This window comes from Colossoma macropomum, unplaced genomic scaffold, assembly GCF_904425465.1.
Source record: "Colossoma macropomum unplaced genomic scaffold, Colossoma_macropomum, whole genome shotgun sequence".
Classification (NCBI taxonomy): Eukaryota; Metazoa; Chordata; class Actinopteri; order Characiformes; family Serrasalmidae; genus Colossoma; species Colossoma macropomum.
In genome coordinates, this window is record NW_023496040.1 from 638,915 (window position 1) to 760,867 (window position 121,953).

Genomic DNA, 121,953 nt, shown 5'->3' on the forward strand with positions numbered 1-121,953 from the left:
ATAAAGAGAAGGTTAAATAGCAATAATAACAACACAAATCTAGGTGACCGGCATCATTAATACAAACCCGACCTGCAGTTCTTGTTGTCCGAGTTCACTCTCTAGTGTGCAAGATTGTTCTCTACACCTACTAGATGTCATTATCAATCACTTCACAGAGGATCTCTTTCCATGCAAATCTCACACATTTGTTAACACATACATCTTCTCACTCAGACAGCTTTTAACTAACAAAGTGAGGTACACAGGGGGCACTGCAGCTGTGAAGTGTGGCAAATATGGATGGGGCTTCTAGAAACAACAGATTGCTTTTCCATTACAGGAGAGCAGTGGCCTTTACACAGCCCTGCCTATATAAACACTGTGTGATTCTTCTATGGTTAGCACTAGTCTCCCTCACTTAATTTGAATATAACTACAATATAGTTTTTATGTGGTCAACACAGGCCACTCTTATAGACATAGAAAGAAAAAACCTTTTTTATCTGAGTAGTACTGAATAGTACTAATTTATCTGAATCTGAATTTTATCTGTTTCTTAAATTGTAGTTTTTAATTTCACATATATATTTTTTTTAATTTCATGTGTTTTTATGTATAAAATGATGTTCAAGTGTCTGCTCTTCAGCTATTACATGTTTTCAAGTAATTACTATGAAATTACTATTTTGTTTTTATGTGATCCATATGCTGTATAATGCGATATTACATACTATATGCAAAATACGGCCCAAATTCTTAAATCCTCCCTTTCCCCAGTGCAGTAATCTGCTTTATTACACGCCTAACACTTAACTATGATGAAATCAGATGTAACACTGTCCCTAACTTTATTAGCCTTGGGCAATATGGCCAAAAATGATATTATGATGGTTCAATATTGATCATTATCAGTGTTTATTATATGAACACACAGTAATGCAAAACAGTCAAGATAAGCATTTAACATTATTAACCCGAGCAGTAAGTGTGCTGGTTTAAACACCATGTATTGATTAGCCTGACAAAGTATTGGCTAGGTGCTAGATATACTGGCGTAAACATGGTGTAGCAGTAGGACCGTCTACCATCCTGTCAAACTGCTACGTTTAGCAGAAGTAGCTCAAATTAAAGGCTTATATCTAATATCCAGAACACTGGACAGTGGAATTCATTAAAATTAATAATAAAAACAAAAGTAATTAGTCCTAAACATCAGAGTATGATCAAATTGCCTAAAGTGGAAGCTGAGGGATGTGATTATAAACATAACCCTAAACCAAAGTCAAAGTCAAATGTGAGATTACATAGTAATCTAGTGGAGGGAGGATTGGAAACATTAATTTGTTTGGGACTTAAAGAGAGAAAATGGCTCTATATAGCACCATAAAGGGTTCTTCTATTTTGACAAAGTCAAACTTGTAATAGTAGAAGCACCTTTTTGGTGCTACATAGAACCACTTTCAAGAGGATTCCACATAGAACGATGTACAAGACTTTTTCAATCAATTTGAAGAACAATTTCATCATCCAAAGAACCTTTTCAGCAAATGGTTCAGAAAAAAAAGCAAACACAGATCACATATGACCACTGCTTCTGCATTCAAACACACCTAGGGCATGTTAGTTTACCAGCTTTGTAGAGGTAAAACAACACTTGCATAAACCCTATACTAATATTTATTGCAACACCTATGCATGATACCAAATAGAAGGTACCACTGGACCAAAAAATGTATTTTATGCAAAATGCAGTACCAAATGGGATAGACTGCATCAAATATGCCAGTAGATTGATAAAAACAACTTCGAAAACCTTTTTTTTGGGGTTCTTTTTCCCGTCCTTCTCCCTCCCCTTCTCACTCTCTCCTGGTCCCGGCTGCCTGAGGACTTTCAGAATGGAAGCACAGCAGAAGAGATCCACAACCAGAATGACGAGGTAGAAAAAAACTCAGTTGGCAGGAGCGGAAAGGTAAGCATGGCAGCAAAGCTGCAAAACAGCACAAATGTCCAGATCACAATCAAGCACACCAACCGAGGTCTCTGTGTTTTCAGCTTTAGGAAGGTCACAGGGTGGACCACTGCGAGGTAACGTTCCAAAGAGACACAGCACTGAAAAAATGGACGAGCAGTAATGAAGATTCCAGTGAAAAAGCCCAGTGCTTTGATAAAACATAGGTTAGAGTCTACCAGACATAGGCTATAAACTGGTGCTGAGAGAGCATAGAGGATTTCAGAGACACACTGGCTCAGAGTAAAGATTAGAGATTCATCCAGTCCTCCAGCTCTGGTGAGGAAAAAGATCACGTAGACGTTCAGAGGAATGCAGAGAGTGAAGTTGATAATCTGAACGACCATGAGTAGCACTAGACCAATGTGAGAAAGGGGGTCATGCAGTAAATCAAGCGCTGAGTTTGTGAATGTGATATTCATCTTGTACAGTAATGAAAAGGTCCTGCAGAGTGAAAGCAAAGGTGATGAAATAATGAGCACTAGGAAGATGAAATTAAGAAATCTGGCGAAAACTGAACAGAAACGGACCTTTAAAATTTTAAAACTATACTCACAAACTGTAGATTCCTTTAAATCTAAAAATCACAAATTCAAAAAGTAACGAATTATTAATTGAATAATATAATTCATGACTAGAAGACGCAAAAGGGATACCAACCTGAAGCGCTGCAGTTCCTATCTAAAGTGCCATTCTTTTCTCCTCACACGTGTGTGGTATTCACTTTCAAGAACCTTGTCCTCTGTACAAGCTGTATGTCTGCACTGTTTTCTCATGTTTCTTACTCTGTAGGTTGCCATGCATATCTTATGCATTTGTAAAATTTAGAGGGGAACTGTTTGGGCCTTGTAGGCCTTCAGAGAAGTTGTTGTGCTTGTTGTAATCAACTTCTAAAAATATCTCAAAAATAATGTTAGGATGTGGTTGGAAAGATTTGGTTTTATTTATTTATTTATTTGGCTTATGTTATAGGCAGTGCCGAGAGTCCTATTAGTTTGTGGTTTTTGTTAGTCACTTAGCTGTGGTTTTACAGCTACAAAAGAAAAGTTTTGCCCCACCAATGCCCCACCGTGATTACCCCCTCCCCCCTCCCTTTCTCCAAGCCCTGGCCGCCTTGGGATTTTCAGAAAAGCAACAATGTTAAAAAGTTCTCCACTCACAATGTAGAAGCTTCCGGAAAAGTTTGCCAGTAAACATGACAATTATGGTGCAAGTTAACATACACATCCAAGCCATAATGAAGCATGATAATCGATATCTCAGTGGTTGAAACTTCTGGGAGGTAGCTCGGCAGACATACAGATTCCAGTCAAAATTATAGTGGTATGGCAAAACAAAGGTCCTATTCAAACTGCATAGCATAAAGACAAAAATCTAGGCTAGTGTGGTAGTTCTGATTCTCACTCTATGTATGCATGCCATGTTTATCTTAACATTTACCTGTAATTGAATTTCCAAACCTGGCTGTGTTCAGAATCAAACAATCACATTCACACTCATGTTAAATAGTAGCTAGTATACAGCCACCATCAATAAAAGTGACTCTGATTAACTCCAAATAAAGTTCAGGTGTTCCTGACACCTTCGTGGTTGCATCCATGCAAAAACTACAAAGAGCTCACAAAGCATGACATCATCAACAATTACCTAGAACAGGACATTCCTCCAAAAATGATGAGAAGAAAAAGACTTGCCAGGGAGGCTGCCAAGAGGCTTACAGCAACATGAAAGGAGATGCAGGAATTTCTGGCAAGTGCTGGTTCCTTCCTTCATGCAACAATCCCTCATATTCTTCTTGTGTCTGGGATATGGGTTAGGGTGGCAAGACGAAAACCTTATCTTAGAAAAAAAATAAAAATAAAAATTCAAGACCAACCAAAAAGACAAATTTTGCACAAAGATACATTCAGTCACCCAAATCAATGTATGAAAATTTGTTATGGTCTGTCGAGACCATAATAGATCTAACTGCAGTAATAACATGACAACATCAAAAGAGCACTATACTCACAGTGAAGCATGGTGGTGGCATCGTCATGCTTTGGGGCTGGAAATGGGGCTACAGCAGTCAATTTTGCTGCTACAATTCAGCTTTCAGCACAATAGCAACCCAAAGCATGCATCCAAATCAACAAAGGAATGGTTTAAGCAATGGAATGATCAGTGTTTTGGAGTCCAGACCTGAATCTGATGGAAAATCTGTGGGGTGATCTGAAGAGGGATGTGCACAAGTTGGGACATGTTGTAAGTTGGTATTTTGTCTTCTTTTTGCTGTAAAATATTTCTGATTTTCACTTTATTTTACAATTTACAGCTTACTTTACACAGATTACAAGTTCTTTACACTTCTAACATGATTTATCTTGGTTTCATTTTTTTACATCAAAAAAACCTGCCATTTTAACAGGGGTGTGTAAACTTTTTATATCCACTGTAAATTTCCAGCATTTACTTTTTGCTCTGGAGCATGTTTATCATTTTTCATGTAGATACTGTCCAGCTTTCAATGAAGTATATTTTTCATACTTCCACTTTAATTCACTATGAAACTTTCACTTAAGTAGTTTGCTGTACTTTTTCCCACCCCTGATTACAAACATCACAAATCCAGACCTGACTGACTGCAGTTCTTGACTGTTCCCTACACATATTGGATGTCTGTTGTTTTTGTCATGTCACATCAATCACTGTCCATCACTCCTTAGAGGATCCTTTTCCATGCAAATCTCACACATTTGTAAACATATACATCTTCTCACTTTTAACTAACAAAGACAACTTTTTAACTAACAAAGTTAGGCATGCGCTGTTTAAAGAGATGAGGAGTTGTGCAGTGTGTGACGTCCATGGACAAGTGTTTTAGAAACAAGTTGTCATTAAAGGACAACAAGGACCTTTACATAGTCACACCCATATGGAAGAAAAAAGGGTATGGTTTCAGTATGGCTTGTGTCTTCTTTACTTGGAAAATTTGGAAATAATATTCTGTTTTCTGTTTCTTTTCATTCTACTGAATTGTTTCAAAATCAGTGTTAGAAACACATTAAAACTGAACTTTGGACTAAAATCCAAAGTTCTCTATACTATACTTTATAAAGTACTCTATACCTTAATTATGTATATTTCATTAAAACAAATGATTGCATGTGCCATTTGTTACTACCAAAACAAGCATAACACTATCCAAACTGTACCACAAAATCATATATATACATATATACACACACACACACACACACACACACACACACACACACACACATTGATTGTAAGCCTTTGGGACACACTTTCTTCAAAACAATGGGATGGGGAGATGTAGTCCCACTTCGTGCTCTAAAACGCAGGGGTGTCTCTAAAATAAGGCTCACAGTTGCCTCACTTGAACATCACTGAAAATCTGTCTTTAGACCTAAACATGCTGTCAAACAAGATGGCCCAAGAATATCGCAGAGAAGCGTGGGTTAAATTTACAAAAACAAGAACAGAAAGACTCCTGTCTGGCTAATAGCTAATGGCTGAATGGAAGAAATACGACACAATGTTGCATGTTGCATTCTGGCATCAAAGGGGACAGTAATTGTTGTCCCAGCTCATCATGAAATATCTGAAATCTGTACCTACAAACCTCTGCAATAAAGAAATTAGACTGACAAGCACCCACTCGCAAACACATGGATATCTAGCAGCTGCACTGCAAAAATCCAAAGGAAGAAAAGAAGAAAAAAAATGATTCAGAAAATAAAGTACTTATAAAATGTCAAACTGGATAAATTTGTACTCATACTTTGTATGATTTCTCAAAACAAGCCGAAAGGTCTTGTAGTGCCAAAGTGTACAAGTTTATTTGAAAGCATCTCTTATTTTGTCTAATCTCCTAATAAGAATCAGGTTATAGCTGCCAAAACCAGCTAAACGGTCTCATACATACAAAACTATACTAGTCACATTATCTTGAAATATAAAAAAAATATATATAAAAAAATAATAATAATCTAAGATTTACAGAAAAAAATATTTTTTTTAGGCTTCTTTAACATATTGGACTTTAACTTTTGGACAGACCACATATTATGTATTACTTTTTTCAATTAGTTAAATTTAGCAATTAACAGTAATTGAACTAATAATTGAGTAGCACTGAACTAAACTGTTAATGTTAAAATGTGTTCTCTATAGAGAATCTGTCAACTTATTTTCCCTTGAAAAATCACTTACATTTTGAAGGGAAGCAAAGGAAATATAGCCACAGGACTTTGGCACAACTCAGTTTATTAAACCCACGCAATATCTTTTCATGCAAAATGTACATAGTATATCTTTAATATGCTTTTTTTGCTTACACATTAGAGAGAATGATCTTTTTTTATTTAGAAATTATATACAAGTATCACAAAACAAGGAGGTGATCATAGTGGCATGTAATTCCGGTGAAGCTCACAAAAATAAAAGTAAACACACATAAAACATGACCGCTGCCTCCTCTGCATTCAAGTGCACTTTGGAAATGTCAGTTTACCAGCTTTGTGGAGGTAGAACAACATTTGAATAAACCCAGCACCAATGTTGATGGTTACACTAATGGCTGATGCCAAGCTGAAGGTACCCATGAGCATGAATGTGGGCCTTAGACTAAAGACAACAGCAATTGGTATAGTTTGGATCAAAAATGTCACTAGATTATTGAAAACAACTTCAAAGGCCTTCTTTTTGGAGTCTCTTTTCCCGCTCTCCTCCCTCCTATCGCCCGGTCCCGGCTGCCTGAGGACCTTCAGAACAGAAACACAGCAGAAGAGCTCCACAACCAGAATGATGAGGTAGAGGCTTCCGAAAAAGTTAAACGTCATGTTTGGAAAGTTAAGCACGGCATAAATGCAACAAAACAGCACAAATGTCCAGACCATGATCAAGCACGCTAAGCGATATCTCAGTGGTTTGAGCTTCAAGAAGGTAAGAGGGTGGACCACGGCCAGGTAACGTTCCCAACACACGCAGCACTGGAAAATGGGACGAGCAGTTATGAAGAGGCCGACAAAAAAGCCCAGCGACTTTAGAAAATACAGGTAATCGCCTGCCACACATAGGATGTACTGCACTACGGAGAAGGCAAAGAGGATTTCAGAGACGCTCTGGCTCAGAGTAAAAACCGCGTCTAGTCCTCCAGCTCTGGCAAAGATGAAGATCACATAGACGTTCAGAGGAACGCTGAGTGAGAAGTTGATGATCTGAACGGACATCAGTAGCACTGAAGCTACATAAGTCAGCCTGTCGTCCAGCATGTTAAGTGTTGAGTTTGTTAATGTGGTATTCATCTTCTTACAGTAGTGAGGAGATCCTACAGACAAGCAAAGGTGACACAACAGGAATCAACCAGACAAAAACAAGAAATCAGGAGGAAAATTGGTTTTGTTTTAGTCACTTAAGTTCAAGATAATAACCAAGTAAACGTGTACACTCCTAAAAAGGATGGTTCTTCAAGTGCTCTTTAGTAAAGATAATAATTCTAAATAATACCATTTGCATGGTGAAACAGTTCTTCAGATTGCTGGAGAATGTGTTGTATATGATTCTGTATAGAACCTTTTTGAAATTGCACCAATACACTTAAAACAGATGGTTCTTCAAGGGTTCTTTAGTAAAGAAAATGGTCCTATATAGAACTATGAACACTCAAAGAACCCTTCATGTGACTAAAGTGTTCTTCAGATTAATGGAGAAGGTGCTGCAGATACTTCTATATAGAAAATAGCACTAAAAAGGGTTCTACTACTGTTACGATGTCAAACTTGTAACAACAGAAGAACCCTTTCTGATGCTATATAGAACTCTTTTTCAAAAAGGCACATTCTCCTTCAATCTGAAGAACACTTTTACAATGCAGTGAACTCTTTAATCAGGCAAAGGTTTCTATATAGAACCATTTTCTTTACTAAAGAGCCCCTGAAGAACCATCTTTTTTAAGAGTGTAGGTGCATTTTCAAAAAGATTCTATATAGAACCATATACAACACATTCTCCATCAATCTGAAGAATTGTTTCACCATTCAAATGGTTCTACATGGAACCATTGTCTTTACTAAAGACCCCTTGAGAAACTTTTTAAGTGTAGGAAAGAACACAAAGAACCCAAAATGTTTCTATATGGCACCAAAAGGGTTTTTGTATTCTTACAAGCTTGACACAGTAACAACAGCAGAATTCTTTTTGGTGCTATATAGAACCCTGCACACTTACAAATGATGACTCTTTAAGGGTTATTTAGTAAAGAAAATGGTTCTATACAGAACCATGAACACTCAAAGGATCCTTTGCATGACTAAAGGGTTCTATGCATCATAAAAGGGTTATTCAAACTGATGGAGAATGAGCTGTAGTTGGTATACAGAACCTTTTGAAGGTTGACTGGTTCTATATATCACCCAAAAGGGTTCTTCTATTATTATGGTGTTAAGCTTGTATCAATAGAAAAGCCCTTTTTGGTGCTGAATAGAACCCTTTTTAAAAAAAGTTCTATATAGAACTGCAAACAACACATTCTCCATCAATCTGAAGAACGATTTCATGATGTAAATAACCCTTTTATCATCACAGCATACTTTTGTGTTCATGGTTCTATAAAGAAATATTGTCTTTACTAAAGACCCCTTAAAGAACCTTCTTTTTATTATTTAATGAACATGTTGCTAAGTTTTAAAACAGTTTTAACTAAATGACACTGAAATGCCCAACAGGTTCTAGATATTAACTGAGTAAGTGTGAGGTACAAATATCACAGTACTTTTAAATTATTTTGAGTAAACCAGTTTAATAGCTAGAACCCAAAATAATTACCTAATACTTCAGAGTTTGTCACATTTACCTGTTTTTTACCCAGAACCTGCTGGACATTTCAGTGTGATTTAGTTCATCTGTCTTGAACCTTGAAACTAATACTTTGGAGTACTTTACACTCACCTGGTTAATGCCTAGAACTTAAGGGACTGTAAAAGACAGCATTAACAGAAAATTAATGGCAATTAAGTTGTAATCTTAAAAGCTTTTAAATGAAACATGCACATAGATGTGCACAGAATTAAGCTGAAAAACATCTAGACATATGTTTCAAAAATGAATTCAGCCTCAAATCAAGACTAGAAGACACAAGAGAGATACCTGAAGCAGGGCAGCTCCCGCGTAAAGTGCCCTGCCTCTCTCCTCACAGGTCTTTAAAGAAGCCTTTCCTCTGTACATACTGTACGTCCGCAGTGTTTTCTTTGTCTTCTTATGTCAAGCAGTCTGTAGAAGGTTGCCATGCATGCAAAACGTATGCATTTCTACACATATACATCTTTCCACTGTGAGCACAAAGAGGCAAATTTCCAATGTTGACTAGGAAGATGAAATCAAGAAGTATTTTTTTTTACAATCACTAAGAAACGAGTGTCAAGTTCACTTTTTTTCAAAACTCTTCACACTCCTCTCTGCAGAAACATGGTTCATTTTATACCCAAAATGCACTACAGCTACAAAAACATGACAAATACATCTTAAAATAAATAGATTCCATCATGTTTCTGTTAGCATTAAGGTAGTGATGTAAATCTATGAAGTAGTAAAGAATTATTGCTCTGTAGGTCGTTTGTATTGTAATTACTGTATTACTCTTTGGTTGATCATGTATATAAGCAAATGAAGTGACAGAATCAAACAAAAATAACTGTATATCGCTGCTGTCTGAACAAAACCTCATATCTCTAAAATGGTAACTTTACAGGAGAAGGAAAAAATATACTGTAATTTTAATGTAAGTCAATGGAACCAGAGTTCTTGCAAAGTCATTTTGAGCTGTTTGTTTTCATCCATTTATCACTAAATTTAAACACAATGTAAAGAGCAACAGCTTTTTTCAAATTGTGTCAAAAACTGAGAAACGACTAAAATGGAGATACAAGGTTTTGTTCAGACAGCAGCAATATACTATATGTTCTATATAATAAGAAAATCAATCACAGGTACTGTCAATGCGTAGTCTACCATGGCTGCAACATTTGGCCGTGTGATCACATTCATGTCACTTCTAAAGTCTTCTCTTGCTATACACCATGAATAGAACCTTTGGCATATCTGATCCTTCCCTGGCTATCTTCAGCCGTGATGTCCAGGCACTCAGCACCCACTACCTCACGGAGGTAAATCTGATTATGTGGGCAATGATGGTAGGCCTTCCACCTTCATGAGGAAACAAATTCTCCTATGGGGTTGAAAAGTGGTGAATATGGAGGATGGACAGACGACACCATCCTTGGATAGGCTGCAAACTAGTCTGTAAATGGTGAAATGCCACATTGTCCCATGCAATCACAAAGGTATGCATGCTTTGTGCCTCAGGGACAAGCTTTCCATTGAGGTCATTCATGCATCCATGTATATCTATAAAGGTATTCTGTATTATAAGGCCCAATTTGGGATTTGTGTACCAGCAGTCCAGTGGTTGAGATTGCGACACATTATGTGTAGTTCTAAAGAGGTGGCCGGGGTGGTCAAGGACCCCACTGATATCTGATTGGCCACCCCACATGCCACCCCAAAGTTTCTGCCAGGTCATTGGCTTCCACCTTGGTGTGGGGCAGGTGTTTGTGCCTTTAAGAGGAGAGTTGTTTCCTGCCGACGGAACATCTGTCCACCCCTGTGCTCGTATGCACCCCCCCGACAACGCCCATTCTCATTGTGAGCACATTTCTATTGATGATCAGTGAAACAACTCTCCAACATCTGCTCGCACTTTCTCTTACTTAAGCCACCCCAACACCCCCCCCAACTCCCAGCCCCCCTTCGCATGTTCATACTGCCACCCTACCGAAACTCCTTGCCACCTCTGGTCAAATTCTCTAGAACTACCACTGCTGCACACAGAGAAATGTAAGCAGCCCATTTTCCCAGCATATCCAGTGTTGCCCTTTTCTCTATTGCATTTTGCTTCTGTTGTCGTCTTTTGGCCAGATTGAAGCCAGACGGATGCTTTCTGAATGTTTGAGACTGAGATAGAAGTGATTTAAAGAACAGAAATTTTGACTCAGTACTTTCATGCTTGTTGGCAGTTAAAAAACCTGTAATAGTGCTGGAGCTTTAAAATTTCTAAGCTTTGAAATGTAGACTTTAATATTAAACTGCTGATGAGTTCCTTCAAAAGCACATCTAGACAAGCATGAAGATTTAGATAGTTTCAGTGACAAATGAAGCTTCTCTGAGCTAGGGGCAGAAGTCAGAAGTCACATGACCAAAAGCAGTCTGGTCTTATCATAGTGGTTTAAAACACATCACTACATATATTCAATCATTATATACAATTCTAATAGTTCTGTGCTTTTTTAATATTAAAGCTGTACTGTGTAAGATATTTATTAAAATGAAATGAAGTAGCATTACTTTAAGTTAATAACTTCAACCAGAGGCATCAGGTTCATTTTTTACAAGAGTTTTTCAGACTACCTCATTCGTCTTGACTGATTTTTGACGACGTTTTATTTGGATACCCTTTCAGTGCACTCGCAATCAGATCCAGCCGCTTGGGGAAGGGGTACAAAGCACAACTGACATTACAATATGTTCTTCCTTATGTTGCGTGCAATTACACATTCCCACCAGAGAGGTCTCCAAATCCCCAAAACTTACATAGTGTAGCTTTAGCAGTTATATAAAGGTGAATGGAAACCCTATGTCTATAAGAAACGTTTTAAAAAATGATTTTTTAATCTTTTTTCATGTACAACATAAGTAGTTTGTGAAAGAATTACAGTCTACTCTTGGATTTGCTGATTTGTGAAATGCAAATTTAAAACAAGATGTTTTATCTGTAATGAAATAAGAAAAAAGCCACGCTGTTCTACAGCAAGGGTGCCCAGTCCTGGTCCTGGAGATCTACCACCAGGCAGAGTTCTGCTCCAACTCTAAGCTAACACACCTGATCCAGATAATGAAGGCCTTTAGGAGCTTGTGAATAATAGAGCCAAATGTGTGCTGGATCTGAACTATCCAGAATGCTAGATCTCCAGGACCAAGATTGAGTATTCCTATTCTACCTTATTACTACTCTAGCTTTATTGTTTTAGTAATGTTTGAATTAGAGCGCTCTCCAAGTAGTATAGAGCTTAAAGAAGCTCTAATCTCACTATATTGTTGAAAATCATTTCATTACTCTTTGAAGTATGGCCAATAACAATACAATATACAAAATAAAATGACGCTTAAATTTTCATGGCGACTCATAGGGTACAAGGTCTAAACTTTCATCTACAGAAATATCTGACTACTATGATAGAATGTTATAGGAATCAACTAAATATGCTTTGATTAGCCAACTTATAGGGAACAGTCCTAGCTTCAGTGCAGAAAATACTGACACTTTTTCTTATACATGGATCCCAACTTACCAGTGTTTGGTGTAGGAAACCATGTCATAAAGGTTGCAGGGCTTAAAAACATACTTAAAATATTAGGCTCAGCTCTAAGAGTCAGTATGTACATTCACACAGTTTAACTAAAATAAAATAATACTTTTCCCTTACGATTTCTCTGATTTTTCTTTTTTTATCCTGTTTCACAGTCACTCTGCAGATGTAAAACAGCTCGTCACAAAACCAATTTTCAACATTTGAGAAACCATTTTTAATACAACATAATATTTTTAAGAGGTTTAACTTAGGAATTTGTATAAAAGAGATTCATGTTTACTTTTGTATCATTAAAGTTGTTCTACATTGAAAAAATATGTATTTTATTTTAAAAATTCATTTGTCACAGGGATTGTGGTGTTAGTCTTACATTACGTTTAAACACAGTATTTTTAGCTCTATTAAACTGCTCCTTTGGGTCAAGGCTCATCAGAGAGGAAGCATCTCAACGCATGAAAAGGCGAGTCTATTTGCTCATTGTATTTCATGAATTTATTAATAATTTTGTTTATCAGGCAGCACGTAACTTCTATGTGCCATTAGTGTTCTGTGCTTTAAAATAATGCAATACATCATTTTTATTAAAAAGTTCAAGGTCACCTGATGGTCAATCAGTCAGCCAATTTACAAAACCCTCAGGTTAAACCAGAATGTCACCATTGTCACAGTCACTGGTATTGTGTGAATATGGTATAACACCAGTGACTGTGACACTGGTGACATTCTGGTTTAACCTGAGGGTTTTGTAAATTGGCTGACTGATTGACCGTCAAAAATGTGTGGAATTGAGCTCTCACTTTTTGCCTATATAATAATATGAGATCTAAATGGACATATAAAGATCATTTAGTTTTGGGATTAAAGAATTGATTTTTTAAAAAATGTATCCACCTGAATTCCTACTACAAATGGAGAATGACCCAAATATATATTTAGTGGAAAAGTGTATGATTGACAAAACTGGAAGTGAACTGGATTTTTGTCTTCAGAATTGAGCAAGGAGGTCAGCATTTATAAAAGTGTTTTTATTGAGTTTTAATGCTGTTTTGTATTACCACAGTTGAAAAGGATTTCTGGTTTCAAGAAAGCAGTGGAGAAATGTGAATAGATTTCACAGCAAGAGGTTCTCACTCCTCCCCTTTCAGTCCTCATTGCTAACTAGCAGCTCAACACAGAGTCAACAGTGTTAATCTGATAACAGAGTTACAAGGAAAATATTTTGCTTGATTATAAACTAAAAAATGTTTGAGTCAATTTCTAGGTGGTTCTATAAAGAGGCTTTAAGCTTTATTCACTAAGAAAGGTCAGCTGGTATAGGAATACCTTCACTGACTACTTCTGATTTTGCACAAGAAGGTCTACAACAAACAAGCCAACAGTTAAGGAGCATGTCTTATTGTTTATTCGTATAAATGCTTATCTTTACTGTTACACCTATTTAGACGCCAGCAAGGCCTCAACTGTCACGCAACGTTCCCTAGTGCAAATGGGTGCATTCCATTCCAGGCTATACAGACTGTTTTAAATGTGTCTACAGGAATAGCTTTTGTGGCTGACTTGGACACTTGAATGACCTGAGTCAACCCACAAACATTTTTTAAAACACAAGAACATGGTGTATGTTTAATACTTTATTTTGATTTGTCATAAGAGAGAATCGGCTTTGTTACGCACAAAGTACCACTAAATCAGGATCAACAACAAAAACAAAATCAACATTATCGGTTTAGACATGGACTTGTGGAGGTTCATTAACAGTAAAGCAAACAAGGACAAAAGATGCATTTAGACACACCTTATGCATGTTAATTTATCAGTTTTGTGGAGGTAAAAGAACACTTGCATAAACCCAACACCAATATTGACTGTCATACTTATGGCTGATGCCAAGTTGAAGGTACCCATGAACAAGAGAGGTTCAAGGCTAAAGACAATGCCCATTGGAATAGTCTGAATTAACATTTTCAATAGATTGATAAAAACGACCTCAAAGGCCTTCTTTTTCCCACCCTCCTCCCTCTGCATTTTCCCTGGTCCTGGCTGCTTGAGGGCTTTCAGAATAGAAACACAGCAGAAGAGCTCCACAACCAGAATCATAAAGTAGAGGCCTCCGAAAATATTAAACGGCATGTCCGGAAATGTAAGCATTGCAGTAAAGCTGCAAACCAGCACACACATACAGATTCCAATCAAACATCCAAGCCGATACCTCATCGGTCTAAACTTGAGGAAGATGACCGGGTGGACCACGGCCAGGTAGTGTACCACACAGATGCAGCACTGAAAAAGCAGGCGAGCAGACATGAAGATTCCAAGAGAAAAACCCACTGGCTTGAGAAAACAGAGGTGAATGTCTACCGCACACAGGACGTTCTGAGGTGCGAAGAGGGAAAAGAGGGATTTCGGAGACACGTTGACTCAGAGTGAAAATCACATCCAGTCCTCCAGCTCTAGTGAGGAGGAAAACGGAATAGATGTTCAGGGGAAGGCCCAAAGAAACGTTTATGACCTGCGTGGACATGAGGAGCACTGAAGCAACATAAATTAGCTGGTCATCCCGTACGTTAAGCATCGCATTTGTGAAGGTGGTATTCATCCTCCTGCTCTAGTGAAATGATTCTAAAGAGTGAAGACAAGGAGGGAGATTCAATGGTAAACACATAATCCAGACTAGTTTGTAAAAGGGACATTAGATACTTCTGTAAACATGTACAGTACAGGAGAAAAAGAATAGCATATAAAATGAAGCTTCAAAATTAAACACGTGTGTGCACAGATTACAAATTCCTTCAAACCTGAAAACATCACACATCCAAAAAAGTAATGAATAGCCTCTATAATATCCATTTAAATGAAGAGTTAAAGACAAGGCAGAAGGCCCAATATAGTGTTTGGAATTTCGGCATCAACTGCAATGCATTTGAAATGTATTTGAAATATATACAAATATCGGTCCTTTTTTCCATATTTTTTCCATATAAGGCAGCCTGAAGCGCTGCAGGTTATACCTACCTAAGCTTGAGCCTTTCTCCTCACAGGTGTCTGATAATCACTTTCAAGAAGGCAATACCCTCACAGTCTTTTCACTGACTTATCATATCATTCAGCCTGTAGATGTTCATCACGCATGCAAATCTAACACGTTTGCACGCATATGCATCTTTTGACCGTGACAGTTTGAAATAACAAAGTGATGCAGAGGAGACAGCGTGGGCTGTGCCGCATTGAGCTGCAGGTCTTAGCGTGCCTGACTTTATGAATATGCATTTTAGGGCGTGGCACTGTTGATGTGCAAAAATAATGGAAAGAGACGACGCAAATTAACGATCTGGAGTGAACTAGAAGGTAAATCTACTAGTTAAATCAGTATCAAATGTATTTGAAAATTTATGAAAATAGCCATACCGTATGGTTCGCTTTTGATTTTTTGGTTCCGATGATTTTTTTTAGCAGGTTTCACTTTATTTCTACACTTTGATTTCAACACTGTATCTTTCAGCAGTTGGGATTCATTTCCTTTGTCAGAACCTTCAACTCTTCTAGAAAGAATTTCATCTTTAAAGGTTTTCATGTGCTTTGTGTGGATGTTTTTAAAGCCTCTGCGATTCAAATTTTCCAGTTTGTGTGTGATATTTAAATGGCAGGTCATAGTAAATCATAGTATTTGCATAATGCATGCTGGGTATTGTAGTTAGAGATCTCTTTTGGACAAGACCAATATTTAAAAAAATGAATTTTGTCAATATAGAGGATGAAAGACACAATGCTGTGCTACAGAATACTAAATTATTATACTACATACTACTGAATGCTAGTTTTATGCCAGAATGCTTTTTGAATTTATATCAATTTCTGACACCCAATGTGAACCCCATGTCTTGGGACATAGCTATATAAATCACCACGGATTCTTCTTAACATACAGATGAGTAACAAATTAACACTGAAATCAGTAACTACAACAAAAAGTTTACTTGTGTCAAGCATATTTATTTAAACAAGGGAAATAATCTGCCAGTGGAATGAAACAAACTTTATTATATAAAATTGCTTAAAACAATTGAAAATGGATAGAATATAATGGACAAAATGAGTTTTTAAACATAGTTTTAAAACATTTTTATACAATAAAAAAACTTTATTATAGTTACAGCGATCTCACATTCAGAAGAATTAGATATAGTGACCATAATTCAAGATGATTTTACTTGCCATGACAATTTTGGCTGACACTTTATTTAGAGTGGTCCTCTTTAGATGAAACAAACACTCAATGAACTCTCAGTAACATGTCAAAAACATATCGCTGTTGACGGAAGAAAACCTTGTATCTCCAAAATGCTAACTTTACAGGAGACGGAAAAAACTACTTTACTTTAAATGTAAGTCAATGGAGCCAGACTTTTTTCCAAGTCATTCTGGGCTGTTTCTTTTGGTCCATTCTTCATGAAATTTACACACAATGTAAAGAGCAACAGGCATTTTCAAATTATGTCAAAAACTAAAAACGACAAAAATGGAGATACAAGGTTTTGTTCCGACAGCAAGGCTGAGGGTTAGGATTAGGGCCAGGGTTAGGGTTAGGTTTTGGGTTAGGTTAGGTAAGGTTAGGTTTTGTGTAATGGAAGTTACATATTAACAACACATCTGCTTAATGTAAGTAATGCAACAGTACATCTTAAAGATATTTACTTCAATGTATTCAGATGCTTCACTACTGCTACTTATGTTCCTGATGTGTTACTGATAATCTGATTATCTGCAAAAAACCACAATGAAGTGTTACCCAATTTTTTTGCAGTGTAGGGCGACATGGGAATTGAAGAAGAGCCTTTCAGCTATCAACTTTGTTGCCCACTATTGTCCATGATGAACACTTTTGGTTTTGCTCCTGTTTTGCAGCAGTTTGATAAAAAAAAAAAATCCAGATTTTTTTTGCTAGAAATGTGTTGCGCTTATATTGTTGTTCAGTATACATTACTGATAGTGATAACATAGAAAAGCAGTGTATTAAAAAAAGAATGTTGCAAACTTTTAAAAATGACTTTTGTTTATATATCGCTGCTGTCACAACCTTGTATCTTCATTTTGGTTGTTTTTCACTTGTTGGCATAGCTTGAAAATGGCTGTTGCCCTTTACACTGTGTGTAAATTTCATGATGAATAGGCCAAAGGAAATTACCCAAAATTACTTGGAAAAAACTCTGGTTCCATTGACTTACATTAAAAGTCAAGTAATTTTTTCCTTCTCCTGTAAAGTTAACGTTTTGACAAAAGTGATATGTAAGTATTGCTATGTATATGTGACTTGCATTGTGCATTTTACAGCTTCATTATTGAGAGAATAAGCTTATTATCTATGAAACACAGTATAAATAAAGTATGGAATTATGCATGTGGTTCTCCAAGAGTAAAGTGACCACAGTACGTCCTGGCTCTGCTTTCAAACGCACTTTGGGAATGTTACTTTACCAGCTTTGTGGAGATAAAACAACACTTGCATAAACCCTGCACAAATGTTGCTTGTCACCCCAATGCTAAATGCCAAGTTGAAGACACTTTCAGACATAGTGTTGTGCAGGCTCATCACAACACCTACTGGTATTGACTGCATTAAAAATGTCACTAGGCTGATAAAAACAATTTCAAAGGCCTTCCTTTTGACGTTCTTTCTCATGCTCTCTTCCTTGCTCATTCCTCCCTCTCCTGGTCCTGGCTGCCTGAGGGCTTTCAGAACGGAAACACAGCAGAAGAGCTCCACAACCAGAACGAGGAGGTAGAGGCTTCCAAAAAGGGTGTACGGCACATGCGGAAAGGTAAGCATGACGGTAAAAGTGAAAGGGAGCACGCATGCCCAGATCACAGTCAGAAACACTAAGCGATATCTCAGTGGTTTGAACTTTAGGAAGGTAAAAGGGTGGACCACTGCCAGATAACGTTCCAGACAGACAGAGCACTGAAAAAGGGGCTGAGCGGACATGAAGAATCCAGTAAAAAAGCCTAGTAGTTTGAAAGAACAGATGTTAATGCCTGACAGACAGAGAAGAAACAGGGGTGCTGAGAGGGCAAAGAGGATTTCATTAGCACACTGGCTCAGAATGAAAATCACAGATTCATCCAGACGTCCAGCTCTGGTGAGGAGAAAGATAACGTAGACGTTTAGAGGAAGGCCCAGAAAAAAGTTGATGATCTCAACGCATACAAGTAGCACTTCAGAAATGTAGTCAAGCTGGGAGCCTGTTAAGTTAACGGTGGAGGAGTTTGTGTAGGTGGTATTCATCCTCTTGAAGTACAGAAAAGATCCTTCTGGACTAGAGAGAACTAGACTAGAAGAAACAAAGTGACAAAAGTGAATAGCACTACAGTATTAAAGCTAAAACTATAACCTTACAACAAGCAACTACTACAGTTGTGGCTGGACAAAAGTCCCAAACAAAACATTTTTGAGAATAGCCTATTTCTTAATCAAGGCACTCCAATCAGGACTAGATGGCACGATACCAACCTAAAGCACTGCAGTCTCTACCTAGAATGCCATGCCTCTAACGTTGCAGCTGTGAAGGCCTGTTCCATGTCCACAGCACGTTTGTTGTTTTCTCCTATCAGCCACGCTATAAAATGCGTGATCATACATGCAAATCTATCAAACATATTTGTAAGCTTTTCAACTGTGACAACAAAGTGACACCCTCTCATAACAGCAGAAACAGCAGATGAGTGCTTAATCATATGTTAAGTTATGCACTGACCTCAACTCCATTCAAATCAGTATCATTTTAAATGTAAAACATAATTTTTTACAACAAATGTCATAAAACAGCCCAATAATATCTGTCAGAGCCACAGAGCCACAGTTTCATGACTGCACGTTCAGTCCAGTGGCATTCAGCGCATGTGCCGATAGCATTCCTGAGTTTTAGGCTAATCAACATTTCAGTCGTTTTATGTGCGTTTCCAATAAATGTGTGATAAATTTGTGTTGGGCTAAGCTTTAGGCTAAAACAAATTTTCATGGGTAAATATTACACAAACTACAGCTGATGTAGCCTGGGTAAGCTAATGGGCTGTGTAGACATTTAGCTCAGTTAACTTACCCTAAATACAGGGGCTTTATGTGTAGACTTCCATTACATGTGCAGGAACAAAATTTTACCATAAGCAGGTTTGAACTGAGGATAATATTAAGCTTTCGGCTAAAACGAACTAGTTTTTGAATGTTTCCCTGCTGAAAACCCCACAGAAATCATTAAGCATTTCTTTTTGTTTCCTATAGTTCTGTGTCTTATGGTTTAACTGGTTACCAATGGTTGAGTTGTATATTGGTAACGGTATCCCTTCCTGAACAAACAGGCCTGAGCACATGTGCAGCACATGGTCTGTGCGTATGCTTTGTTTACTCTCTGAGAGACTGGGAGGAGGGGTGGAGTTATAGAAGTAATAGTGGGCTGTGTTCTAATAAGCAAGACTTCAGGAAATAGCAAAACAAACAAAAAATAATAATAATTAAACTAATGCTAGTCCTCTTTCATTTTGTCAGATTCCTTTTGATTTCAAGTATATGAACAGCTGTCGATAATATCCAACTCAATTTGAAAGTAGAAGTTATTTCAAAACACAAAAGAACTTATCTTAGCTCTGTGGAAAACATTCCAAAGCCTGCTGTCTATCAGAGCTTTAGCCCTCAGCATGGAACCAAGAAAAAATATGTCCATCTTATTCTAAATATATTTCTCCACAACAATAAGTGCCAGTATAAACCACCATCCAAATGCTTGTATTTATGAGTCTGTAGTCTAACCATTTCTGAAAAACAATCTGAGCAAACAACTTTTATGGATACATGCAAAACTTCCAAAAACGTAGGAAGCGCTAAGTGAATCTTTGATCAAAAAGTGGCCAAATTCATAAAGATATTAAAATTCTGTCAGTTTGTCTGAGAAGCCCAGGGTCTCCAGAAAATGACAACATATGGAAAGTTTAAAACTCAGAATTTGGGTTGAATTTAAGGATAGGTAACATGGTAGACCACTGGTAGGTAATGTTCCAGACAGATGCAGCACTAATAAAGCAGGCCAGCAGACATGAAAATTCAGATGGAAAACACAATAGTTTAACAGAACAGATGTTTATGTCTGACATACATAGAAAATACAGTGGTGCTGAAAGTGCAAATGTCATTTAAACTTGTGAGGGAACTGGTGAGAGGAAAACAGAGCCCGGTGCATTGTGTTTGTTGCTTTTTCATTTCCTCACGGAAATGGAGGAGATGCTTTTATGTAGTACGATAAACTACGTATACACAAATACTTCTAAATAAAATACGATATATAGACAAATGCTTTAATTAATCAGTCTTTTTCACTTTATAAGGTAACAAACACAAATTCAAGGACATGGACAACTTACATTTAAAACCAGCTCTGCTCCAATGGCTTGGTTTTATGTCATTTTCTTGGTCCTGTTTTGTAATGTTTAATAAATAAAGGCTGATATGCTTACTGTGCAAGACAGTTTGAATGGGCCTTATGCAGCAGATAAAATAAGTAATAGTATTATGTATCATTTTTCTGATTCTATATTTGTCAGCATTTATGTTAATGTCAATATTCACTTCTCTCCAAAATTCTATAGAAAACATTCTATTTAATAAATATTGTTTGTTTATACCTCATTCTGTTCTGTATAGGTCTATTTTTTCTTAAAGCGACAGGTGGAGCAAACTGTTTTAAAGGTGGGAGGACTGTAGTGGGAGCACTGGGGTGTCAGGTGTGACTGTGCAGCAATTGCAAATAGATTACATGGCTCATTGGTCAGGGAGGAGGGCCTTTTTGCAGAATTAGGGCCCCAGGGAGATCAGGACCGGCTCTGGCTTGAACAATCAAGAAAGTTAGAATCAGATTTAGGATGATACACAAGTTTACCAGATGTTTTCTGTTTTCTGAAAAAACATCTGATGCGGTTCAGTTTTTCTTTCTACATAATTAAAAGAAGTGAAACATCTCCGTACGGTGAAGAGTGAAGAGTCAAAGTCTTCAGACTGAAGTCAGATTTACAATGTAACCATCTGTAATTTACATCTGAAATCTGATGAGCATATGAACCCAGCATTCGACCTAGTACAAACCAGATAAATGGACCGCTTTTGAATATTTTGGATATTAAAGTTTGGATAAAAACTCAGATAAAAACCCAACATTCTTATTTAGTGTGAATGGAGGACTTAAACTAAGTGTGTTTGTACCCTACAGTCAGTCAGTGATGACACAATGTGATTAATCATTGTCACTACTTCAACAAACAGCATCATGCATGCAAAGCAGCTTGTGCATTGCCAACTGGTTTACATAAAGTACACAACCACATTTACCACTGTAAACATCACAGTTTTTTTCTTTTTGTTTTGGAACATAAAAAATCTGAAATTACTGAAAGCATTATATTATTAAAACATTTTTGATAATTTCCCACATTTTTATAGGTATTTGCTTCCTAAACACATGTTTTTAAATGTAACTGTAATAATTTACTTGAGGCTTCATTTTTTTGGTAAAAAATAAACAATTGATCTCATTTCCAGGCAATCATTCTTTATTCAAAAATCAATGGCAGCATTAATAGTAATGAAAAGATGTAACTGCCGAGGAGACACTTTGTTTATTCATTTGCTTGTTCATTGTTATTATACAGAGATTCAATTAAGCTTTTTTCCGTAATGTGAAAAACTTCAGTAGAACATGCATTTTATTTTACTTTTAAATGTATAATTTTTAATTTTTGAAAGCATAACATATACAACATGCTAAACTAAGATGATAACTTTTAATGAATTACTGAAAATGTGTGCAAGGCAAACAGCACGATTATTTAAAGATAATTTATGACAGATAAAAGATTAATAACTTTGGCCTAATGAGAATAACCTATATACAGTACTATGCTATTTTTTATTTAATTCATTCATTTTCCAGTTAAAACATTAAAGTAAAAGTAGAAGTTATTCATTTTGTATTCAGAGTCAAGAAAACATAATATATATATTTAACATAAACTACACAGAAACCTCAGCAACTAAATGGTGCAGCAGTTAGTGTGTTCACCCCAGAGCTCGCTAACACTGAGATTAATAACTGATAATCACATTGATTTATCTGTCTACTCAGGCTTTAGCAGAGCTCAGTAACACTGAGATTAATAACTGATCATCACATTGATTTGTCTGTCTACTCAGGCTTTAGCAGAGCTCAGTAACACTGAGATTAATAACTGATCATCACATTGATTTATCAATCTACTCAGGCTTTAGCAGAGCTCAGTAACACTGAGATTAATAACTGATCATCACATTGATTTATCTGTCTACTCAGGCTTTAGCAGAGCTCAGTAACACTGAGATTAATAACTGATCATCACAGTGATTTATCAGTCTACTCAGGCTTTAGCAGAGCTCAGTAACACTGAGATTAATAACTGATCATCACATTGATTTATCAGTCTACTCAGGCTTTATCAGAGCTCAGTAACACTGAGATTAATAACTGATCATCACATTGATTTATCAGTCTACTCAGGCTTTAGCAGAGCTCAGTAACACTGATTAATAACTGATGATCACATTGACTTATCAATCTACTCAGTCTTTAGCAGAGGCACCGGCCACAAACTATTGCCTACAAACTAGAACTTTTTTATCTTAGTTATGTTTACCTGCCAAAACTACATAATTCTTCATGTCTTCGTACCAATGTGTCGTCATCATAGGCTTCAAACAGTAGTCTCTGGTTTTATAGCTATTTCATATTGGTTACTGTGATAACAGTAATCATTGGTTATCATTAATTAATCTAAATACTTATGTCCAATTATGGGCCAATTTCTTTATTCTATATTCACCATTGTACATTAATTGTCAATTGTCATATTTATTTATATTGCTTGTGTTTTTGTTTGTTTGTTTTGTTTTGTTTTGCTATCTGGTGAGTTTTTGAGTCTTGGATCCTCTTGCTCTTGGCTTGCTCATTTGGTGCTTGAATCCAGATTTATATATAGTTTTATGTAGAAATAAAGCTGCTTTGTGACATTGGTCATTGTAAAAAGTGCTACATAAATATATCTTCAATTGAATTGAGTCCTGTTTTCCTGATATTTTACTGTAGCTTATTTTGTACCCAGATAGCAAGCATATTTCAGTCCGCTGGCTTGATAAGGTTGGCACCCCGCTGACTGTCACTTCTGGTCTACCGTCGGACCACCCAGATTAAAATTATTTTCTAAACTAATTTAACTAAAGAAAAGAAGGAAGGAAGAATAAGTTAATTGGACTGTGAGTGGAAAATGAGTGAAGATAAGTGGAATTTTGTCTTCTTAACAGTCTGCTTAACCACCAGCGGGCCACCCAGAAAACGGTAAGCAAAACACCAATGGACCACCAGCTTTGCCATCAGCGGGCCAACAGTGGACCACCATCCTCTTGCTATCAGGGTAGTTTCATTATATCATTTCAATATAAACTACTGAAAATTAGTAGTTATAATTAGAATATTTTTATTGAGAATTTAAAACAGTTAAAATATTTTAATGTATTTGTGTTTGTTCTTAGAGGCATAGTTAATTTCCAATTTGTTTCCACCTTGTTTTTTATCAGGAATTAACTAGGCAACATTGAAACAGGTTGAAGGAATATATCAGGTTCAACATAATCACAAATATCTAGTGTTTACTGGAGACCTCCATCCCCCAAAGTGCATAAAAACAAAACAAACAAACAAACAAACAACAAAAAATGAAAATATTGCCACAAATATTGGGAAAATCTGCTGTAAAAATCAACAATTTAAGCCTGCAACCATCACAAAAAAGCAAAGAGTGATCCTAGAGGGACTGAAGTATTTCTCTAATTGGTCAGTATGAATAACATTTACATTAAAAGTGCTAGACATTGATACAAAATTATTTGATAAACATTGTACATTTACCAGATTAACACAAACACAGATAAAAAGACGGATAGAATGAGCAATAAGGACAAAGGTTTTCTTGTGTAATGGAATAGCAATGTATTAATAATTAATAAAATCTCTAAAGGATAAAAAAGCTTAAAAACAATCATTCATTATTCATTTGTTCATTCATTATCATTAACCACTTAATTCAGATAGGGTCGCGGTAGCAGTTGGGAGAGCAGAGAATCCCAGATGACCCTGTACCCCGCAACTTCCTCCAGCTCATTCCGGGGGACCCCAAGCCGCTCCCAGGTCAACATGGAGATATAATCTGTCCAGCGGGTCCTAGGACGACCCCCGGGTCTCATCCCAGTAGGCCGTGCTTGGTACACTCCCACCAGGGAGGCGTCTAGGGGCATCCGGATCAGATGCCCGAACCACCTCAACTGGCTCCTCTCAAAGCAGAGGAGTAGTGGCTGTACTCCTCCCGGATGACAGAGCTCCTTACCCTATCAAGTAGAGTGTAGCCCGCCACCCAGCAAAGAAAGCTCATTTTCGCCACTTGTATTCGCGATCTCATTCCTTCGGTCATTACCACAGCTCATGACCATAGGTGAGGGTCGGGATGTAGACCGACTGGTAAACAGAGAGCTTTGCCTTATGGCTCAGCTCCCTCTTCACCACTACAGTCCAGTACAGTGACCGCATTACTGCTTCTGCCTGTCCCAGTCTGTGGCCGATCTCACGATCCTTCTTCCCATCACTTGTGAACAAGTCCCCGAGATACTTAGACTTCTCCACCTGGGGCAAGTCCTTTCCCCTATTGAGTAATTTTAAAAAATGTGCATAATGCACACTGAAGTAGAGTAAAAGCTCCTTTCAAAAATATTTCCATTAATAGATTGTTGAGCGTAAACACTTCCAGACCGTCATGTCGTTAGATCATATACTTTTCCCCAGTACACCTTCAACAACCTTGGAAAACAGGCAATCTTCCAACCTTTTGCAAGTAGAGAAAGGCATGAATGAAATGCCCAAAGAAACAAATATTCACACATAACTGCAATATGTAGCAATTATAAAAAGGTTCAAGGAATAACTTTTGAAATGAGCTAGTTATAATGAAAGGCAGGTAGTTTGCAAATAGCTTTATCTGAAAAATAACAACAATAACAAATGCTCTTTTCTTTATAAGGTTGTTCCCTCCTCTGTCACTTTCCTGAATTTTGGCCCTGTTTCCTGGACTGTCACGCCTCAAAACCTTGAGGATAGAGAGACTACAAAATGACTGAACACAAACCACAGGAATTACAACAGCTAGAAATGTATGAAGGTTATGAATTAAACTGTAGTAAGTCATGCTAAATACCAGCGCAATCAGCCACATTAGACATAGGGAAACTACTTTGTACCTCATTTGTTTGTACTTTCGGAAGGTAAAAGGACAGACCACTGCCATGTACTGCTCAAAACACACACCACACTGAAAGAGTGGATGACCATTAAGATATATTAAATATATGACATGAAGAGCATTGTCTAATTTTGGACTGGACAACACAAAGAAGTTAAGGTATGAAATCAAATTTAGGAGGATGCTGGCAATGTCAGAACAAAGAACATTGAATATGAACAGTTCTGTTTCCAGGACAGAATGAGAATATCTCATTTGGACCCAGAGTGCCCATGGTACACTGGGCAATGACAGGACACAGTCTACTATCCCCAGTGTCATCATCATAAAGTTCCAAAAGGTGATGGAGCAGTGAAAGCTTGTAGTGTTGAAAGATGTGGAGTTCTCAGTATCAGCCATATTTAGTACCAGTTCCTCTGCAATGCAGATAGGCATTAGGTAAGAGAAAAGCAACATTGTGTAATTCATTTGTGCATTGATATCTGTCTCATACAAGGTGAGCATACAGTAAATTAATTTGGCCCTGATTTGGTCCACAACACACCTGATATCTGGCCTGTATAAGATGAAGCTGAGGATAAGTCCTCTGGCCTTGATTTGGCCCAGACATGGCCCATGTAAGGCAAGCATATGGGAAATTTATTTGGCCCAGATTTGGTCCACCACACACATGACATCTGGCCCATATAGGGTAAAACTGAGGTTAAGTCATTTGGCCCTGATTTGATCCAGACATGGCCTATGTAAGGTGAGTGTATGGTAAAATTATTTGGCCTGGATTTGGCCCATATACGGTGGACCTGTGGCTGAGTTGAGGCAGTCGAGTCAACGCCGCACATCAAGGCCAGATGTGGTCCATAAGAGAGCTGCAGAAGTGGGCCACATTTGGGCCAAAAATTCGTTGCTCTCTACTGACCCGTAAAAAAAATAATAATATTAATACCAACGTCAGAATGAGGCCATCACCAACTCTTAACAAGAATTCCACTGATTTTATTCTAATATCCTGTATAATTCAGTGGTTGTGATGTAAACAAAGTCATTCACAGTGGTATGACTTGAAATGGTTCATTGTAGTGAAGCTTAGTAATGCTGCAACACAAATAAAGCCATTTTATTTACTATCCAAACCACTAGTGAACATACAAGTCTTCTGAGTTCTTATATATAATGTTGATGATGGTAAAATGGCAGTAAATATGAAAAAGCACACTATTTTGCCTTACATTGCGTGCACCTCTTCACCATAAATAAGGTTATAGACCACAACCTCCTCAAATTGATGATAAAACAATGTCTCAGACATCACACAGCATATTTATAACCATTTAATGTAATAAATGTCTGTGAGGGAGTTTTTAGAGGCATTGAGCTCTTCAGGCATCTGGTTCCGATCACCACCACTGTAAACAATTCAGACTCGGGGATGTCATCAAACCACTCAGAAAGTATTTGTTTACAGCTTATCCATGTAATTATGTAGAAACTTTAAATAATCTGTGTAACTGCCCATTAAGTATGCCCTAGAATATTCCGAACCTCTTCCTGGAATATTTCATCCTTATAAGTAGTTAATGAGTTTATGAAAACACAAATGCATAGGACCAGGACTGGGGAACACCATCCTAGTAAACAGAAAGCTACATTTAAACATATATAAAACACAAAACATACACTTCAAAATTTAAATAAAAGCTTACCTTTGTCAGTTTGTGTTGTTCTGTTTAAGAACAGGGAGTGTTCCTGTGTTTAAGTAGACATTGTGGCAACAATTAGGGAAATTAATCCATTGCACACCTGGGACAGAAGGGGGGGGTGGGTGACATAGCATACATAAAGAGCAGCACATGTTGTGCAATAATATATATTTTCTTGTATTTGTGGACTGGAAGTTACAGAAACAGTAGTGATTGTTTATTTAAGCAAAGAAGAACTAAGCCCAGATTTGTGCACCAGGTACGGCACACAAATTACGTCCCATCTGATTCATTAATTTTTCATAAAACATCAAAATACACTGTGATTTGAGTGAAAGTGATGAATCTACTTCAGCTGCATGGAAATTAGCACCCTGACACTAGACCCTTATTTACATATGATTTGCAAAGAACACATTCTAATCCCAGTTTACATGAAACACACCCTAATTGACGTAGGTGTCAACCAATGATGAAACTGTTGAAGACTGAAACTGTCTGCAATTTGTACTGTCAACATTTTATGTTCATTGGCCCATATTCACCAAATCTGACTGAAATATTGCATGATTTCAACAGTTTCGTGAATCAGATGCAGAACAGTTCATACATCATTTGAAGGCATTCAAATCTCTGCTTGTTTCAACTATGCCAGGGTAATTGCCCCTCCTCTGCCAGAAATTGAGGACTTCCTAACAAACCATAGAGCCTCAGCTCAGTGTAACTCGACACTAGATCAAGCCAGTGGCTTCTGGAAGACGGAGCTGGACATTTGAGATTAGCGGAAGAAAGCATTTACCACCCCTGTGAGCCTTTATGAATTTGAGCAGATCTCTTTTGGTCTTTGTAATGCCGCAGCTACTTGACAGTAACTCATGTAACGACAGTGAGTGCATTTACATGCAATTAGTAATCCGACAACTGCAGAAAATCAGATTTTGTCAATAATCCAATCAACACGCAGATTTCTGCTTTGCAACCAGCCAATAAACTCACAGAAGAAGACGTGACGTAAACGTAACATAAAACTCAAACTTCATGTCGCGGCTTTTTTAAACATCGCACCACTTTACCCGAAAATATGAACAACAAGCATGTAGTTGGTTTCAGCGTTGCTCCAAAAGTGTTTTGCTGCCATCTCACGGCAACGCTGCTGGCTTATTTTTGACACCGCGGTCTGGTTTCGCACATATCGAAAGAAATCAGAGTAAGAGTATACCTGTGCTGAGAATCTGATTACTGAGCAAAAATCCAGCTCTCTTTATCAGATTTCTTAATCGGATTTCTAGATCTTACTCCGATCTAAGAAATCGGAGTATGCTGTTTACATGACCATTTGAATAATCAGATGACTGCAGAAAAATTATGATCGGATAGTTAAGTGCATGTAAACACACTCAATGACTCATGGAATAATATGGGGGGGATGGTAAATAATGTCTGAGGATCTTCATCTACCCTGATGACAGGGAGTTTCACAGCAGCCTCTAAGATTTGGACCTACTGTTTGCTTCCACTGCCATGGACTGAAACTGAAACAATCCCACCATCAGTTCACTTTCTTAAACTACATGAGGTCCAAATCTAACAAGGTCAAGTTGATCTATTGGGTCAGGGGAGGGTTCTGGGTCTGTTGAGGTTTTGACTGTTAACTATTTGGAACCCTTAATGCTACATCAGTCAGATAATCCAAAAGGACTACGAGGGATAGTCAGGTCTACTACTATCAGCTGGGTGGGACTGTCTGAAAGTAGGGAGCCTTGCAGCTAGTACAGAGAACTGAAAACAGTACATGCCCCCTGCCACAGCGCCTACACTCACTAGCTGGAATCAGAAAAGGTTACATTCATCACTAAAGGGAATTAAGATGTTTAATTATCTATGTGATGGGGGTTCTGACTGCCTATTGCTGTTAGTTCTCTGTAAAGGAAACATTTTCAAAATAATAAAACACATAAGTGCTGTATATGGCACACTGTATGTTGCTTGTAACTTTGCCATTGATTAGTAAATAAACTTATAAACTAAAAGTGTTTAATCCTGGCATACACATAACTAGGATATGTTTCCTAATTATTTAATATTCTATTCAACATGTCACAGACTTGAGGCATAAATAGAATATTCATGAGCACATTTAATAAACAAATGAACTAAACAGCTTATAGATTTAGAACAACATAACTGAACTGACAAGAACTGATTTACCTGCCAAAAGATGGAGAGTGTATTTGTGTCAAAGTGTGCGATATAATATACTATAGTATAATATAATATATACAATATGTAGTTCTCTGCGGTTAATATATTTTTATAAACAGTGCTTCCCTTTTAATAGTACTTTCCTTCTTGTAATTTCCTACTTTTTCACAATTTCCTGATATAATCTATATTGTTATTATAAATAAATAAATTAGGAAATTTAATAAGAAAAACAAACAGTAAAATGAATTTAAACAGAAATATCTGAGAAAAAGAGAAATATATTAGTATGTAAATAAACAGAAAAATAAATGTTTTAAAGTATTCAATTATTGTTTATTTATTCATACAGCACCAACACTTCATTGTATGTTTTGCATTGTCTTAAAGATATTTTAATCTAAAGGTATATGCTTTAAAGTTTCAAAGTTGTTTCCAATATGAATAAAAATATTCAAACTGAACACTATGTACAGATTTATGTCCAATCATTTGTGTCTTGACGATTAAGAGTGGGGTCTGAATAGCCATATTTGAAAGAAAGCCAATATATCTGACTGGAGTTATTCCTTAATTCCTTATTATATCTTTATTCTGATTGAAAAAATGTGGGGAAAAATTGTTTTATGAACTTTTTGACTTTTGACTTTTTTTCTGCATTTCTTCATGAATTCAGTTCTGGCAGTTATGAGTCTACTAGTCCCTCCATTAAGTCTGAGTTTTACATTCTATTCAAGCAATTTCTTTGAAGAATTACCATTTTACAGATTGCAAGGGGGGGGGCTCTTCTTAGACATCTCAAAGTTCTGGCTATTTGTGTTCTGTTGTTTAAACAGCTGCATTTGTGATTATACAAAAACTAACATTACAGGTGTGTGGATCAGTTTTTTACAGCAATAATTCAGGATGTAAGATATAATTTGTGGAAAAAGACAAAGCCATACATCATTTCCAAGGTCCAAGTATATAAAACTCTGTTAAAACCTCAGAATAATTGACAGTCTCCCAGTCCTTTGGAGGTAGAGGAAGGCCTGAATGAAACTTCCAAATAAGGCAATACATATAGTTGTGGAAAACAGATAGCAGTTATACAAAGTTGTAAGGAACACATCGCGGAACAAGGTAACTATAACATACGGAGAATAGTTCAGCAGCTGCATTATCTGAAGAATAGCAACAACAACAAATGCGTTTTTTTTAATCCTGTTCCTTTCTTTCTCCCTCTCCTTCTTCTTTAGCTCATCTCCTGGGCCGTTATTTTTCAGAGCTCTAAGAATTGAAAGGCTGCAGAATGACTCAATGCAAATAACAGGTAGCAAATACACAAGCAGTACATGAGGATTAAGACTGAAATGATGTGCAAGGCTAAAGACCAGTGTTACTGGCCAAACCACGAACAGGGCAATCACCTTATATCTCATTGGTCTGTATTTCAAAAAGGTTAAAGGGTGGACCACGGCCAGATAGCATTCAGAACATACACAGCATTGTAATATTGGGTGCCCATAAAGACACAGCAAATGCACCATCTCATCACAGACAGTTAAAACCAGATTGTGTAAAAAGCCATCATTAAGGCACCCATCAATCCTTACAAGGACACAGACCATGTCCAAACAAATAAGATTAAAAAAGAAGAGTTCAGTTTCCAGGGTCTTGCGAGGTCATCTGATTAAAAGCCATAAAGCCCATGACACACTGGGCAGCGCCAAGGTCGAATCAACAATGTTTAATGCTAGCAACAGTACATTCTTGGTGTAGGGAGGACACGCTGATGAGGTACTGGCTGTGACAAATTTATATCCATTTTCTTTGGATCTGCAGAGGAACAGCAAAACACGGCTTTGTATCACTGTGAATTACTATCCTCTTAGCAAAAGGGTTTTATATTCTCTCTCTCTCTGTCTCTCTCTATCTATCTATATATCTATATCTATATATCTATATCTATCTATCTATATATATATATATATATATATATATATATATATATATATATATATATATATATATATATATACATATATACATACACATTAAATGTGTGTGTATATATATATATATCATATATATATACACACATTAAAAACTAAACATTTATTATCAATTATACTATTAAATTGAATCAATGGATTGTATACAAGCTGAAAGCCATGACTCACCTCACACAAGAGAGTGCTGCACTCTGCCTAAAGATGAAGGGGGTATCTATGTCTAAGTAGACCTATGGTGTTTGTTTATTCAGTAAAAAAGCCCTCCCTTGCACACCTGACAAGACAGACGGAGTGTGAGACACAGCACAAAAACCATGTCTAAAAATATTTGTCATAGCACTTTCATATTTTCCATATTTATTGAAATCTTGACATGTATTTCACTGTATTCATCTACTACATTATTGGTCAGTATGAAAGAAGGATACATAGCACACAGAGCAAAAGTTACAACGTTTATTGATAGTGGTAGAGAAATTAAAAAAATGTGTATAAACACTTCAATCGGACTAGACTAGTCCGGGAAGCCATTCAGAATACAATTTCTATCTCAGGTGGGTAATCCTGTAAATAATTTGTTACATAGAAGAATACGTATGTTTCGCCCATGCTTGTTTGGATCATAGCAAAAGTTTATAACGTTCAACATGGCGGGAGCAGAAACTGGTCTGCAGAGGAGACAAAGTTTATACTTTGAACTTTAAAAGACGGCGGTGAGACGGGTGTCCAGCCAAAACACCTAGGAAAACAATGCACAATGTGTAAATCTTCAAGTCGTTGCAAGCCATGCACATGAAGAAAATGGACTCCTGCACCGACAGCACCTCAACAAGCTACGTTTCATCATCATAGATTAATTCAATATTCCAGAATCCATAGTATCCACTGATCTTCAAAGTGTGAGACGATCTGCTCTTCTAGTTTAAATAAAGAAAACATTAACAGTTTTTTTCTGTCACGAAGACTATAGGAATGCCCCATAAGCAACATATTTGAACCTATGTGGGAACACACTGTATTCAAATATGCTTGTCAAAGCTCATCAGGCGTATGTGACCAGCATGTGGTCTTCAGCAAACATTTCCTTTGTCAAACCATGTACAGGAAATACTTGTTTTGCTAAGCTATTTGTGTTGTGTATTTAATAAAGCAGGGTTGACATGATGTCCAAATGGAAACATGATGGATGAAAGGCATTATAGGGCTCAACTCAGAACCCTCTGTCATGAATTCTGACATCCACTCTTCTTTTGTAAGGTATTACTTTAAGACAGTGGGAGGGAATCTGCTTGAAACGTGAGGACAATATGCTTGATACGCATCATTCCGGGAGGAATTTAAGGAAATGACATCCACTTCAAAGCAGGACTAAGGTGGTAAGCAAATACTCTTTGAAATTTGTACTGCCTGTTTGCCAAAGCTTCCGTTGAAATATGGTTCATTAGAGGTTGCATGAATTTCCCTACATCAATTACAGTATTTCTCCTCTTTTGCTACTGTACAGAAAATCTGAAAGTGATAAGGGAACTAGACCTCACAAATCAGAGCAATTTCACTGGATTTCTATATATAACAAAGATGCAGCACCTTTAAATCCTTAACTGTAACCTTTCATATAAGGCAAGGTATGGCTTCACTAAACAAGTGCACACACCACCACCAACTTCATCCATCCATCCATCATCTAAACCGCTTATCCTTCTGGGTCACGGTGAGCCTATCCCAGCTGTCATTGGGCGGAAGGCAGGATACACCCTGGACAGGTCGCCAGTCCATCGCAGGGCAGACAGACATACACATTCACACACACACACTCACTCACACCTAGGGGCAATTTTAGCATGTCCAATTGACCTGACTGCATGTTTTTGGACTGTGGGAGGAAACCCACGCAGACTGTGGGAGGAAACCGGAGTACCCGGAGGAAACCGGAATACCCGGAGGAAACCCACACAGACACGGGGAGAACAGGCAAACTCCACACAGAAAGGACGCTGGTCGTCCGGCCAGGGAATTGAACCCAGGCCATTCTTGCTGTGAGGCGACAGCGCTACCCACTGCGCCACCGTGCCGCCCTAACCACCAACTTCAGCAATGCTGAATTTATTGGAACGCCACTCATCATCTTGCTATTAATGCGCTATATTAACCCTAAAAGGAGGCCACAAAAATCCATACTAGATCACAGATGGCCTGTAATTTACACTGCGAAGCCAGTCAATCTAAAGCCTAGTTGCTTCTTGTCTATAGTAAAAAGATTTATTTATTTATTTTTACTTAAAAAATCAACAAAACATGAAATTTGACCAGGGGCATTGAAACTTTTGCACAGGGACTGTATGTCATATGGAGATAAAGTGAGGTATGTAATGAAGACAGGCTGATTACCTGGCTAACTGACAATGTGCCTATGAATGTCAGTATGTAAGTCTAGCCCTACTAAGTTTATTGCCAAAACAACTGACAACAGCTTTGAAGAAAATCACCAATTTATGAATGACAACTCAATTTGTGTTGAAAAATACAGCAGTGATTTATTGAATTAAGTGTTATAGTCAAATACAAAATACATTCAAAATACATAATATGGAGTAGCTGATGTGCTTTATGATTCTGAAGAAAAACATCCTTGAATTGTCAGGATGTTTGCAAGTCACTTTCCCTCTCGTCTTAAAAGTGCAAACTGTCAGTACTCTGGTAGATGAAGTAGTTTTGTCTTATTAAAGGGGAATTCCATCAATTTTTCAAAATTTCCACAAAATGAAATACTTCATATCTAGTCTTTCAGGTTAGTTTGATGTGAAATGCTCCGTTCACTGAGTCAGAATTGTTCACACTTGCAGTAATAGGAACCAAACGTCTGAAGACGCTTCAAAAAGCTCCCTCTCAGAAAGCTTTTACGTGAAACAGTTATGAATACGCTACCTGAAGCCTCAGGCATTACTGTATGAGTTTTGAGGTAAAGTTTTGGTTTATAATGTACTTTAGCACATTTCTAGTGGTGTAGAACATTGACAGTTTCCCAGCCTCTCTTTTTCCCTTAGAATTAAACAGGCTATTTTTGTTACTGTGCCTTTCAGACTGACATATGCAAATACATATGACATATGCTCTGTTCTGATTGGCTGCTCTGCACTGTGCCTCATTCAAAAAGCAGTCTTCAACATAAACGGGTGGAACTAAACTGCTGTAGGCTGAATAGGCAAATATATGTTTTTGCTGCTAAGTGTCTACATATGGACTGCATGGTCTGAGAAATGAACTGCATGCTATGAAACTTTAACAGTGTTTATGTACTACATCATCACTTCCATTTAAAATGGTGAGGAAAATTCAGTTTTCCATGATATGGGCCTTTTAAGTCACATCAGTATTATGTGTCAAGCCCCAATTTAAAGGTTCATTCGGTGATTACGGTTTGTGGCCATCATTCAAACAAAACAAGGACGTAAATGTAAAATAATGTACATAATATAATATCATGCAGTCTATGAGCCTGGAGGTAGTCCTGGAGTGACCGTGACAACAGTTCCTCTCAAAGTTGAATCAAGTGTTTGGATGTGGAGTTACTGTGACTGCACAATGTATGTATTTGCATTGACTCAGCAACTTCTCCATTAACTTCATGTACCTTTGCATTTTATATGACATACATTATAGATGGTTTCTTATGATATGTCTTTCTTAAAGCACTTGTATATATGTAGAAAATGAATTATTTAAATTCATGTAAAATGTAAAGCCCTCTTAAAAATACCAGCAAATCAGAATATTAAGTGACACCATATGTACGAAGATAATAAGAAGGTATATAAATATGTTCATCAACAAAAGCAATGTCTTCATAAGCTTATAGTAGCACAGGCATACTCAAAAGCTTAAAGGGGAATTCCACCAATTTTTAAAATTTTATTTTTGCATAATTCAGTTGTTGAGATGTAAACAAAGTCATTCAGAGTGATATGATGTGAGATGCTCCACTGTAGAGAAACTTACTTCCAAAATTGTCAAAAGTCAAAATTGTTCAAAGTGGTTATTTTACCATTACCAGCATAACGTAAAAAAAAGGAAGAAGACATATGTAGGTTCGCTGGTCATTTTGGATAGTAAATAACGTGCAAATTGTGACCACTCGATCCTGCCACAACCACTGTTAAGCAATCTGACTCTGTAAGTTTTTCTACAATAAACCATTTCACATCAAACCACCCAGAATAATGTTATTTACATCTTAACAACCAAATTATGCAGATATTTAAAAGAAATGGAACTCCCCTAGCCTTAGCTTAAAGAGTATCTTCTCCCTGTATCTGATTTATGTGCAATATGTATTCCATTAGGCATACTGCCGTACAGTACATAAATAAAATCCTGAAAATCAAATTATGCTATTGCATTGACTGCATTGATCACACTAATTCATCAATGATTCAGAATAAACATATATGCATATTTTATATGTTTATAAAATATTTGGCACCAATACCTCAAAAATGTCTTTTGGGAAAGCAATCAGGTATGTTTCATCATAGCTGTAAAACAAAGACAGCTGTGTCTGTGCTTTTAATATTAATTGTGCAGCTCAGGCTTCCACCACAACTGCTGGTATTTTGAATGGAAACTTGTGCACTAATGGAGTCTTTGCCACTGACACAGAGGCTGCCTGAGGTAGAATCACTTATGTTACCTAATAGCCTTATTCACCGTATAGCATCTTTATGTCTTTTGTCTCCTTTTGGCCACCTGTCGCCTGATAACTTTGTTTTACGTTAAGTGACAGATCGGTGCTCCTTCTACAAACGTGTTTTTCACAGCTACTGTTTTCATAGCTGTTTTTGTAAAAGCTTGTAAAAGCTTAGCCTAACGTTCAATGCTATTTTTAATGTTGCTAGCAAGCTGAAGTTAAAGGATTTTTTTTGTATGTGTAATCAAAGTTTTCACTGATACCCATAACTGATTGGCTTTATAGAAAATTCAAAGGCTAGCTAGCTTAGCTAACTTTGTAGCCTACACTACTATCAGCTGTAGCATGGCTGAAGTTTGAAGGATTTGTCAGTAACACTGTTCCACTATCAGTGTTGTTCTTGCCGTATTTACTGACATTACGGCAAAAACAGAAAGCATAACAATATGTTGCCTTGAGCTACATCAGTAAACTCAAGGTATTTATGACAGCTGTGGACAGACAACAGAGGCGAGAATATTTAAACCTCCAAAGGTTTAACAAATGCTAGCTGTAGCCTTGCATACGCTATGTATACATTGAATGCATGACAAAATAAATATAATTTCAAATACACTCTCTAAAACTAGCTATTCTGAATGGGACTTTTGCTAAAATACTGTAAAGCTTGTCCAAGCTTGTAACGTTAGTTTCAAAAGAGTGCATTTTCGTGGGTTGAGCATGGACAGGTCAATTTTGGAGGCCTTCATTATATTATGACATCTCTATGTCACTTTATTCCCTCTTTACATAACCTAAATATCCCTTTGTGGCACTTCCTGACCCTCTACGTCACCTTGACGGAGGATTTCCGTGGGGTGTGGAGCAGCATAACATATGGGACCCCGATGAAGGCCCACCTCTCGCTGGGCCAGAACAGTATGACAGGTCCTCTCTCTGGAGCCTCAGTGGCTGCGTCGAAATAGGCGAAACACACACAGCCCAGGTAAGAGGCCAGACAGATGAGTATGTGCCTGACAAAAAGAAGGATCATTACAGGTAAAGAGATGAAAAAGAATCACAGTGTAACAATCGTAATACAGAATGACACATTAGCAACAGATAAACAATGATCAAACAAGTGATTACACATAATAAACTATGTTTAACCATTTTAACATATAGTCATAATTGTCATTTTGCTATATAACTTATTATATAATCATTACTTAATTAATTACTCACACATATACTAAATATATAAGTATACAGGATAATAACTTCTCATTATATTCAGATCAGAGTACAATATCTTCTCCTCTACTTAGAGACTCAAATGCGCTGAAAGTTTAGAATTTGCATTCCTGACAGAACGTCTACACATCTTTCAATGAGCTACAAGTGAGAAATAATTCCTACATAATTATGCTTTTGTCATTACCAATAATAACTTTAACTTCTAACAGTAAAACAACAGGATCCTCAGGTTTTCACCTTTAAAGCAGCATAAAAGCTTTTCAGCATTAACAGCTTCTGTGTTGTTAGTTAATCTGTAAAAATTAATTTGCAGTCAACATTTAAAATCCAAAACTGCACCCACCAAACACAGTGCAAGTAAGGGAAGTTGATAGTGGACCACATCTCACAGAAGATCTGGTCACTGATCCAGCACAAAAGAGCAAGAGCCCACCAGACTCCAGAGATTAAACCCAGCTTAAACACACGTGGGTTCTCACATCTACATAGAGAAAATGCACACATATTAGATCATCTGCACAAGAGTTTAATGGTATTTATGCCATTTATGAGTGATGAATGAAAACACCACACTTTCACGTTGATTTATTGCAGTATAAATTGTGTCCACTAGGTTGCAGTATAAACAATTACAAAGAACTACAGAACCGTTGAGGTGACTTCACCTTTGACTGTAACAACAGGCCTTGCTAAGCTATTTTTAGGGGGCATCAGCCACATGTCACATGTTATTTGACCAGGGTTTTGCATACAACCGTAGCTAGTTATTGTTATGTTTTCAGTGCAAGTCAATGTAAAACATTTCTCTTTTTGATCGCATGGAATTCATCCATCATGGATAAATTTCTACAAACAGAATTTTTGTACATTTTTTGCTGTTTGTTATATTGTGTGATTATGCAGTGGAGTGAAGTTTGATTGGCTACATTGATATTTGTGTTACATTTGTTTGCATATGAAATGATCATATCGGTTCAATCTTCTTGTAGGCCATGGAAGCTTTTGCAGTTGGCTGTATGGGCTGTGAGTTGCTTAAGGATGAGAACCTGTGCTATAGTACATTATTGCCTTTTACTATTTTTTTTTACTATTAGCATATTCTAATTAAACAGGCAGAGAACAAGAACTAGGGGGATCGAGAGTAAATACTATGAATTATTCTGCAATTACTATGAAACTATATTCAGTTAGTACTATACAAATAACTAATAAGTTCAGCTCTGGGGTTATACTAAGTAATAAGCTCTAGATGTAAAGAATAAAACAAGACAAACCAGCAAAATCAGCATTCAAGAAGTTGTGATAAGCAAAGTACAGTAAGTGACTGATGGCTGTTCCATTAAAGCAAGGCCTCGTGCCAAATGGGACAGGGCTGTGCAGTTGCTGCAGTAACAGGAACTCTAACCCACTCTCCAGAATTACAAAAACAAATAAACAACATCCACAACAGCGACAGGCTGAACCAAAGAATCCAAAACAAACTAAACAATAGCTGGCTGACTCAGTCAATTGCTGAGTGTCTTGTGCCATGACTGATGAGGAAAAGGAAAAAACATGTTATCCGTTTGAGAGCGGAATGGGAATAAGAGTGAATAATCATGCTGGGTCAATGTACTCTAGAACAAAAAGAAAAAGCAGCATGTTCTGGGTTCTGAGAAATGAGGATAGAAAAACTGTAGAAAGTAATCCTACAGAAGAGTCTTCACTCGAAATTTCTTTTAAATCAACAATTTGATTTAAGTGTTAGAATGTATACCACACGGACACTGGCCCTTCATAGCAGTTTTACATTATATTCTACATAAGATACATCAGACATAAGATACAGAATTGTATCCTTTAGCCTATCTGTATAAGAGAATTAGAAATTTTACATTGTTTTCATGTTTTTGTTCATCAGTGTTCTCTCTTTGCAAGCGTGTTACACACTGTGAATCTCTGTGGTGTCAACCGATCCTGACTGCTAGCCTAGCCACTGATTTATGGGCTAATAAATATATATAACAGTAGATCTCGATTTGTGTGTGTGGAAACAGTGATTCTAAACGTTTGAATGGTGACTGAAACATGTGAAGCCTGCCTCCAATCTTGTATAATATCATTATTGTATTGAGATTTTACCTTTTGCCTTCATCCATTTAGCATGGAACTAATACAGTAGAAATAAACCACACCATATATCTTAGACCCTAATTATCAAAGTCAGTACTGTCAACACGTGTACCCTCAAATGACGTGTTTTGTTGATTTTAATAAGTTAACACATCCCCTCCAGGAAACAAACTTAAATATGTAATTTTCTGCCAATTGTCATGCACAATTCTATTTATTTGCTAAATTTTAACATATTGGAAAAAAACATAAAATATAAAACATAAAATATAAAATGTGTCCTAAGTGTTTTCCACTAAATGTGTTAAATTGAGCAAATAAACAGTAATTGTGCTTTAAAATGTTTGTTCTCTGGAGAGGATTTGTTAACTTGTTAACAATAAAAGATCTAACCTGACTAAAATGTTGCATATGGCTGTTTTTTGGGGTAATGAATGTCCAAAATATATCATGGGTTTTCAGTAAATAAACTGTATAGAATCTGAAGTGATGTGCTACTTTTTTTGTGATGTCTGGAGTAAGGTGGGTGTTCTGACCTTCTGAGCTCAGTAATGAGCAGAGCCGTGCAGGGGATGCCCAGAGTCATCAAAGAGACAGAGTTGATCACCGGCTTCACAAAGGCCAAACACGTGGTGACGCCAGACAGCACGCCAACCATCAGCTTAAAGTGAAACCTGCCAAATGGCAAAAAAGCCATGGTTTGACATCATATCTAAATACAAGCTTCAGTTCCAAAACTGCTGGGACAATATGAGAAATGCAAATAAAACCAGAAAGCAGTAATGTGTGAAATACACAAAAACAGTAAAAAAACAAGATAATTAATCCAGACCATTACCAAGCAAAACACACCACAACATAGGCTTTGTATGGCTGCACACTTGTATAATGGAAGAATGGCAAAACCTCCACTTTCAAAACTGGACAAATGGACAAAATTGTCTTCAGTTCCAAATGATTATTAAGTCATAAACATGCTCCTGTCTCAACCTTTTCTGAACTTTTTTTTAAAAGTCTAATTTGGATTAAGTGTATAAAAAACAATGAAGTTCACAAGATAAGACATCACATGATGTGTTCTTGTACTGTTTTCTATTCAATGCAGGTCCAATAGAATTAACTAATCACTGCTTTCTGTTTTTGTCACATACTGTCCCAACTTTTGCATGATGCTAAGTGGTGGGGTTAAAGCTTCCATTACACGATTTTACTGCAAACATGCCTTGGTTGATTAATTATATTGTATTTTGGATTAGAGAAAATCATATCGCTGCTGTCGGAACAAAACCTTGTATCTCCAAAGTGATAACTTTACAGGAGAAACAAAAAACATGCTTTACTTTTAATGTAAGTCAATGGAACCAGACTTTTTTTCAATCCATGTTGGGCCATTTCTTTTGTTCCACTCATCATGAAATTAACACACTATGTAAACAGAAACATGCACTTTCAATTTATGTTAAAAGTGAAAAACGTCAAAAATTGATATATATTTTTTACTTTTCACTCCACAGTGAAAAATTGAGAAAATAAAAGTGTAAATCAAGTTGCCTATACTGCAAATGATACATGAACATGATATACACAATATACACTATCTTGACATGAGGCCTTATTGTCTTATAACTACTAGGCTACAGGTCATCCTTGTGAGCACTACTCAGAAATAGACATCTGAAAGGTCTGCTCTGCCTCTTCTAAATTTGCAGTGGGACAACTCAGTCCCAAAAGCAGCCTCGATTGCTTGTGTCTAAGTAGGCTATAAAGCACTGGTCTAGAAACAGCTTCCCAAACATGAACGGTCACCATGAACATAATGGCCAAACCAATAAACTGGCTTTAGATCAGCTACAAAGGGCAAATTTCAAGGCATGTGGAATGAGTGTCTGCCATGTGGCTTAGGGCAGCGCTGGCGATAAGTCTGACAAGACTATTCTTGGCAGCAGAAGTGGACCAAAAGCCACACGAGCCAGAGTTCAGCAGACAGATCAGAGGAACTGGTGGCAACAAGCTGAATGCTGCAGAGGGAAGGGGTTACTACTTTAGCAACAGGTTATCAGCTAAGAGCAGATACAAGGGAAAAGCAGTCTGATATTAAGCTTTTAGTGATACCTTACACAATATCATGTATGACAAAGTGTAGCCTGATGTAGTCTCTAAAAGGGGAATTCCGCCATTTTTCTAACTTTCCTGCACTCATTAAGATGCAAACAAAGTCATTCAAAGTGGTTTGATGTGAAATGATCTGTTCTAAACTTACTGAGTCAGAACTGTTCACAGTGGTGGTGATAGGAACCAGACGTCTGAATCATTTAATGCCTCCAAAAGCTCCCTCACAGAATGTTATTACAGGAAGTGGTTATGAATACACTGCCTGATGCCTGAGACATTGTTCTACAAGAATTTTACAGAGATAAGATTTCTGCTTAAAACATACTTTTAAATTACACAGAGCGTGGAGAGGTAGAAGCAGGGTGTTTCAAGGCAAAATAGTCCAATGGTAGCCTTTTTCAGATTCACCACTATTTCACAGTGGTTTCAGTGCTTTTGGATAAATAATAATAAAATGGCTATATTTGCTTCAGCAAGTTTTTTCCACAATGAGGTATTTCACATCAAACCCCCTGAATGACTCTGTTTACATATCTGTGACTGAATTATGCAGAAAGTCAAAGGAATTCCCCTTTAAGATACAAGGCATGCCTGAAATTCTAGCTGGAAATGATTATAGATAATAATTGATAGGTAGGTAGGTAGGTAGGTAAGTAGGTAGGTAGGTAGATATAGATTATCTTTTTATAGATTATTCTATATAATATTTTTGATTAAATGTGACCTTAAAGAAAAAGAAATTGTTATAGTTATGGACAAACGCTTCATGAGAATGTATCTCTCACTTTATACTATTTTTATGTGAATGCAGGGCTCACATGAACCTGAATATTAAAATGTATTTCCATACAGTGAATGCAGTTTGCAGTATTCATTGAGAGTGCCAGTGGCTACGTATTCCATGTTCCTCTGTGGCTGTAGCCTCTCTCTCATAGCTACATTACGTCTTGTTTTGAAGGGAACTGGAGATTTCCACTTTGCTGTTAGTTTAGTTCGTTTGCTGTTTTCTGATTTATCCATAGTTTTCTTGTGAGCACCGTCCAATGTGGTTTCCTGAAGGCGTCCCCCAGTGCTAATGTTACTGGTTTTACTGATATTGACAGCATCAGTGTGGTGTTTTGCCTGTAAACGATACTTTGGTGATAAATAAACTCACCATGGTAGTAGCTGGACAGCTTATGTTAACTTGTATTTTTAATTCAATTAAAATTACAATACAATACAATTAACAGGGCTAATTAAGCTCTCTTTGTTGCCTGTATGTCTGCATGTCCTTACCTGTTTTTCTGGAACATTCTGGGCAGGTACCTCTTAGGAAACCACATTGCAATAGCACACATCAGCACCCAGAGGATGGCCAGTTCATCCAGCATCTGACCAAGAAAGCTCAGCGTAGCATGGAAGTATGTTGAGCCAATGCCTATGGCAGGGACATTATTATGAACAATTGGTATTACAGTTCACATTATTCCTGTGTAACTTTAATCATACAGCAGAGAAAAATGTTAAAATCTACAGGGAAACAGCCATCAAGGACTATTAGACAGAATGTGATCCTCACGACAATTCTACCCAACAGTTCACAAAAGTAAATACTTATACTATAATTTAATAATATACTAAAAATGAATATACTAAATATGATTACACTGTGCAAGTGTCTTTTTCATCAGCAATCGTTCTCCTTTTATGGAATTCATTGTAAATCTATAAGTATGCTAGGCAGCGAATGAGACTCATCTGATTGGAGGCAGGATGTTTATGAGGCATTATTTTGTTGGCAGGGATTTCAGGAACTTCAATCATAACAAAGGAGCTTCAGATGAGACACATATCTTTTATGATTTATCTGTGAATGTTATGCTGTAAATGTTTTAACATTCACAAATAAAAGAGAAGTAATATGTTTATTTACTACTCGTTGTCTGTTGTCTGCATGTTGTTTAAAAGTAGCTATTTACAATGTCCCCTGCAAAGATTAATAGCAGCTCTATCAAATAAACACTAAAACCTGTTTATTTACAATTTCAAAAACGAAACAGATATTTGTCATGTGGTATTGACCATCTAGGACAGGGATACCCAAAGTGGGGCCCACAGGCCAAAGTTATTCCTTAGAGACGTTTGATTTGGCCCAGCAGAAAGTTGCCAAATAACCTACTCTCACAGCCATAGAGAGAAAATTTTCAGTAATAAAACATACTGTAATGTTATCAAATCGGACACAGCAGTTACCAGCTAGCAATTACGAGACATTGGAAGAGATGTAGAGAGACACTATTACACAGAATATCTTGTCAGTGAATGTAAAGACAAGGTAGCGTGTCATAAGTAAAAAAATATATATATAAAAATAAAGTTTTTCATTCTCTCTATGTACACTGGCAATGTGTAAAAACATAAAGCTAGCAAGTTGCTTTATGATTAAGGCAGGGTCATGCAGACAACAACAGATTTGGTTTTAAAGGGAAAAAAAAACATTATTTTGAAGTGAAAGTGTGAAGTAAAGTTAGACCTCTAAGGCTCCCAAGATATGGTGCAAACCCCCCCCCCTTAGCATACAGCCCCTGATATATTATTTAGTCAGATTTTCATCATAAAAATACATTGAAGTTTTACTGGTTAGCTAGCATTAGCATGCTAGCTACAGTGATCATTAGCCAGAATTAGGCAAACATTTTATTTTAGCCAACATTTGACTAAATGACAGATGAGTTTGACTAAACAATTATGTTAAATAATAATAAGACGAATAATACCACTAAATGAATTTATATACTATCACAATACAAGTAATATAATTACAACAACCATTTAATTAACGAACAAAGTCAACATTTCAACTCTTTTCATTTTTTCATCATTTGTCCAAATTGATGTGTGTTGTATTTTGATTAATAACACAATTTTTAAAAAAGTGCAAACTACAAATGTGACGTAAATTACACATTCTGTAAAACTGATGACAAATTGGATTCAGGGATTCATGAGGGGGGCTTCTTACCCAAGGTAGGGTGGTGTCTTGCTCCTATAGTGGGGCAGGAGGCCTCTTTTCACAATTGTTTGTGCTAATCAGACGAATGAAACTCACTGAGGCTTTACATTCGGAGCTAAATTAAGCATCATTGAACTACGTCTATTTGATTTTATCTTAATTAATGACAACAACATTAGAAGACATGTTACCAATGTGGAAAGTACAAAGTTCAGGTTTAGAATCAGTTCAGTTGATACTTCTTGGAAGTTATGCAGAAAACCCACCTGTATCTTACACGCCCACTGCTGTCATGTCATGCTATGCGAAACATGGCAGCTTTGTTTGTACAGAGCTCTGACAGCTCTATTGACTTGTTGCTCTAGACGGATTATAGCTTGGGTGAAAGAGGAGGTGACGCCTCTTATTAATCACAGCTCAAACTAAACGGGTGTCCCTTCAATACACTGAACAGAATAGCCCTAAACATAATGTAAAAGGAGCAGACAAATCTGGAAAAGTTACTAGGGAGACGACAACTAATGATGAACTGAACAGAGTCACAGTTTACGTGCTGGTGAGATTAACCATAGTGACTGTCTTGTAGAGTCTGTTTAGTGCTTGTCACTCGATATACAACAACTTACTACAGCACTGAGGTCACCACCCTTTGTTAATCCCGACATAATGAAACGGACAGAAACGTATGACATTCTTTGCACTCTCGTTGCCGCCCTTCACTTCTGTATACACATGCTTTGCATAACAACAGTATGGGTCACTATCAGACAAAACAGATGCATTGTGAAATGCATTTGCTATCTAAGGAAACTGGGGGGGGCTATGATATCGCTAAGGAAAACCTCTCCAACAGTTACAGCGTTATCTGCATAAATTCCACTTCTGTACCAACCAAATGGAGCTCAAGAAGCAAGAAGATTTTAAGAAGCTCATAGTTGGTAAAACTAGAGGCTGCATTGTGGTTCTTTAGAGGAGGAACCCAATTTGTTGTGTAAAAGAACAGTCAAAACTGCAGAAAGTAATTTAAATGGAGGTCAGGTTTAGTGCTATTTTAGTACGATAATATAAAATAAAAATATAATGTCCTTTAAAAGCAGCTGTGGACAATGAACAATGAGTCCATGTCTAACTTTTCACCCATTTCACCTCTCGCTTCTACCTCTTCACCCTATCCCTTTCCGTTTTGCACGTTCACGTCTAGGCGAATAGCTGACTTCAGCTTTACATCACCGAAGAATTTGGGGTTGGTGATCAATAATTGTCCCCCCTCTTTGAAGTCATTTGATTCCCCAAATGTAACTAAACTCCAGCAGTGAGGTTGCTGAACTTTACCCTCCTCTGCTGTCACTGCAGACTGGCAGGGTCGCCTACAGAGCACCACTAGTAGCCTGTGAATGAAGTAATGTTCTTTATTTGAAGGTTGTCCCATTTCATAGGGGAAGATTTCAACCATCACACCTTGTAACTCAGTTCCAAGTGGCAAGGTGACACTCGAAAACAAGAGGTAGGGGTAAAAATAAGAAATGGGGTTGGACCAAAGTACAGTACAGAAAACAGTTTGAATAAAAAGCAGAACGCTTGAAATTTGAACATGAATTTCAGCATTTCTTAGTACTTGGTATGTCTCGTTTTTTTCTCGGCACTCGAGCTGGCATGAACTCCTCAAGTTTGCGAAAAGATCAACTCCATCTAAGAGAAGTCTGAACACAATGTTTGACAGAAGAGACAAGACTCCAAAAAAGTCTGACCTTCCTGTACAAAGGCCTTAACATGGCCATCATCACAGACTTGCTTCAACTGAACAGCAAGTGCTGAAAAAAACGTGAGTTAGGAAAACTAAATTTGAGTCAAGCAGAGTTAACTCATGGTTATAATTCATTATTATATATTATCATTATGCGCAGTGTACCACTAACTGTACCTTATTGTGCATTTGAGACAAATGCCCCTGAATTTGGCCTGCCTGGCTGTGAAAGCACAGCATTTTTCCGCATTTCTTCAGATCAGTCACGATCCAGTTACAATGTAAAGTGAAACACTGTTTGAATCTCTTTAGATCAGGGTCATTTTGCAGTGTCTCTGTGCGAAATTTAGCCATTCATCCAGAAGAGCAGAGGGACTTCCCTAAACTGACCCCATCCAATTACAGCACCATGCTCAAATTCAGTGATCTCTTTACGCGACCCAATAGGACTGATTGACATATCTGAATTCAGTGATTAAAAGGTGTGTCCCAATACTTTTGTCCACATAGTGTGTTCCTATACCCTCTCTTTAGTGTACTGTAGTATAGCCCCATCCATTCGTATTAAAATTTTAATGGGTGTTCCACCCTGCGCTGCTTTTGGAATGAGACACAATACAAGGGCAGCCAATCAGAACAGAGATTATTTACATATATCTGTTTTAAAAACACATGTTTGATTCTAAATGGAGTTATGGAATAACTGAAGTTTGGGAGGAGGAACATGCCTGAAACCCCTCCTCCTTCCAATCTAACGCCCTATAAATTCACATCACCTTCCGTCTCCTGTTACGAAGGTCTCGCAATCCCCAGCACCACCCCGTCTCCTCCCCGTTCCTCAGTCCTATGACAGTCCAACCTCACTTAAAAAGGGGGTCCGGCCTTCTAGTGACAGGCAGAAGCCACCCAGAACTATCGCATACCTTGGCTATACGAAAAATGTCCCATTACTGACCTACTAGTCTATGCTCAACATCTCCATTCTGCAAATGTAAGACAAAAGCCAACACAGTAGTTCTATACCGCAGTGTGAGCTTTCTAAGACCAAAACAGGGCAGACAAAATTAGTCAAAAGTGGTCAGTTAATTCAGTAAAACCGCAAGGTCGGCAACCTTTTTACTAAAAGTCGAACAAACAAAGTGAGAAAAGGCTCACTTACCGACAACAATGAGCAGGGCCCATATGAGATAAATTCCCCGGTTATAATGTGTAGCATATTGTTGGAATAAGCCAATCAAAATGGGTGGCAAGATGAAAAACAAGACATTGCTGATCTGAAATGACAAATTTCATTGGGAAAACATTATGAGCAACTCATCTACCAATATCAACACATGTGAACATCACTGATGACTTAAAATGACAGAATGCTAAGTAAATGTTAATGGCAATAGGGAAGTAAGGTGGATCTCCAAAAAGGGAAAATGTTTAAAACATTATACAACATAAGGAACAACTGCCTTTTTCAAATCATGTCAAAAAATGAAACACAACATAAAACGGAGATACACGGTTTTGACACGACAGCAGCAAATGTTAAGCTTGTAGCTACGTGTGTTGGGATAGAAAAGGCGCTAAACTGTGATAGACCTTGTTATCTTTTCTGTCTTCAAAATGTGGCTGCAAAGTGCCCATTTTTGTCAAAAAATAAGTCTACTTTTTTATTACTTACTCATTACTGGAAGCCCATTCCTGCCATGTAGAGAAAATAATGGTCTTTTATTCCTTCCTTCTCTGTTACACAAAACAGTACGTCAAAATTTTGACTTACTATCTCAGAGTCTAAAGATAATGACATAGTACCTCAAAATTTTGACTTGGCATCTCGAAATAATGCCTTTCTTTCATGAAATTTAACAGCTCATTGTTTCAACACAGTCAAAATGTGAAGAAAATCAGTCATTATTTCGAGATAGTAAGTATAGTTGAGAGTTTTGAGAAAATAAGTGATTATCTCGAATACTATGCGAAAGTATTGACAAAATGTCATTATTTCGAAATTCTAAGTCACTATTTTGAGAAAATAAGTCATTATTTCTGCATATCAAGCCAAAACTGACATGCTGCCAAGAAACAGGAAAATACAGGTGATTTTTTCTCCTGTCTCTGACAGGAATGGGCTTTCAGACCCACCTGAGGTAATGGCAGGGAGACACTATCCACAGTGGGAAAGCTGTTTTTAACAGCTGTTTTTGGTCTCTAACTCGACCGGTCTGCGTTACGCTGAGAAGAACCTGTGAGAGAACCTGCACTGACCGTGTTGTAGAACTCCGCTATGTTGGGGTAGATGAGGTAGTTGCCCTCACACCAGTCCACCTCCGAGGTGCCGGCTTGGAGCTGCTCCCACAGTCTCAGTCTGCTCATTCCTCACTCACACACTCACGCGCTGAACTCCCGCTCAGCTCCACGCGCTGCTCCGCATTCTGTTTGAACCTCACAGCTTCTTTTTATTCTAACGGCTTTTTTACCCCAGAAGTTGCGCGACACTCGCGCTCACTCGCGCGCCGCTTCTCTCCCGGTTCTCGTTTAATCCAATTGGAGCGCGAGCCACAACACACGGCGCGTGCTCACGTGACCAGGCCCGGCCCCTCTTATCACACGCTCCACAACAAACCGGGCGACCGGTCAAAAAGTCACTGGGAGAAAAACCTGACCGCAGCCTCAGGCTCTGTTACTGACGCCTTTTGTTTTGGTCAGAAATAAAATGAAAAAAAAAAAAAGTAAAAGTAAGTAAGTAAATAAATAAATAAAGAAAGAAAACCTTAAATTGATTAATTTGACTTATTGCTCAATTAAAATATATATATATATATATATATATATATATATATATACTACAACATTTTTGTTTTTTTGATGAAAACATTTTCTAGACATTTTATGGTTTTCTTAGCCCTGATTTTTTGACTATTTACTCTCATTTGGTGTATTTGATACCATTCTTCAGCTCTTTATTGGTAAATAATACATGTTGTCGCGTTAAAAATAAATAAATAAATTCAACAAATTCAATCAGGAGAAAAAAAGTCCACATCATGCCGTGAGGCGATGCGAATCCTCGCGATACTTTAAGTGTCTTTGTGAGAGTACGAGGCGGATATCCGGCCTCTTTTTCGTGGTGGACTCCGGTTGAGACGGTCCTCCAAAATGAAGGTGAGGACCAAAGAAGTGACGTTTTTACGTATTTTAACTTAAAACTGCCACAGAAATATCCACAGAATCACACTGTGTACATTTTAAGCATGTCCGTTCGTCTTTATAAAACTCCGATCTCTGTGCGAGTGAAGAGGATGAGTGTTGATTCTGTCAGACTCGCAACTGCAGAGCGGCTACTCAGATAAACATGGCGGAGCCTGAAGAGGGAACGTGCGAGTGTTAAATTGTGTTGAATAGCGCTGAAATAACCACAAAGAGTGGCTGTCGCTCGTTTAAAGCGTTTATTAGAATAACCGATAGCGTTTGGTCGTTACGTCGGCGAAAAATAGGTTAATTAGCTCTGCAACGCGTTGAATTAGCTTAGCATACTCATGAAACTTTAGCCTGTGAGTATAACTTCAAAAGCTGAGCCTCGCTTTAAACTCCGAGTAAGAGCGGTTGGAGGGTTCAGTCCAATGTTAAGAATGGCTATCTTTGTAGGAAAAGAGAATTTAAGGTGGCCAGCTGGTTTTACTCATACAAAATGTCTCGCTTGTGAACTATATAAGGACTTCTCACTAACCTACACTGTGCTGTCTTATTTCATTTTAACAGCTCAATATCTCGTTTCCTGCCACTGGCTGTCAGAAGCTTATTGAGGTTGATGATGAGCGCAAGCTCAGGACTTTCTACGAGAAGCGCATGGCCACAGAGGTCCCTGCAGACCCTCTGGGAGATGAGTGGAAGGTGAGTTTACATTTTTCTACATGTCAAAGATTTAAAGGTGTCTTCACATCTTATGTTTCTTCTAAAGTCCCTCTGTTTTGCTTCCAAAATCTCTTGGAAGGCTTTACACTAGATGATGTAGCACTGCTGTGAGAATCTGGTTGTGTTCAGGAGCATCAGTGAGGTCAGGTAGTGATGCTGGATGATTAGTTTTAGATCAAAAATGCCACTCCAGCTCATCCCAAATGGCGCTCAGTCTCGCCAGAGGATGCTGCTCCACAATCCAACATTGGGGGATTTATACCCCTCTAGTTGATGCTTGGCACTGGGAAGGTTGACCGTAGACTTGCTCCACAGCATCTCATTCAATTGCCACTGCATCCCTGTGAAGGTTATACAAGCTGTGTATGTGCAGTTGAACATGTGATGGAAGCACCTCAAGGTAGCTGAATTTAAAGGTGTCCGGATACTTTTGAACATAGTGTTCTTAAAAAGACTCTGTATGCTGGGTTACTGTAGTGAAAGTTTATTCTTTGCTGATTTGGTTAACTTTTTATTCCCAGGGCTATGTTGTGCGCATCAGTGGAGGCAATGACAAGCAGGGCTTCCCCATGAAACAGGGTGTCCTGACCCATGGGCGTGTGCGTCTGCTACTTAGCAAGGGTCACTCCTGCTACAGGCCCCGTCGTACTGGTGAGCGCAAACGCAAGTCCGTTCGCGGCTGCATCGTTGATGCCAACCTCAGCGTGCTCAACTTGGTTATTGTCAGGAAAGGTAAGTGGAAAGGATGTAGTTTTGGAATTGAGTGCAGATTTGCTGCACTGTTTAATGTTTAATGCTCATTTGAGTTAGGGACAAAGAAAGGTTGACAAAGGTCACTTACATGTATTTCGTATGTAAAAAGAAAACATCAAGCTGTTAAAGCCTTTAAATGCTTTGGAGTAGAGATTCCATGTGCTTGGAATACCTTGTTCCTCAAAGCCTCATTATTCTCTGTAGGTGAGAAGGACATCCCCGGGCTGACCGACAGCACTGTCCCTCGTCGCCTGGGCCCCAAGAGAGCCAGCAAGATTCGCAAGCTCTTCAACCTGTCCAAGGAAGATGATGTCAGACAGTATGTGGTCAGGAGACCTCTCACTAAAGAAGGTGAGGTTGCTTTGGCCAAGATTTTGTATTAACGCTCTATGTAGAGGACATCTATGGTTGTTGGAGTTTTTTTGTGTTGTTGGTTGATAAGATTGAGGCTTGCTGAAGAGGGAAACTCACAAGATTAAGAGGATTTTTTTTTGCAAATGAGACTGATATTTGGGGTCAAAAAGGAACAAATGTTAACATGTGAGCCTGAAAGTTAGTTTGAAGTTTACAGACAGTGGAAATTTAATTGAACAAACTACTCTGCATTGCTTTTCAAATACTCAGTTACTTTATTTAACAGTGACTTAGGAAGACATAAATGTCCAGCTGTGACCAAATCTACTGCATTTAAGTGGGTGTCTATCAAGTCTTACTTGCTTTAAGAAAGTTCAGTAGGAGAATTTAAATATGCAGTGTCATGCAAATTTGATTCATCACTGTAAATTCATCAGAAAGAAAAATTTAAATGGATTTTTTTAAACATTGATCAATCGTAATAGCCCTAGTTCAGAGCTTCAGTCAATAAGTACTTCCACTGTCATGTTAATGATACAGTAGCGCCTAAAAGGTAACACTCGTAATGTGTGTAAACCTTGGTATCTCAGGCACACCAGTAGACCCTTTCTGGCTGGCCAGTAGCCTCAAAGGGGGGACAGTGTGATGCCATAGCAACAGGGGAGCTGCTAACCGGATAACAACCTGACCTTTCACACTGTGGCTGGTTGTACTGCATTGCTCTGTCATAAGTTACAGCAGGTTAATTTTGCTGTTAACAGTAAGAAATAATATACTCTGCTGGTTTTGATGCATCATTAAACACTACATGCCTGGTTGAATTCTGCAGGTGTCGTTATAAATGAAGTTCATGGGCTTTTCTAATGCTAGTATTAGAACATTTAATGAACCAGCTCTAATGAATCTAAATATTGCTCTCCTCCTGGTTAGGTAAGAAGCCCAGGACCAAGGCCCCTAAGATTCAGCGTCTGGTGACCCCCCGCGTGCTGCAGCACAAGCGCCGACGCATTGCTCTCAAGAGGCAGCGCACCCAGAAGAACAAGGAGGAGGCCGCAGAGTACGCCAAGCTGCTGGCCAAGAGGATGAAGGTACGGTCTCACTCAGCCTGGAGCTTTCTCACGGGCTATTGGTCAAAAATGTATGGGCTCCTAGACGACAAGAGTCAAAGACAATTTTTGTAGTTTTTTGTTTATACACAGCTTCATCAGTTGACTGCTAGGTTCAGATGCTAGAGCAGTCAAGCTATGCTAGACTCTGACCGCCCTGGAACTAACTTGTGTGCATTTCTTTTTACCCTGTCCAGACACTTTTAATTGGGGTTAAAAAGGGTCAGTGTAATTAAAGGAATAAAATGTGTGTTCGGTTTCCATTTGGCTAACTGCTGGCTGGTGTTTAGTACTTGGTAGCCCTATTGGTGCTTTTTTTTTGTTGATCTTATTGAAAACAAATCTCATTTGTTGTCTCTCCTCTGTTTTGCAGGAGGCCAGAGATAAGCGTCACGAGAAGATTGCCAAGAGACGCCGCCTTTCTTCCCTGAGAGCCTCTGCGTCCAAGTCCGAGTCCAGCCAGAAGTAAAACTCGCCCCCCCTTGTACATCACAATAAAAAATCAAAATTGTGCTGAATACCAAGCTGTCTGGCTTTATTTGCTTTTTCCTTTTTTGAGAAACTTTCCACTTATTATAATTGGTGATTGTAGTATAATAAAAACAAAATATAGTGTAACAGATTTTTTCTAGAAGTCTACATAACAGAAATCGGTCTTGCCAACCCCCACATTGAGTTGTTGCCTTTGTAACGTTAATATGAGAAAAGTGGTATAATGAACTAGAAATTAACGTCTGCATTGAACAATAGCGCTTCCTCCAAAAAACCTGCTGAAGTGAACAGAAAGGGTGAAATTTAGCGTTTGGCCACAAGGTGGCAGCAGAAGGCAAATTTTGTTATTGTAAATGGGTAGAGTTGGCATTTGGTTAAAGCCGTTTCATAATTACACTCCAGACCTGTATTTTATCACTGTTCAGAGTGGTCAGGGACAGCCTTTTACAACGTGTGGTCTACACAACCAACTACAAGAGCTTATGTGGCCCATGAAAACATTTTTACAATCCAGTTGTTTAAAATGCAAAATGAACATAACACTGTAGCCCATCAAATTTTGCACAAGTGTTGAGTCACAACAAACATCAAAAAATGTCTGGAAAAAATTCTGTTCACTGACATCTAATAATATTGGAGCACTTTTTGGTGTTACATAGAACTATTTTTGAAGGGTTCTTTAAAGATCCATATTCAACTATCAACGTAACTATTTGATCATGCAAAAAACATGTATGCTTTGAGATTGTTTATTATAAAATCACTGCCTTTAATAAAGGACCATTGAAGAACTATCCTTTGAAAGAGTGCAGCTGTTGATACATTATGGATGAATTCCATTTCATTAAAAAATTTGCACTAAAAGTATCTGTCATCTTCATCAGCCATGCATTTAGCCTGGCCAATAAGGTCCCCCTAGCAGTACCACCACAGGCCACTGGGGGGGCTGTGGTCCACAGATTGAAAACCAGTACGCTAGTACAGTTCATGTGAGTTGTGTTTTTTTTAAAGACTTTAAAAGAAAAATCATAATTAGGGCGCCCCTGGTTTTCTAAAATGCATGATGTTCTTTAATATCTTTACATGCATCCAGCTACATACGGGGTATAAGCAACATAGACCTATGACTATTCAGAAGACCATATTGAATCAGAGGTTTTAGGGTTGCAGTGACTGCTTGTTGACTTTTGTGTCATATCTCTCTCTCCCTCCCTCCACCCCCAGGCTAGGACTGAACGACTTGGGAGGAAATATCAAATTGCGATTACTTTCTATAAATGAAGCTCCAGGCCTGTTACTTTATCCAGGAATAGGAGTTGATCCACTTTTCTTGCTTGAAGCTTGAATGTTGAACATAGAATGCCAGACTGCAGGTTAGTTGTGGTTGTGATGCCACAGCACATTGGTGTTTGGCTGCTTCTGACTGGTCTAACTCATTATTAGGTCATGTTTTGCCACTTGGAGGCATTAGACCTCATTCACCAGTATCTTCCTACGTTTTTTCTTGAATGTGTTCTTAAGAAAGGCCCTAAAAAGTCTATGTCAGATTCATGATGTGTTCTTTAACCACAGAGTTAGTGCGCTTGGGTCTGTGAAAACATTGGTGAATGTCAGAATCTTCATGAAAGCTGCATACGTGGGTTTTAAAAAGGAATTTCTTCTTAAAAGAAGAACTGTTGGTGAATGAGGCCCTTTATTGTTGATAATATGGGCTAAAATTAAAATTGCAGCTCTTGGCATTTGAGAATTGCACTCCTTCGAATTGTAATTTCATTATTAAAGCGATTAATCTTTCAGCACTACCCCAGGCGGCACCGATGTCCACAAACTCCTCCTCCCAGCTCTTACAGTTGAGCATCAGCATGCGCACTCACAGAGTATGAAAAGTTCATCCACTATAGCACTGCTGCATTAGTCTTCTACACAAGCTTGCCAAGTGTTCATGCCAGTGAATGGAGAGATCTTGTACCCCCACATTACAGTGGAGTTTCCAGCCACTAGGGAAAACACCTGCAGTCATTCCCTTATTAAATGGAGGGGCATTGCAGCCTAAAACTAGAGTTTTAATTTGTCATTTGTTATGCATTCTTTTGCAGCACAGCATTGCATCCCTCAGCATTAGCTGTTTGATGGAACTCACGATTTTATATTGTTTTCATCTTTTTATTTGTCAGTGTCTTTGCACTACTGTACTACTCGGTGCATTACACGAGTACATCATAGAATTATTGGGAATCCCTGTGGTGTCAACCAGTCCGAACTGCTAGCCTAGCCACTGATGTATGGACCAATAAATACAACCAAGCTTGCATTAGTGTAACTCCAATGTCAGTCCCTTTCTATTAGAAATGCTTTTCTATGGAGGGTATACAAGCTATGTGAGCGCAGTGGGTTCACTTGCGTTAAGTATCTGAATTCACTAATTAGAGGGGCACCATGGTTACTTTGGACATGTAGTGTATTGGTCACACTTCATTTTGATGGTCCCCTATGGATGATCAGTTATTAGAGTTACTGAGCTCTGCTAAAGCCTGAGTAGACTGATAAATCAATGTGATGATCAGTTATTAATCTCAGTGTTAATGAGCTCTGCTAAAGTCTGAGTAGACTGATAAATCAATGTGATGATCAGTTATTAATCTCAGTGTTAATGAGCTCTGCTAAAGCCTGAGTAGACAGATAAATCTTTTGTGATGATCAGTTATTAATCTCAGTGTTACTGAGCTCTGCTAAAGCCTGAGTAGACAGATAAATCTTTTGTGATGATCAGTTATTAATCTCAGTGTTAGCGAGCTCTTTTGAGAGATGATTAAACTAATAAGGTGCTCAGCAGTGGATATGTTTGCAAGTGATAAGCTTGGCATCATGTTGCATGATGAGAGAAAAAAAAAGTTGAGGATTTTGGAACTTCACTTAAATGATAAGCAAATTTTTCATGTAATAATAATAATAAACATTAATGTTTAATGTAATAACAAGAACAGTGAGAAATCATGTGAATTCAATGAAATAAAAAGTCCATGGGCCTCACCAAGATGGATTGCAAATGTATTCTAAATGTATTCTGAATAAACTTTTTAATGTACTGTTATGGAATACATAATTAAAAAGGCCTACATTTAGGACAGTGTATTCACTATTCAGCCATCAGCACTTTTTCAAAGTATTTTGCTCAGTCCTGCTATCTATCTGAATATCATGCAACTCATTAATCAACATAAAAGTAAAATGTGCCAGTGTTAGCTAATTTCCTGCTAATATGAATATGTATTAACACTAACGTGCCTCTCATTGTGACTTGTGCTTATTGCGCATCACTTCCTTTGCAAAGTCACTGAGGCTTTTGGCTTGAGCCCACCAGCAATAGTTTGTCGACCACAAGAGGGCGTCGAGGACGGTTTCCCTCCAAAAAAGCACGTGCTGATTTAAGCTGCTGGTTGCGTTGCTCGTGAACATTACATTACAATAGCGCCAAACCCACCCACTCCCAACCCCCCCTCCCCACCCCCCCGGACCATGTATGGAGGTCCGCTGTGTGGTGGGAGCGCGTGTTTGCGCCCACGCCTTCGCTTCCGTCCAATGGCGCGCCGCGAAAAAGTGGCGCTCGCTGGATTTCAGCACCTGGACAGCGGCTCGGCGACACGCCGCAGCTCGACGCTGATTGGCTGAGAGCGAGTTAATAGTTCTGCTAGAAATCTGTTGCCTCGGATAAGCACGAATTCAGCGCTTTCTCTGCTCTAACACACGCAGTTGAGCCTGTTAGTGCTTATTAATGAGTTGATGTGCAGTGCGGGGGGGGTTGTGCGTCGGGGGCTGTGAATGACCACAGTGAATTATTCATAACTGTAATATGATTATAATGTAACACTCACTGCGGTTTGGCTGAAGGAGGTTCATTTAGATAGATGAGACAGGCAGACGGACGGACGGATGGACGGAATGCTAAGCAGCTTCTTGCTTTGAATCACATTTCAGCACCACACACCTGTTCGCAACGTGGCAGGTCTGCGTGTTTTCCTTCTCGCTTTGTTTTGCCCCCTCGCCGCTTGCGTCACACGCGCACGCCCCCCGCCACAGCCAAAAACTGCAACAGTTTTCGAAGAGTGATGGGATTTCAGCACGTGGACGGGGCGGTCACGGGCACGGCGCGTTCACGTGGCGCAGGATCGACACGAGGCTTGCCGGGAAGAGCTGCGCGCATTAGCGCTCGAGCGGCCGAAGTGTGAGGAGCTCACAGAGTCATGGAGCTGGACGTGGAGACCGCAGAGTGAGTAAATAGCCAGCCCTGAGAGCGATGACCACTGCTGTACTTCACACACACACACATTATATCTATCTATCTATCTATATATATGAGAGAGAGAGAGAAAGAGAGAGAGATGGATAGATAGGTGCATTATTCTTTATTTACATGTCAGTCATTGTTTTGTGCTGTGGTCATCTACTGGTCAGCCTGCTGTTGCTGCAGTCTCATTAGCTCATTAGGACGCCTCTTAAAAGTTGCACGTGCTCTCTTATCTAGAATGATTCTAAGTAGGTATGTATGCATAACTGTATTTTTTGCATGGATAAATTGTTCTTCTCTATGTTAAACCAGTTTGTGGTTCTTTAAAGACCTCTTTTAGCACCGAAAAGCGTTGCTCTACTGGCACGAGTCAAAGAACCCTTTTTGCTAAGATCCACAGGTTTCCATCATTCACTCTTAAAAAAAGGTTCTGCAAGGGTTCTTTAGTAAAGGCAATGGTCCTACACACACATAGGCACATATTTGGCCATTGTAAGCGTCCTTGGATAACCGAAAAGCATCCTTCTGATTTATTTTGCTATTGTTGTTATTTATATTAATGACGTTTCCTTTATAAATCGCAGGCTGCTGTTTACGTCACTAGTCATAAAACTAACGCTAAACAGCATGTTTGCGTCCAAAACAACATACTGTACTGTACCGCACTGTGTTATACTATACACGCTACACTAGTCGAGTGCGCTACTAATGGCAGTGCGGCGTTGTGAAGAATTCGGGTTTTAACCGTGTTTAACTCGGGCTGCGCAGCGTGATCCGCCTGATCATGCAGTACCTGAAGGAGAACAATCTGCACCGCACGCTGGCAGCCCTGCAGGAGGAGACCACCGTGTCCCTGCACACCGTGGACAGCATCGAGAGCTTCATCGCGGACATTAACGACGGCCACTGGGACGTGGTGCTGCTCGCCATCCAGTACCTCAAACTGCCGGATAAGCTGCTGATTGATCTGTACGAGCAGGTGAGACACTCCACCCAAATAGGCATCGCGACATTGACCTTGCTCTCTAACCAATCACAAGCTTTTACTGTGTGCTGACCGACCTCACTCATCAGTTTTTAATCTATGGAAGGTAGTTTGACTGTAGATTAATGAACCCCCTTAAAGGGGAACTCCACCTAAATTTTCCATAATTTCTGCATAATTCAATGGTCGAGATGTAAACAGTCATTCTGAGTGGTTTGAAGTGAAGTGCTTCATTATTGAAAAACTTACCAAGTCAGAATTGTTCGCAGTGGTGGTGACAGGAGCCAGACGTCCACCTCTAAAAGCTCCTTCGCAGAAAGGTATTAAATGAAATGGTTATCAAGGTGCTGCCTGATGTATGACACATTGTTTTATGAAAGATTTGAGAGGAATTTGGCCTTAAAGCATGCTTGTTTAATCCATTCATTGCGGAGGGGTACATGCAGGGCATTCTAAGGCAAAATAGTCCCCAAAGGAAGCTTATTTTTTCTGATATGCTGCTATTTTGCCATCATCAACATTACAAATAAAAACTGAGTAGATGTGTAGGTTCACTGATGGTTTTGGATAGTAGAGCTTTACAGTGATAATGATAGGAACCAGGGGTAACAATGTGTGCAGCACAAATATAGCCATTTTATTTATTATCCAAAACCTTCAGTGAACCTACATGTGCCTTCTGAGTTTGTTGATAGTGGTAAAGTAGTGGTAAATCTGAAAAATAAGCTTTTAATGGGAGCTATTTTGCATTAAATGCACCTCTTTACCATGAATTGATTAAAAAAAAATAATTTTTAAGGCCAATAGATGATTTCATAGCTATTGTAAAACAATATCTTATATATCACACAGCCAATTCGTAACCATATTATGCGATAGCTTCTGTGAGGTAGCTTTAAGAGGCATTAAATGGGAATTTTGGAGGTTTTTAAAAATGATTTCTGCGTAGTTCAATCATTGAGATGTAAACAAAGCCATTCAGAGTGAGTTTAAAGTGGATTCACTGTAAATAAAACGTACCAGTTCAGATTTCTTTACAATGGTGATGGGAACCAGACACTGCGATGCCTAATAAGGCCATAACACAAATATAGCCATGTTCATTTTCACCAGTGAACTCATACATGTCTTCGCAGTTTTAAAATGTAATGTTGATGATGGTAAAATAGTGGCAAATCAGAAAAAAATATGGACTATTTGTGGACTATTTTGCCTTTCGCCCTGTATATACTCCTCCACCATGAATGGATAAAACAAATATGTTTTAAGCGAAAATCATAAAACAATGTGTCAGACATCAGGCTGAGTATTTATAACCATTTCATGTAATAACTGTCTGTGAGGGAGCTTTTAAAGGAGGACGTCTGGTTCCTATCACCACCACTGTGAACAATTCTGACTACATTTCTCTAGAATGAAGTATTTCATACTAAATCACTCTGAATGACTTTGTTTACGTTTTATCCATTTAATTATGCAGAAATAACAAAAAATGAGGGGAATTCCCCTTTTAAGATCTCAGGCATATTACAACAAAAGGTTGTATTTATTAATTACATGAGAAATAGTGTGAACTGGCTTGTTTGGTTTTTGTGAAGAATGGAATCCTGGATAATTTAAGGGGTTAACAAGTGTGACGCTGTCAAATATGATCCCTTTACTTTACAACTTTCTTAATAAGTTCTTCCTGTTTTGGAAGTGAAGTTTTTGCTGCCTGCAACTTTAAGCTTGTTTTACAGATGTTTTTGCTATTGTTTGCTATTTCTTGCGCTGTAGGAAGTTGCCCCGAATTTCTATTTTATGCACTGGAAGTGTTATAGCAGGAGTTGGCAACCCAAATATTAAGAAGAGCCATTTGACCTTTCAAAAACAAAAATCAGTCTGCTTTGGGAGCCACAAAATTTTATGTCTATATATTTAGGTAACATTTTACTATCGTCGCTGTAAATATGTCTCAGTGTGTGCTACTGTCCTAATATAGGCTAAAAAATATAATATAAACGAAAACACTCTGCTTTGAGCTTTAGCTCATCTATAGCTGCTTTTTCTCGCATCTCCGGCAGGAAACTTTTCCTCAGAGGTAAAATAGTTTCTTGTAAAATGTCTCTCGATGTTCAACTTTTTACAAGGTTGAAGTCAGCTCCTCATTCACCAGCTTCTTGTTCTAATTTTCCCATTCCACCTTAAATGATGCCTGAGGCACCAGAATGTAACTGCTGCAACTTTTAAGGTGGAACGCAAAAAACTAAAATGAGAATCTGGCGAATGAGGAGCTGACTTTGACAGCTTCACAACTTTTTAGTGTTTGGCAGTTTCTCATTGCAGATTAAACGTATCAATAAACCAGCTGCAGTGCTTATAAACGCTAATAAGTTCATTCATCTCCAAATTATCGATGTTCGTCTTAAATCTCTCTCTTTGCCTTTTTGTTAGCTGCTAGCTAGGTGAGACTGTTTGTGTTGCTATGGCGACCAGCATTCTGCATGCCAACCTTCAGGGTTAACTCCAGCGTTTAAGGCAAATTATTGTTGAAACTGTGCTAGAACGATCAGCAGAGCTTTGTTTTACTGCAAAGGATGATTATTTTATTTTTACCAAAAAATCTAATTCTGCTGTGGAGCCGCAACAGGGCAGTAGAAGAGCTGCATGTTGCCGACCCCTGTACTATACAAACATGTCTATGTTTACCTGTACTGTTCAAGCTGGAACTAAGAGATTTGTTCATACATCTATGTCCAGGTGGTGCTGGAGCTGACTGAGCTAAAAGAGCTGGGAGCAGCCCGTTATTTACTGACCCAAACAGACCCCATGATCATGCTGAAGCACACTCAGCCTGAGCGCTACTCCAAGCTGGAAACCCTCCTCACGAGCCCGCACTTTGATGCAAATGAGGCAAGTACTCTTAAAGAGGCACCCCGACCGAAAATGAAAAAGTTAACCAGTGCTACAAGTGTTGTAAACATACCTAATGGCCTTCTACAGTGGTGCCACAACAGTCCAGAGAGTTTTTGTTTTAAAGACTAAGAAAACCTCCTTCAGATGATGAATCTTGAAGGTGAGAGGAACTTTTGAAAAACCTGAAGCGAACATTTGGGGTTTTTTTTCCCCAGCAAGCTGGTTAAAGCAGAAGAAAGCCTAATAGCTAACATTGCTGCTAGGAAGCTGAATATCATGTCTGTATACGTATATATGTATAGAGCCCCCCCCCCCACAATTATTGGTACCCCTGCATTTAATACTTTGTACAACTTCCCTTTGCCAAGAAAACAGCACTTAGTCTTCTCCTAAAATATCTTATAAGGTTGAAGAATCCACAGCAGGGAATTTGAGACCATTCTTTTGCAGATAATCCAGGTTCCCAGGTCCTCTCTTGTGCACTCTCCTCTTTAGCTCACCCTACAGGTTTTCTACAGGTTTCAGATCAGGGGACTGAGATGGCCATGGCAGAAGCTTGATTTTGTGTTCAGTAAACCGTTTTTCTGTTGATATGGTGGCGTCTGATGGTAGTTTTGGAGACTTGGGGACCTCAAGATGCTACTTTTTATCTGTAACTCTGCAACAGTGATCCTTGAGAATTCTTTGCCTCTCTTAATATCTTCCTTACTGTGCATGGAGGCAAAATAAACTGGGTCATTGTCCAGGCAAGTCTGTCATAGTTGCAGTTGATTGGAACATGTTAAATATTGCCCTAACTCTAGATTTGGGCATGTTCAGGTGAGTAGATTTTTTTCATAGCCATTCAACACATTTTTCCCTTATTTGAACTGTGTTCTCTTGTCTTTCCCATGTTGAAGAATGATGAAGGGAATTTGACCTCTGTGTCATCTCCTAAATGTACCCCAGTGAAACAGGACGTCATGGATTACTGCTTGAGAGTTGCTAGACACTGTGGTCAACGTAAAACAGTAAAATTTAAGTGGAAAAATGCTTCAGTTACATTTTCTTTTAAAAAAATTCTAGGGGTGAATATCTTAGTAACCTTTTTACTCATTTTTACCAGGGGTGCCAATAATAATATAGGGGGTCTATGTAATATTTGTTCTATATAGAACCATTTCATGGTTAAATAGTTGCTTTTCCATGGTGAAATGGACCAAACAGGTACTTCTATTGTTATAAGCTTGACATCATAACAATAGAAGAACCCTTTTTGGTGCTTTATAGAACGCTTTTCCAAAAGGTTCTATACAGAACCATAGGCACCACATTCTCCATCAATCTGAAGAACCATTTCACCATGCAAGGAACACTTTAAGCATGAAATGGCTCTATATAGAGCTCATGATTCTAAATAGAACCATTGTCTTGGAGAAGAAACCTTGAGGAACCATCTTTTTTATGAGTGTAGCCTTTTTTTGGGGTCACATCTCCAGATGGAAATAGAGAACAGATCAGCGAATAGATTTATTCTGACTTAACCAACAGTGATACCTCAGCAGTAATTGGGTAAACCGTCCAAAGACCACATCAATCATCAATAAGTTGCTGCTACTTAAAACAGAAGCAAAAGCAGGCCATGGGGGAGCGTACAGTCAGAACAGTGATGCTAAAAACGGGTCTAAGTACTGTTTTTTTTTAAAATCCAGTTTAAAATCCACCTTACAAATCCATTAATATTACAAAACGATGTAAATCTTTCTTTTAAATCCCAAATGACATGAAACTCAGTGAAGCCAGTGAAGAAAATCCACATGAAATCCTCATTTGCAGACATTTGCACTCAAAAACGTTGAACCACTAAATACACAAATCATCATCATCACCATTACAGTGTTCCTTGTTTTCAATTCTGTCCCACTCCAGGCTTACCAAGAGGGCAGCAGTAAAGAGAAACGCAGGCAAGCTATCGCTCAGGCGCTGACTGAAGAGGTCAGCGTGGTCCCACCCTCTCGTCTCATGGCTCTGCTTGGACAGGTGGGTTCTTTCTTATCAGCCAGTTATTCAGTGTGGAAAACAACCCAAAAGTCACTCCATATCCTGTTATTATATCTCTGTCTGTATTCTCCATATAAATCACACGCCACATGTGCTCAGGTCTGAAAATTCTCCTTGTATCTCAAACAAATCCTCTGATTGATTCTGTAGTCAGGTGGTAATCAGGGATCTACCCAGCTGAAACAGATCAGCAACCAGTATGCAGTGTGTGGTCTCTGGAGAGCCAGTTTAAAGGGAGCTTGGCCACTTCATCTAAACTGCTTACCCTTCTGGGTTGTGGGGGTGCTGGAGCCTATCCCAGCTTTCAATAGGGCAGAAGGCAGGAAACACCCTGGGCAGGTTGGAGTTCAACAGCGCTAAAAAATATACTGCAATAAGCAATAGAATGAAACAGCACAATTCTTGCATTTTCAGGTCACAGAGACTCTAGTCTAACAATTTATGAAAAGGTATTTGAGCTGACAAGTAAAAGTCACAATAGTAACTAAGTACAAAGTAAAAGTACATTTTTGTTCAAAAAATGTGCAAATTCATAAAGATATCAAAACTGTGTCAGCATTTTTATGCCAGTGACATATCTGAGTGGCCTAGTGTCTCCTGAAAATAACAACAAATGGTTTGTATGACTGTCTCATTTACATACTTTAAAATCAAAATTATATATAAAACAATATGATGTAATTGTTTTGGCTATTGTAATTTTGGTTGATTACAATGACTAAAACAATTACACCATGTTATCCTAGGGCTGAAAGTGGCCAGTGCTAAGCAGATGGAGGAGCTAAGCTTAAATGAAGAGCTTAGAAATGTAATTATTTACACCATTTTCACCATCAATATTACTGAAGAAAAAAATGCAGAGATTAACTTAGTCCGAAAACGCAGAGTTTGTTTAGCCAGAATAAGGAGTGACTAAAATTTGAACTACATTCCTATGAATTTAGGGGTTATGTTAAGAAAAAGAGTAAATTATCCTGTAATCCTGTCATCTGAATCACAAGGGTTGTATGTGTTAAGTGTCTAGCCTCAGACACTAATCTTACTAGCTGTATACATATTCATTTTAACATCAAATACAAAACATATGAGCAATTAGTATAACTATAGGTTACTTCAGATTATAGGTCAGGAACACTTCTAAAAACCACTGTCTGTGAACACAGTTCGGTGCTGCTTCCACAAATGCTAATAAAAACTCTTAAATGCAAAGAAGAAACCATATATAATGGTTCCAGAAATGCTGCCACCCTCTCTGGGCCTGAGCTTATTTAAAATGGACTGAGGGGAAGTGGAAAAGTTTCCTGTGGTCCAATGAATCAACATTTGAAATTCTTTTTGGAAATCATGGACGCTGTGTCCTCCGGGCTAAAGACCACTCAGCTTGTTATCAGTGCACAGTGCACAAAAGCCAGTATTCATGATGGTATAGGGGGGCATTAGTGCACATGGCATGGGTGACTGGCACATCTGTGAAGGCACCATTAATGCTGAACAATACATGTTTTGGCAACATATGCTGCCATCCAGACAACGTTTTTTTTCAGGGAAGGTCTTGATGTTTTCTGCAAGACAATGACAAACCACATTCTGCATGTATTACAACAGCATTGCTCAGTATTAAAAGAGTCCAGGTGCTAAACTGGCCTGCCTGCAGTCCAGACCTGGCACCACTGATAACATTTGGCGCATTATAAAATGAAAAATACAACAAAGGAGACCCTGAACTGTTGAGCAGCTGAAATCCTATGTTAAGCAAAAATGGGAAAACAATTCACTTTCCAAACTACAGCAGTCGGTCTCCTGAGTTCCCAAACGCTTACAGAGTGTTGTTAAAAGAAGAGGTGATGCCACACAGTGGTAAACATGCCCCCCGTCCCAACTTTTTTGGAACGTGTTATTGGAACCGAATTCAAAATGGGCATATATTTTTCAGAAAACAATAAAATTTCTGTTTCAGCAGTTGATTTGTAGTCTATGTACTATTTTCAATGAAATACAGAGTTTAAATGATTTGCACATCACTGAATGTTGTTTTTATTTACATTTTGCACAGCGTCCCAACTTTTTCGGAAATGGGGTTGTACATCAGATATAGCTTACCTCTCTTCACTAAGCTTTAAGTCACAAATATTATGAAGTCTTGTATTCCTGGAAGTGAAGCTAGGTTGCTAAAGCTACTCTTCTCATCACAGGGTCGTATATGTGAGGGCGCCCTCTACAGGTTACAGGAGACCAAAGCGCTCAGACAGTTTGGATCATTAGCATTGTTGGTAAGTGGAACTAGAACATGATGCATTTCTTACAGATTTAGCACATTGACACACTTTAAACAACATCTGCTCTTATTTGTATGACCTAAATAACAGACGCTTTTCATTTTATTTATCTGGTTCCTGTCTTCATTTCCTGTTTATGACAGTCCACACCCCCAACTTGGTACTGTGCAAAAGTCAGAGACCACCCTTCATATAATTTCCAGTCAAAATGGCTATTAAGTAATTTATTCTGCAGCATAAAGAAAAAATCTGGAAATATGTATTTCACAGAAACCTGGTACTTAATGTTACTCAATCATTTTGAAGGAACTTAAAAAAAACAGAGGTCAGTCTCTGACTTTTTCACAGTACTGTACATTGCTTTAAAACCAGTACAGGACATATTGTCGGGTGTCCTGTGTTGTAGTGCCACTCTTTCACTCTGCCTGATCCTCTGTTCTTACCGTAACTCTTCTTCCTTCTGCTCTCCATCACCGCTTCTTTCCACTCCCTTGTTCTTTGGCTCCGTTTTCTCCCAGTCTCTGAAATGGCAGCAGCACCAGGGTCTCCTGCCTCCCGGCATGTCAATAGACCTGTTCCGGGGCAAAGCCATGATGAAGGACTTGGAAGAGGAGCGCTTCCCTACTCAGCTCTGCCGCCTCATTAAGGTGCGGTACCCATTGCAGCAGCTGTAGACTGTTAGCTAACGGCTAGCTATCAGTAAATCCCAGTTGTGAAGCCACCGACCTAAGACTTCGGTTTCTTGGTTCAAATCATGTGTACCTTACCTCAAATCCGCTCTGAAGCATCTTTGTCCACTCCAAACTGGAGCTAGCATGGACAAGTTAGCATCATTATTTCATGCTAACTGGCCAGTATTAGCTTTAATTGGTAATGTGTTTACATTACAGGGTAAGCCATATTGCTGACCCTGAGCTCAAGGCCAGAGAGCTAAGCAGAGCAGCTAAAGCCCATCTGCGTGTTGTGCCAGTGGCCACCTTGAGTCCAAAAATTCTGTATTCATGGGGTGAAGTGGACTGACCGGTTGGCTCTCACGCGCACATGTATAATTGCTTTAGAGGCCCGAAGCTTCCTGTTGTATCCTCGCCGCTCATGCTGGCACACTGCACATTCTGATTGATGCTACCACAGTGAAGCGTCTGACTCGGGGTAACAATAACTCGGCCCATCTGTCTCTCGCTTCCCCATCCACTATCTCTCCCCTCCTAAACAAGGCAGACCTTTAGCACTTAGCATTGTACTGCAACGTGGGTGTATGTAAATGCATTGGTGCATTGGTGGTGGACTGTGTTTATGCAGATTCGCTTGTTCCATTGCCCACACTGTGGAACAGTGCTTTAGCTTTTCTAGTGAAGTACAGTTGAAATCTTTGATACTTAGCCTTGAATATAAAGTACTCAAGTGGTGTTTCTTCAGTTAATGGATAGGGATACTTTCCTTGCTCATGTTATATTGTGGACTTTTAGCAAGTATAATCAGAGTTATGATGCTAATTGCTAAATTGTCTTTATATGGGCCATTTTTACTTGTATTTCCCCCTTTAAATGTGCTTATAATATTTGTGTGGGACCAGGCATGATAAATTTGATTGGCCGCCCTGCATTGTGCCTTGTTCAAAAAGCAGTGTGGGCTGAAATATATGGAGCAAACTAAGAAGTAGGGGTAGACGATGAAATCGTAATCAAAGTATTGGCAGATGGATGTTTAGATTTGACAGGTATTTCAAACCTATATTTGATGCAGAAATGCATAATGTTGGACTGTCTGGATTTTATTTATCTTGCTGCACAAATCAATGCTACATTCCACTGTAATGTTAATCCAGGTGGATCCATTCCCAGTTTTTACACTTAAATGTATCCGCATCGGCATTTGTTTACATTGAAAATATCATATATTGGCATCTTCTCCCAATTCCCAAATCAGTGCATCCCCACAGCCACTGAAACCCTCAGGAAAATAAAAAGCTTCAGCCACTCCTTTTGGATGTGTGGATCATTTGGAAGGCTCCAGTGATATCATTTATTCCTGACAGCCAGGAACAGCACAACGTTGAATTGTTTTACCCATATCTTCGGCTCCAGTAACTTTAATACAGACTGTCTGCAGTAGCAGAACTCCCTATGACTTCAGTGTAAATGAGCAGGCTAAACGGCCGTGGGATAAATGGTCAGTCAGATGATCCCAACCATGATGAATTTAAAACAAGTTGTTTTTGCAACTTAGTTTCCATATAGGTACTGTATGCATTTTAAGCAAATGTTAACTGTGAAACTTTTACAGTTTTTACACAGTACATCAAGAAAATGTGCTCGTATACATTACAGTTTGGTCCAAAGTCCCACGTGGAATGTGCCCGGTTCTCCCCAGATGGCCAGTACCTGATCACGGGATCTGTCGATGGCTTCATTGAGGTTTGGGATTTCACCACTGGTAAAATATCCAAGGTGCGTCCGCAGCGTCAAAAGCTTACTTCAATTTCTATTTCAAATTCTATTCCATTAACATTTGTAAGTGTGCACACTGCATATGTCCTTCTGAAAGCACAGCATAGTAACACAACCGCCACACAGAGCATGTATGGGTGTCCCGGGCTGTTATGTGGGTATGAAAAATGTGTTTCCCCATTTAGTGCTGCCTAATTTTCTCTCAGGAGTATGCATGGTTACTGTTGAACTCTCCAAGGGGTAGAAATATGGGTCACCTAAACGCTCCGTGACGTCCACCCACACGTGTCCACTCACACTGGCATCCAAAAATAATGTTGCCCGACTTCCTTCGCTGTTGCTTTTACAGTCAGAAGACTTTGAGAAGAGTCTGAGTTTGTTACACAGGTTACAAATCTATTTCCATTATGTGTTATATTTGTTTCTTTTATGTTTTTTTTTTTTTTAAAGATACAACCAGAAACTTACAGTTATTGCCACTGACTGTTGTAAAAATGTGGATTTGATCCCAATCAAGATATTTAGAGAACCCCTGAACTCAAATTTGTTACAACAGCACATTTCATATTTTCCCAATGAAAACAGAGACTGTGTACTTCTGTATACTATAGACATTCTCAGTACTTTTGTTTAAGAATGACTACCAGTATTGTGCATAGGAGCTCATTTTTGATGTCACAAAATAGTCTTAAAATTTTCACGGCCCAAAATTTTAAAACTAAGCATATGAATGAACTTACGGATGTGTTAGCGATGTTTGGACAGTGCTGTTAGCAATCTAACAGTCAAGTGAACATGTCTACCATTGTCAACACAAATTGAAACTCGGCTACTGAAATCCTTCTCAAGTCTACCTCTGCAAGGAAATACAAGCTAGTTTACTAGCAGCTAACTAGAGACACCGTTAGGCCATTTATTAGCTTCTTGGGCATAAAAATAATACAAATTAATAACATTTCTTTAAAATTTAACATACATTTTACACCTGTAGCAGTACTTCAAAAACATTTTGGAAGCAAGCCACACTAGTTCATGCTAGTTCATGCTAATTTGTGTTGCTAGTGACAAGCACTGTTCCCACAAATGAGCCATGCTATCGAAAGCAGCACCAATAGTAAAAGCATTTTTGTTCCTTAGCCTTGGCTTGGCGTGTGATTGAGCGGTGCATGTGTGCCTATGTCTCCGGTGTGTAGGATCTAAAGTACCAGGATCAGGATAACTTCATGATGATGGGGGAGGCTGTGCTGTGTCTGGCAGTGAGTCACGACACTGAGATGGTGGCCTCCGGAGCCCAGGACGGCAAAATACAGGTACGTCTAGAACATCTAGACTAGTATAGCTACATGCCAAGTTACGTAGTTAAGTTAGTAACGCTGAACCACACAGGGCTTTCTCTTGGTGTCACTTAAGCACTTCTAAAGCAGAAGCTGTTTTACTAGAATAATAATTTTAAAAGAAAAAATGCTAGGATGGCAGTATGCCAAGTTCTTTGCTATCAGGCTAACAGTATGCTAAGTTAATGTTTTAAGGAAGCAATAAGCTAAGTTGTGATTATAGACCAGGCTTGAATCATAGTATAAATATATAAAGGCACAGATTACTGGGTTATAATGTAAAAATAAGAAAGGATTAGTAAAAAGTACCACAGCATTACATGTTACATAGATCATTTAGGCTACTATGATGGCATCTGCAGAGTTTGATAACATTATCTTTAGTACACTGTGAAGTGCAGCTCATCTCAAGACAAGCTCTATTTGAGCTGAGGCTAGCTGCTGCTGAGGAAGTTCAACATGGCTGCATAAGCTGGAGAGCTTCTCTCACAGGGACAAAAGTGTCTGCGGGCTACCTTTAATTAATGCTGCTATCAAGTCAATTCATTATTTAATCGTTTTAAACCAGCTGCATCTAATTACAATTGTGGCCTAACTCTTTCTACCGGAGCTGCAGTTAAAGCACCTGAAGGCAGCCAGAGCAGCTTTACACCTAGAGTTAAAGCGATTCAATATCAGAAGAGTCGATACTATCAGTTCCTTTTGATTTCTGTTCACTGGCATCTAGTTCAGTATGGATATTGTCCTCATCTGTTTAGAGTGGAAGCCTAATTCACTCTGTTTCATACGTGCTATGATTATGTATTTGATTGCAGCATAATGAATAACCGTACTTATTTGCAACATTATTATTATTAAACCCTCAGCAACACCGCTGTGCCTGATACACTCATGAGCACACCACTATGCCACTACCATGTCAGTATAACTGCTGTGCTGACAATGATCAAGCACTCAAGTAGTATCTGGTCAGCAGTGGTTCTGTGCTCAGAAACTGACCAATGATGGACAAATCATGCAGGAATAAAGTGTGTAATTGTACATCTAGTATGTACAAATTGAACACTGTACGTCTAGTGAACCTATATAGGAACCGGACCTTATAAAGTGGCCAGTATGGGGAAATGCAAGGACGCTATTTCTAATAAAGTGGCCAAAGTATAGCTCATAGCCTAGAGGTCTTGAAATCCGCACCTTGAATCCAGATTCCAGTCCTGGATTTTGTAATCACTGGTGTAACACCAGGTAGCCATTCGGCCTGGCTCAGGCAGCCTTTTTCTGCCATTCTGCTGGGAGAATCGAGATCGACTCATATTTTAATGAATATAATCAAATATTTTCCTCTGTAACTCTGTTTTTAGATAAACTAGGTTACTATTGGCTTTTTCAGTGTTGTGACTTTATGTTGAGATGCTAGCGAGCAATGACGGTGAAAGAGGAGGGGTGAGGACCCCACAAACACAGCCGTGTCGAGGTAAAAAGGGCAGCACAAGTGCAGCTTTCTTGGTATCATATTCCATGAATATGGAATTTATAGATTAACTGAGGGACCTCCTCCAAAACAGGCACAAATTGCATTTTATGGCTACTGTGATTGGGGTTAACTGCCTCTCATAAAATTCAGGACCAGAAAAAAATTGGATTAAAGATCCAGATTTAAAGAGTTATGAATAGCCCACATCACAAAACAAGCACTGCACACAGTGAGCAAGCAGAAAGTGGATCAGTTGAGGGAACTCTCTCTTTTTTACTTTCTCCAGCTATGGAGGATCCACAATGGACAATGCCTGCGCAAATTTGAACGAGCCCACAGCGAGGCCGTCACCTGCATCTGCTTCAGCAAGGACAACAGTCAGCTACTGAGTGCCTCCTTTGACCACACCATCAGGTTTAAACCCACACTACCACTTTAGCACTTTCCCTGCTCATGCTGGGATTTCTTCTCTTTCTCCCAAATTGCACTCAGGGGAAGGTGGTAAAAGAACAATCTGGATCTCACTATGATCTTCATAATGGCCTGCTCTGCTCAGTTCCCCTGGAGCTTTGTGTGAACACTGCATTTCATTTCTTTTTAGAGGTTCAGCTGTTTGGCTTCACAGTTACAAGTGCAGCAACATTGTGTTCACGTTTATTACTCCTTTAGGTTTTGTCTCTTTGCTTTTGAAGTATGCAATTAGGTGCTAGTGACCAAAAAGACGATGGCAGCCAAAGTGGTGAACTTTAACAGTACTAATTTGCCAGATTTTGATTTCAGTTTCATTCTGAATAACTTGGAGGTTCTCAATACTGGTCCTGGAGCCCTTTAACATTGGTCTGGCTCCAACAGACTTTCTAAGAATTTCTCTAAGAACTTCTAAGTTATGTAGAACTAACTGTGTTAGAGCAGGAAAAAACATTAAACACTGGATTAGCTTGTCTGTTTTCACAGTAGCTATGTAGAATTTAAATTAACTAACCAATCTGCTTGTTTTTAAAAAGGTTTTTAAAAAAAACTTTTTGAATTGTTTTCACCAATGAACAGAACCATTTAACCATGCGAAGAATTTAAAGGAGCATTCTGGCCTAAAACGAGAGTTTAATACACTATATAGACAAAAGTATTGGGACACCTACAGGAGCTTTTATGACATCCCATTCTAAATCCATAGGCAGTAATATGGAGTTGGTCCCCGCTTTGCAGCTATAACCGCTTCTCCCTTTCTGGGAAGCTTTCTACAAGATGTTGGAGTGTGTCTGTGGGAATACCCCTTGGCATTATCCCTCCTCCACCAAACTTTACAGTTGGCACAATACAGTCAGGCAGGTAATGTTCTCCTGGCATTCACAAACCCAGACTCACCCATCAGACTGCCAGATAGAGAAGTGTGATTTGTCACAGCACTCCATCCATTCTACTACCAGTGTTTGTCTATCAAGACTGCAAGGCTATGTGCTTAATATTATCCACCTGTTAGCAATGCGTGTGGCTGAAACACCTGAACTCAATAATTAGGTGTCCCAATGCTTTTGTCCATATGGATGTTATAATGTGTATTGTGTAGTCCAGCATCATGCCCCTTAGCCTCATTGGTTTGGCATATTTCATAATTTTATATTATGCTCATGCTGTAATTCATCATGTTCACTACAATACCCATGCACTACACAAATACATCATTTACATCACACTGGCAAATCCCTGTGGTGTCAACCAATCCTGACTAATCTATAGGCTAATAAACACAACCAAATTAGCTTTAGTATAACTCTTACCTTGGTTGTTTAACAAAATAGCAAAGAAAACAGCGAGTCTGTCTTTACTCAGCACTAAACAGATACCAGATACAAGTTTTTAGCCTTTCAGCCTGAGGAAAGCCAAAGTGAGGTTATGTATAGCCAGCTCAACACAGCATGTAGGTAGTCATATTTTTTCAAATGTCCCTCCCACCTTCAAGATACATCATCAGACGTGGGTTTTTCTATTCTTTAAACCAGAAAATCTCAATCTAGAGACTACCGCAGCGCCACTGTAGGATGCGAGTAGGCATGTTTTCAACAGATGCAATGATGGTTATAATTTTCATTCAGGCCAACGCATCCCATTCAAGCCCTCGAATCGTTTTTTGAGTTGTTACCGATCTATAAATAATCATTTCCTTCACTTTTTGTTTCATGTATAACCATTTCCTTCTTCGTTGGTCGATGAATCACAAATCTTAATCAGTTCATAGCACACCCCAGAGTGTCCAAGACAGCTGATAGACCACAGGCAGGCTGATGGAAAAAGGGGAGGAGGAGGAGTTGAAATGAACCCGTCCCTCAGCGCCCGGCATCATTTGGAAGACTTTGAGCACATGTTTGCACCCAGTGTCTCCCACTCCTTCTCTCTCTCATATTCTAAATGTCCAGACTGCGGCAGTTTCTGCAGTGTCAGTGCTACGCTCACGGTGTGTGTCTGTGTGTGTGTGGGCGGAAAGGAAGTGCGATTTTCCACGTGCACGGGGTGGGGGGGGGGCGTAGGGGGTGGGGATGCAGAGAGAGATCAAGCGAGAGAGCAGATAATATGTTTCTATTCCTATCTTAAACGCCCAGGAAAGGGGCTGACAGACGCAGATGTTTCGCTATGCCAATTCCTTAGAGAGAGAAAGAAGAGGAAGAAACAGCGAGGCGGTGCTGTGATTGGCTTTTTATTGACAAACAAAGACTCCTCCTCGTCCGCACTGAATTGGATTTTGCGCGTGATGGGACACGTGAATGCCGAACGGGCATCACACGGGCATGTAGAAGCTTCGTTTCTTTTCTAAGGGGCTTTGTACTGTGACGTATCTGTCTTCAGCTGCTAGAAGACGGCAAGTGGATGGAGTTTTAATTCAGAAGCAGTAAATGTGTGATTTATGGTATCTAGGCATAAAAAAGGTGGGAATAAGCTTGAATATCATCACCGTCACATCATCACATATTTCTTATTTGGCTCAGTAACATGTTTAAGTGCATATGAGGACCAGTGTTTAGGGGTTGTCCTTTAACTATGCTATGAAATGAAGCACATTTGGGGCTGGTTTTCTGGACGTGGATTAAGCCTAAACTTGCAATGTCAATGTTGTTTTACCATTAGAGATCCCATTTAGTCTAAGTCTAAGATGAAATTGGCCGTTTAAGTATACAATTACACTCTTAAAGGCGAATTTCAGCTTAATACTAGCATAGTGCAGGGTTGCATCCCTGCCTCATTTGACAGAATTCTCAGTTTTGTATTGTTTTTGTGTTTTTGTCCATCAGTGTTCTCTCACTACAATTCCCAGCATGCATTACATAAATGTTACACAATCATTGGAAGTCCTCGCGCTCAAAACAATCTGCTAGCCGCTGATCTAGATGCAAATTAATACATCTGGGGTGCGGGCTGACACTGGTGACACTGGTGACTATGATCTAACTTTAACTGGTCGCCAAACTTTTTCTCTGTTAAAAGAATAATTAAGGCAGCTAGTGAATAAAAAAAAATCAAACAGCTCCTTAAGTATCCACCCACAAGCATTTGTAGTCCTTCAGAATTTACTTTCACTTTCAAGATAAATCAGAAGGGGGTTACCTAGTCTTTACACCAGGAAATTTCAACCCATGCAGTGCCACTGTCAAGTCAACATTTAACAATCAAAGTGCCAAAATAGGTTCTTTCTTTGTGCGTTGCCATAAGAGAACCACTTTTGTTTCCCCTAAAAACCCTTCAGTGGATGATTCCTTAGAGAACCTTTTTTTGGTGAATGCAATGTGTGATTATGAAGAATCTTTTTCAAGTTTATAAAACCTCCCCATAAATGTAAAGTTTCTAGGAAAACCCTTAAATTGGTAAAGAAAGGGTTTTCCCTTTAATCATTAGAAACATGATTTTTTTTTAAATTATCATTGTAGATGCTTTATTTGGATAGTCCATGCAGATGCCTGTCCTTAACCTACCTTCAACTAAATAACTACTAACATTACCATAGCTTTTCCATACCTATGAACTTTAATCACTTGCATTAACCTCAATCCAAAATCTAAACCCAATTGTAATCCTGGAGGTTCTCCTGATAGTTTGTTACAAACCTGAGCATCTGTAGATGCTATCCAAATAAAGAGGGTCCTTTAATTTAAGCTTAAGTAATTAAGTAATGTTTCAGTACTAAGGTTTACGACCTACAACAGGCTTTGCCCTAAACATTGTAAGAGATACAGATTATGTCTAACAACTGTTTCAATTCGTCAGACTTCACGGACTGAAATCAGGAAAGATGCTGAAGGAGTTCCGAGGCCACACGTCCTGCATAAACGATATTGCCTTCTCGCACAATGGCCATTACATCATCAGCGCTTCGGCGGACGGCACCGTCAAGGTAAATCTGCGCTGCTACTTTAATCTACCCTGATTGCCGGATTAAAGATGCCACCTCTGTTGAGTCATTTACAACACTGGCTCTCCACTCTTAAACACACGCCCCTTTCTCAGATCTGGAACGCAAAAACGACTGACTGCACCAACACCATCAAAACGCCAGACGTCCCCGAGGGAGCAGACATCACAGTAAACAGCGTTGTTCTCGTGCCCAGAAACCCAGAGCACTTTGTGGTGTGTAACAGGACCAATACGGTGGTAGTCATGAACATCCACGGCCAGGTAATGATCAAACAACAGATGTCTTCCATCCACGGTTTATATTTAATCATGGCTAATGCACAAGCCTGCATTTGAGCACTAGAGCTTCTAACATGAAGTGCAAGTATTCATTCCATCTCTATAAAGCATCATCTACTTGCTCTTATGAACTCTCCTGTTTAACAAACAAAGGAATCTGATTAGTATTATGAGGTGCCTTAGTCCTTAAAGAGGAGCCCCCCCTTTAATAATTAAGATGTAGACAGAGTCATTCAAAGTAGTTTGATGTGAAATGCTCGGTTCTAGAGAAACTCAGAGTCAGAATTGTTCACATTAGTGGTGATAGGAAGTTTAATGCCTCTAATGGATCCTTCACCACTGTTAAGAGATTCGACATGATAAAGAAACTGCAGAGTTTCTCTACAATGCACTACTTCACATCAAACCACACTAAACAACTTTGTTCACATCTGAATAATTGATTTATTGTAATTTAGGGTTATAGAGTTGTACCCAGAGTAGTGGCTCCCAACCCTGGGAGTATCTATAGCCTGAACTCAATTTCTGGCTGACCAATAGGGATGTCTCCTAAGTCTTCTCCTGTTGGACAGGCTTGATTTTGTGCATTTACCTAATAGCTCTTGCTTCCTAGCAACATTTGGTGTTTCACATGCTCTTAAAATCTTTTTAATTAACTAATTCGTCAGATGTAAATTTGCAGAGCAAGGACACTCCAGGACAATGGGAAATCCACTGATTTACAGAGCTAATATACTCAGAGAATGGCATTAAAATACAACGCAGTGTCTTGGGCTTATCTGACGACTAGCTGGTGAATCCCCTGGAGGCCGAGACGTTTGTCTCTCCCACTCATTTCTTCTCTTGCTTGCTTGCTGACTCACTTGCTCTCTGAACCCACTTCCTCCTCCTCAATCTTTCACTCCATCTGCTCTCTTGCTCTTTCTTCCTGTTCCTCCTTCTCATTATCTCTCTCTCTCTCTCTCTCTCTCTTCTCTCACTTTCCAAGGTGCTGAGGAGTTTCAGTTCAGGCGTGAGAGAGGGGGGAGACTTCGTGTGCTGCACACTGTCTCCTCGCGGGGAGTGGATCTACTGCGTGGGAGAAGACTATATGCTCTATTCGTTCAGCACCATCACCGGCAAACTGGAGAGAACTCTCACGGTAACAGTCATTCCAGTCCACAGCGTCCGCCATTTTAGTCTTGAGGAATTGTGTTTTTAAATTCCCAAAGCAAATGCAAGTGACAGTTAGTCAGCAAAGTCAATTAGCGACAGCGACATCAATTATGGAAAAAAGCTGACGACAATCAAAGACCCTCTATAATGCCGAGGTAAAACACTGTCAATCTAACAGACTGCAGTTCACCACAAGAAATGTTATGACAGAACATCTTCTGTGGTTTAACTGCAATCTTTGAATGACTGGTGCTGTGGATGGGGGCAAAGTGAGAGGGAACTATAAAATAGTTACTCAGCTGGTCAAATAATAGTTGAGAGGTTTATTGTGGAATTAATTAAGCTTCAGCCCTAGTAGAAAGGACTACTTGCAGTCATGTATCAGTAGTAATTCTTGCCCACTTTATAGTTTGGAATTGACATGGTCGGTTTCTCTATTCTTCAGTCTGGTAATTGTCCACAGTAGATGCTCTGTAGATGATCACCATGTCTTGAACTGATGTTCAACTTAATATCTATTAAATTCCAATTTGTAGCCATTGTTTGAGCATCTGTGGATAAGCTATACTGCACCTTTAAAATAAAGTGAGTATGAAAGTCTTTAGGGATTTGTCAATGTATCTGAAAGACATTAAAGGGGCTATCTGGCCAAAATGGTCAATTTAACCAGTGCTACATCTGTTGTAAACATGACAACTGGCCCGTCTACAGTGGTGCCACTGTAATCTTGAGAGTGAAGGGAAGGGGAAACACCCTTCTGGCGATGCATCCTGAAGGTGGGAGGAACTACAATGGCTCTGGGGTGAATACATGAGGGCAGGCTGTTTAAAATGATTAGTTTAGTTTAGTCGGCACACTTTAACTGGCGAATGCAGAAAAAAGGGCATGACAGCTAGGAAGCTAACTGTCACAACTGTATTCATCAGCTCCTACATGAGCAGTGATGAAGGGATTCATAGTAGCTGTATGCCATATTTGGATGATGCATGCTGGGTACTGTAGTGAGAGGAAATACTGACAAAACCAAAAGAAGGATTCAGTCAAACTGATGAGGCTGAGAGATGCAATTCTGTGCAGCAGATCACGACAAAAATTTACATGCATCACAAAATTTGAAATGCTATTTGTTGGCCAGAATACCCCTTTAAGTATTCTTCAGTATCTGCTAGCTCAATTCTATACTAGCCCCTAATTACACAAACATGTCCACCTCAACAGGTGCATGAGAAAGATGTGATCGGCATAACCCACCACCCTCATCAGAACCTTATCGCCACCTACAGCGAGGACGGCCTGCTGAAGCTCTGGAAACCCTGAAGCCCTTCCACTCAGCAGCGTATACTATATGAACTACATAGTCTGCGTTTGTGTAGTGGTTCCAAGTGCTGATTCTGTGGTACCCCTGTACATACAGGTCCTCTGGAGTTATGTATCAGTATTTAGTCTGACATTTGAAAGTCTTCCATTCGGTGATAAAAGATTCATAAGATTCAAAAGATTCATTTATCCAATAATCTAGAAGCGACAGTGGTAAACAACAAAAAACAATTCAACTTAATCTTCACCTAATCCACATATCATCTGTTGTAAATCACCCAAAGGAGTCTGGATCTACTGGAAATTCAGTGAGGAATTCAGAAACATGGAGGTCAACATTTCAGAGGTATACCGGTCAGACTATAAAATTGGTCATCCAGGCTATACATTTACGCAAAAAGTGAGGACAACCAGACAGAGAAATGAACTATGCCACGAAAGGAGACCAAAGAGAGTATAGGACCTGTGCATCATCTTCACTTTACAAAGCCATCTCTCCTCTCACGTCTCCACCGCATGAACATAGGGTACATATTCTTCGTGAAGGGATCTGTAGCGTCGTCTATGTCAGTGTATGCATGCCAGGTGTAGCCGTATGACACTACACATAACTGGTTTTTCTCCTCCTGACATTGTCTCAACTAGACATAGCCTTTGTAGACCTTCAGTGGCATCACTCCTGGTTATTGGCCGGAACATGAAAGGACTGGGGTTGTTCGACCAGTGAGAACACGTAGCTTCCCAGTGCAAGTTTATTACGAAAGCCATCGGAAGGAGGAGAGGTTTAGTGGAGTTTGCTATGAGGCCTGAGAACGGACCCAGTATTAGATCTAATAATGAACATTTTTATGTGGATACATGGTTAAATGGTCTATTTCAGTATAATTCTTGTGTGAAGGCTTGGTGTGTTTTAACACTTGACCTTACACTTGCATGCAAGATGACCTTGGTTATGCAACAATGGAAATATGCTGTATGTTTGCGTATTGTACGTATTACGTTAATATTCTGGTATTTATATCATCGAAGACGTTCTCATTTATGTTTATAGACAGTGGATTAAGGCGATTTTACTATGTAAATTCATTAAGTACCGGAAAACGAAACGATTTCATTCCTGCGGTCAAAGTGAAAAACGGATACATTTTCTATCCTTTCATTATCTAGCTGGTTTACGTCCAGTAGCTTCATTACAATTATTTTTATGGCAGGTATTGACTTTGCTGTACAAGTAAAACTAACTGCATGTGATGTGAGAAAACTGCCAACACACTGTTAGACTTACAGGTCAAATTTCCACCTGCATATACATTTGGAAATGAAGGCGAAAGTATTTTGCATTTTCAGTGCAGATAGGCTCTATGGTGGTTTGTTTAAATGCAGGCCACTTAGGCCAGGTTTAGTCTCAGGTTGCCAGAGTTTCTCTGCCATAATGGTTCAATAAAGGCTTATTGTTCCTACTTACTTTCCTATTTGTGTTTTTGCCTCAATAATTAATTTGAACTGTAATTCTGTTATATACATTACTGGAATCACTGTTTTCAAACAACATAAAACCTAATTGTTGACCCTCCACTTGAAATGGCTATTAAGTACAAGTTCATTTTTCAGCATCAGCAAAAAACAACGTATTTAAGAGAGCTGGTTTCGTTTTCTGCTCCTTACAATCCAACATATTCAGTGATGTTGAGGTCTGGGACCTTGAATAGGGTTGTTAGGAGTGCCTTTTGCTCTATATTCTACTAATATTTTTTGGATCTCCAGATTTGTTCATTTTTTCCCCACTAATTTTCCTTTGACATTCCTCTTCCGTATGCAAATGGATCATGTAATCCACTGTCTAATCTAATCTCTTCTGAAAAATGAATAATCTGTACAAAACAGCCTTTTTGCCTGGAAATTAAATAAACAAAGAGCGGTCTCTGACATTTACACAGTACATATATAAAATGATTTTAATATCACAGGTTTCAAACAACTTGTAGGAAGCTGTAAAAAAAATGTAGAAATTTATTATGAACAGAGCTGTAGATTATTCCATAATAATTTACAAAGCTATAGCATTGAAGATGAACTATTTTGTGGCACTACTATCAATAGATCATAACAGTTTATTTAATTATATTTACAATACTTCTCGTTGCTCCCAAAATACTTTAAATTGTGACACTTTTACACTGTTTAAGCTATTAATGAGCAGCAATTATTGTGACAAACAATTCTAAACTTTTGAGTGGTGGTGCATTAAATTGCACCTTACATACATTTTTCATTGCATTTTTGAAAAGACTCATAAACCGTTAAGCACAGATAACAGAGAAAGTTTTAATTTATAAAGTACAAATGTTTACATTATTGGTCCTATTAAAACTGACCCTAACATGGCACTCAAGAAACAAAGACCACATTTTTCACATATTCAGAAAAAGTAAATTTTTCGACACATAAAAGCTAACGATGTCTGAAACGTTAAGAAATATTTTTTGCAATGATTTTTCAAACATTTTTGTGTCATTCGCTGCAATAGCCAAATTAGAGGGAGGAACACGACTGCCTCTTTACATACGTACCAAGGCGGACAAAGAAAGACACTTTCCGTAAAGATCATAAAAGACTGAAAATGTGTTACTTTGAAAGGCATAATGATGTTTGCATTTTGATTCTGCATACAATTGTTGAGATGTCTAATGAAATTAAGAATTAACACTGATAAGAGAGACTTAACATCACACAGAAAGGCTACTAATAAATAAGAAAAGTTAGTCGACAAAATTATTGTGCAAATGCTGCTACATAAAGAAAAATGCTTGACACTGAATATACCTTAAGGGATCTTCTCGGTTATTAGTTCATGGTCACAATTTATCATTCAAAACACTGACAACTAAGCAGGCACGGGTCTCTTACCAAAAAGGCAAGGGTATGTGTCACTGACTGCAAAAAGCAGCACTCCTGAAAAAGGCTTTTCCAATGATGTATAATCTCTGATAACTCATTTTTGATGAGGTTTCGCCCAAATCCCTGCCTATTTATCTGCACCAAACACTTATTAAAAGGTTCTCTTCTTAAACGTAACACTGTATTCAGACGTTTGGGAAAAACTTTGCATTTTTCAAAGCAACATGGCTCACAAGTCATCACAGTTTTGTTTGAAAAATTACAGTGCCACAATGCAGAGCACTCAAAAGCAGTAAAAACAGAGCATGGCGGATTCCAACCATCATGTCACCACGTCTGCTTTGTGCTTTGACTTTTGGCAGCTGCAGTGGATGTTCCACAGTTATCCGAGCACAGCCTATCGCATCACCATCAACAACTAGCAGATTTTGATGCCCCTCAAAAAGGCTTTGGATTGTACACTTCTTCACTCTAAATTTTAATAAAATGAGATTTTTCCAGTCACAAAAGAAAGAGCTCCCATTGTTGCATAAGAGGCAATTCAGGAGAATAGAATTGGCATTTGCTCCAATCCCCTATCTTTCTCTTCAACGTTTACTCTGAAGAACCTATATAGGGTGAGGAGGAGAAAGATGAAGGTTGTTTAATGCAATGGAAGCTCTATGAGGTTTGACACTGTATCCCTCCACCTGGGTGAAAGTCCTCTTCTTCCTCTATGTAGTGGTAATGACGTCGCTGATGGGTGAGGTCACAGTCCTCAAGGTCAGCATAAATGTAGAGGTCGTCGTCCATGCTCTCAGGCTCGCTTTTCTCTCGTGTGTCGGGGAAGTACTGCTCCAGCTGCTTCAGCTTGTTTAAGGGGAGGAAGTTTGCTTCAGGGAAGACAACCTGTGGTGAACAGAAAACATATTTTTTTGCTCAAACCAATAAAAAAAAAAAAATTTTTTACAGCATATTAGGATTCAGCATCAAACAGAATGCCTAAAAATAGATCTTTGTGCACTCACATTAAAGGAGATGATGAGTCTGCCTTTTTCAAATGGTCGTCGGTGCATAGGCATTCCTTCATTCAGCACACACTTTGTATCTCCAGGTCTGATCAACTCGCCTGCCCAAAAGACATGGAGAGAAAACTTAAATAGAGATCATTAATGGAAACAAACAAAGAGTAATTTTTTATCACTTGATCTAGCAAAAATAAAAAGAATGCATATTTGTTTTATCTGTGTGACTTTTTATACGTGGGGATGCAAAGTTTGGCATATTCTTTTGTCTGATTACAGACCGGCAATTAATCATTAACCGACAAGCATAAAATGAAGAATGCAACCTATCAAAATATCATTAATAAAACAAGCTTCAAGATATAAAAGCTGACTGGCTGAATCCATTGAAAAATACCTGGTGTCCATACACTTACACCGATCAGGCATAACATTATCCTTGTTTCACTGTCCATTTTATCAGCTCCACTTACTATTTAGGTGCACTTTGTAGTTCTACAACTACAGACTGTAGTCCATCTGTTTCTCTTGAGTTTTTAAACACCTCAGTGTCACTGCTGGACTGAGAATAGTCCACCAACCAAAAATATCCAGCCCAGAGTGTCCTGTGGGCAGCGTCCTGTGACCACTGATGAAGGACTAGAGGATGACCAACACAAACTATGCGGCAGCAGATGAGCTATCGTCTCTGACTTTACATCTACAAGGTGGACTGACAAGGTAGGAGTGTCTAATAGAGTGGACAGTGAGTGGACACAGTGTTTAAAAACTCCAGCAGCACTGCTCTGCCTGATCCGCTCGTACCAGCACAACACACACTAACACACCACCACCATGTCAGTGTTACTGCAGTGCTAAGAATGATCCATCACCCAAATAGTACCTGCTCTGTGAGGGTCCATGGGGGTCCTGACCACTGAAGAACAGGGTAAAAGGGGGCTAACAAAGTATGCAGAGAAACAGACGGACGACAGTCTGTAATTGTAGAACCACAAAGTGCACTTATATAGTAAGTGAAACTGATAAAATGGACATTGAGCATAGAAACAAGGAGGTGGTCATAATGTTATGCCTGACTGATGTATACATACTACAACTGACCTCTTTGTTGCACTGAGAGACTAAAAAGTGTTCCTTGCATGGACTGTGGAGCGTAGTACTGATAGACGGGACCAGACATCAGCCTACATAAGAACACACTTTTATTTAAACCGATTATATGACCAAATACTAAACAGTGGCCAGAAAGACTGCTGAAATGACTGGGATATATAATGATGGGCTTCTGAAAGTTCTACATTCTTATGCTCTAAAGACATGCTTATCACTCATTATGGCTCAAGTTTTGGCTCAGTGTACCTCTTAGCTCTCTTAGTCTTATGGCTTGAATATGCTTACTTTCGAAATGGTACATTTATAGTTGTGTTGTTGTCCTTTGTATTGCTTCTTGCGTACAATCTAACCAAAAAAATAAATGAAACTTGGCTTGAACATAGCTTGGTCTATAGAACTAACTGAACAATTATTTGTTTGTCGGTTAACGGTTAACCAGGATGATCAGTATCTCTAGTTAGCCATTTTTTCAAACCACGTCACTGGATCATCAAACCCATTCAAATACAGTATTGTTTTACAATGACAATTCAGTTCTACAATTTTATTACTATAATCTGTGTTATATAACTGCATTTAAAAGGGTTTGATAACTATTCACAGCAGTTGGTTTACTTACATATAAATCAGCTGATTTTGGCCCATATCTGATTACCCTAAAGAAGTAATGAATATTCACAGAAGCAGTACATTGGTACAGGTGCTTTTTGTATTGCTAGAAAGAAAAAGAATCTATGCCTGTAATGTAACATAATGTAAAGTGTACACTCTATGATGTAGAAACATTAATGTTTACCTGGATGAGAAGTAATGAGAAGCGTTCTGTTGTCCAGTGTCTTGACAGGTTTCTGGAAACCACACAATGACTCCACAAGCTTAATTTCCATGCTCATAATCAGGTCCTCCTCTTGTCTGTTTGAAGCAGATCAGTAGCTTATTACAAAGTATGCAGTTTAGTATGGGTTGGGCAGTCTGGCTATTACAAACTGTATAAAGATCACTAAGATTATATAGATCTTCAGTTTTTGTTAATCAAATAAAATTAACTATTCTAGTTTATAGGCAGTGGAGCTACTACAACAGGGCAATATGACAATATTTTTTTTTATCATTATCATTTTATCATTGACATTGTCAGTACTTAAACACTAACTGACTGCACATTTCATCACAAGGTTAGCCCTGTTTTACTGGATTAGCGCACTGCAGTATGTGAGACGTTGAACAAAGAAATGGACTCATGATGTGTACAGCAGATTGTAAAAAAGTTTGAAATTATGTGATGATCATATTTTTGCCCATACTCTTTACATGGTTCTATCCTATGCGTACCTCCTGAACACAGGATGTTCCCTCTGGTCTAAGACAATAATGATATCTCCAGGTTCTAGGCCAGGCTCCTGGTCCCCTTCTCCATGAAAAACGATCTTCTGTCCATCCTTCATACCTGTCACACAAAAACATCACCTGCGCACTTAGAGACAACCTTTATTAAACCAATCAACAGCTTGCAACTTGTCTTTTTTTTGTGGAAAGAACAAGAGTTAAGTCCACACTACAAGAAGCAAGTGATGCTTAAAGCAGGTTTAACAAAGAAGACACGGCACACAACATAACAGGATATTATCATAGAACTATTCCCTTAATTCTTCATATAAAATCCCTCTGAATAAAACCAAATGCAGTCAATACCAATGTTATTTCCCATTCCTCACCTTTATCAATGTGCACCTCTAGGATCTTTTTTTGCCGCAGGATTTTGCGCCCGGCACAGGTCTTGCAGCGGTCACGGTGGCTCAGGCGCTGGCCCTGGCCGTGGCAGCCGCCGCAGATGGTGGAGATCTGCTGCACCATGCCGGGAGCCAGCTGATGCAGCCTTACCTGCACCCCAGTGCCCCGGCACGACGGGCACACCTCCACAGCCCCTTTACGGCCCCCACGTCCTGAGCAGTACGCCACATACGTTACAGCAGAATGAAAACATACATGAAACAGATTTTAAATACTTTTTTTTATGATCTGTTACCTTCACATTTCTCACAGATTACATTTTTCTGTACAGCCAGCTTCCTGGTGGCTCCATTGTAAAGGTCCTCTAAAGACACTGTCAGCTGGTGCACCACATTCTTCCCTGAGAAAACAAAAAGGATGTTATCATATTACTGGAGTCCTTACTGAAGACACATAATTTCTGAGAGTTTTCATGACTATGCCAACAGTTTCCGCAGTTAAAAGATTTAGCACTGCACTGACCCCTGCAGGCCTTTGCTATACATGACAATTAAATATGCTAACATATTTAACTTAGAAAGTCTTTTATCTGATAAATGTGGACAAAATATTTTAAATAATCACACTACTGCTCCATCACTGGTATTGCTATTAATTGTCAATCCTATGTTATGCTATGACAATTAACCACAACTTCACCCTACAGAGCAGAGGAAGAAATTCAGAGATACAGAACAAGCATGCTTCAGAACCTTCAGGAGTACCATCTACTATGTATCTCAATGAACAGTTGTTCACCTTGTATGCCCATACAGTTCCTTTGTCATTAATTTATTTGATTTACTTTCTCAAAGCAGGCTTCCCGGCATGTGCTTTAATGAAATTTCCCTATTTACACCATCTCCTTACCTGGAAATGCGCTAAAGCAACTGACTGCAAATAGGCTTGAGAAATAACAAACACTATCGTTATCTCATCAAGGCAAAAGAATTTTCTTTGCCAAAAACCGAGCTAGTTACAGGAAAGAAATAAATACACTCCAAATGTTTGTAGACACCTACCTACCAGATGTTATTTTCTGAAATAAAGAGTATTAAAAGGGACTCTGCCCCCCTTTGGTGCATTAACAGCCTCTATTCTTTTGGGAAAACATTACACTAGATGTTGGAACAAGGGCTAAAATGAATTAATAGCTTTTATACTGAAATCAAAATTTTAAACAGTGTGATGGTCAAATCACAAAAGCTGCTATTTTAATTATGGTCAATATTATTCACACTGTCGTCTCATACTTTAAGTGGGGATATGTGACCTAATAAAACTGCGCTTGTGAAATGCCTGTAGATGAGTCAGACCAACGAAAAGCAACCAAACACCTTTGTACTATGTACAAGACAACACAGCCACAACTAAACGGCAGCACTGAAGCCCCAATCCAGAAAAAGTGAATATTCTGCTGTTTCTGGCCAAAATAAGAGGTTTGAACTTAATATTTTAAAAAAGTCACAATTTTTATCGCAGTCATAATATTGTTTATTGTTATTTTCCCCTCAAATCGTTCATTCATACTTATAACATTATTGTGTGAATTTGATTGCATTCAGAGCATTAGTGAAACCAGGAGAATAGTAGTTGACCGCAAACGCCAGTACAAATCACTCCAAAAGCCTCAAGTAATTGTATCTCACACCAGAGAACACAATTCCACTGTTCCACAGCCCAATGCTGGGGGCTTTAAAGCCCTCTAAAAGCACAGCACCTTTAGGGCCATGTGCAGCAGCACCAGAGAGTCCCGTTCTATTGGCAATGCTGTTCTATGGAGATTAAAAACCTGTATTAGCTATAGGTACACTTTAAATTACCCAAATTCACTAATTAGAATAGGCACCAAGATACTTTTGGACAGCTGGTCACTATTGAAAAACTAACAACACACCAGGGCATACAATGGTTTAAATCCTAATACAAAAAGATATAAAGTAATGATCAGTATAAACAAACTAGCACTACAAAAGGCAAAATTAAAACCAAAGTGGCTTTTTTAACCCATGTAAATGTTATTGTGCATCACCACCCGTCTCAGCACACTTTTATGCTCACAATCCAAATTCACATAACAGCGACTCTGGTGGGACTCGAACCCACAACCTTTGAATCACATCTCAAATGCTTGACTAGAAGTCCAATGCGCTATCCATTGCGCCACAGAGCCACCTGCTGACCCCCTCTGAGAAATACAGCTCTGAAATCCACCAATGCACTGAACACATGGTCACTTCAAAGGCGTCAATTTGTATATTCATGCTTGATTCAGAACTTTCAGAGCACATGGGGAAAAGGGACTGTCAATGAGCTTGAGGAACAGCACAAATACCATCTTTAATATTTTACTAACATTAGATGATTAGTTATACGGTTAGTTCACCACACAGAATCCTTCTTAACCAGCGTTAAAGCAGTGTTTCTGGTCAGAAGCTTACAGGCTCCATTTTTGCTTTTGTCTGGTTTGGTGGATATATGTTTAATAAAACCCTTCTTTTTCAGCATTTTGTTAAAATAATAACAGAGCTAAAGTTGTATTACGTTATCCTGCATGCAAAATTACTGAAATGTTTGAATAAGTTGCCATTATAAAAATAATTTATATAAAACAAATACTTTCAAGTAATTACAACTTACAACTAAATAATTTAACCCCCATTTATGTTTCACAAGGAAAGACTATTCAACACAATCACAACAAGAAAAGCGCTTGCTTAAGTAAAAGTGTCAGGTACCTCTCCTCTCTCTGTGCATGTGGCCCCCTCCACCAAAGAACATGTCAAAAATGTCCATGGGGGAGCCAAAGCCACCCCCTCCACCTCCATTGCCACCTTCCTTAATGGCCTTCTCTCCTCCTCGATCATACACTTTTCGCTTTTTTGCATCTGAAAGCACTTCATAGGCTTGAGAGATCTGTTTAAACTGTAGGGAGAAGAGCAGACATACAGGCTCAAATCATTTTATTATGAGATGCTGTATTTCACCTCACTGGCGTCTGGACGTGGTCTTGCCTTCTACTTCATAATGGGAAAAAAGAAGGACCTGCAGCTGTTTACCCCTCTCACTTACCCACAAATCATTTAAGTGATATGCCACTAACTCCGCCCACCTCTTCTTATCCCTCACAGATAAGCAATGACAGCTGACAAGAAAATGCAAAGGATTTACACGCCCCCAGGAAAACAGTCACTTACCTTCTCCCCCTCAGTTGGATTTTTGTCTGGGTGGTATTTCAAGGCCAGTTTGCGGTAGGCTTTCTTCAGCTCCTCAGGGCTGGCATTGGGTTTTACACCCAGCAGGTCATAAAAACCTGTCTCTTTCACCATGCTGGCCACCACGTAGATTAAACTGTAGAAAGAAAATACTCTAGTTAGCTAACAAAGTGTTGTATTTACTGTTAGCTATACAAAACAATAATGGTCATTTTCCAGTTGGGTTATTCTCAGAAACATGACAAACACTTGGACCTAAATTAAAATGACTACAACAGAAAAATAATTAACACCATATTGCACTCCAGTGATCTAGTGAACCGCATGAAGTTTGTTTATCTGCTTGATGATTGACACTCAAGTATTTATGGACATGGTTTGAGGCAGTTTTGTGAGAGTGACCCAGTTCGAGTTCTCCAGTTTTTAAAGGGGAATTCCACTCATTTTTCAAGATTTCTGTACAATTCAGTGTTTAAGATGAAAACGAAGTCATTCTGCGTAGTTTGATATGAAATGGTTCATTATCTTTACTGATGACTGTTGCTTGAGTTTTGTTGTTTATGACAGTTTTAAGATGTGCTTTTAGCCTAAAAAGTATGTTTATGGAGCAGAGGTACATGTAGGGCACTGTAAGGCCAATTTCCAGATTTCCACAATTTTACCATGAACTACATTACATATCAAAACCTAAAAGACATGTATACATATCCTTTTTGTTTTGTTTGGTAAACAAAATGGCTATGATTGCATTCTAGACATTGCAACCCCTGGTTCCTATCACCACCACTGGAAAGAAATCCAAGTCAGTAACTTTTGTATAATTTCACCTCAAACCACTCTGAATGACTGCGTCTCAATGATTGAATTATACAGAAACGTTGAAAGATTGTTGGAATTATTCTTTAAAATGAGTAAATAAGCATCAGGGATGAGTCTTTTTTTAGTACAGAAGAAATGGCATAGGAACAAAATAGCACAGAATTACACAAACTTTGGTTAACTAACATCAAATGCTAATGGAATAAGCATACTTATGTCTGATGTATAACTTGTAATTTATATTTTGGGTAACAGTGTCATACTTTCAAAGCGACATCTTCAAATCAATATATAGAACTTATGACAGAACCTATTCTTAACTCACGAAACGACGTCTCGTGAACGTGTTAATGACTACATTTCAACCTGAAGTGTAAAAACACTGTTTTCTACGTGCTGCAGAAAGTTGCTTGAAGTTGCTTGTTGTCTGAAATATGCACACAAGCCGCTGTAAAAGACACCTTACCTAAGCTATGTTTAAAATGTTTTTTTGCCTTTACACATTTGAAAACCTGGCATATACAGCACCTTATTCGTGGAATTACTCTTCTATATGCGAAACATTAGGTTACTTAAAAATAAACGAACATGCTTGTAAATCCGATGTGAAAACTGCAGCTAACCACTAGTTAAAACACTCATCACCACAAATACCGTGATATTACAAGCTGGCCGTACACTTTCAGACAAACGTACACTAACTAGTTAGCTAAGCTACCTGTGGAGGACCAACGTCGATTTCTTAGCAGAGGAAGTATCACAAAATCAGGCTCGTATTCATGATAATTCACCGTAAATTTCACAGAATGAAATTTGCTGTCGACATGATCAGAGTCAAGGTAACGTTAACTGGCGTTAGCTAGCAAGATAACTAAACCAAGCTGTACAACTGACCAGTAACGTTAATTTAAGCCTGTGACAGACTAACGATGTATTTTATCTTAAGGTTAAGTTATTTAGACTGTTTGTAACGTTGTTAAGATTAGCTGGTAGCTACAACGCTAACTATAAAGCTCTAGTCAGCTAACCTAGGTTAGCTAGCTTGGCTAAGCTACTTGGCTAGCTATCTAAACAAAGCAAACTAAAATTAAACACTGGGTTAGTCATTTACTTCGACATGTCACGAAAGTTACTTTATTCATCGTGTTATTCCATGGAGAAATCTCTTACTGTGAGATACAGTGCTGGCCGCGCTCTTCTCATCGACCTGTGTGTAAGGTTACTCCTCTAGTCAGCAGCGGGCGAGGGAGGAACTTCTAGAAGCTTCCAGCGCGACTCTCCTCCTCTTCAGCTGACTGCGAGGTATTTCTCAACGCCTGGAAGATGTTCAAGTGAGCATGCGCAGCTCAGCCGGCGATTTAAAAAAAAAATCTGCATACTGAAATCGTTAAGATGTAAATAAAGTCATTCGGATTGATTTGCTGTAAAATACTCCATTCTGAACGAACTTACCGAGTCGCAGCTGTTTCCAGTTTGCAACGGTGTTTGATAGGAACCAAACGTCCGAAGCGCTTAAAGGGGAACTCCACCGATTTTTCAAAAAAATTCTACATTAAATAAATGGTTGAGATGTAAACAGGGTCATTCAAGAGTGGTTTGATGTGAGATGCTCTGTCCTAGAGAAACCTGCCGAGATATTGCTCACAGTGGTGGTGATAGGAACCAGACGTCTGAGAGTTTCATGCCTCTAAAAAGGTTAGTACACGAAATGATTATGAACGCGCTGCTTGATGTCTAAGACGTTGTTTATGATAGTGTTGTGTTAAAGTTTTGGATTAAAATGTATTTTAATCCATTTATTTTTACTCAATCCATGGTAGAGAGGTACAAGCAGTGCGTTGGGAGGCAAAATAGTGTAGTATGAAATAATAGTGTAATAGTGCAATATGAAATATGTATAAACGTATAATCAAAGTGGCAGTGCATAGTAATATGAGGGGAGAGATGTAATGTACCGTTCCTTGCTACAGTGGAGCTGAATGAGTCTGTTGCTGAAGGTGCTCCGCTGTCTGACCAGTAGGCCATGGAGGGGGTGTGATGTATTGTTCAGGAGTAGTGAATTTATTAAGTGACCTTCTTTCAACCACCACCTCAAAACCATCCAGTGAGCATCCCAAGACAGAACCAGCCTTTTTGATCAGTTTGTTGAGCATATTTGCATCTGCCCCTCTGATGCTACCTCCTCAGCAGACTGCTGCAAAGAAGCCAGCACCCACAACAACAGAAGGGGGAAGATCGCCAGAACCTTGGTGAACACGTTAAAGGACCAGAAAGTAGAGATTGCTTGTCTCCTTTCTGTACACAGCCTCTGTGTAGGCCCTCCAGACAGGACACCCAGATATTTGTAGGTGTCCACCACCATCTCCTTGGTCTTGGTCACAGTGAGGATCAGGTGGTTCCTCGTACATGACTCAACAACGCTTTCCACAAGGTTTCTATATTCCCCTTCCTGCCCATCCCTAATGCACCCAACCACCACAGGGTCATCAGAAAATTTCTGAAGGTGGCAGTGGTCCGATCTGTATTAGAAGTCTGTCGTGTACAGGGTGAAGAGGAAGGAGGAGAGCACAGTTCCGTGAGGTGCTCCAATGCTGCTGAGCAGATGGTCTGACAGGCAGGTTCCCAACCGCATAAAATGGGTTCTTCTAGACAGGCAGTCCAAGACCCATGTGATTATGGACTTGTCCACCTGCATTTTCTCCATCTTCTCCCCCAGCCTGAGAGGTTGGATGGTATTGAATGCACTTGAGAAGTCAAAGAAAGTGACTCTCACTATGGTGTTGTTCTGAAATAGTCACCAAAGAAAACATATCGTTTCAGATTTATGACTATTTTACCATCATAAACGTTCCATGTAAAAAACTCAGAAGACTCATGTAGGTTCACTGGTGGCTTTGGATAGTAAATAAAATGGCTGTATTTCAGCTGTATTTGTGATCTCACCCCTGGTTCCTATCACCACCACTGTAAAGAAATCTGAGTCAGTAAATTTCTCTATAATGAACCATTTCACGTCAAACCACTCTGAATGACTCTCTTTACATCTCAACCACCGAATTATGCAGACATTGTGGTGGAAATTATTATTAGACTATCCACTATCTTACCATAATCATATATATATATATATATATATATATATATATATATATATATATATATTTATCGCCCTGACCCTGCACACTACCCTGCACCCTGCACACTGCCCTCTCCCACCTGGAAAAGAAGGACACGTATGTGAGAATGCTGTTTGTAGACTACAGTTCAGCATTCAACACAATCGTTCCTTCGAGGCTCGACTGCAAGCTCCGGGATCTGGGTCTGAACAGCACACTGTGCAGCTGGATCCTGAACTTCCTGACGGACCGACGGCAGGTGGTAAGGATGGGAAGTATCACATCCTCCTCTTTGACCCTCAACATCGGAGCCCCCCCAGGGTTGTGTGCTCAGCCCGCTCCTGTACTCCCTGTACACCCATGACTGCACTGCTAGACACAGCTCCAACGTCATCATAAAGTTTGCTGACGACACAACAGTTGTGGGCCTGATCTCCAACAACGATGAATCGGCCTACAGAGAGGAGGTTAAAATCCTGGAAAACTGGTGCCAGGAGAATAACCTCTCTCTAAACGTCAGTAAGACCAAGGAGCTGATCGTGGACTTCAGGAAGCAGGAGAGAGTACACCCATCGATTTCCATCAATGGGACTGCGGTAGTGAGGGTCAGTAGCTTTAAGTTTCTCGGTGTTCACATCAGCGAGGACCTGACATGGGCAGTGCACACCTCACAGGTGGTGAAGAAGGCCCACCAGCGCCTCTACTTCCTCAGAAGGCTGAGGAGGTTTGGCCTGAACCCCAGCATCCTTAAGACCTTCTACACCTGCACTGTGGAAAGCATCCTGACGGGCAGCATCACCACCTGGTACGGGAACTGTACTGTTCGTGAGAGGAAATCTCTGCAGAAGGTGGTGCGGACAGCACAGTCCATCACCGGGGTTCAGCTCCCTAACCTATTGGATTTATACACCAGTCGCTGCCTGAGGAAATCCAGAAGGATTATGAAGGACCCCTCCCATCCTAGTCACTGTCTGTTCTCTCAGCTGCCGAGTGGTAGGAGGCTCAGAAGCTTAAAAGCCAGAACCAGTCGGCTCAAAGACAGCTTCTTCCCCCATGCAACCAGGCTATTGAACAGCCAGTAATCACTGCTCTGCCCAGCCCAACCCTTCCCATTACACGTACGTGCACCCACTGTACTCCCGCACTTACTTGCATAGCTGGACTTTGAATACCTATCCAAAGACAATACTCTCCCCCTGCGCTTCCACTTAACTTCCTGTACCTTGCACTTTACTAAATACTCTGCCACCTACTGTACCATCTTCTACCTCCACACCTAGCGTGATTATTTGCACATCCACATAGCATTGTAATATCCATTACTATATATAGTATATAGTTGATTACACCCACCCTACATTCCCAGTGCAATATTATATGTCTCGGTGCAATATTATTATTTTTAAGTTATTGTGTAAGATTATATGTATATATTTTAGTTAAATTGGTTTTATCTATTCTTCTATCCTATCTATAGTTTTGTTTATCTATGTGATTCATCGTTCATATATACTGATTTAACTGTTGAGTTGAGAAGGTTATTCTAGCATAAATTACTGCATGTGCTGTTCCACATGTTTATTGACATGTTTGATTCTGCGCAGAAAGTGCAGCGGGACTGACCATTAAGTTTGTGATGCAAAATTGCATAAAAAGTGCGACTCCGGTGGGACTCGAACCCACAACCTTTGAATCACATCTCAAGTGCTTGACTAGAAGTCCAATGCGCTATCCATTGCGCCACGGAGCCACCTGTTGATCACCCGAAGAACTGCGTCTATGAAATATTGCATTTGCATAACGTCATGTCTGTACTAGACAACTAAACCGCCTCCATGTAAAAGGACACTGAATACTTTCAGTCTGAGTTAAGCCTTTAAAATATATCAATAATCATTTCCGTGCTTAAATTGATTTAGTTGTTATTGTTAGTGTTTTCGGTCCACCTTAAAACACTACCGCAGTAGCGACATTTCGCCGGTAGAGGGCAACACTTATTAACTCATACAAGCACCTCTAGTGTAAACCTATAGACATCCTGACACCAGATTATGAGAACACATCCAACAGACCACCAAAAGCATGACTGTAAGCATGGCATATGAGAAGGGCTGTCTGTAGATGATTGAAAAGTCTGTTTAATCTGACACTGAGGTCTGACATAAAATACTATATTATATTCCTGGAGAGTAGACACACATAGTGGCATTCCATCACTGTGGCCTTCTGAATATCAGCCTTTTGCCCTAAGGCTAATGCATTTTATGAGCATTTTCTGTAGACAGAGCTCTGGATTATCAAACACTTTCATTGATCTAATGCCAACATGCAGAAACGCATAACAGACCACCCAAACATGACCTGGAATCAAAATCAGCCTTTACTCACTCCTGGTCACTGGTGACTAATCCCAGGAACAATGACATCACAGTCTTGTCATGGATGGTGAGGGTTAGCAGGGTCCAGAGGACAAGCTATAAGCAGTCTCATCATTATCTTGGACCAATGTCTATAGTGTCATCTGCAAACTTCAGGGGGTCTCTGGAGGTGAGGTCATTAGCGTACCGTGGAAAGAGGAGCAGAAGAATATGAGTCAAGTGGCACACAAAAAGACTTATTGCCCTTTGTGCTCATAGGCTGAAGTCCTATCCCAAATTACCTAAAAGTCTTACAGTCGGAACTAAATCCACTGAAGTGATTCTTATATTAAGCATATAAAAACTAGTATTATAATCCTGAATCATAGTAAAATTTGCTGTAGCACTTACTTATGACTACTCTGTGTATCAGACCTTATGGTCAGATTCAACTGACTGTTTCACCATCTGCAGATAGACCTGTATGCTGTGTTTCTTTTTTCATAAGTAAGTAAATATTGCCATCTACCGGCGAAATTTTGCTACTGCGGTTTCCTCTTAAGGTGGACCGAAAAATTCGCAGAAAGGACTAAATTCGCCCCCGTTTTCTTCCAGTGACCAAAACCGCTACCACGTATGACGGATACACCAATAAAGTGTCGTTAACTAGTGATTTGTTGCGATGTTTACAAATTACCCGTGTCTCACTCTTCTTCTAAAAACGGTAGCCCACATCTCCGTCTAGAGCCCGGATAGCTCAGTCGGTAGAGCATCAGACTTTTAATCTGAGGGTCCAGGGTTCAAGTCCCTGTTCGGGCGGAACATCTTTTCTTTGTTTTTCCACTTTTACTTAAATTAAAATGCATCTTTCTCCTCCATCTCCTCAAATTTGTGAATCAAATTTCAAAGCGTGGCGTTGATCTTCTTTTGAAAGGCATGTTCATACAGTAAGATGTCAGATTACCTTTTATAGGATATGAATAATAAAGAAAAATGTATCAGATTACATTAAGTAGTTATTTCAGAATCACAACATATTCAGATCCTTCTGAGGAATAGATCTGATCTTTGTGTTAAATAAGTCTGCTATCTTGAGAATTGAATCTGGTTACGCGTTTCTTTTTTATACCATGTATTTCTTAGTAATGCTCTCACCTGGACAATAGTCTGCTTGAGTTGACAAAATTCTTTTACAAGTTTCTGATGTCTGACATGACTCCTGATAGAGGATTACCATAAGCCTCCAATTCTGAACTTGCTAACTGAATTCACAGTCATGGTACAATCTTGATTCTAACTATTTTGATATGCATAAAAACATCTGGAGTCTCTACATGTTGATTTGAGAAATACAGATTATAGAAACTGCATGGGCTCCAGATGTAACTGCAGGAACAACAGTACTGTGCAAAAGTCACAGACTACAATTCATTTCTTTAATTTACAGTCAAACCGGATGTTCAGTGGTCAAGGGAAAAAAAACCCTGTGTAACAGACAATTACACAGAAGCAACAATAAGTACAATCATATCCTTTATTACAGCTTCCAATTTTTTTGGAAGACTTGCTTTCACTTTTCAACAGACATATGTAGGGATACTTTTTCACACCTCGTCTGCATCTTCCCACTTCTCATGATCCAAGTAATCCCAAACACATTAAATGATGCCAAGGTCTGGACACTGGAGTGGTCAGTCCATTCCTCTGAGAACACTAGCAGCTTCTTTGATTTTTGTCCTACCAGGTCTTACATGATTGTTAGGAGTCCCATTTTCTCTGTATATATCTAATCTTATCAGAAATATCTCTTGAAAAATGTCTAGTTAATGGCTGTTATAACCAGAAATTAAATAAATGGAGGGCGGTCTTTGACTTAGGCACGTTACTGTTACGTTCCTTAATAACAGTGGTCTTTGTTGTGAGCTACCTGTACGCTCCACCTAGAGATAACCACGAGGGCCCTGAGATAAATGGAATCCAGGTTCCTCCTGCCTATCCTACCAGATAAAGAAGAACAGAAATGCCACATCAGAGTGTCTTATACAAAAGAAATACTTTTAATTTCATGTTTTATCACAGGCATCAATGTTAACAAGATATTTAAAAATGCAGATTAATTTCCTCTCAGTTTCAACCTTCGTCTAACGCGCACACGCACACGCGCACACGTACACAGACACTCTGACAGACACACCTAATCCATAACAAGGGAAAAATAAGAAAGTGACAGTTTTCTGCTGGATTAAAATCATTATCAGCCCTAAACATTACTTCTCCCACACACACACAAACAAACCTGTGTGCACACGTATGCACGTACACACCCACACAAACATTAACAATCAGTCTCTCATCAACAGCGACTCAATGTGTGAAGTTACTTCTACCTGGACAAAGCAGAGATCCTGGGGAAAGAGGAAAAAATACAAGAAGTTATAAAGTTAAGATTAATGACCGCCCCCCCATCAACATCAAACAAACTACTCCTTATTTTTATATATATGTATATATATAAAAAAGGACAGAAGTGGTTGAAGAGGATGGACAGAGGAGCACTGTATCAACATTCACAATAATTAAATGTGCAGTGTTGCTTTATGAATGCTTTGCTTATATGTTCTGTGCATTTCTAGTAACCTTGACCACAGCTATACACAATTTATCAAAGTATTTTTGTTTATGTACTCAAATTTCTGCAACAGTATATGCCTTCCTACTGTTATGTGTCATGAAGGTGTTCACTTGTACTTTTAACTGTAAGCAACAAAGAAGGTTTCTGTGTTAGTAAGAAAACTCACTGAAGTTTCTCCTGCAACTGCTCTAGTCTCTGCCTGTCCACATAACGGGAGAAGAGGGAGAGAAGGTTGGGAGGGGTGAAGAGAGGAGGAGAGAGGGAGGACGAGGGGACCTTCAACAGCTCCCTCGTTACTGAAAACACCAACTCTGTCCTGGGTTGAGAAGACAAAAAACAAACGGTTTAGAAATAGTTACTGAGGTTCTGCTTCAAATCACATGCAAAGAGAGAAGGAGGAATAGTAGTTTAATGATGGCTAACATAGCTAACTAGATGCTTACCATCGATTGTCGTCCATGAGCTCACAGTTGGGATCAGAGCTCTGCATTCTCTCCCCCTCACTCAGTATCAGATAAAGTAGAGTCACGCCAAACTGGGAGGATCAAGTGGAAATGTGTTAATATACAAAAACCAAACCGAAGCCGATTAAGTCTAGCTAATTTGTAGAACACAAGCAGTTTTAATTTCTAATGTTTCTCATCTTTTTTGAAGTACATGTCTTTCTTTATTTAATATTTTATGTAAATTAAACAGGAAGCAGAGCACAGTTACCTTATTTTGCAGCACTCTGGGAAACTGACCCTCACTGCCCTGTAGTTCCTGCAATAGATCAGTGAGGGCAGAGCTAGACATGGACTGGATGACAACTGCAACTGGCTCCACCAACCAGCAAAGGACCTATAAGAGGGACAGGGCAAACAGCACATGTAAAAACTAGGCACACTAATAGCTAATTGGGTATGCACTTACACGCAACCATAGAACCGTCAAGATAATTGCTTTTGAGGAGATGGAAGGTATCTTCCTCTGTTCTCCCTCTGTTCATAAATAACTACATCAAGTGCATCATCACTCGCTTCTTCATGCTCAAACTCTCTTACATCAAATGGAAATCACTTAACAACTCGACACAATTTTAGGCAAGTGTGTGATGATATCCACCTTAGACATATAGCTCCAATGCAAAATGATTTTTTTTTGTTGATTTACCACTAATTCCTCACAGTTACACAAAAGATAAAAATTCAATCATGTCAGTCAAAAGTGCCCTGAGGAGATGGCTACCTGGTCTTGCTTGTCCTTTTTGGCCAAGGCTGGAAGGTTGCGGGCAATTCCCATGACAACAGTAGCAGCTTGTGGTGGAGGGAGGAAGGGCAGAAGCCTAGAGATGAGGCGTTTCCCTTTACGCACCGACATAATCATCAGACACTGTTCATCACTCACTCTGTGCACATAAACACACAGAAAAAAGAATAAAAAAAATCAACATAACGAACACATTGTAATTGCTTAGGTTCCTGGATTGACACAATAGAGGAACGTACAAAAAGGTCCTTCTATACTCCCCATGTAGAGGGAACTGTGTTCTGCAGCTACTTAGTGGCCAGGTTTCCACACAGTTTGTGTAAATGTGTAAAAGTTTTAAATGTTTCACAATTTTACTCAATTATTATTTGCCATTTCCATCAAATCTTTATTTGACATTCACAGATGACTATATTATATACTGTAGTAGACAATGTTCCAAACAGGCTACATAAACCAGCTAAAGCTGATCTGGTCTCGTTTTGGTTTGTCTCTCAGTTCAGTTCCTCTTACACATATTTCTCCATCTAATTGTCTTTACTCATTTTGTCTCCTCTACTCCTGCACTCACTCTCCTTACCTGTCATCCCACTCTTTCTCTCTGAGAGAGTTGTAGAGCTGCAGCGTGTGGGTCTTGTGCTGCTCCAGCAGTGCTTCTCTTTGTTCCTCAGGAGTCTGCAGGAACTTTTTCTCAAAGTCCTGCACCTCCAGCAACAGACTGTACATCTGCACAGTACATACAGATTGCTCATCATAAAACACATTTATTAAAAATTAGCAGAATATAAATGAAGAAGCATACTGTATATACACACATACATGTCTAGAAACGATTACAGTAATTATGTACAATATGTACACCTGTACTGGGTTGATTCCCCTCACCTTTTCCACAGTGTAAAGGATCTGCCGTCTCTTGTTCCACACCTGCTTCTCTCTCTTCTCCTGTGCAGGCAAATCAAATCAAAGCAAGGCACATTAGGTTCACAGAAGAGAGCAAATATATATTTATGCTGTAGAGGGAGGAAAAAAAGTTTACCTCATCATCAGTGCGAGTAGTTACCACAGCATCTATCATCTTCCTGGGGTTGTTCACACTAGAGACAGTGAGTTTACCCAGGGAACCAGCAAACTGGACTATAAGACAGACACAAACACACACATATTTAATTCTGCATTTACCTGTTACGTTGATGTTTCTCTTTTGTCAGCTAACAACATACATATACTGTGCTTTCTCAAATAATTTTATGAATATATACACAACCAAATGTAACTGTCACACCCGTCAGTAAGTTACAGCACAAATGTTTCTGCCACGCAAGTAATGGATTTTTGTGAAACCTACCACTGGTGACCGCCATTAGGTGTGCTTACCTGGTCGATAGGTGTGCTCCAGCTTGGCCACCTGAGGCGTGATGAGTTTGGTGGTGTGTTCCTTTCTGCTGCTGTCTCTGTCTCGCTCCTGGCGCTTCTCCATCTTCTCATAATAATTCTAAGCATTCAACATCATCTCTATTAGTATCAATGGTTAGCATTATCCCTTTAAGGATGAAGGTGATTGTAATGTCAGCCCAAAACTAATGAAGCTCTGGGCATTCAAGTGAGGGGGGGCTGGGTTGGGGGCTGAAAGTGCTGACAGTGCAGCAAAGTGGGTGTGTATGTACAAACCTGGTAGTAGTAGTCGTCCAGGTAAGGGTCAGTGCTCTGGAGCTGCATCATCTGAATGCGAGCCACCCAGTCCTTTTCCTTCTGAGTCATTAGATTACTGTAGGGGTCCCTACTTCTCCTGTCACCACCTCCTCCTCCTCCTCTTCCTCCACCACGATCACTGATGGGCAGTATGATACTACATAAAGCAACTTATATTTTGTTCCATGCATGAATTATAACTAAAAATGAAAAGCAGTCAACATCAAACATTAACGAAAGACAGCTGACAGAAGTACTGATGCACACACCCTCTGCTCTGCATCCTCTGGGTGAGCATCCTACGGTGCTGGGGATGGAGGTGAGTAGTGTTGTGCCGGATAGGGGCGTGGTTAGGAGGAGGGGGATGAGGTCCATGGGGGCCCACCCTAGGAGGAGGCTGTCCAAAAAATGGCCTGAAGCCCCCACCCCCACCTGCCAACATTGGGGGAGCCGGACCAGGACCCCTTGGGAAAGGTCCGACCTACAAAATTAGAGAGAGAAAGAAGTGAAAAGATCACTTCAATGTATTCTGTCTAGTGCTGTAATTGTAGCCTTGTACTAGACATATAATCTCAGTTAAACCTGAAAATATAGGGTACAAATTACTCCTGCCTTACAGATCAAGCCTGCAAGTGTAGACTTACAGACTACAACTCACTATGTACTGGAATCAAGCATTAATGTGGAGCCACCAGGACCTGTTTGAGAACCACTGATGTAAGCCATACTCTCAATCCTTGCCCTGGAGATCACTCTGGCTCGATCAGTCAGATGCCCCTAAATGCCGTATTCTGGTAATTAAAACGTGCAAGACCAGGACTCGGATTGGGCACCCCTGCTCCAGCATGTCATTATTTGGCAGTTTCTGACCACAGAAGTGCTTTCGGTTGGCCATTCTCAACCTAGCAAAGGCATTCATACTTTTACAGGATAGCTGAAAAATTGTGTGTATCAGATGAGCTCAAGGCTGGAACTCTGTAACGAACTCAGCCCCAGCAAGTAGCTGCACATTCTCTGCACACACCACAGAACGCCTCCTATTTTGGCTTATCGTCACTAACTTTCCTCTCTCAAACATTATCATCTAAATTTGTGTAAACAGAGCACCAATTTTCAGAATCAGGCCAACTGTGATGGGTGGCACTGTTTGTGTCTGTGTGCTGCTCGCTAAGCTAAGAATAAAATCCAACCACAACAAACCAGGTTTTCTTTTGCCTTTCTATCCCTTTGACATCACTCTTCCACACACTATTATAAATCACTATTTTTACATCATCTAAATTTGCTTTAGTTAACAGTTAACCAGAATCGAACATGTTCTGTGGTGGGCAGGGCTGTTAGCAATGAATGTGAACCAGCTCGTCCCTTGTCAGCAGCACTGTATCAACAGTTCAATATATGGTACACACTTATTGAATGATTACTAGAAAACTGCACACCCGTTTACTCACAGACAGTTGCGGAGTTTACAGTGTATAATGGTTAACGCAGTTTCACTTAAATTAGGTCATTTCTGCTCTATGGCTCACCTACTTAATCAATTAAATATGAATACAGATGTAATTATGCAAATACTGCCACATATAGTTTTATCCTGAGATGAGGTTTCCAACTACAAAAGCAGTTTATTAGCCACATTATTTTATTCATCCGCCACTACCACCTGCACTCCCATTTAGCCCTCCAGCAAGGTACGCTGAATCCATGGAAGAAGTGTGCTCATTTCATATCTATACATTATTCGACGGGCCATGAGTATTTTAACCCAGAAAGACTGGACAAGTAGGCTAATTGCATATTAGATACACAACACTGTAGGCTAGTGTTACACATATGACAGTGACTTCAAGCTCATTTTTAACTCCCCCTCCCTTTTTAGTTTTCTTTTAATTCAAATACTATCATATACCATATACCTTGGTGAAATGACAGGAAGGTATGAAGGGATGAAAACTGCCCAAGCCTAGTATGAAGATCTCAATGTGGCTGGTGCAATAAGTTTGGTGTTTCTAATAAAATGGTTGGTAAGTGTATATCCAAGCAATCTGCATTTCATAACTTGAGCCTTACCTGAGAGTTAAGCAACTGGGCCCTTTGGATCTGAGACAGGACTGGACCGACTCCAGCAGGGAAGGGAGGACGACATAATGGAGAGTTCTGAGTGTGTGCAAGAGAGAGAAAAAAGAAAGGAATGTAAAAAATGTTTTTACCCCCTTGTTTGTCAAGTGGTCAGAACAAGAGATTACCAACTAAAATCTAAAAGAAGAGGGATAAAGAAGGACTAAATTTGAGTGGGAAAGGAGACGACAGGGTGCTTCAGGGGCACTCACAGCAATGTTGAGGAGGGTGTTGGGGGAGAGGCGCTCAGGGAAGGGATGGGGATAACGGTGTGGCACTGGAGCTCTCACATGCACAGCAGTAGGATGGTGAATCTGGCAAGAGAGAACACCATACTGATCTACACTCAGCTCTATCCAATTATAACAATGATCATTCGCGTGAAATTCATAAGTACTGATAAACACTAAAATAGACTGAGAAACCTTAGATCATAAAGATATCCTGCAGCTCAAAACCATGGCTCATGTACCTGCTGATTCAGGGCATGTCCCATGGGTTGTTTAGGAGGGGTTCCAATAGGTACTGCTCTTACTGGTGGACTTCCAATCACAGGTGAAGAGGAACGAGGAGGCGGTACTCTTTCAGACAAATCCCTACCATCCTCCCTGTTGACCTGAGGTGTCCGTTTTGGAAGCCCCACCTCTTTGATGATGGACAGTAGTGGTGAGTCCTATGAAAGGGTGGGGAATATATATATATATATATATATAAAAAAAAAAATCAGTACTAGTAAACAAAAACAAGGCAAACTTTAAGGGACAAAAGGGGATCTAGGGAATAAAATATCTTATAAAAACAACAACAACAACAACAAAACTGTCAAGATCTTGAATGTCATAGAAGCTTATGCTCTGATGTATCTGCATAATGTATTTTAAAAGTTCAACATGTAACACACAGTAATAGAAAAAAATGTATAACTTTTAAACATCACCAGACCTCAGAAACAAATACTAGAGACATATTTCTAAAGGGTGTTGTACCTCCATGTGAGGGACAAGCCCAGGGGTAACACTAACAGGTCCAAAACCCATACTGTTCTCCCAAATACTGTGAGAGTTCATCTATTAAAGAAAAGATAAATACAGATGGAAAAAAAATAAGTCAGTCATATTTATACAGGATTATACATACTTTATATATATATATCTGAATTGAAGACAGGAAGACAGGCCTAAATAAGTAAAACTGCGAGCTCACCTGCTGCAGCGGTGCGGCCCCTCTATGCAGCATGTGCTGCTGTTGCTGGTAGCTAAGCAACGAGGTGGGCATTCTGCTCAACGGTGAAGGCAGTGCCTGGCTGGGAGGCGCAGATGGCCGGAGGCTGGACCTATCCGGCTCTGCAGCACCCACTCCGGCGATGGCAGGATCAGAGCCCAGGATGAGGAGAGTCAGTGACTCGGCCAGGTCACCCCCAGCCTTTTCCTCTAAACCAGGAGGAGGGAGTGAGGAAGAAGAGGATGGAGGGAAGGTGGAGCGGAGGGTCGCATTGTCCGCAGGAGGAGGACGGGCTGAGGCAGAGGCGTCACCGCCTTCCAGCAGCCCATCCCGCACCCGCTCATCCAGCTCTGCCAGCCGGGCATGCTCCTCCTGCCAGTCATCGTCTGTGGGCAAAGGAGAGGGGGTGGGGCACTTAATACTATACAATAAGTAGGGCAACTGTGAGGTTAATTTATGGACAGGCAATAAGGAACTTGATACCAATCATTCTAAAGAACAGCAGTTGAGCTGAATCATGTACGTAGTGCTGTGTACTTCATAATGACCAATAGCAAATCATGCTATTTTTGGATACCAGTAATAGTCATAGGTAATATAATGTTAGTTTAGCATCAGCCACTATATTCAAAGTATAAGCACAGCAATCATGAGCTCAGAAATATGTTACTAGTTCTATAATTACCATGGACACCAAGGTATCCGCAGTTGTATTTACTAATACAGAAACCTGTCAAACACAAGCTAGGCTCTGTAAGATCTCCAACAGAATCTCTCATTTGGACAAATGGCTTTATGCATAGTTGAAATTTCACATCAAATCAAGTTATTAACTGGTGAAACACAACGCTCAAAGCACGTTCCCAAGGGCTGCCAGGGTTGCAAAAGCGCCGCAGACTTACCAATTGCCCCAGCCCCAAAGGTGTCATCATTAAACTGGTCGATTTCATCTTCCTCCTCTACCAGTCCCTCCTCCTCCTCCAGGGTGCAATCATCATCAAAGGACTGAAGCCAGACAGAAATAAAATCGAGATTAAGCACAAGAGCAGGATTAAAAATGCAGATATCAATCAAAGAGGACAGCAATCGGTGAACTAGAAAAGAGGAGCTGGAATAGAAATGTGTCAGAGCAGCTAAGCACAAAGCAGTGGGGTCTGCAGGGGTTTGAGCTGGGCAGCTTTTCTAGGTCAAGACCACCATATCCAATTTCGTCGCTGGTAAACAAAATGTAGCCGCAGTGCAAACCCTGAGTAACTTATCTACTGCTGCAAAGAATACTGAATCTAGTTTAAAACATTTTATAGATGAGAAATCTAGCTGACGCCATGCTAGTAACTTATGAGTCTAGTGGCAAGGTTTCTGAGGAGGAAGAAAATCTCAATGCAACTACTAGAGTTGAGTAACTGACGTACATGTTAAAAAGGTTGAACAACCACACGAAGCGAGAGGAGAGTAGACATACTAATTTGACTTTATAAGGGCTTGACTTTAAAATTTCCACACGCTTTCACAATATAACCTAAGAAAGACTGCATTAGCTAGTCAGCTAGGATCTAGTTACCCAACAGTAACTCTTAGTTAGCCAGCTAGCTAATTTACTAACTAGTTTCAGCATTAAATGCTAATACCGCATATCAAACACAAAGAACTACCTGGCCTTGATAACACATTCTACATTCAGTGCTATAACTCAGTTTCACCCGTTGTACTTCAGTAATTCTGGTGATAGCGATGTGTGTGTCACAGCTTCGCTAACGTTAGGCCTCAGACAAAACTCGGCTAGCCGTTAACGTTAGCCGGGTAGCTGGCCGCGTCGATAAACAACGACCCAATTTATACAAAAAATGTCCGCAGACGACTCAGAGTCGTGCCTCCTAACACGTTAGGCTAAAATCCACAGTGCGAAGACGAACACAAAAAGCAGTGAATAACTTACCTGAAAACGAAACATATATCAGCAGTCAGAAACGTTAGCTAGCTTAGCTCGATTTGCCCAAGCGCCACCGCTGCGCGAGACATCACGCGCGCAGAAGGACTCCACGTGAACGCGCCTCAGGTCGCCCGGGAGCGCGCTTCGGGCTGGTTTGCTTTATAGGTGACGCGCGGGTTTGTAGATCCACTACGGTGAATTCAGCAGAAGTGGGCTATTTTGTGGTAAATGGTCCAAGGGAACCTATAAAAGGGTTCATCGATCAAAATCAACTTATTTATGTTGTGTTTTGTGAGCTGTCACAAGCCTGGTTCATGTAAAAGTGTTAAAACTGCTTGGAATATGGTTTTCATTTGGATATGATGGAGACTGGGACACATCACGCTATAGAGGCCTCAGTAAGATAGGCCACCATTAATTAACCTAGTGTTATTGCATTCATACAGACATTATTAGGCCTGGTATGAAACATAATCTTTAAAACGTTGGTCATGGATACTCTTCAAAGTATGATAAATAACTACATCACAAAAGAGTTCAGCAGAAGTGGGTACTAAAAACCCAATTTATCAAGTAAAAAAAGTATGATTTTGAAACTATCCATAATGGCAGTCCAATAAAAAACATGCTGAATGATCAGCACCCTTGTGGTAATTATAACTAATAGGTTTGTTAGATTGACTTCTGTTAGTCAAGATCAATATAACTTAAGGCTTTCATCCCACTTTATCTGCCACCAGTTCAGATACTCATTTTAACATGCCCTTGTCCCCTCTGGGGAATCCCTGAAGCCATCTTAAAGTGGAATTCCACCGTTTTGTTTTTTTTTTCATTTCTGCACAACTCTATCATTTAGATATAAACAGAGTCAATAGAGTGAAATGGTTCATTGCAGAGAAACTTACAGACTCAGATTTCTTTACAGCGGTGGCACATTTCACACCAACCCACCATAAATGCCTACATTTTAATGATTTATTGATGCAGAAACATCACATAAGGGCTGTTCTGTCGCTTTATTAGCTCAAATAAGGCTAGATAAAATTAGATGAACCTTTGGAGGGATGAAGAGCCGAGTGAACACAATTGTTCGACTTCAGCGGCTTGTCCAGAAATCATTGCGATCCAGTGCTTTTCCCTTTTAAAACCTGAAAAAAATGGCATATAAAGCAGCAATAGCAATACAGTACTTTCAAATGCTTAATATTTCACAGCCATAACATTCGATTTGCAAACTAAGGTCCATCTGTTATACATGACTGCTGATACAACTTCATCACGTACTCCGTTAGCTTGCTAGTTAGCAAGCTAAAGGCATGACTAGCAACAACAAAAAGAAACACAATGAACCACATTTACTAAATTGCTCTTGTTATATATACTCAGTTCCATATAAGTACATTTTTTCATCTACATTTTACTCAGTATCACTAGTCATTCACATTTAGCTGCTAACTCCTTTTTGAAGGTGGCTTTATTCTGTTCTCATAGGGGCAGCACTTGCTTTGCTTTATTTTTGCTCAGGGCTCCCACTTTTAAGCCTTTATCATTTTATTTTAGAACAAAACACAAGGATGCAGGCTAACCATCTCCAGTTTCTGTGATGTTTCACTGCACTTCTATAGGGAACTCAATGACGTGCAAGCAAAATAAGCCAAACTTCAATTTGGAGAAGTTTCACTAACACAGCAATGGGAACATTTAATGCCTTTCTTAGAGGAATAGGCTACGCTTAGAAGCACATGACATGACCGTCATAAACGGGCTGACAGGAAAGCGGTAGTTTCATTCTGCGTGTAACAGTCCACATGGAGACTAGGAAAGATGAAGATTCTGAGAGCATCTACATGAATGTAGACGACAATGGGGCCAATCACAGTGAGGTCTATGAGAACTTCTTTGCAGATACAGCAACACCGAAAGCAGGTAAATATGAATTCATAGAAAACACTGAATCATGTTCAAATCACACTCCTTAATGGAGTGGTTCAAATGTACACCAGACATAGTAGATCAGCCAAGACATGATTAGTATTTGAAAGGAAGCAAACTTCAGATACCAAACATGACTCGGACAGTTTACTATGTTTGTAATAAGGGGAAATGTGTGAGTATATGTACATTTTTTTTGGTAAACCTTAAAGTTTAGTGTAGGTTCTAGTGTCTCTGCTTTATCTCTGACCACTGCTCTGGAGCGTTTGAGTAAAACATAGAATTTAAAGCTGCAGGCGATGTGTAGCCCATCCCCCATTACCATTTCTCTATCAGCTCCAAAATATCTTTATCTTGAATCTGAAAAGCAGTAGTGGAAGTCTAACTATGTTGCTACTGTGACTCTTCCAGGTTCTCAGGCTGTTTCTGAGGGGAAGCAGGTGCGCTCTGGTAGGCCAGCTGCAGTGTGTCTGGGGCTGCTGTGTGTTCTCCTGCTGGCTGTTATTATGGGCCTGAGTACAAAACATAATGCAGAGAAAGAGCAGTTATGGAACAGGTTCAACAACGTGACTATGGAGAGAGACCAGTTACAGGCCAGCTTTGACAATCTGACCATAGAAAGAGATGGACTTCAGAGACAGCTTTCTAACATTGGTGAGTTCAGAGACATTGCTGATTCTCTGGTAATGTTTAGTATTAGGCTTGAACATTTAAGGAACCTGTCGTAATACTAACCCAACACATGTTCTACTAATGAGGGCTACAAATGTTGGAAATACACTTTGAAGCCTAGTGGAACTCCACGAGTAGGGTTGCCCCCCTGTAAATTAGACCACAGCCAATGGTGAAATGTATCTCATATGTATTTAAAATGGTTTTTTTTTATACATTTGCGCATAATGAGCTCATCCTTCATGCATTCATTTAACCATGCTTGATTTTTCTGATAATGAACCTGAAATAAAACTTTCAAGAAAGGCCCTGAAGAGCACTCCGGCCAAAATGTAAAATGTAACCATTGCTTCATCTTTTGTGAACGACCCTACTTGCTTGTTACTATGGCACCACAGTAGTCTCTAGAGCAGGGATCTAAACTAATATTACTGGGGGGGGGGCACTGGCCAGGTGGTCTCTACACTCTCAGAAAAACAGGTAAGAAACCATCACTGGGTCAGTACCCATCCTGTCACTGGGGTGGTACCCTCAAGGGCACATCTCATTACATTTAGTCAGGGAACAAAATTGTACCATAATCCATTGAAATGATATTTTTTAAGTTGTATTGACTCCACACACCCCGTCCCGTCTCCAGGCTTTCTATTTTATTGTTCTGTATTAAAACATTAGGTTATGAAAAGGTACAAATATGTAATTTTCACCTGGAAAAACTTATTGAAGGTACACAGTTGGGCCTTAAAACCACTGTTGGTAAAACCACAACATTTACATTGTTTGTACCTTGATGAACGAAAAATGTACCTGCACAGTGCCTTTATTTCTAACATTGTAAAGGGGCTAGATAAAAAAAAGTAGGGAAAAATGTTCTTTTAAAGTTTGAAGTTGTTTCAAATGTTTCAAACTAAAATATGAGAAAAAGTGACCATGTTTTTTCCCAAGTAATTTCCAAGTAAGTGATGTATAAAATATCGCCATTCCTGTTGAACATGAGTGATGTGTTGGCAATGGAGAGCATTTAGTCTGTGGATTTGCTTGATGTTCTCATTTATTTCTTAATTCTGACATGGCGGGTCAGAACCAGAAATGGATGTGTGACGTATTTGTATAATGCACGGTGGGTATTGTAGTGAGAGAACACCAATGGACAAAAAAACAAAAATGGATACAAGTTTGCAAATTCCATCAAACTGATGATACTGACGGTTACAATGCTACATGACAGAATATAACATAACATGACAAATAACATATTAAAAGCTAGTTTCAGACCGTATTGCCCCTTTTACTTTAAATTCACTTTCCTTCAGAAATATTGTGTCCACATGGTTGGAGAAGGTTTAAGTCCAGCTGTTACTACGTTTCCCACAATATAAACACCTGGGATCATGGCAGACAGGACTGCAGAGGAAAAGAAGCAGACCTGGTCATCATCACCAGCAGAGAGGAACAGGTGAGGGTGAACTTATATTTATATTTAGAATTATATTTAGATAATTCTTTCCAGTGCAAGCAGTTGTCATTGGGTGATTTCACATCCTTTGAGAATCTCTGTGTGGCTCTAAAAGGGGAACCAAGAAAATTAGTAGTAATTGTCTACAGGCTTCTGAAGTTCAATGCTAATTTTATTGATGAATTTACAGATCTTACATTTTTTTTTTTACTGATTTTAACATATTTACAATCCCGAGTGCAATTATGTAAAGAAACTTTGTGCTATATTTGCCATTGGTTGACACAATGACCTATATATATCGCCCCTGAATTAGAATTACCAGAGAAATGTAAGCAAAATGCAGCAAAATGGGCTGATCATTAGGATCTAGTCAGTTAGTGCAGTCTAAGGTAAAGACTAAACAAGGTGAAGTAGCATTTAGCTACTATGCTGCTTTTAAATGGAACCAGGTGACAGAGAGTATTTGGAGAATCCCGACACTGGACACTTTTAAATCCAGGCTCAAAATGTCCCTATTTGAGCAGCTTTCATTTCCTTTTAAAACACTGTTAACTCTTCTAACCTTTCTCCTCTGTAATGGCACTTTCTTATGCTAATTTAATATTTAATTTAATGTTTAATTTCAACATTAGAATCATGTTTTTAATTTCAAATCTCCTACACCTTTTTAATTTTCATTTGAATTATCTTTGCACTTTATCATTTGTAAACCACTTTGAATGACCGGAGTGCATGAAAAGTGCTGTATAAATAAGCTTGCTTTGCCTTGCCTGGCATTACCTGTAGATGTGAGAAGAGAATATGAGTAGTACTCTAGATGTGTGTAAAATATTTAAGGTATTTTGTTTTACCATTAAGACTTTTGTTTCTGGACTGGCAAGCAACTTCTGGATTGGTCTGACTGACCGTGACCGTTTGAGGCAGTGGAAATGGGTGGACGGCACATTGCCAATATCTGGGTAAGCTAAGATCAAACTGCAAGCCCAAGATTTGTCCTTCAGACTAATAAATTAAAAATGTTAACTATGAACCTGGTTATATGAACGTATGTATACACATTCTGTCAACGTAATCAGGTGACTACCAATCAGATTACAGATTTAGGTTCTAATCAGTAACATAATGCATTTGTAATGTAAGTACTGAGCTCTGGTTTCTTGCTGTTTGTTATGAAATTGACTGCTTTTCATCATTGAATGTAATTCCAAACAATACCTGCTTCCCTATTGGATATCATGCTGGTGGTCATGCTGTCATGTTCTATTGTAAATATGTAATGTTCTTGTATGTTCCCTGATGTCTGAAGCCAATTTATCACCATGATACAGGCATGCAAAGCCAGTAGAGGGCGCCAAGGTACTGACAAAGCTGGTTTAAGAACTGTAAGGGCCCATATCACATGTTGTCGTTGTTCTTTTTTTTCCTGAGGTTCATTTATGACATTTGGGTGGGTTTATATACCAAAAACAGTGACCTCTTTTCATTCTTAAGATTCAAACAGGCTGTTTTTATTACTGTGGCTTAAAGGCTGAGATATGTAAATGACCTCTATTCTGATTGGCTGCCTTCTATTGTACCTTATTTGAAATGGAGTCCAGGCTGTGACACTCCTTTTAACTTCAGTGTGAATAGGCAAAGCCCATTGTAGATTGTAGGCTGAATAGGCAGATATGTGTAAATGCACTGATTTTTCTGTGACATCACAAAAGCATTCTCATTCATAGTTTTTGGATATTTGTCTCTGTGTGTTGTTCTAGGTATTGGATGAGAGGAGAACCAAATTATTATACATACTGGAACTCTGGAACTTTCATACATGAGAACTGTGTGCAGGTAGCCTCTAATGGTTATGATCCTTTATTCAACTGGAAAAAAGTGAGATGTGACCGCCTGCACACCTGGATATGTGAGAAGATGACTCGGTGTGTAATTAAGTAGAGGACAATTTTCAGACTGCTCATTCATTTTCTTCTGTTTCTTTTACTTTCTAAGTTTTATCTAATGCTTATTCATTTGACATGAACTCATAATAAACATCCCCAATCTGCATTGAACAAGACAAGAAATACTTAACCAAGTATCATTTGTTTATGGTTAAAAATACGGGTCATTTATGGAGTTACTTTTTAGTCACTTGTCTAGTCTGCTTCAACAAAGAATCTTTTTGCAGGTCCTTTTCTAAACATTCAGGGACCTTAAGCGACATCTCACCCACCACAATTTTATAATGAATTATTCATTCATGTGAATCAAGATCTTTTTCTCTATACTGTTTCACTACCTGGTGTTCAGAAAATGATTAAAAGCTGTGTCTAACAATGGTGCAAGATCACATGTCATGTTGTGAGTGATGCAAAGGCCACTTTGAAATCCGATCTGAGCGGCCAGAGCATCCAGACTGAGATGCATCTGTAAAAATCCAATTGGAGCATTTCAGTATCGCATTTCAAACCACCTCCAAATGTGGTTTGCATCTGATTTGCAAAAATTGGATTTCATATGTTTTTTTTTTGCTGTCAAGATGGTCAAAAATCAATCTAGATATATCAAAAATCAGATTTAGGTTGAACAAGTTCTTTGACACGCCTACCTTATTGGTCCACCTTGTAGATGTAAAGTCAGAGACAGTAGCTCATCTGTTGCTGCAGTTTGTGTTGGTCATCCTCTAGTCCTTCATCAGTAGTCCCAGGACACTGCCCACAGGAAGTTGTTGGTTGGTGGACTATTCTCAGTCCGGCAGTGACGCTGAGGTATTTAAAAACTCCAGCAGCACTGCTGTGTCTGATCCATTCGTACCGGCACAGCACACACTAACACACCACCACATCAGTGTTACTGCAGTGCTGAGAATGATCCACCACCTAAATAATACCTGCTCTGTGCTGGTCCTGTGGGGGTCCTGACTATTGAAGAACAGGGTAAAAGGGGGCTAATAAAGTATGCAGAGAAACAGATGGACTACAGTCTGTAATTGTAGAGTGCACCTATATAGTAAGTGGAGCTGATAAAATGGACAATGAGCATAGAAACAAGGAGGTGGACATAATATTATGCCTGATCAATGTCAATTTCACCTAAAAACTGATTATTACTGAAGAAGCAGGAATACTGCCATTACACACTTCAGTAAAGACTTCTTTACTCTCTTTACATCTTCATTTATATTTTGACTCACTTCCATACAAACAGGTGCTTCTGACTCATATGCCAGCTTTGAAAGAGCCTCCTCAGCCACAGCTTTGCTCACTCTACTGTCACACATACGAACATCTTTATCTTTTGATCAACCCAAAGCCGCACACATTTCAGTAACCTCTGTGCGCTCCTCCATGTTTCCTGTGTAATTCTGGTAATGCAGATATTAATAAAGAGTGCCTTCATGACATTCTGCTGCAGTAGAGTGCTCAAAGTAAAGAAGAGAGAGAGTGAGTTGAATAAAAAACTGAAGAAAAATTGGTTTATTAATAATTGTGTGAATGAAGAAGCTGTAAAAAGACAGAATGAAACTTGATGTAAAATTCAAGAACAACCCTTAATCATTTTTAACATTTTGTTTGTTCCCCATTTACACCCCTCCTTACATTATCATTTATGGTTGAGATTACTTATTATTAGAGTAATTAAATTCTACTACTTTCTTTTTAAAAGCAGAAGTTCTAAAGTTACCAAATCTCATGAAAAAGTTCTAAGAAGAACATATTTACATAACATCAAATCTATACAGTAGATAAAAAATATATAATCTATAATATAAAATGCTTTAGATGAATTCTTATTTAGTAAGTAATTTAGATTAGTTTTACCTAAATTACCTAAATTGTTAACTGCTATCTATTGAAGTGGTAGTTAATAATAAAACAAGGTTATTATGTAGGTTATTCTTTAGGTAAAATAACACAATTCGCAAAACAAGTACAACAATATAAACAGTTTATTTCATAATAGTTACTGAAAATAGCAAAAACATATTAGATGTGTACCAATGTACTCATGTAACCAATGAGTAAGAATTGTTAATTGTTAAGGGCATTCAAAGAATTCATCCTGTCTAAAGAACAATCAGAATTTTATTAAATATTTGAATACATTCAGGAAAACTGGCCTGGGCTCTGTGTTGGGTTTGGGTAAGATAGACCTCTGAACTGTTAGTCACAACACTCAAATTACCCGAACTGAGTGGTTTGTTTTAGTGTGCTTTTTATATTAGTCATTAGTTTGGTTTTAAGAACAGTTTTACTGTTTCACAATGTAGCATTTATCATGAACCTGAGTAAAAATATAAAAATTACTAATAAACTGTTTCTGTGTTAGTAGAACAATTGGGAGAAGATACGGCTGATGTAAATGAAGAGTAAACGTGCAGAGGATATTTTTAGAACTGCATTATCGAGGAAACATATCTGGATGTTTTTTTTTTAACCTTTTTTATTTTCTTTTTTCTTTTCTCTTGTTTTTATGATGTCTACAAGACACGGCAATCTTCAATTGTGATTTCCTGCAAGTTTTGTTGATGCACAGATCCTTATATCATTTAAAATAAAGTAAAAAATGCACACTTTACAGGTTAATAAAAAAATTATATAAATAATCCTACAGTGACGTGGGCTGAGCCTCAAATCTTTACATGACCAGCCAGTGCCCCAGATTTGGTGACCATCTTTTGCCCACAGCAATCTGCTGAGCTCTGGGATGAGCATTTTCTAACAGCGAGAGTTCTGTTAACACACCTTCTATCTGGCAGAGTGTTTTCAGTCGTTATCATGTTGAAAGATAAAAGAATCTTGAATCACTCGCCACCCACCTAGAAATAGAACCACTAAAAAACCCCTAAAATCCCTTATTTCCCCCTTTCTCCTTATATATTTTTATCTTATTACATATAAGACTTATTGTTAAATAACTACAGTCATATGCAAAAGTTTGCGGTCAATTTTTTGTTGATTTTCTGAGTGAAAAACTTAACAAAGTGGAAAACAATAAAACATAAAATATAAAATGCCATATATGCCAAACTATTGCATAGGCTCAAATCTGTATAAGCTACATTTTATGTTTTTTTTTTCTTCAAACATGTGAAGCATTAAAATGCATCGAAATGTGCATAAGTGTGTTTTCTGTAGAGAATGTGTCAAAACATTTTCACTTAGAAAATCAGCACAGCATGTCATTTGATCGGGGTGCACAGACTTTTGCATACAAATGTATATGGAAAGCAATGCATTATAATCACTATAATGCAGGCAAAACATACTGGCAAAAGGCTTTAATGTAATTTCCTGTATACCGAGTGGTGCAATGGCTGTGTATCACCTATTAAACAGAAGCATACACTGAATTTAAACATTCTAGGACCACCTGGATAATAAAAAGCTATTGTGCACCCATAATCCTTTGAGTACAATTAGTGTTGGAACGTTTATTTTCTAGCAGCACTTAGCTCTAGCAATGCTTTCCTACAGAGAATATAAGCAGTGGATTCACCTTAAAATCTGAATTCACTAATAAGAAGAGGTGTCTGATAGTTTTGGACATATAGCATTTATGTAAACTAAAACTACAGCAAATTATTTGTACTATGTTAAAATGATCTGATTTTGCTGATAAGCCTGGTATTTTTAGCATGCGATATTGAACAGAAGTTGGATATTTAATTGATTTATCTTTTAGAATTAAATTCCCTAAGTAATCGTATTCACATTAAAATAAATAATACTGAATGCATTTCATGTGGCTACTTGCTTAAACAAATGTGTAACATTCTGTATGTTACTGCAAATTACTGTTATGCATTACATTTACATGTATGATTCTAGGTCTGCTGTATTAATGTTCTGTATATTACTTCTACTGTATGACTCTGGATGTACTGCTGTATTAATCTAATGTATATCACTTTTACAGCATAACTCAAGAGAACTTAACCCCTTAACAAACCAAAGTTTTATTACTTAAGAATAGCTCCATTAGTTTGCACTGAAGTCCCTGTAGTTACCGAATTATAAGCCTTAGTGTGTAATAAGCCTGGAATGTTACAGGGATTAATTTTTTTGACTGATCAGAAGCTTTCATAGCTTCCTTATGAACTTTGCATGTATCTCCACACACACATATACATGTCTATCTTCATATCAAATCAAAGCCACAGTTTCCTGTTTATTACTGCCAATAGAGGTGTTAAAAAAATGGTTTCATTCTATCTGAAACTGCTGTTGCCCAAGTGACGGCATAGTATGTAGTAAGTGCAGAGAGCAGTGTAGAGCAGAACAGCACTGAGCTGAGCGAGATGGCCCGGGAGAAGACCTTTTACAAAGCGAGCGCTGTCAGAGGTCAGGACATCTACGCAAACAAGACGACAAGGACGAGGACGAGGACAGAGAACACAGGTACTGCAACATGCACACTTAGCTCTATGCAAATGTTTCAACGGCCCTGGTCAAATGAGATGTTTATGAAATATTGATTTTCTTAGTGATAATAAGTAACAGAACCTACTTTAAAAATATATTTTTATGCTAATTTATGTGCACAATTTCTATTTATATGCTGAGGAAAAATAAAACAGAACATCAACAATGTTGCACAGGCCACATTTTATGATCTATTTTGTTCCAACACGTTAAATTCATCAAATAACCAGTACTTGTGCATTAAAAAGTGCAGAAGTGCCTCTCTGTGGAGGATGAGTTAACTTATTTTCACTCAGAAAATCAACAAAAGTCACACTTTTGTACCACTGTAGACTACAATTCAAAAGTCTGGAACCACTGTTTACAATATAATAGATCAATTTAGTTGAAGACAAGCGGGAAAAATGGTTCTGATATGCCAGTCCTGTACAACTTCAAATAATCAGGCCGACATTTAATGATTAAATCTGGAAATAAAAATGAAGAAATATTATATGTGTCTACAGTGATGAACAGAGCTGTAGAAGATTCTGTAATGACTCTGAAAGCTGTAGAACATCTGTAATTAAGCTATATTAAAATGAACATCCATATGCCGTACGCAGAATTTCAGCACCCCTAGTCGAGTGACACATTTTATTTATTTTGTGAAAATAGTGAAGTTATTTTTAGAAAACAGCACCTCACCAGAAATATCATCTACATTACTTCGGGAAATGGGGAAAGCTGAATTACAAGAAAAAAATGATTTCCTATTAAAAATGTAAGATACAAAGACTCCAACACAGGAAATGTAAATATGGTAACAAATCAGGGAAATGTGGCTAAACAAAAACAAATCAAATCAAATGAAGTTTATTGTCACATCACAATTATACAGGTGTTAAGGTGAGTGAAAATCATAGGTGCATATCCCCCTTAAATATAGTACTTAATATAAAGTACTTAAATATACAAAATAATATATATATATATATATATATATATATATATGTGTATTAGACTTTAAATATAATATTAATATATAATAGCAATATAAGTTATGAAATTAAAGCTATGATATACACTGTACACATTTCCATGTATGCAATTGTGAGTCTGAGGTACACAAATGAGATGCAAGGTACACAGGGCATAGAATATTGATATATATTTATTCCAGATTATAATACAATACAAAAATACCTATAGAACAGTTTCTATACTGATCTTCCAAAACTTACCAAGAAACAAATTAAAACACATAAATTACAGAAGATAAATTACAGAAAATGACTTTAACGAATCCCCAAGACCCGAGTCTTTTCCAGTGGAATCCTACAGACATTTTTGACGCAGTTTATCAACAGCTCTCATTACAGTGTTACTGAAGCCTAAAAAACAACCTAAAACCTGATCTCAACCCCATCAAACACCTTTGAAATGAACTAGAATGGAGACTGCAAGCCAGGCCCAGACGTTCCAGACTGGCTGTGGTGTGTGTGGTACTGCTGTGTGTTCTCCTGCTGACCACCACCATAGTGTTCTACAAGTACTGTGAGTACTTCAATTTCAAATACTCACTCTAATAAAATCATTTCAACTTTTTGTTTACACTGAGAGCCAAAGCCATAGAATGTATGCCAATAAATAGCTATTAATTCACTAAAACAGCTATGATGCTCATTTCTGCTAGTGACCCTGGTATTTTTTCACCATATTATGTTAGCACCAAGCTTGTGGAGTTAGCTCAGTGCTGTTTCTGTATTTAAATATCAGCTCTCATTTAAAGACAACTTAAAGAAGTTTGCAACTCCTTTAAGGGCTTGAACTTGGAATTTGTCTTTTATTATTGGACCATTAGTCTGTTAACCTGTTAGCTTTCTGTTGACCTGCTCAACCTACTATACTTCAAAAAATATATCCAGTTTTGAAGAGAATTTTAAGTGCAAACCTGTTAAAGAGAGTCTGTTAGAAGCAACTAGTGATATTCAACTGGACGTTTGTCATGTGGTTGAACTTTATGGGCACAGATTTCAACAGTAATATCTGGTCTTTTCCATTAGACATTATGAAGCCACATTGTGCTTCTGAAGCTCTGTGCTTTCTTGGGATGTCTATGCTTGTAATACACCAGTTTGTGCTATACTGTCATCTTCTTTAAACTGTAGTGACGAATGCAAACTGTCATTAAAGAGACGCTTAACAGGGCATAAAATGATAACCAGATAACTTATGAGCATTTTTTCTTTTACTTTTCTAAAAACAGTAATGAACACCTCCATTCTCCAATCAGATACTTATAGTCATTATTTAATAAACAGCATTTACATGAACGTTAAGTGGGTAAAATTTGTTTGACTGACACTAACCATACAATAGAAGACTTCAAAAAGACTCTGAAAAGACTTTTAAAAGACTAAAGTCTGACGCTCTCACATACAAAATTAATGTCACAGAGTCTTTAGTCAGAGACTATGATTTTGCATAGACTGGGAATCTTGACGGACAGAAACTACATTTTTGAGATTATTTCCCATCATGCACCTGATGGAAATTTACAAGAGAAACATTCTTCTTTCTCCACTCTAAAGTGGTACAAGTTGGAAGACGTGTTGCTTAGCCCAGTTCACTGTAGAACTTCATATTCTGTCAGACCATCATCCAGTATATTTTTCATTAACCTGCAAAATGTGCAGTTTTTAATTTTTTGAATTTACTATAAGGATTTACACATCAAGAAAAATTGCAGTGATTCATCATTGTAGGTTGGGTGTTATGAACTAAAACATAAAAACAACCAAACAAACAAAAAAGGAAACCACTGTAACAGAGAGTAAAAAATGGAAAAAACAGAGATGATTCTTTGGTAATGCCATTCCTAAAGTCCTCTGCAAATTTCTTTACATTACTGTTACGCTCAGTGAACTGAAAATATTAAAACAGCCAGTTTACATTATTAATCTATTATGATTATTGTTTTGAAGTGGAGTAGATTTGCCTTTTTTACAGAGACTTCAGGCACTCATGCATTTTTTTCTTCCTTGCTCTCTCTCGCTTTCGGGTGATTTTATTGCAGTGACAAGACAAGAAAAAGACTGACTTAAGACAGCTATACTGACCACCTTACGCTAAACGATCGAGATGACCCAAGCGTGTCGCAACTCGAGCAAGACTCTCGTGATTTTATTCCGACATTAGAAATTTGTCTGTGATAGTGAAACGCTTGAAAAGTCGTCTGGTGTAAGGCCGCCATAAACCGAGCCTATACCACACAATTCTGTAACACTTTATTTCACACATCCCTCCGACTCTGAAGCATCCATGAACTCCATCTCCCAGAATCCTCTGGGAGATCACATGACTGCTGACCCTCCACAGCACTCCAATCACCTGAATACTAATTTAGTTCGTTTCTTTTTGTCTTATGATCAGTTAGAGTTAGTATAAAGCCTGGGCTTTTAGACTAGTTTCCTTGCGAGGTATTGCTTCTTCTTGTGAGAACTAGTGAGTGTTTTTCTGATTGGTCTTTTGTGTTTATCTAACTTGTCTTTGGATTGTTAGACTTTGTATTTTTGTCTTTTTGTCTTCGTCTTTTTGACCTCTCACCAACCTTTAGTTTTCCCAAAACCCAACAATAAAGCCTAATTTTTCACTTTTTACGAGTGGCTGATTCAGTTTCGTTACACTTTGCTTAAACTCTGTTACATAACATTGGCATAAACATGCCGTAAACATGTCATGGCAGATGCCACCTGCTGTCAGGAGCCGTGATAATAGATTCTGTTCAATAATATAACAGTGTCATGTCACCATAACTGTTATTTGTCATGACGGATGCCATAATACTTAATGGCATGACAGCTTCTGTCACATGCTTATTTTTTATTAAATGTACTCTTGCGAGCCGTCATGACATTAAGCATTATGACATCTGGCATAACAATTTAAGGTAATGGTGTTATATTACTGAATAAAATCTGGACTGAAAGGACAATTCATGACAGCATACGACTGGTGGGTGAATGGTTATGCAGCAGAGTTCAAGGAAAGTGTTACTCAAGATTTTTAACCTGGTGTGAGCTGGTCAGCGATGTAATTGAACGAGTGATTCATTGCATCAGCCAATGACCTAGGAGAGAAAAAACTAAGTGAAAAGACATGCATGCACACAGCATGTGCAGCAGACCACGTTTCTCACCACATATATATCCCCAAGTGTGTTTTCTCTTCTTGTGTGAAACAGGTCTGACCTACTTTAGTTTTATTTGTGTCATGTAATATGCATTTTGTGCATTTTGACTGCTCTTTTTCCTTAACCTCATTTTGCTTTATGCTCATAATAAATATGCAACAAATTCTGATGCTCACCATTTTTGAAACCTGCTAGGATTTGAAAAGTCATGTAGTGTATCGTGTTTTCTCAATTGCAGATATTAATGTGAAAGAAGAGAAGAAAAGTCTGTCCCAAACTGTCTTATCTTTGAAAGTGGAGAGAGAGACCCTCTTATCCAGTATCAGAAATCTGACTGAAGAACGAGACCAGCTAAAGAGCAGCTACCAGAATCTGACTAAGGAGAGAGACCAGATGAACAAAACCATGAATGAGTTAAAAGACAAGCTAATGAGTGCTGACAATGTGACTGGTAAGAAATAATCAGCAACTTAAAAAAATATACATAGAAAAAATCAAAAACAATAAACAAACAAAAAAGCTTGGAGTGGTGTTGCATGATTCAAAATGCTAAACATCACTCTGCACTTTATTTTCTAGAGATGTTCAATGTAGAAGGGTGGAAGAAATTTGGAAGCAGGTATTACTACTTCTCTACTGAGGAGAAGAGCTGGAATAAGTCCAGGCAGGACTGCATAGAGAGAGGAGCAGATCTGGTGATCATAAACAGCAGAGAGGAACAGGTGAGGAGAGAGAGAGAAGAACTGAACTCTGATAGAAATCTCATTCTAATCACACTCTGTTCTCCTCTAGGAGTTCATTAAAAAGGGAAGCAGAGATGTCTGGATTGGTCTGAGTGATGAAGAAAGAGAAGGAGAGTGGAAGTGGGTGGACGGGTCAGCACTGACGACCACGTGAGTAAAACAATCCGTATTATTTAAAAATACGGATGCAAATTAAAGAATGTAGCCCAGCGCTTCTTAACAACAACTGCATCTTACAAAAAACTATAAAACTTATAGTTTTGTTTTTTTCAACTAAAACAAAAGATTCTAAGTAAGATATCAGGTGTCTTGAAGCTGTGTGCTGCTGTGTGCTTATCACAGATTTTGGAAGAGTGGTGAACCCAATGATTTTCAAAGAGGGGAGGACTGTGCTGTTTTCCTACTCTGTTCTCTTCCACTGAGGACATGGAACGATTTACCCTGCACTCATAGTGTAGCCTGGGTCTGTGAATCTACAAAGCGACCGGCATAAAGACTAGTTTAGTAGTTTAAACCATTTGTTGAACTGAATTCATTGTTTGTGTCCTCTATATTATATGTCACTCTAATGCTGGTGTCAAATATTTGACAATAGATTTAGTTCAATTCACTTAAAAGCTAAACTGCAAACATGTTATATTAATTACAGAAAACGGTGATAATGCAGAGAACATCTAACAGAGGCACTTTTTACTCAGTTCTGTGTATCACGTTTCGGACTGTTAAGCCATTCAGACATTATTTTGATTGTCCCCCATGATTCTCAAATTGTTAACAGTTTATCTTGTGATTATCCACAGTTTTAGGGTTAGGATAAGGACTAAGACCCAATCCCACTTCTTATTTTTACCCCTACCTGAGTGTCACATCGCCCCCTTGCCCTTAGGGACGGTTACAAGTGCGTCTGAAATCGTCCCCTATGAAATGGCACAACCCACAAATAAAGAAGAACATTTCTTCATTAACAGGCTACTAGCGCTGCTCTGTAGGCGACCCTGCCAGTCTTCTGTGAGAGCAGAGGAGGGTGAAGTTTAGCAACCTCAATTCTGGGCTTTAGTTACATTTAGGGAATCAAATGCCTTCAAAGAGGTGGGATATGACAATTAGTTATTATCACCCATCCCTAATTCTTCAGTGATATGAAGCTGAAGTCAGATATTCTCCAGCTTCTTATTCAAATTTTCCTTTTGTTTTTCCAAATGTTCCACCTTAAATGGTGCAGGAGTTCGGATGCCTGAGGGGCCAGAATGTAACTGCTGTACCATTTAAGGTGGAATAGGAAATTTACTATTAGTACTAGAGATACTACTACCGATTTTTTAATGCTTGTTATAAAGTAAAGGACCATAATACATTGAACTAAGATAATACAATGATTATTGTGATTTTTA

The 121,953-nt window shown here is 38.8% G+C and overlaps 6 protein-coding genes and 3 non-coding genes across 12 annotated transcripts; 4 read left to right on the top strand and 5 right to left on the bottom strand.

Annotated features, from left to right (window-relative positions):
• Positions 1-31,397: 31,397 nt before the first annotated feature.
• LOC118804216 (alkaline ceramidase 2-like) lies at positions 31,398-49,089 on the bottom strand. 2 transcript variants are annotated; one of them, XM_036564778.1, is made up of 8 exons: positions 48,803-49,089; positions 47,706-47,820; positions 43,086-43,227; positions 40,232-40,369; positions 37,927-38,064; positions 37,183-37,360; positions 31,832-31,937; positions 31,398-31,487 (listed from the first exon to the last, which is right to left on the bottom strand). In XM_036564778.1, exons 1-7 carry the CDS (start codon positions 48,908-48,910, stop codon positions 31,911-31,913), a joined length of 846 nt encoding a protein of 281 aa, XP_036420671.1. In that variant the 5' UTR covers positions 48,911-49,089; the 3' UTR covers positions 31,398-31,487; positions 31,832-31,910. The 2 variants fall into 2 exon arrangements, with proteins under 2 accessions (XP_036420671.1, XP_036420673.1); XM_036564780.1 differs by lacking the exons at positions 31,398-31,487; positions 31,832-31,937 and having other exon boundaries at positions 34,227-37,360.
• Positions 49,090-49,621: 532 nt separating this feature from the next.
• Positions 49,622-53,186, top strand: rps6 (ribosomal protein S6). Its single transcript, XM_036564763.1, has 6 exons — positions 49,622-49,699; positions 50,297-50,428; positions 50,971-51,181; positions 51,407-51,553; positions 52,487-52,644; positions 53,036-53,186. The coding sequence occupies exons 1-6, from the start codon at positions 49,694-49,696 to the stop codon at positions 53,129-53,131; spliced, it is 750 nt and encodes a 249-aa protein (XP_036420656.1). The 5' UTR covers positions 49,622-49,693; the 3' UTR covers positions 53,132-53,186.
• A 4,080-nt stretch (positions 53,187-57,266) lies between these two features.
• smu1b (SMU1 DNA replication regulator and spliceosomal factor b) lies at positions 57,267-79,506 on the top strand. Its single transcript, XM_036564764.1, has 13 exons — positions 57,267-57,421; positions 58,208-58,418; positions 61,164-61,316; positions 63,228-63,338; positions 65,552-65,629; positions 66,154-66,282; positions 67,963-68,082; positions 69,276-69,392; positions 71,177-71,304; positions 75,145-75,271; positions 75,385-75,552; positions 76,559-76,711; positions 77,944-79,506. The coding sequence occupies exons 1-13, from the start codon at positions 57,396-57,398 to the stop codon at positions 78,040-78,042; spliced, it is 1,620 nt and encodes a 539-aa protein (XP_036420657.1). The 5' UTR covers positions 57,267-57,395; the 3' UTR covers positions 78,043-79,506.
• An 841-nt stretch (positions 79,507-80,347) lies between these two features.
• Positions 80,348-90,164, bottom strand: dnaja1 (DnaJ heat shock protein family (Hsp40) member A1). 3 transcript variants are annotated; one of them, XM_036564765.1, is made up of 9 exons: positions 90,032-90,164; positions 88,025-88,178; positions 87,566-87,752; positions 85,084-85,188; positions 84,773-85,000; positions 84,390-84,504; positions 83,854-83,969; positions 81,948-82,048; positions 80,348-81,828 (listed from the first exon to the last, which is right to left on the bottom strand). In XM_036564765.1, the coding sequence occupies exons 2-9, from the start codon at positions 88,154-88,156 to the stop codon at positions 81,601-81,603; spliced, it is 1,212 nt and encodes a 403-aa protein (XP_036420658.1). In that variant the 5' UTR covers positions 88,157-88,178; positions 90,032-90,164; the 3' UTR covers positions 80,348-81,600. The 3 variants fall into 3 exon arrangements, with proteins under 3 accessions (XP_036420658.1, XP_036420659.1, XP_036420660.1); XM_036564766.1 differs by having other exon boundaries at positions 81,277-81,828; positions 89,995-90,112; XM_036564767.1 differs by lacking the exon at positions 80,348-81,828 and adding an exon at positions 83,677-83,713 and having other exon boundaries at positions 81,956-82,048.
• trnar-ucu lies at positions 86,909-87,000 on the bottom strand. The gene is given in 2 exon segments: positions 86,909-86,944; positions 86,964-87,000. It is a non-coding gene; the product is annotated as a tRNA-Arg (tRNA).
• A 3,471-nt stretch (positions 90,165-93,635) lies between the features above and the next one.
• On the bottom strand, positions 93,636-93,727 carry trnar-ucu. The gene is given in 2 exon segments: positions 93,636-93,671; positions 93,691-93,727. It is a non-coding gene; the product is annotated as a tRNA-Arg (tRNA).
• Positions 93,728-95,080: 1,353 nt separating this feature from the next.
• On the top strand, positions 95,081-95,153 carry trnak-uuu. The gene has a single exon. It is a non-coding gene; the product is annotated as a tRNA-Lys (tRNA).
• A 1,215-nt stretch (positions 95,154-96,368) lies between these two features.
• On the bottom strand, positions 96,369-105,296 carry patl1 (PAT1 homolog 1, processing body mRNA decay factor). The gene is made up of 18 exons (XM_036564774.1): positions 105,182-105,296; positions 104,148-104,250; positions 103,228-103,631; positions 103,011-103,091; positions 102,497-102,697; positions 102,237-102,338; positions 101,977-102,063; positions 100,176-100,387; positions 99,886-100,045; positions 99,592-99,709; positions 99,254-99,351; positions 99,100-99,159; positions 98,795-98,940; positions 98,194-98,353; positions 97,681-97,806; positions 97,410-97,501; positions 97,133-97,282; positions 96,369-96,739 (listed from the first exon to the last, which is right to left on the bottom strand). Exons 1-18 carry the CDS (start codon positions 105,194-105,196, stop codon positions 96,718-96,720), a joined length of 2,337 nt encoding a protein of 778 aa, XP_036420667.1. The 5' UTR covers positions 105,197-105,296; the 3' UTR covers positions 96,369-96,717.
• Positions 105,297-106,981: 1,685 nt separating this feature from the next.
• Positions 106,982-121,055, top strand: LOC118804201 (C-type mannose receptor 2-like). Its single transcript, XM_036564759.1, has 9 exons — positions 106,982-107,101; positions 107,519-107,761; positions 109,093-109,235; positions 110,097-110,197; positions 110,996-111,174; positions 120,058-120,270; positions 120,399-120,541; positions 120,612-120,712; positions 120,905-121,055. The coding sequence occupies exons 1-9, from the start codon at positions 106,984-106,986 to the stop codon at positions 121,053-121,055; spliced, it is 1,392 nt and encodes a 463-aa protein (XP_036420652.1). The 5' UTR covers positions 106,982-106,983.
• The last annotated feature ends 898 nt before the right edge of the window (positions 121,056-121,953 follow it).

Coding starts and splice junctions, on each gene's coding strand:
- LOC118804216 (XM_036564778.1), bottom strand. CDS start 48,910: ATGAGCAGACTGAGACTGTGGGAGCAGCTCCAAGCCGGCACCTCGGAG. Junction 38,065..40,231: donor CTCATTACTGAGCTCAGAAG/GTCAGAACACCC, acceptor TTCTCTATGTAG/ATGTGAGAACCCACGTGTGT. Junction 31,938..37,182: donor CACGGAAATCCTCCGTCAAG/GTGACGTAGAGG, acceptor CTGTCTTGTCAG/GTGTGCAAGGGAGGGCTTTT.
- rps6 (XM_036564763.1), top strand. Junction 50,429..50,970: donor CTCTGGGAGATGAGTGGAAG/GTGAGTTTACAT, acceptor TTTTATTCCCAG/GGCTATGTTGTGCGCATCAG. Junction 52,645..53,035: donor TGCTGGCCAAGAGGATGAAG/GTACGGTCTCAC, acceptor TCTGTTTTGCAG/GAGGCCAGAGATAAGCGTCA.
- smu1b (XM_036564764.1), top strand. CDS start 57,396: ATGGAGCTGGACGTGGAGACCGCAGA. Junction 63,339..65,551: donor TCATGGCTCTGCTTGGACAG/GTGGGTTCTTTC, acceptor TTCTCATCACAG/GGTCGTATATGTGAGGGCGC. Junction 75,272..75,384: donor CGGCGGACGGCACCGTCAAG/GTAAATCTGCGC, acceptor CCCCTTTCTCAG/ATCTGGAACGCAAAAACGAC.
- dnaja1 (XM_036564765.1), bottom strand. CDS start 88,156: ATGGTGAAAGAGACAGGTTTTTATGACCTGCTGGGTGTAAAACCCAAT. Junction 87,753..88,024: donor ATCCAACTGAGGGGGAGAAG/GTAAGTGACTGT, acceptor TTCTCCCTACAG/TTTAAACAGATCTCTCAAGC. Junction 81,829..81,947: donor GACTCATCATCTCCTTTAAT/GTGAGTGCACAA, acceptor TGTTCACCACAG/GTTGTCTTCCCTGAAGCAAA.
- patl1 (XM_036564774.1), bottom strand. Junction 100,388..101,976: donor CCCAGTTGCTTAACTCTCAG/GTAAGGCTCAAG, acceptor CTAATTTTGTAG/GTCGGACCTTTCCCAAGGGG. Junction 97,502..97,680: donor CCAGAGTGCTGCAAAATAAG/GTAACTGTGCTC, acceptor TGATCCTCCCAG/TTTGGCGTGACTCTACTTTA.
- LOC118804201 (XM_036564759.1), top strand. CDS start 106,984: ATGGAGACTAGGAAAGATGAAGATTCTGAGAGCATCTACATGAATGTA. Junction 107,102..107,518: donor TACAGCAACACCGAAAGCAG/GTAAATATGAAT, acceptor TGACTCTTCCAG/GTTCTCAGGCTGTTTCTGAG. Junction 107,762..109,092: donor GAGACAGCTTTCTAACATTG/GTGAGTTCAGAG, acceptor ACTTTCCTTCAG/AAATATTGTGTCCACATGGT.